The 144,179-nt window shown below is 36.0% G+C and overlaps 4 protein-coding genes across 14 annotated transcripts in view; 1 reads left to right on the forward strand and 3 right to left on the reverse strand.

Annotated features, from left to right (window-relative positions):
* Positions 1-7,288: 7,288 nt before the first annotated feature.
* HAT1 (histone acetyltransferase 1) lies at positions 7,289-27,140 on the reverse strand. The gene is made up of 11 exons (XM_032190552.1): positions 27,070-27,140; positions 24,647-24,718; positions 22,639-22,714; positions 20,820-20,940; positions 15,256-15,435; positions 14,909-15,030; positions 14,304-14,408; positions 13,849-13,955; positions 12,055-12,206; positions 10,628-10,744; positions 7,289-7,701 (listed from the first exon to the last, which is right to left on the reverse strand). The coding sequence occupies exons 1-11, from the start codon at positions 27,074-27,076 to the stop codon at positions 7,534-7,536; spliced, it is 1,227 nt and encodes a 408-aa protein (XP_032046443.1). The 5' UTR covers positions 27,077-27,140; the 3' UTR covers positions 7,289-7,533.
* Positions 27,141-27,374: 234 nt separating this feature from the next.
* Positions 27,375-78,066, forward strand: SLC25A12 (solute carrier family 25 member 12). Of its 6 annotated transcripts, XM_032189774.1 has the most exons (18): positions 27,375-27,572; positions 27,988-28,041; positions 33,669-33,811; positions 38,469-38,584; positions 48,098-48,237; positions 50,551-50,697; positions 51,928-52,066; positions 53,473-53,566; positions 54,228-54,312; positions 59,880-59,964; positions 60,443-60,601; positions 63,826-63,878; positions 64,071-64,151; positions 71,958-72,098; positions 74,114-74,252; positions 76,551-76,709; positions 76,905-76,995; positions 77,471-78,066. In XM_032189774.1, exons 1-18 carry the CDS (start codon positions 27,561-27,563, stop codon positions 77,661-77,663), a joined length of 2,031 nt encoding a protein of 676 aa, XP_032045665.1. In that variant the 5' UTR covers positions 27,375-27,560; the 3' UTR covers positions 77,664-78,066. The 6 variants fall into 6 exon arrangements, with proteins under 6 accessions (XP_032045665.1, XP_032045667.1, XP_032045670.1 ...); XM_032189776.1 differs by lacking the exons at positions 27,375-27,572; positions 27,988-28,041 and adding an exon at positions 34,786-35,054 and having other exon boundaries at positions 33,747-33,811; XM_032189779.1 differs by lacking the exons at positions 27,375-27,572; positions 27,988-28,041 and adding an exon at positions 37,774-37,876 and having other exon boundaries at positions 33,747-33,811.
* Positions 78,067-81,241: 3,175 nt separating this feature from the next.
* DYNC1I2 (dynein cytoplasmic 1 intermediate chain 2) lies at positions 81,242-109,190 on the reverse strand. Of its 5 annotated transcripts, none has more exons than XM_032189914.1 (17): positions 109,052-109,190; positions 107,368-107,485; positions 105,788-105,902; positions 102,262-102,352; positions 97,838-97,897; positions 96,466-96,581; positions 89,453-89,542; positions 89,040-89,202; positions 88,849-88,948; positions 88,196-88,321; positions 87,086-87,232; positions 86,648-86,761; positions 86,180-86,313; positions 84,997-85,141; positions 84,220-84,360; positions 83,090-83,215; positions 81,242-82,001 (listed from the first exon to the last, which is right to left on the reverse strand). In XM_032189914.1, exons 2-17 carry the CDS (start codon positions 107,473-107,475, stop codon positions 81,888-81,890), a joined length of 1,890 nt encoding a protein of 629 aa, XP_032045805.1. In that variant the 5' UTR covers positions 107,476-107,485; positions 109,052-109,190; the 3' UTR covers positions 81,242-81,887. The 5 variants fall into 5 exon arrangements, with proteins under 5 accessions (XP_032045805.1, XP_032045804.1, XP_032045806.1 ...); XM_032189913.1 differs by lacking the exon at positions 109,052-109,190 and adding an exon at positions 108,920-109,001; XM_032189915.1 differs by lacking the exon at positions 109,052-109,190 and adding an exon at positions 108,823-108,866.
* A 23,438-nt stretch (positions 109,191-132,628) lies between these two features.
* LOC116490844 (cytochrome b reductase 1) overlaps positions 132,629-144,179 on the reverse strand; it is a 14,210-nt gene continuing 2,659 nt past the window's right edge. Inside the window, exons 2-4 of one of the 2 annotated variants that reach the window (XM_032190381.1) lie at positions 139,448-139,656; positions 136,758-136,912; positions 132,629-136,447 (exon numbers count right to left, since the gene is read on the reverse strand). In XM_032190381.1, coding sequence (XP_032046272.1) covers positions 136,252-136,447; positions 136,758-136,912; positions 139,448-139,656 — 560 coding nt within the window. In that variant the 3' untranslated portion in view covers positions 132,629-136,251. Of the gene's footprint in view, positions 136,547-136,757; positions 136,913-139,447; positions 139,657-144,179 lie in introns of both variants that reach the window. The other variant, XM_032190379.1, reaches the window with a different exon arrangement.

Consider the following 144,179-nt stretch of genomic DNA (forward strand, 5'->3'; position numbering starts at 1 on the left):
GTCTGTCAGCTTCCCGGCAGCGAGACGGCGCTTCCCAAGGGGGCCGGCGGTCCCAGCGGGGCTGCAATCGTGTCACTCCCCAAGGGCTAAAGCCGCCTCAATGTTTTATTCGAGTTCTTTTTAAAGTTTTTCTTTCCCCCTGTACTTTTTTATTCCGTTGTAGCAAAGTAGCTTTTCTGAGGAAAAGAATGAACTACGCAGTCCAGAATGCTGAAGTAAGTTTTTGCTGTTAAGTTTGCTGTAGAGGCATATGCAGAATATGAAAACTTGAACCATAAAAGTAGAAACGGCAATTAACAAGAATAGACTCAAAGCTCAAGGCAGATAGGAATGGTGATGTTATTTACCCCTGTTATTTACTCCGAAAAAAAAGCTTGAAAAATATATGAACTTAAAAGTTACACTATAAGAATTTTTGCCTTTAAGGAGCAAATTCCAAGAGTTCTCTGATCACAAAAAAAAAAGGTGCTGCAGTCATCTCAGTGGTCCTGCATGGACATCACTAGCACAAGTGCATCGGCTGATTAGCTGCCACGGCACGATAGGCGGCCTATCATGTAACTTATATCCAGACCACATAGCAGTTTAAAAGATCAATACAATATCTTGCACTGCCTCCAAAAATGAAACAACTCGCTTTGTACAGCCACATTCCGCACCAACTGACACGTTTCATGATAGTTACTCAGTGAGGGCACTATGATAGGATTTTAACAGAAGAAAAATAGAGCTAGAAATAAGTCAAGAAACAGCATTCCTCAGCTGCCTAGTTACACCTTATGAGCATCATTACCAGCTACTCCCTGGTGAGAGGTATGTACACATCTAATTCGCAGAGCAAGTCTTTTCCTTGTTGCTAGTTCAACAACACAGTATGGTCTTTCAGGAGTTTGAATTTCATCAGGCACCATCTTACCTTATTTTTCCTCCTGGCAAGGCTTTAGGAATGCAGATACCCAACCACTGGTTCTATGACAATGATGTACAGCGTAAAGCAGTCACACGTTATGGCTGCTTCGCATACGTAACTACATGTCTGCTGGAGTGGGAGTGCTTATATGTGCCTGTAGAGAACAGCGTACTTCAGATAAAAGTAGCCATGGATGATGAGTAATTCACTATCATCTTTTCCTGAACTGTCACTGAAGGAGAGAAACAAAATGCCCCAAGTTAACCTAGTCTCACCTATCTTACGTGAGTCATATATTTCCTACTTGGGGGAATCAAAGGCCACTGTGAGAGAAAATAATGCAAACATTTGGCTTTTGTCTGTTGCTATAAGGCTGTAATTCCATATTGTAACAGCCTGAAAATGGGTTGATGGCATAAGAAAATGCAAGAATTGGATACAATGCTAGAATCGTGGTGCTGCCACCCTTGTAATTACCATGTCCTTTAGCATTATGTTGTTTCACAAATACTTGCAGATATCTGTTAGTGGTTAGGCTGGACCAGTTCCTTTTGTAGATCAGACAACAGTCATTATTTGGTAGTCTTTAATTTGTACTTAGATTTGGATTTTCTCCTTTTACTAAGGAATACAAATAACAGATTTAGGTTTGTTAGGAAGTTTATACAAATAAAACAAGAATGAATATCTCAGAAAAAGGAGAGACACTCTATATCCTAACACAGTAAACCCAAAGAATCATACTCTGCTGTTTTCAAGTCCTGTTACCAAAATAAAATGTCACTTTTTCCTCATGTATATAACTATCTTTTGTTCACATTTGGAAAATCCTCTGAAATGTTTGAGGTGACCAGTGGTGCCTTGACTTGTCCTGAGCTTTATGTTGGAAAGCAACTTCAGAGAAATCACTTTTCAGCTGGGCTCCAAAACAAAGCAAAAGACACGCTAAGGAAGCCATAACATTCATTATGCTTTTAATCGGAAGGGTGAAAGCAGCCTGTAACAGTCTATAAAACATCAGAGGTATGGTTCATTAATACATGAAACCTTATCTAGAGCAATATAGAAATATGCTTCTAGTTAAAGTATAGCAACTGGATACTTTGGGTTTAGGCTCAAACTCCTTAGACTTCCCTATTTGAGATTTTCTTAAGAGATGATTTTGTTTACAGCATTTTTTGCTGGTCAGGCTGGTACTGTTTGGGTCCTGGTCTAGTCACAAGTAGGCGTCCTTTTTTCAGCACTTGTGTTTATCTGGTCCATGGTGAGATAGCTTGAAGACACAACAATAAAAAAAAAACCACAAATCACTAGCTCTACAGGGGGAAAATAGTAATAATAGTTTTGTGCTAGTTTAATTCAGTGGAACAGTTTATGGTGAGACCAAATGAATGCCAATGCTGATGCCCAAGAAAGTGAAAGCGCACTTATGTGTGGCTGGGAGACTGCAGTGTGGCCACTCTGATTTAGGGTGGCTTTATGTGCTGTGGAGAACTGAATTCTTAATCATTACCACTTGCTCACTAATCCAGCAAATTCAGTGATTCTTATTTCCCTTTATGATCCTGGATCCTGGCTTATTGATCCCGTGTACTTGTGTGCTGGTCCTGGAATGCATCTGGTATCTCAGTGAGACAGCCCAGCATCCTAAAGCCAGTTAGTTTTTTTGTTTGTTTTAATCAAAGGCAAAGGAAGTGGAGGAGCATGTAACTAGGAGTAGGGGCCACTTCTTGCAACAGGAGCTAAGTTATGAGGTTGCCTCAGGTAGTCTTGCTGAAACATGTCCTTAGACAAAAACAGGAGAGTGTGTAGCTTAGGTCCCATCTGTATGATTATGCCTTCTAGTCATACCTGAAGTTCTGAAACTTTGATATATATTGTCATTTGTCAGTGAGCAGCACGCATTTAGAAGCTGCTCCTACATCAGTGATACAAAATGTATACAATCAGGCAAAGCTACACCAAACTGTTACAGCTCTAAGGAAAGCAAAGGCATGCTCACAGTCACTATCATATTAAACTTACTCTAGGGAAAAAATGTATCATCTTTTCCATGAAACTATGAAAGTCTCAAAAATATGAAAACTCCATACAATTTTGAGGAAGGCTTCACTGGAAGAAAAGCATCTAAAAATAGCAGATATTGAACATGGAACACCTCCCTTATTGTCACACCATTTAGAAACAACAACAACAACAAAAACCAACCTGGAAGTCAAGCTCTTCCCATTGATATAGATTTCCTTTATGGTTGATCTCTTCTGCTCAAACTGTAAAACAACCTTAAATGGAGCACATACCCCCTACCTGAGGAATGCTTACAGCATTATGTGTTCTTTATTTGCCGAAGAAAGAAGCTAGTGCTACTTTAGGAAAAAACAAAGCGCAGTTCTGCTCTTGTTGTATAGATTTTTTGCAATGGCAAAGAGGGAATTCTGAAACACTACTCCCAAGGCCATGCCTTCATTATGTCATTACCTGAGATTCCTTCAATTTGAGTGGGAGTCTTGTATCTGCAATGAGCTTTGAAGAACGGAAGGATTTTTTTCCCCTTTATTCTATTTGCTTCTCTACACTGGAGAAGTGAAACTATCTTGAACATGGAAATCTGGGAATTGTTAGATCAATGATCCTTTTCACACTTACTTGTACCGTTATAGGTCTAAAAGGAGGCTCCTACAGCGTCTGTAGTCTCATTTCTAGCAATGCCTGTTATGGCACAACTAACAAAGAGTGGGGTAAACAACTATTTGAATGAGTAGTTCTGAGTGCTGGTATTTGTATTATTTTTCTTTTTACACTGTAGGAAGATTTGAGTGGGACCAGCCCATTCCTACAATTTTCCCTCCAGAGATACAAGCCACTATGATGGCAGCTAGTATACCCTGCATGAGTGGGGTGGGGGCTTGCATCTATTTGTATCGCTTTGGGCAATAGCCTTCTATTTTTACTAGTTGCGCTACATTTCTAGCCTCACCATTCCAAAAACTTCCAACTGTGTGGCTAATAGCCATTTGTATATGGAACATTTTAATAGAAAGAACTCATGGTTTGATTGAAATCTTTCTGATCCTTGGAGGAAGAACAAGCAGAGTAAAATTACTGCAAATATCGATGGCATGGGGAAAAATGCTCCATGACTTTTAGTTGATTTTTTTTTTCTTTTTTTTAGAAAACAAATGTCTGCAATAGATATTTGCTTATCAGATTTTAATATTTTACCATGCTGTCTTTTTGTCAAGTTCAAATTATCTTAGCAAGCAACATCTCACAAAGCAGTAGCATTAGAAAATAATGTTATTTTCAATTTCAAAGCTGAGATTCCAAGTTTCTAGGTGATAGGCTTACAAATATAACATGTATTTCTAGTTCTAACAGTTTGAAACTGATGAAATCAGGTCAGAACTGACACTGTGAGAAAAAGTAAAATGGCAAAATACACAACATCAGATTTGCAAGCCTTCTGGTGTCTGACAGTCATACAGTATGATAAAGGAGAAGCATAAAGAGCAACAAAGTCTCAGTGAGAGACAAAAAGGAATTGAAAAAATGACCTATATAAGCAGACGTAAATCCTTCGTATAGACATTATGGGCTGCTTACCCTCCTGCCGACATTGCAGAGAGAGACAATAGGTCAGTTTTGAATTGCCTGAACTGCCACATAGCAGCTTTGTGTGTTTGCTCAGAGGAGGCACGGACATTTACTGCCCAAGATACTGCCTCAGTTATATAGACCTTTATTCCCACTACTGTGGTAGTTAAACTGTCCTTCAAAACCTATAACTTCAGAAGAACTTCCTCAGTTCTGAAACTATAGGTATTTTGTTGTATTTCAAGTTATTAGCTGTTGAACTAGAAGTTTCATGGTATATGAAGTTTGTAACATTTATTTTTCAAAATACATGAGAGGGAACAGTTTGACCAAGGTTGTCAAACAAACAGTTTTTCACATCTTCATTTAACTCTTAGGATAAAGCTGGAGTTGCTCAATGTTATTCTGTATTTCTGCTCTTCACATGCATTATGTTTATGTATGTTTATTTGCAGTACATCTGTTCCTTCTGTCAATAGGAATGAATTTGGCTGGACAGTAATTTTGTGGGAGCTAAGAGAAGCAGAGTTATGAATAACTCCTGGAATCTGTGATCCCTTGATGACTACTAAGAGAAAGTTATGGAAGAGAGGCAAGTTGTCTACCTGTATAATGACATAGGAATACAAAATTAACCAGGGAAATTTAGTTCTCTGAATTCCCAAACAGAACCTAAAGGAAGACAGGTTAAAAACACAGATGGACTCAGGAAGAGCTAGGTTGCAAAATGCATATGTACTGGTGCCTTATGGAGCATGGCAAATGGTGTAGCCATTGCAGGCAGCTGGGTACAGTAAGCTCTGCAAACTTTGAGCAGAGTTTATTTCTGGCTTTAGGAAAGGACAAAGCAATTGCATAAAACTTTAAAGGACTCACCCAACATCTCTGTCACTACCTGAGACACGCACAGGGGAATAGAATTGAATGCCTTTTGCTTTGGCTAGTCCCTCATAAGGCCTTGTGTATGTGGGGCTGGCAGAAAGGCAATGTTGTTCTGCAAGGCAACATTGTCTCAGAGTGAAACCTATTTAGTTGGCCACCAGAGTTATGATGTAGCTTTTGACTTGTGATAAAGGGGAGCACTGTTATATTATCAGGCATTACAATTAGAATAAAGTTTCGTCACCAGAACTATGAAGTTTTTGAGAAGTATTCCTTTCCCATTCTTAGTGAGTTATGACATCCTCCATTCTTGCAGAGGAAACCTAGAACTATGTTTTGAACTTTAGTGCTTGGTCTCCCTGTTTGAATGTTAGTTCAAGCAGACTCACCCAGAAAGCATACAGAACTAAACTGACACATGCTACCCAAGCAGAAGTGTCAGAGGAACCACTACTGTTCTTTAGCTGTTACGTAAGAGATTACCTCTATCTGTCTGCCAAGGGAAAGGACAGTCCAGACACTTCTTTGATCACTTCAGGCAAAGTCATCATCAGGGCTAGTTTAATTTGGCGATGAATGTTTTTTCAGATAATTGGCTTAACTAACTGTAATGGATTATGGAGTATCATGCAGTCTTTCCTGGCAGCAGCACTGCAGAAGCGGTAATCTGCTGCAGGATAGCAAGATTCAAAGTTTCCATATACCAAAGTAGCTGCTTATTCATTGTCTTGGTGCCAAGAGTTATAAGATAGTTCCCAAACAGTTCAGAATATTCCCAGACCATAAAGAAACCATGCTCAGGCTAAGACAGCACTTTTACCACAAAAAAAGACCTGGACTCACTATCTCACTAACTTTCAACAGTATCAACAACAACAACAAAAAAATCCAATAGGTTATGAAAAGATGAGTTTACCCCAAGAGCATGTCTAAGAAAAGAAAAGCATGTCTAAGACATGTTTCACAGCATGTCTAAGAAAAATGATTTTGTGCGTCTTTCTCAGTAGCTTCTTTTGTATCTATCTTCCACCATCAATGGAATACTAGTGTTCACCATCTCTATGATTTCATTACATTGTTCAGCCTTTTTAGGATATCCATATACCCTGTGGGTTACAACAGACAAACCTTCCCCACAACAGGTGCTAAAAAGCAGAAGCAGACCTACAAGACTCTTCTGCCTTTCTATTCTCCCCCCCATAGGGATAACAATTTATAAAGAGGGAAGCAACATTCAAACAATATAAAGGGGCAAACAGCCATCAAGTGTTTTTTTCCTTGTTAGTCCTACAGTTTCATAAGTCTTAAACTTCTTCCATCTACCTCATGAATGACTTATATGAGCTTCTGTAACACGAAAGGTGAGGCGATGTTATTATAACATCTTCAGTAGACTTACTGAGAGACACAAGTTCAGAAAACTGAATTAAAACACAGTTCTTACACTCAACTTTCCCTTTTGGCTTAACATCAACACCTGAACATGCTCAATGAAAAACAAAATGAAAAAACTCAAACAGCATCACTCTTCCCCTTCTACATTCAGGGATTACTACTAAACTCAGGAGAGACCTTTCATTATCATCATTAATGATTATACTAGTTTCTGATACTGCTGTAGGTGAACTACATCATACAGACAAGATATCTTGGTAAGTAGCTTGTACTCAGGAAGTATGCTGGACAGACCAAAGAACCAGCCTTGTTACCTGTTCATGTAGCATTCAACTAAAGAGTGCGCAGGCCTACATGGATTGTAAGACCCAAGCAAAACAGCCTGAGGAAGATAAAGTTAGGAGAAATAAGACAATTACAATGTAAGTATCGCATATCTTGCTATTCAGATATCTGTTAACCCTTGAGGCAAAACAGAAGGGTAAAAGAAAATTCAAACAATTGAAGTGTTACTGTATCTGAGAATCTACATTGTTTATTTCAGCAATAAGTGCTCCCAAACCTAAAGTACATTTTAAAATCTACAACACAAAAATAGAAAATATTCAAAATGCACAGAAACACAAATCACCTTTAATGTGATTAAAACGTCACATGAGTTTTTTTTTTTTTTTTTTCAGTTAAGTGGCAATTAAAGATGTGCTTCACAACACTGTATAGAAATTTGCAAGTTTCCTGTACAGGTAGGATCCTCATGCTTGTGCAAGTCGTTCCAGAACTCTTCGATAATCTGAAACAAGTTGTTGGAAACTCTCTTCTAACTGTTCATGTTGCATGTTTAGGTCTATTTGGTTCAACTGATTTGTCAGCTCCTCTGGTCTTAGGCACCTTCTCATCTTGGCAAGTTCTCTCTGCTTTTTCTGAACAAAGTAACAAACAGTAGTTTGAACATAACCAGCAATTAAAAATACAGTATTTCATTGTAACTATTCCATTTCATTATTTAGTTAAGATGTCCCTAATAATAAAGAACATGCCTACTGATTAGGTCTAATGTTACATTACTAGAATTTATGGCATGAAAAACTAGATTGTAGAAAACATGACCACAATATTCAGTTCTGTGTTGTCATTAATCAAGCAATTAAAAAAATATATGCATTATGTATGCCTGGTATCCATGCTCACGGAATCATCAAGTTTGTTAAAAGAAAATTCCCTCAAACAATTTTGGTTTTCCCATCAGTCTCCAGATCAAAGCCCCTCTATACTCTATTTAACTTCACACTTCTCTCTCAAAGGAAAATTTGTTCGATTTTGATGACTGATGCTGAGGGTCAGGAAGTGGGAGCTGAGACCATGGTAAATTATAAGTGGGTAAGATCTGAGAAACTTTGGTATTCTCCCACAGATCCCATAGATAGATAAACTTCAGTTCAGAAAAGGAGAAGGTTCTGTACGGGAGTCCTGATGAGGCCTCCAAGTACATCTTTGGCCAACATTCAAGAAACATTTCCTTGTAGAAAGGATGACAAAAGCAACATAATTGCTTGAGTTTTAGATTTATATTTGCTCTATCCAGTCAACATCTAGTTATATTTGAAAGCAATTATGGCTAACAATGAGTAAGATACTCAAAATGTGAGTCACCCAAGTAAAATTAGACATGAGAACCCTTCTGAGCAACAAGTTTGTCAGTAGAAAAACTAAAACCTCTCTATTCTAGAACTAACTGCAAGTCTGCTTAATTAACAGAAATATCTAGGTATATTATAATCTAATTTAAATTTGAGACATCTAGAAGTTTCATATCCCAGTAGTTGGTACATGGAGTATAGCAAGAACAATTCTGCTAATAATGTATAAGAAAAAGCAGAACTTCTACTTGCTATTTATTGAATGCTCTGCATTGGCTTTGTAGGACAAATAGAGAACTCTAACCCCAGGTAAGCACATTTTGTTTTTGAATAAAGATACTCTTCACTAAATAGATTTTACACTGTCACATACAGCAATGGCTTTACAGAGCAGAAGAAAAAGTCCCCTGTTCTACAGAAACTAGCTCCCTACTACTTGACTAATCAAAGCTTAAAAAACATTTGTCGAAGCATAAAATATTTAGGCTGTAGCCTTTTCTGTGTAGAATATTTGATAACACCAAATTTCAAAAGCTGTTCACTCTCTCGATTACCAGGAAGAAGCTGTAAAATACAAGTACCACTACTACTAAATTAAGGTAGTGGAAACTTATTCTACATTTGGACAGCACCATCCAAGTGAAGTAATCAAGGGCTTTATATAAAAAAGTACCATTAAGAATGCTGTAATATTGCCAATTATTTACGAAAAGCTACTTTCCTCCTCCAAATTACCACATATTGACAGTTTAGTTGCAGTTCTGGAAAGGCTTTTTAATTTTTTTTTTTTTTTTTTTTTTTTAAAACAAGAACATGATTAAACAGTGCTTCCAAAAAAGTTTAAAGTCAGTGTACTAACCTAAGAGTCAGCCAACACCCCTTCCTTGATTACATTCTTTTGAAAAGAACTACTGGTGAAAAATTAAATGGAATACTCTTAAATTAAAAAAGAATATTCTAAAATTTTAGAGGACCAATACTACGTATCTTGCAATACAAAAATCTGTATAACTTTTTGTTCTTCATGTATTTATTACATGCAAAGATTCAAGTTGAAATGATTGTTAGAAGCAATAGAACTGAAGATGCCTACGGAATTTTGGATTTTCCCCACAGGACTTCAGTGCTGAATGAATGAATTGGAACCAGTCCTGTTAGATGGAAAATCATGGCCTTCTTTGTAGTGGACACTGAGTGAAATTTAGCAAATGAGACAAGACACTCATGAAAGAATAGAAAGTGTTTTGATTAAGATCCTGTCACTCAGCATGACATGGCGTTATCTCCAGATCAGCGAAGTGTTTAATGCAGTGCTGGGTTCTCATTTCTGCTAACAGCCTCCCTAAGTCCAACATGAGTACAATCAGAGTTCTGCTATTTTGATATAACAGGGCAAGTGCTGCTTTAGGAAGGCTTGCAAGCTAATCAAGATAATTCTGATACTTCGCCAAACTTTTCCAACCACGTTTTGGTTTGCTCAGTGAGTATGTAACTGCAGAGAAGCTAACAAGCTAGTCACAGCAATAAACCTAGGTTCATCTGTGGTCTTTTATCTCTTAATACAGATACTGATGTGATTAGCAATGACAATATATACATATATGTGTCTCAGATGGTTAGTTAATGCAACACAGGCCACCTATATTGAAGGTCCTTAGAAGCATATTTAGTAGGAGCTATGAAAGTTACTTCACACTAAGCTCAATAGTTGCTTGAACTTAACTTCTGAGATTACTTTATATTTATCTGCATGGAGTCTTATGTTGACATGGACATTTTACTTATAACTAGGTGCTTTGTTAGACCTTGTTAACAAGTAAAACAAGCATCTAAACTATATCTCATCTTCTGTGTAAATGTGCTATGACATTTACCTCCAACTTCGTGGTTTAAGATGTTCTTAACCTTTTCAAGAAATTCACTTTTTTTTTCACCTTTAAGTCTATCTGAACGTAATGTCACCTTTAGAGCTAGATACCATAAGCTCAACAACAACTTAATGCTGGAATTGAGCAAGAAACAGGAGACAAACAAGACCTTCAGCAGAGTCATGAACAAATGTTCTCTGCATCTGTGTACATGTCAGTTGATCACTGCATAACTAATAGTAGTTGATTGGCAACATAATTAGCATCAGCCACATTTATGGAAATTAAAGTAAAATCAAGTATAATTAGCCTTGAAATTATGATACTTAAGTCATATGCACCTTATAGGGGCCAATCAGTCTTCTTTTAACGTCCAACCGATAGCTTCTGGACTGTTCTGCATCACCCATATCTGTTGCACGCAACCGTAGAATTTCATAAACTCGTCTTGTGTGTTGCTAATGAACAGAAAGAATAGAGATGTCCAAATAAAAAGGTCAGTTAACAGAACTCTAATATGACAGTATTTATCCACTTTGAGTAACTCCTCAGCTTATTGGACACCAGTCAGAGGCACTGATGAAGCCTATCAGCCTGATCCTCCTCACCAGTGGGTTAGATGAATAAATATTAGTTATTTCCCTGTTTCTTCCACGCAGCCAGTGTCTGATCTGTACCAGCCACCGAGATGCTTCACTGACCTGCAGCAAATGAGCAGCAAAAAGTACAGAGGCCATAGTCCAAAATGGCTTCAAAGAACTGAGAACTAGATTGCCATTAAGCAATTTATTACTACACAGTACCTCCTGTACTGATCTTAATAATCTTGACATACCTACTACTCTTCACAAAGCTACCTGGAAGTTCTAAACATGAGAAAGAAACAATATTTAAGTTTCCTGTTTACTAGGAAGAGAATGGAAGACTAATTGTTTCTAATAGAAAATTGAAGTGATTCTGGAACACTGATCAGCTAAGGTCACATTTGGGAAGGAAACAAGATTTGTGTTGCTACTATATTACTACTAACTGCTGCAATATTAAAACTGAATTCAAGATCAAGCATTCCTTTGCTGAGCAACAGAATAAGACAGTTTTCTACATGTGTAGAGATACCATTAAAAAAATAAAAAATTATTTATTCTCTAAGGTTTAAGATCTCATACACAGAAGGCTGCAGATGTACTTCCCTTACCCAAGACATACGATTTTTCTGAATGTGAATACAGCTTGTCCCCGTTGCATGCTGTAACACTCATTCAATGTTTTCACAAAACTATACTCAAATATTTGAGTATAGTAACTCTGCCTCTTCACTAGTATACTCAGCAATCACTCACTGTGAAGATTACCAGTGAATTTAATTGTTAAATTTAACTGTTTAGTTCTCTAAATGTTTAGAGCTGCCTTAGGAGTTGCTTGCTACTTTAGTGTTCCGCATTCCCAAAACAATGGCTCTTTGTATAGATATACTTGCAAAAAAATGGAAGCTGATACCTGAAAAATTGTCAGCTTTCTAATTCTATTACATCAACAACGTCAGTAGGAAAAAAAAAAGGCATTTCAAACCATGAGCTATGTACCTCTCTTTGAGATAGATCCTAGAAATCTGTTAAAATATGCTGGAATATGCAAATTCAAATTCTCCACATCTATGTTTAAATTGCCCTTCTACTATACAAATTCCAAGTCTCCACATCTATGTTTAAATTGCCCTTCTACTAGCTTCATAAGAATAAGTCCAACTACAACAGTTCTTATTTAATACCTTATTTATTTTCAACTTCTGTTGAGCTTCCATCACCATTTCTTGACTGAAGCCTTGCATTAAGTTTCCTGGTGAAAAGCAAAGCAAGTCTTGACAGAGTTTTACAAGAACAAAGTCCCTTAGCTTTATGTAGTTTTCAGATGGATCTTCAGCTAGAAAGAATGCACATAAGAGCACATCATTAATATAGACATTATTTGTTGCTACACCTCCAGTATGTAATTACAAGGACTGTGAAAGACAAAACCAGATACAGTATTCATCACTATATAAACAACCGTGCTTAATTGTAAGAACTGCTATCAAAGTTATAGGTGTATGACATTTATTCTGCAAAAGAAATTGGAGAAGCTGTACTGAAATTAATTTATTCCATTCCTTTTCACCCAAATTAGTTAAAAGTTGAGATCATTTCTATACAGAAATAGAAATTATATAGATAATTTCTAGCAATATATATTTCACTTGTCAGCTAGGATGACATGTTATAACCAGGACAAAATATTCATTGCAAAAGTGAAACTCTGAAATATTTTAAAGCATTATTTCCTCCAGGAAATTTAAATTTTAACCTTTCTGAAAAGAGGAAAAGGCTTTACTTAATTTTACTAAGTATTCTGGCCACATATCACAGTTGTGGAGCCAGACTTTCTCATAAAAATGACAATAAATAATTTTGTAAAATATTCCATAATTTGAGTGCCAAAGAGAGTATTTCTTTATGGAAAAAAGCAGAACAAAGCCTACAATTAAAAGTTATTTTAGAACAAATTTATACTGTTTGCTACAACTCTGCATTTAAGGCACTGAGCCATGAAACATGTCAAATGATTTATTCAGTGTTAAGAATTTGTTTATCCTCAGTTATAAAAGCTACGTACAGCTTTATAGTATTAGCAGGAAAAGAGATAATAAAAATACCACTCTATGAACAAGACTTTGTGTTGCACAGAGGAAGTTGTGCTACCCTAGGTTCCTATTAACTGGATTCAAATTACCAGGTGGATTACTTTGTGTTAGGATTATCCTGCAGTGATACATGAAGAAAGCAAATATTCTGTTGCGTTTTAATTATTTTTTTGGGGAGGTGGAGGACTATTTTTTAAACTAAGACCTAAAATGAGTTCTTAGATGCACCTACAGTTGAATAGCCGATTCGAGTTTGAACTGTGTTTCTTCCTACACTGGTCTTGAAACCACAAGACAGGTATCATATTTGTAGCCAATTTTCATGCTATATTTTTTCAGGTGTATATACCCATTATATTTATCTTCCATAAAAATTTTATTTTTATGTATGATGCACACACCTCTGACACGATGGATGCATTCAGCTACCAATACATGCTTCTGAAGCACAAGTCCTGTACAAATTTTTAGTCTGTTAAACTTTTACCTGCACAAATATTAATATGCTATTTTAGATTTTTGTCAGTTTTGAGTTTTGGCTAATAGGAGTAAATTGAACAAGAAATTTGACAAAGCTTGATCTCCTGGCAAATTCAGCTGCGTATCTCACAATAAAATGGCTAATTAGCTGATAATCCGTGCATGCTAGGGATTGAATTTTCCTGGTGTGCTGTTCTCTAAGTAAAGGATTTAGGGAGCTACATTATATACAGTTCTTCTATAAAACAGGGTACCATTAATCCTGAACTGAGCTAAAGCTAAATCTTCAAAAGGCCATTTAATTCTGACAAGTGAACATGAAAGTTGGTTTGTGGGCTAGCAATCTGTGAACGCTACAAGTTGTGTTATTGAACAGGTGAACTTAGTTAAAAATTTAACACAGACCTGTTATATCAAGTACTGTAGGAGAAGACATATAGTATCTATGAACTGTTTCAAGAAGCTGAGCACCATGGCCTTCTCCTTGGAATGGTGGCAAGATCAGCATCTGGCTATAGACAAAGGAATGCATTGATATTTCAGTTCAAATGCATGCATTTGCAAACATTATATTATAAAGACTTAAAAACTAAGTGGTATTTCATTTTTCATTGAAGTACATGTAGCAATCTTAATTTTAAACCATAATTCTTATGGAGTCTTAGAATTGCTAAATATTCAAGAACTTGTTTGAGATTCCCTCTGCTTCAAGAAGGGAACAATGAAATAAATCAGTGCATAGCCAGCTAATAATGGGGATTTTTTTAAACAAATCAACACCATTATAAACAAGTATTGGGAACTTCAGCAGTTCCCTCTTCTGAAATAAAAGGCAAGGCACGAGTTACGCCGCCAATTACCTTACACGTGGCCGGGTTTTGTCTGGGTACACATAGTAATTATAGACTGTCATGTAGCCTACGGTCGCAAAGAGCGTAGCTCCATCCTTATTATACTTCTCAAATCTGCAGATAAAACAGAAAGCCAAGCAGGTCAATTACAGTCGCGCTCCCATGCAGTGTCCATTTTCTTTTCCATTCTCCAACTGAATTTTCAGTGTCAGCAAGCTACTCTGTGAGGGCCCAATGGGTACACCTGCTATGTTCTGAATGTACAATTCACTTAATTGGTGTGCAGCAACTTGGATAAATCAGACCTCTTTGCAGCACTTCAGTGCACTTGCCTATTATAAAGATGAATAGGTGGCAAGTAAAAGAAAACACAGGCAAAGCTCATTTTACTGTTTAAGCCTACATTCAGGGCTCTAACGGACAACAGCATTTAATTCAGCTCTATTCTCAAGGTTTCCCAAAGCATAATGGAGCAAAACTCAAGCCTGATAAACAATGGTTTTTCTTTCCTGGGAAAAATATCATTATACTGCTCCAATAATTGGCCAGCCACAATTAAAATGCAGGCTTTGTGGAGGTAATAAGGTCCACTGTTGCTTTAGAACTGTACTTACACTAGAAAGTAGTTCCATCTTTCATCATCTACATCAATAAAGCTAGCAGTTTCAATAAACCACATCAAGAACGTCTGAAGCCTTTCATGATATTCTCGAAAGCCTGGACATGTCATGTCAGCCTAGGGAAAAAGCCAGGAGAAGTCAGGTGAAGCCTATCACAGATGTAAGAGGAAAGAAAATCTGCAAAACCTAATTAAATTCTCCAGTACAAAAAGAACATGATCGTAATTAATAAACTGGTCAAATGATAGCATTTATATACTACAGTTGAAACATTACACAAAGTTCCTCACTTCAAAATAAACTAAGCTGTCAGCCTGAGATGTTTCACTTATTTTTCATACCTTATATATCTGATAAGTTATGTCTTCACCAGCTTCCTCGTTATGAACAGAATACGTGTGTAGCAGCATTCCAAAGGGCTTGAAGTTGACCTCCTTTTCCAGCAGAGAGACAAAGTCATCTGTGTTTGTACAAAAACCAGGAGGAATGATTTCTCTAATTTTACTTTCAACATCATCTGCCTGGGGAATACAAAAGGGGTCAGGATCAGAGGAAGATTAAAAAAAGACCAAGTTATCACTGTGCTAATAGAGATGAATATAAAAAGAGGTGCTATGGCCTATCAGCAATTTCAAAGAAAAAAAAGGCAAGGAAGCGTTCCTGTTGTTCAACAGTGACCTCCCAGCGGACAAAGGACTGAAGAGATACAGGAAGGTCACAGTCCAGCCCCCATCAGTATCCAAAAACTAGTAGTTACATCATAAGTTTCTGAACATTTTTATGGACAGTTTAGGGACTGTTACATTTATCCAAGAAAAATCTAAGAGCATTGATAGCTATTCAAATAAAAGCATTGTGTGAAGGAATACCACAAATGGCAAGACAAGGAAGGAGGCTATAAATTCAGTCACATGGAAAGAACACTTCTCTTGTTTTTCCTACTTTGTTGGATGCAACACATTTATTTCTGAAAGAGCAGTAAAATCAGAAGCCAAGACTTTTCATCCCACAAGTCTCTAAGTCCACGGCACATAGCCTTATGGAGCTGGGGCTCCCAAACAAGCAGCTTAAGAGGTATTAGGTGGTGCTGAACTGAGTGGAGAAAAAAGGAACAAAGACTAAAACCAGTAGCCCCCAAACAAGAAAGTGACAGCTAGCACACACTTACATTCTTATGTCTCGCTGCTTGAAATGCCTGTCTATAGTCAGCTGCAAACTACATTACAAACTCAGAAGACAAACATCCTGCATCCTAGTCAAAGAACACTTTGAAAACAAAGTTGATAAAATAATAAAATATCATTTAGGGATCCTGACAGCATATCCAACCTGTAAAATCTAACACCGGGGAGGAAAGAAATATTCTAACACCAAAACTAAATTCAGAGATTAAAATTACGCTTTTCAGTTAACCAAACTGAAAGTTAGAGACTATCAGCTGAGCAGACTTCATAATCCTTTTCAGATCCCAAAAAGACCACTTGATTGAATACATTTACTACTTCTTTTTAACCATGAATATTTGATGAAGTTTCACAATAACGTATTACTGCTTCTCACCAGGCAATAAAACTTAATGAATTGGTCTCAACTTAACAAAACCGTACTCCTCAATACAACCCCTAAAAGCCTGACATTACATTCAACAAAATGAGCTTACATTCAATTCAAACTTTGCTCTGGACAATGAATCCAGGTTTTTACTTAATGGAGTTTGCCGTGAGTTCAGCTGTAATGTTTGTATTGTATCTATTTCCACAAGGACTTACACAAGAACACTTTGTGTTAACTTACTAAGCAGCTCTTTCACACCGTTTACATGCATGATGGGTATTAGTTCAAAACCAAGACCCTTGCTACTTAGCATTCAAAACAGGGAAATTAAGATGCTTAGAACAAAATACACTACAAAAGGCTAATACAACATGCTACTAATTCCTGTCCTTTCAACCATCCTCCCTTAAGTAGAAGCAATGCACCTGCAAATGAATAGCACTTTATCATTCAGTTACATTTTTAGTGTAGAGAAAGATGGATGTGGTTCAGCACAAACAAGTTTTATTCTTAATGGTTTGGTACTACCAACATTTATATTTATATTTGTAGAGAGCTCTATTAAGCAATTAAGATACAGCGCTACAGTACTCGGTGTAACAACCCAGTTAAAACATCTACAGTCTTTACATCTATTTCATTCTCAAAACAAAAGACCTTTTCTGTTCATCCTAAAGTAATACTGGTTTAACATATTTTCTTTACATTTGCTAATGTAAATGCATAACACAGAATTAACCGTGTTTTGCAGAATCATGGAATTATAGGCATTAACAAGAATGAGTATTTGTATGAGCACAATATTTCAGAAACACTCATTTCTTGTCAAACTGTGTAAGTGCATTATTTACACAGATCTTAAGTATACACTGGTGATAAACTTGTAGGAATCCTCAACTAAGAATCTCTACTGGCTTTCATTTTGCACATCTGCAAAAAACATGTAAAAACCCTCTAGAATTAAAACAGGAATTCCAAGAGTTAGATCAATAACAGACCATGTGGATGATACATAAAAAGGGACAAACATGCAGTAAGAAGTTTGATATGTCACATTTAAAAAAAACTGCTCCCCTCACTTTCATAAGATTCATCTATCATTGACAGAAGACAAACCTTCACCTGCTGAAAGCACATAAGATAACGCATCTTAAATCTACATGACCACAATATATTTTTACCTATTGCCTCCCTAAGGTTCTCTCCACTTGAAACGAAGCCTGACTATCTAAGAAATGAAAGAAACTATATCATCTGTTACTTTTAGGGTTAATATCATCTCCATTTCTTACAGAAGGAAATCCCAGAATCCTCAGTTTGAGTGGTGACATACATGTAAGTTTAAGTGTTCCAATTTTCAGTTAGTGAGTCCTGAGTTATTGGAGTCTGGAAATACCAATAGCATACAAAAAATTTGATTTATTAATACCTGTAGCTGTTTAGAGACGTACCCATTACATAATAGGCACTTTAAAAAAAACTTCTCAGAAGTTTTATCAAGTAGTTACTGAGGTTTGTTTACTGCCTTTCCCTTGTGTATTTATTTGACATTGGTGAGAGGCTTCTTTTATTGAAGCAAGGCACTTTTATCTTACCAATTTGCAAGGATTTACACAGAACAATTTCTGTAAGGAAAAACAATCCTGTTGGCTACTGTAGCAATGTTAAGCACAGACAAATCATTTCAGAGTGCAAAAACCCTTGCTGACTTACAAGACTTGTTGAGCTTACGGTTCATGCAAGTGCTACCTGTAATGTATTGCCTTCATATGCAAACCCTGTGAGATGATGGGGAATACAGTATGGACTTTGTAACTAGACTTGATTTGTAGTAGGACTACTTAAGTGGGCAATGTAGTTAAGCGTACATTATATTCAACTCTGAATACTTCTTAAAAAAGAAATTACAATTGTACTAATAGACAATTATAACGTTTGTGTATCACTTTGATGTTATTTCAAAGTGTCTTCACTTAAAATAATTACAGAAATGTATTTGAAAGCCAAATTTTTCTATCAGTTATAAATATTAATTCTAGCAGGGAGCAATAGAGTGATCTGTTGTATTAACTAAAAAAGTATGTCTAATATTAAAATTGCACTCATTAACTTGTGTTAAAGCAAATATATTAGACTAGCTGCAAAGCTAGATAATATATTGATAGTAAGACTGTTTTACAAGTTAGTGAAATACTTTCCTTCACTCCATCATGAAATCCAAAAGAAAAGGAGGTTCCTTCAACAGCTACAAATCTGAAAGCTACTAGCAATTCAGAAGTCAATGCTATTCATATTTACCCTAGAAGAAAGCAGCCTCTGTTCAAGTATTTAAAAGAATCAACTCCACCCAAGGAATAAATTTTGTTCATTATCATTAAATGAAGCGCTAACCAAGAACATACTTCTATTCAAAATATGATTATACTTTGCTGAGCCTTCCTCACTAACATGGGATATATAGGTCCATCTTCAGGGAAACAATATTAAGATGCATAAATATACTTGAAGTTCTGGCTACTGGCATTTCAGGATCTTTTACCTAATGTTTAAAGATGTTGGAGAAACAGCAAACTGTATTCAGGCAAATATTTCAGTCAGTCCCTAGCAGGCAGAGATAGTAGCAGCTGCTGAAGCAATAACAGTAACAAACTTCCTATCAGAGAATAAAGTCACCTGCTGTTGAAAGGGCTTGTGTGTGGATAACATGTAAATAACTTGACACCGCATTAAAGCTCACTTTTAACCAGTTTGTTCAAGGCACAGACTGCTGTCCTTTCCAGAAGGCTATTTGCAGCAGAAAGATTAGCAATCATGCATAGTATATGGTTCATATCTTAATATTAGTATCCCAAATGAGCTAAGCAACTAGTTTACTTAAATACACGGTAATATGCATGTAAATTAACAACCTCCTTATTTTCAAATATGAACATGTTTTCAGAGATTAATGTAGTGTTACTAATGCTAAATAAATGGCAGAATGAGACTGTTGACCACCACGTCTTTTTTCCTTACTAAGGTTTAGATATAGCCATATGAGCAGCTTATTAGGACACAATGTGTTAATACCAAAGGAAGCACAGCGAAAATGCTTCAGTCAAAGTCTGTAAGCATTCTAGGAAAAGAGTATATGGAAGTCTAGCTCAAACAGATAGTCTTTTTGTCCCCACCTCAGTCCCTTAAACAACTGGAAGAATAATTCAGTAGAGGCAATGCTGGGCTTGAAAAAAGCCAGGATTCTGAGTGATCAGAAAAGCTGCAGTGTTAGCCTAAGGCATGAGATACATGTACCTTTTTTACTTTGCTTGTACTTCTAGAAAAGTAAAGCAGCTTTGTTACTTGTACAGAAAACAGCGTGTGAGTAAAAGAGGTATTGTGGTTGGGATTCCCACTGTGACACGATTGTGAAATTATATTAGTGAAAGGCTGGACAGAGAGGTGGTCTGTTTGATTTTAATATGGCTGTTACTTAGCCAACAGGCTTTCCTTTTTTTATTTATTTCTAAAAACTTATGAAGATTGAAGGATATGACCTTTCACTTCTAAGATATATTGCCATAGCCTCAGAAATATTTCAAAATACAAAAGTATATTTCCAGGGACTTAGCCTGCTGAACTTCGTATATTTAACACAAGTGCAGAGCAAGGAAGGACATATCTATAGAACTTGCATTCCACTATCTTTTTCTTTAGAAAAACAGGCTTTCCCTTGAAAGCATTGAAATAAGTTCTGATGAATTTGAAAATTTAAAATACATTTTATAAAATAATTTAAATACAGCTTCAAATCAGAAAGATGCTTACTCTTAGAAAAGAGAACAGTTTTTCTCAGGCAGAGTAATTTGAAGTCAGTGCAAATGTATAACCACACCACAGAATATTATGAAGATTCACCTATAACCTCATCAGTAGCTCTTCTCAAAAGAGAATTTTTTCTTCCCTATAACTAAGCAAAACTCAGATGATATGAAGTTTTCTTGATGCATTAAAATCCACTCTGAAAAAAATCAGTTCTTCTTACTGGATTCTCTTGAATATGAAGAAAACCACTAGTCCTCCTGGAGGCATCTAACATAAAAATTGACTTGCCTTTTTTTTGTGGAATTAGCCTTGGCATTAGTACCTCATGTTTGACTAATGTTTGGCACATTTTTGATGGCAGTACTGAAGTCAAAGGAAGAGCAATAAGAAAACGTACAGCAAACATTAGTTTTTTTTTTTTTTAGGTTAGTATAATAGGAAGCTTTGTTTTTAATGTAACTCATGTTTGGGTAGGTAATTACTAAACCTTGAATTTTGTCCATATCCCATTAAACCTTCCCAATAAATACAGGTTTGTCTCTGTCTTTACCTCCACACAGTCAAACTTCTCATTAACTTTAGATGTATATTCGATGCGGAAGAGTGTTGATAGGTTACCAGCAATATAGTACAAGAGGATCTTCAGTCCCTTGTAGCCAAAGGCAACTTCACTGAGGAAGGAAAAAAACACATTCAGGAGATCTAAATTAATTTCATAGCAGAATAATCACAATACAGCACTTTCACTTATCACTTTAAATTCACATCCTCTTTCCCAGCAAGGTATTCTAAAGACTCCTTATAGGAAAATGGGAATCAAACTGCATGTGTCTCTCTCTAGAGAGAGAATGCCTTACACTACTTTTATTAGTTATTTTGCTCCTCTAGTGCAGAAATAGAACATGTCCTTGAACTCAGTAAGACAGTGCCTATACATTTACTGTGATAGCTCACAAAAGAATACCTGAGATAACTAATATTGTATCTGTGTTTCTAAATGTTAACGTCATTAGCATTTATTTATTAATACCAACTAATATCATTTACTAAAACTTAAGCTTGCAGTGTAGCAGTCTAACATTTTGGAACACTACTGCAAGTTACTGTATAAAACACAAATAGATAATGAATCATAACAATAAGTGTTTCCGGTGGAAAGTTGCTATATACTGATCTGACTTAATTAGAATCAAGTAAATACAAAAAGGTATGAACTAGAGATGCTTTTTTTTAAATACACTTTAAAACAATGTGAGCTGTCTGAATATAAATACTACATTGTTTTAAATCTAGAGAATTATTTTCAGGCAAAAAAAAAAAAAAAAAAAAGGAATGCAGAAAATTGTTATGTTCACAGAGAAACATTAGCATCTTTCCTTGGTTATTTTAACTGAGCTTTTTCCTTTATGGTAGTACATTTCTAATTTAAAGTTTGAATTGCCAGAACAATAATTTGTATGTTAGCTATACTGACAGGTCGGAGAGTTCTCCCATTACTAAAAGCACAATTATTTACAGTGATCGCTGCAGTAGATGTGCAATAGTGCAACTAATTTTACTACAATTACTATAGGTAGCACGTAGTACTTAGAACGCTCTTTAAAGGAACTGAAAGTTAAAACAAATTGTTTCAAGTAGACAACAGATATGTGCATATATTTTCCTTTAACTTTTTTTTTTTAAAAGCTTTAACTTTTTTTTTTTTTTAAAGCTACAGCCAGACTGTTCACTATTGCTCTTCTGATATTAAATGACATTCTAGCACTAGGGACATAGTGGCTAGCTTCCCTACTTAAGTTAGAATACTTGAAAAAAAATTAAATGCCATTTTAAAACAGTTTCTGTATCTCCTGAATATTTAACTGCTTAGACGTATACATATTATGGAAAACAAACACCTGAGTTCAACAGTTATCAATGATCTATTACAGCCAAGAATGTGAGTTTAAGTTAATACTTGGGTCTTTTTCACTAAAAATTGCTACATTGTAGTAAAAAATAAATTGGTATACTGTTGACAGATACCTTTTTGGCACTCATTACTGTGAAAGTTTTAACGAAGAATTATTAATTCTTGCAAATTCTACAGATTACCTGAATGCAATAGCCACTGAAACAAGAAATTCTGTCTGCACAGTCAGGCATTTTGTCCCCTGCTAGTATCTTAAAAGTAGCACATAAAATGACTACAAGGCCCTAACTCCACATGCTAAACACGAAGGCCATTATTTAACTATACAGTCATAAAACTGAAGTACTGTGTGTCATTTTAAATAGTTTGGTATAGTAGTATTTCCTGTTCTCTAGCAATTAGGAACCAACCTCCCCCTTACAGACCTACTAATTTTACTCTGAATACTTCAACTTACTCATCTCCAAATACTTGATGGCTATACTCTGGATTAAATGTTGTGTTGTCATCTTCCAAATCCTCAGGAAAGCGAACTGAGAAGAAAAAATGTGCATGACCAAGTCATCAGTTTGTTCATACAGAGATGCCGTGCTAGATGTTTATGTATTCTTTCACTATAAACAGCTTTATTTATGAGCCTGTTAGGCTGACATACACATGAAAAAAATACATCTTGTGAAAATTAGATGCACATTATTTCCTCAAATCAGTAAGCACAATAAAATGGAGAAATTAATGCAGATATATGCATATTCATACATATATACATACAGTTTCATACACATATATATCCTGACTGTTACTGCCTTTTACCCCCTCTTGAACACTGAGTACACTGCCCAGATGGATATTCCTACACTAAACAAGACCAATCATGTAATCAAAGCTGCCTTCTCATTTTGCTGTTCTTCTCTCATATGTAGTTCAGAACATTGTAAGGAGGTCTTCAGAGAGTGGTGAATGGAAGAAAATGTTCACGTGCATTAACGTTGATGTTAAAATTTTTAAGAATCAACACGGATACATTCAAAACAATTGCACTAATACAATAGTGGTATTTGCATCAAAATTACAAAAATAACTAGTGATCATCTCCCCATGACTTTTTTCCAGAGAGCTAAACAGTTGAGGTAAAGTAGCAAAACAAACAAAATAAAAAGCAAAAATAGAGCAATTCTGAAATATCACCATGGATCAAATGAAGACCTAAAAGATGACAGTGTGCTTTTATATGCACATGGGAAACGCATGATTTTTTTTCCTCTTCCCAAATGGTATTAGCTTGTAAAGTCTCATCTTTTCTCTTAATATAGTTTGCATATGGGACATCTACACTCACCAACACAAAAAAGGCAACTGAATATATTAGGAGAGATAAGGCTATGAGTAACAATTAAAAAGCCTCTAGCAGGCTGAAAACTCATAAGTAGCTCCTCAGATTTCTAGACCAAATTCACTCAGATAGTTCTTGTTATTTCTCATCCTTTCCTTGGGTTTTAGAAAGACAGAAGAGGAAATGTAAAACATTATATACAGTCCCAAAATGATTATTTCAAATACTGTTTAAGTGCAAGAGAAACGTTTTAAAATTATAGTGGCCTAAAGAATTAAGTACGTGGGTTAGAATGACATTATGGCTCAACAAGGCTAAACTTATTATGCATTAAAAATAATATTAAACTTTATGGAACAGACTGTTAGTGGTAGCTCTAAAGAGTGCTTAACAGGTTCAATATTTTTATTTTCTTAATAAGTGATGCTATTTATTCTGTTCAATGAAACAAAATGACCTATTCTCTTTTTAAGAAATTACTGCTACAAGTAAGACAGTTTCAGATATAAGTGAGTCTATCAAGATTTCAGTAATTCTGCTTGTATTATGGATGTCCTAGTATAGTAAGTTAGCTATATAAAGCTACGAGCAGTCCACTTCATTAAAAATGGCTTGTGTAATCTAGATGAGGGGGCAACAAAAAACACAACAACACAGCACTTTTTAGCTTTCTTTCCTTTGTTTACAATTTCCTCCAAAAAAATAGGAAAGGGAAAGATGTAAAATAAAAATACTTAATTAGAAATTTGTAACTCTTAACAAGATGAGCTCTGCTGCTAAGGTCACCATTAAAACAACAGATACTGAGGACTACATCATAGCATATGGATTGGAGAAGAAGAAACTGAAAGAACATACTGAATACTTAAAGAAAAATAAGGTAGGAAAACTCCAACGCACTCTAGTAATACGTTAAGAAATTGCAGATAACATTATGATGCAGGGACAGGCCTGAGTTTCTATAGCTGTACTTAACTGCACTAGACTCAGCAAAATTAGGCTAGTATTAGACCGTGTTCCTATTCTTGTGTTTGTATATTTACATTAACAGGTACATATATAAAAACTGTGTGGATTTCATTATAAGAAAGTTTCTTAATTCAAATGCACAGGACTTAAAAACGGACATTACCTAGTTTTAGCTGAATCGCTTCATTTGTGTTACATTTGTATTCAGCCAGCTTCTTCTCCATAGCAGTAAGTCCTGAAGAAAAAGATTTTAAAAATGGTTTAGACGTGCACAATCTGCATCACTATTATTCAACAAATATGTTTAGAGAAAGGTTCTCAAGCACGGAAAGAACCACAATACAAAAACACCAAAGATACTGAACAAGTAGAAAAATCCCCAAACAGTACGCACTCCAAATGTAAAAGGAATGTCAAGGTTTCTAAAACACTTTTCTGGAACTACAAACAAGAACTAGAAAACAGACCAGAAGTATCTTTCTCTTTAGTTTCTGAGAATGAAGGGGACAATATAACATAAATATGTTGAATATAAAGTATTTAAAAGTCACCACTAATAGAACACATTACAAAGCAACAGGTAAAAAGCTTAAGAATTCAGTCTGACAAATGTTTCTTTTCAAGAACACATGCATGCACACATCAGTACTTCAAGACACCTAGTTCACCCCAATTCTAATTTCTTATTACAGCTCTGGAGAGCAGGTGTGCGCTGAAGCCTCATACCAGAGTAAAGCTCTATTGGACATGCATTGCTAAGCTCATCATTGCAGCTCTGTAAGAGATAGCGCCTCTTATCATCTATCTATGTGAGTTGTAGTCAAATGTAATGCCCTGCCAGAGGACTTAAAGTGTACTTTTATGGCAGAACACCTTATTTCCTGTAAACATTGCCGCTTCCTTTAAGAGGCAAAACAAATCTGTTCTCATAATAATCACACCTTTCAAAAAAATTCATGTCACCTCCTATAAGCATGCTTTGGTTTACAGAGATTTAACTAATCAAAAACTACACAAAACACAGTGAGTAAGTGCAGAGTATGCTTGACTGTTACAAGTTTCACATCCCCATCAACCTCTACCCCAAGCAGTAGAACCATATTGGAACACACAAATGTCAAATACGTAAACAAGAAACACTGCAGAGACTGTTGGCTCAATCACTGAAACAGAAGCAAGAAACATTCACCATTCACACCCTACCTGCCAGTTTTCTTATTGGGACTTAAGGAAACATTCTTCTGCAAATGGATAAAGAGGAGCCAAGTTCTGTGCCTGAGATCTTAAAAGAGTATTTTCCCCCCTAAACATCAGAGCTCTCAGCTGGCTAAAGAGTCTTTGCTAACACAGGATTTTGATGCAAATCCATTTACTGAAAGCTTCAAATGGCACTAACAAAGATTCCTGCATTTCATCCAGTAAAAGATCACTTAAAAAGTGATTATGGAAAGAACATTTTTGGTAAGCTCTTTTCCCCCCAAAAAAACAGAATTTGAACAAACAAGTACTATCATGTAGCGATGTGCAGACGTGCCTCTAGATGTTACATTACAGACCTGTCTTGTTATCTGTATAAAACCAGAAAAATGAATTTCCTTCTTACAGGCTGAGGACTCAACAAGGATTTCAAAATAAGGAAGTCACATGGAAGGAATACTTTTTCACCCAACAACGTAATTAGAGACAGGTGGTCTCAAAATAAAAGAACAGACCTAAAGCTGAAAAGCACACATCGGCTGCTTTGGAAAAGTAAAGTTTGTAATATTAAGACTTCATTTCAGAACACAACACCCCTCTCGTACATGTTAGTTTTTTATTGTTCCTACTTTTTAAAGGCTCTGTTGTTTTTTGCCTTAAGACTAGCAAACCTGTTTTCTTTTCTGCACTAAGAAGTGTTTTCCAAATGACAGGCAGACACTGTATTTGAAGAGCAGTAAACAGACTGAAAAACAAAGCTGGTGACAGACTGCCAGCCAGGAAGAACAAAGTTACAATACGCTCCTTTCAGCTTCTCAGTTTTTTTCAGAAGTGTTTGCATACACGGGTGTAGAACATACCACCCCCAAGCCCCACGCGTTATGTCACGCGGCCAGTTGTTTACCCAGCAGCTATAGGTGCTACAGGGGAAGATGACACCCCAAAACCTCCAGCACACCCACGACGCACCTCTCTCAGCTACCCTTCTGTACCTCAGCACACCTTCTGGCTCCTATTCTCTACCTCACTTCTGCGCCTTTTCATTATCCCCCAAACAGCTGCTCTTGGGCTGGGGCAGCTACACCCAGCAACGCCCCAGCCGCCCCCTGTCCCAGCGGGGCCGAGGACGGCGAGGCGAGGCGAGGGCAGCCGCAGCCCCCGGCAACGCGCAGAGCGCCGCGTCCCCTGCTGCCGCCAGCGCCATCACGGCGCTCCCCTGCAGCCCCGAGCTCCCCGCGGGCGGCTTACAGCGCAACGGCGGCTCCGCGACGAGCCGCCCGCCCACCCTCCCTAACGGCCGGCCCGTACCGGCCATCCCTAACGGCCATCCCTAACGGCCAGCCGCTGCCCCAGCCGCTGCCCCCCCCGCTGCCCCCCGCCGCGCCTCACCCGCCATTTCGGAGCGGGACAGGACGAACCAGCCCGCGCGCCCACCCGCCGGAAGTGAGAACACGCGCCCCCGCTCCTTCTTCCGCTTCCGGCCGCAAGCACAGCTGGTGCAGGCAGAGGCGCGGGGCTCGCGCGCATGCCCGCTGGCCACACCCCGCGGGCCACGCCCCCCCCGCGGCGGCAGCCTTTGGGAAGGGCGTGCGCGCCGCGTCTCATTTGCATAGCCCCGCCCCCTGCCGGCCCGGCGCGGGCTGCACGGGCCGGGCGGGCGCACGCTCAGTGCTGCCGGGCTCGCGCCTGCCCCGTCAGCGTCCGCGGCGCCCTGAAGGCGCTGAGAATAGGGCGCGGCGGGGCGGGGTGGGGCGCCCGGTAGCACAGCACAGCACAGCACAGCGCTGCGCTGGGGCGGGGCGCGGCGGCCCCCCCTGCTCTCGCCCCTCCTCCTCTCGCTGCTGTCGCTGCTGTCGCTGCTGCAGGCGGCCGGGCGCAGCATGGCGGTCAAGGTGACTCTCTGACTCTGCCCCCCCGCCGCTCGGCTCCTGAGGGGGCGCGGGGCGGCCGGGGGGCGCCGGGCGGGGAGGGGAGGGGGCGGCCGCCGCCATGACGGGGCAGCCCCGCGGGGGCCGGGGGAAGGGGCGAGCGCAGCCCGGGCAGCCTCCGCCTCCTGGGGGGAGCCGCGGGGTGGCGGCCGGGCACCCTCCGGGGCGGTCGTGGCACCGGGGAGCCGCCGGGCTTCGGCAGCGGCACTGGGGATGCGGGAGCGCGCGGCGGAGACCGCGGGGGGTTCACCTCGGAGAGTGTCCTTATCGCCTAGATAAGGGAGCTGATAGCGCAGCCCTTATCGGTGTCAATTGCAGGGGTTTTCGCGGCTGTGTCGGTAGCTCAGCTGGTGAAGCATTAACTTGCTTTTGTTTGCAGGTGCCCTCCACCAAGAGAGCGGATCCTGCCGAGCTGCGAAGTATTTTTTTGCAGGTAAACGGGCCTGTCAGACGCTGTGCGATGGGCAGAGCTGTGTTTGGGCCTTCCCAGCTGTGTGCCACAGCGTCGTGTGTGTGGCTGGGTCACGGAGCGCTCAGAAGCGCGTTTCTGGTGCACTGTGCGGTGAGGGGTCCTCATGCGTTGAGGTGAAACTGCTCCTGGCACAAGTGGTGGTCAACCACCCCAAAGTCTGATCTTAAATAATTCTCTGAAGCATTTTTTAACTTTCTATAACAAATAATTTCATCCAGAGCTGTTATTTTTAAATACACCTTTGCATGATTCTAAAAAAATATCTTATAGCTTTCATGCGATCCTCTTATAAATGGATAGATTTCTGGTGATATTTTTAGAATTTAAACTTATTTTTTTTAAGATTAATGTATTTCATAATATTATCTCTTGCAGGGCATTAAAATTACCATGCTTAAATAATAATGTGAAACTATCCATTCCGCTTAGTTACAGTGAAGCATGATCTGAAAGAAAAATCCAGTCTTAAAACTTTGATGATGAGGTTTGAAGGTCCTATGTTTTAGGTCCACAATTAGTCCATGGACATTTCCAAAATCACTATAATATCTTTTTTCTTTCCTGATGAGTATTACACAGTATATTCAAGAATCTTAACTCTATGAGGAAGGGAAGAATGTAAATATTAGGGCTAATACTGTAAATGATGTGCTCTATTATGACATCTCTGATGTGCAGCTTTTGGACCTACCTTGTTATCTAACATGTTAGAATTAGATGAAGAAAGCTTTTTGCCCAAGAGAGAGACAAGATACCTCAACTATTATTTGGGGGGGGATTTTTGATTTTGTATAACAGATTACTCTGATAATGTCACCTGAGTGTTAAAATTTAGAACTTTAGAATCAAATCATGGAAGCCCAGCTGTAAATTTCTAGTGAAAATTATATTATCACAAATTCATTTATTGTTGACGTGACATTCAGCTTTGGTACGTAAGGGATACAATAGAGTATATTAATCAAACAGGAATCATGAAAATACGAATTTTCACTTGTAGTGCAAAATTGTGTGGTTTTAGAATATCACACAACTCTTTTCCAACTCTTGCAAGACACTTCTACGTGCTTCCAAAAAAAACCCAAGCCTGATGTGAAAATACTCAGTTTGTAAATGGGAACTTTGCATGATTCTTGACTTCTAGTCACTAGAAGTACTTGCTTCTGCAATAAGTAAATTGTTTGAAGTCCTTGATTTTGGTGATACAGGGGAAAGTGGAGAGGAAGGACATTGGCCTACAGACAATTTAGAGATTAAGTTGTACAATATATCCTTTATTCACCTAAAAAGCAAACAAACTACAGGCTTAAAAGAGTTTTTTGTTTTTCTTCATACAACTTAATGTACATGTTTCTTTGAAAGTTACAGAATATTTCATGCCCTCAGAAATCAAAAATACGAAAGCTCTCATGTATCCCCTTGGGTACATGAGATTTGTCAACACAGACATAACACAGGCACTGCTTCAAATAGGAAGAGTTTATATATTTGGGGAGGGTTATTTGATTCTGATTGAAGGTGAAATTATGTTCTTTCTTTGATAGGTAGTAAGCAAACTTATTTGCAAATATTAAAAACAAAAATCTAAAGAGAACACAGTCTTTCTAAGACTAAGTTATATGTAGAGTCTTGTTATGAAATAGTGTTGCACACATCACGGGTCAGATATGTTGTGCTCTTTGCTGAGGGTGCAGGCCTGTTGTGTGAGCTTCAGTTAAAGGGCGTGCATTCCTTCCTAAATTTGGCTTCACTTGGAAATGGATGCAAGGGAAGATGTGAACTCTAGGCCTCCTTGTCAGCCACCTTATTCATAGAGAGTGTGCTTAAGTTTCCTTCTATTCGTACGTATTCTCTAATGGGATAACACTGACTCCTCTGCCAGTCTAAGTTGTATCTTAACCGATAAAACATTTGCCTTTCTTTTAGAATTTCTAAAGCTTGCTAAATTTTAAATTTATTTTAAACCATTAAAAATTAATGGTTTAATTAATTCACTTTAATACTACACTTGCATAAAGTAGATATTGTGCTATTATTTCCAGGTAATCCTTTAACTGTGGAATGCAGGCATTAAAACCTTGCATGTGTACACCATCAAATAAGTTACCTCTCAGATGTTTGTTAGCCTCTGACTTCAGTGACAACCTTAAAAGAATAAAACAGAAATCCACAGAAGGATTAAATACATGCATAGAACAACAATTATCAGTTTTCTTAGTGAGACTTCATTATTTTTTCTTAGGCAAGATACAGTAAACCCTGGGGAAAGATAACTGAATTATTCCCCATCTGCTAAATGCAAATGAAGCCTATTTAGCAAGGTGGAGAAAGAAGCCCAAAGACTTTCAAATATTTGTATGTGAAACTTCCCCCTACCCCCTTTAAAAATGTCTAGGGTCTCCTGCTCATATCTGAGACTTTAAAATAAATAGATAATGTAAAATGTTGAGAGTATCCATAGGTCTCTTGTTTTGGAAATTCTTATCTGCCCAGATAAAATCATTGTGATAGAAAGCCCCACTTTAAACTGAAAACTAAGCAATTTTTCAAACAGTGCATCACTTCTAAAAGCACGGTGCTACCTAACACGACATTGTACAAATAGCATAGATTTTTTGTGTGCTCATATTTTGTGATGAAGCTTAAAAAAGTCATATGCAAATTCATGAAGTGCCTTTCTGGGAGAGGCTATACATGTATTCTGAGTTTTAAAATATATCGTACCATAATTCAAGACAGGGAAATACATATTTGATTGTTACATTTTATCTGCAAAGTAAAGCATAATTAACAATTGGTTGTCTTGTTGCAAAAGATACTTAGGTTGTATGGTGAAAAGATCACTTAAGGACAGAAGCTGTAAATACATGCCAAAAGGGAATAGCCTAGCTACTTTGTCAGACATTAATTTATTGGCTCATGGCCAAGCTCATGACCTTCTCATATGGAGCTGAATGTATCTGTCCTTTAATTATTTTAGTCTCAAAATTTTTTTTTAACAAAACTTCCTCTATGCAGTTTTTATTGTAAAAGAATTCACTATTTGTAATAAACTCAGGTAAGTTGGTGTGGTGTCTGAATTAAAAAAAAAAAAAAAAGACATTTAGATTTTTGATTCTTTCATAGGCCTTCCATTGTCATGGAGTTGAATTCTGTTGTTCTTAAGGATATGCTCAATGCTCGTCATGTTTGATGGTCCTTTGTATATAAAACCTCATTTAGATTACATGCATTGCAACAGAGCTGTGCTTCACAGTGCATTTTTTTAAGTCACATCTATAGATGGCTGAGAAGAGAACCTTTATGAGTTGATTCAGCAAAGCCACAGTTTCATCGTATCTCATGTCAGCAGCACTGCTGAATTGAAGGATTCCCATCCATTGCTTTGTGTTCCTGTTTTTGTGGAAATCCTCCATTAATTATGGATAAGTTCAGTAGTCTGGTGTACAGTCAGTCTTGCAAACAGCTGTCATCACAACTATAAGGTGGTAGAGGGAGATGTGATGTGAGGAGCTGGTGTTGTGGAAGAGAGGTGGGATGCTAAGGGAGATGCTTAAGGAGACAATAATGCTGATGCAAGCTCTTTTATGGTGAAACTGGGTTTCATAACAGCTGAAAAAACCACGAGACCTGTAAATGTTCTCCTTTATCATAGTGGAGTGTTACATCTTAACAGGTTTGTTGTGTAGGTGGTGGTGTTAGCATTCTAATTCCTGTGGAGCCCTGGCTGTGTGAGGACCTGTTTTGTTCCTCTTTCACAAAAAAAGCTGTCAACTGCAGTGTATAGTGGAACAGCTGAAAAATTACATGTAAGGTTACTAATTGAAGTTTGGATTTCCAAACATAGATGTTGCATAGATAGTTCTTGGAGATGTGGGGGGCATTGCCTTTTCTTTTTCTGCAGAGAACACTTATGTTGATGACTTTCAATGACTAGAATCTAGGAAGGTGAATTGCCTTTTCAAAAATGAATTAAAAGTCCCTACTTTAATTGCACATCAACATTCTCATGAAACAGATGTGGAATTTTGCGACTTCCATATCTCAGAAGGAGGACAGTTATACATGTATGCATATGTGAAGATTTGCATCAAAATCTTTGTATCTACAAGTGGAGAAAGTGAACAGAAGAGATGGATTTAAAGCTATTTAGTAAGTTTCTTACAGGTTTTCTGAACAAAAATGCAGAGAAAAACTCAGACATCAAAGTGGACTGGATCACAGTAGGTTAGTGAACTAGAAATCTTTTGTGAGCTTTTATCCTCTGTTACAGGATGCAAACATAATTTAATCTTCCAATCTGAAAATTTAGGTTTTATTTCTAAGATTACTGTCATATCATAAATGAGAAAAAAATTCTGCAACAGTGCTGCCATCTTGAAACAAGGCCTGAGGGGTAGGAACTTTCATAATACAATTCCCCTTTATTAATTTTCCTCCATGATGATGACTTCAAATATTATATGCTACTTAATGTTCAGTGATGGCTATGGATAGCAAGGAAGTAATTCATCCAGTGTAGATAGCAAGAAAGTAAGTCTTGTGCTTCTGTATCAAGGCACATAAAAAGAGGGCTGATAGTATTGGTTATCGACAGGAATGACCGATAACCATCTAGTTCTGGTAACTCAGAAGTAGACTTGATTTGTAAAATGAACTTGTGATGCTTTCTACTCCTTCATCCTCACATTCTAAGTCCTAAATTGGTATTATCCAGCCTACCTGGACAGTTAAGGGTACGGAATTAATGTTAGATTGAAAAGTACACTTTAAATTAAAAGTTAATAACAGTCAGAGATTAATGATCTGACAAAGAAAAGTAACAGAATACTTGTACAAACATATGGCAGTTGTCTTGGTGTACAAATAAGAAAGATGTACTTGATAATTTTATTCTTAATTGGTTTTGTTAATATTTATTACTTACATAATTGTAAAATTTGCATGTGCTTTTTTTATTTGAAAATGTGTTAATAAAATCAAATCTCAAACCCAAAACATTTCAGTTGACCTTGTTGGGAGTATATGTGAGTGAGAGAGTGTGTGTGTGAATTTTTACTTAAAAGAGAAATGTGAAAGCCATTAGTTTCAGGAAAAACAAATCTGAGAAGTTACTTCTCACAAAAAGAAAAAACTAATACGCGTTTTTCAAAATGTTATTATGAGAGATTAGGAACAATTAATTAGAAGGTATCTACCACTTGAAATTCAAAGGAAGAATTTGTGCTGTGTTTTTGCAGTGTAGCTGCAAATGAAAAGCTATAGCATGGTTGTAATTTCTGCAAATTTATGCAATTACCTGACAGTTTCTGAAAGTGTTTAACCATCTTTTTATTAGAAGATATTGGTTCGTTTGTGTACACATCTATTCCACAGGGATAGATGTTGTTCTGGTTGGTGGTGGTATGCTACTGGTTGGTGGTATGCTATTAGTTGAACCGTACACTTCAGTTTCAGAGCAGTTGCATACAGTTGTGTGCTGTTTTGAGCGATACTTGGTAAAGATAATAGTTTGGTAATCACTAATAATTAACGTCTAAATCGATTCACTTTTGTTTGTGTGGTTTTGTTTTTTGTTTCTATTCTAGTATGCCAGTGTTGAGAAAGATGGAGAGCATTACATGACCCCAGAAGACTTTGTGCAGAAATACCTAGGACTTTATACAGATCCACGTTACAATCCTAAAACAGTGCAGCTGTTGGCTGGAGTGGCAGATCAAACTAAAGATGGGTGAGAATTTTGCTTTCCATTAGAAGCCTGTAATTTATTGGTAAATGAGTGAGTTTCTTTGGTAATTTCATCTTCTAAAATGCATTATTGATTGTATTATACTTCAAGCTTAATTGGACAATAAGCTTTTTCTCAAGTACAATAGACTATACATTTGTGGAACTTGGGGAAAAATACAATGTTTAACAGTGCAGAGTTCAAGGCATTTTTAAAAAGAATCTTTGTTTTGAAGGCATTTTGACAATTAGTACAAATGCAGAGGGAGTTAGTTAAACTACAAATAAGCTTAATACAGTATGATTGCCAGATAAAGTTATTTTCTGTGTACTCACATCTGTGACACAACATTTCATAAATGTCCATTCCACTGAGGTACTATCCTCTAACTTGCTCTTCAGAAGAGCCTTCTTTCTTGTATGTAGGCCTCTAGCTTTGGCCTTGAATTCGGCCTCTAGCTTTGGCCTTGAATTTGGGTAGGAAACATGGGCATGTTAAAGTGAAGAGGTTAAGGTAGACCACAGTAGAGGTCAAGCATGCAGAGAGGAGTGGGTGTGTTGTAGAGAAGAGATAGAAAGTTGCTGTTAAAATAGGATATGTAAACAGATAGATGTAACTTACTTTAAATGGAAAGTCCCTTAACTTACTTGGTTTTGTGAGTCTGAATCTGACCATTGACATCACTTCAATGTTTTTGTTTTCCTATATCTTGTTTTAGACTATTTGATTAGTTTGCACAGTATTCTGAGCAACTTGCAGTGTCTGTGCTTTACAAATAAAATTGTATATGCTGCCTACATTTTATACTAAATGACAAATACAGGATCTCCCATTTGACATAATATTACATGATGCCTTTTAAAAAATAAATCTGCAGCATTTCGATAATACATTTGGTATATACATACGTTTTGATAAATCCAAATAACCTGTCTCACTGCTCGCAATACATGCTGTACTTTTTTGTGTTGTTACAGATTGAAATAAGTCTAACTGATGACTACTAAACCAACATGTTGAGTGTCTTGTTTCTCTGAAAGCTGTTGGTTATCTTTTAGGGTGTTCGTTTCTTCAGAATTTTTTTTTATAAAAGGACCTTTTTTACAGTAAGAAGTCAATCTGTTTTATTGCTACAACAGAACTCGACAATGAGGCATCGCTTTTTTGTTGTTTACTCTGTGAATATAAGTATTTTTGTTTTGTTTTTTAATCTGAGTAATGTTGGAAGTGAGGTAAACAAATATGGGTAAGTGTACTTTATCTAATTTTGTATGGAAACATTGAAATAAAGAGAAGTATTATTGTATAGTCTGCAATACAAAATGTTTATGTCTGAATACCCGTTTTCTAATCAGTAATTCATTTGAAGATTGTTATACCTGTATCATCATAATTGCTTTACTTCTGCATTTGTAATATTCCTTTTATAGTGAGCCGTAATATACCAAAATCCAGACTCTTATATCATCTCTACAGAGAGTTTAATATGTAGCATGAATAAATATTGTAATCTTCTACTGATTTCCATTAATTACATCTTTCCGAGGACTTAAATTTGCTTTACAAAGTCCAAGGAAGTATCACCAGTCCTATTCCGTACAGGCCTTTGTAAATTAAATGACAGGCCAAGGTCACAGAGCAAGTCACTGAGAAGCTTTGGTTCTGTTATGAAATTCAATTCCTGTATCTGTTGTCATAATCCATTAGTCTTGCTTGCCCTTCAAATAAGTACTCAAAATGTTCTTTGTAACTTTTCTTTGTTAATATCTGTTGACTTCATTTAGGCTTAACTTTGTTGCTTTAAGAAAAAAAAAAAAGCACACTTTGGAACTGTCTTTATGCAAATATATTTAGATTTATTTTTATTTTTTATCTTTTACTTCTGCTTGTAATTTAATACTTACTTAACTGTTCCAACTGTTGCCTTCTCCAATTACTACAGTGTAAGACTAGTTTGCATTAGTAGAATTCCCTACGGCAGTTCTTATAACAAGAGATTCTTCATTTTCGAAGCATTTCTTCCACACTGCTACAAATGCATGTTCTGATAAATTAATACGATGAGGTCTAAATTAGTGTTTGGCCTTAAATGACTGCTTACTCTGGCATCTATTTAATACTGTAGGATTTCATTGATGCTGCACTTAAGCATTCCTATGCCATCAGACTACTGGCACTGCTTTTAAAATTAAGATTTAGGGTACATGTCCTTTCTCATACATAGAGTGTGCCAGAACCAGCTTCTTCGTTACATAAGTCTAATCTGATGTTAGCTGGTATTCAAGTTGTAAAATCAAAGATTTTCTTCTCCCTCCAAACTTGCAAAATTTGACAGTATTCATTCTAGATTCTTCATTTTAATTGCTTATTTCTGGCTATTCTGCTTATCAGTATATTGTTCTTTAAATTTGCGAGTGTGTTCCTAAGTGAATTCCTGAAGAGAGAGCTGATGGTTCACATAATGGACAGTCACAATAGGGTTATACATTATATCTAAAAGCTATATTGTATGTGTAAAGAGCAAAAAGTTGTATATGAAACAAAGAGTAGAATTTAACCATGTGGCTTACTTTGAAGAATAACAGTACAGAAGAAATAAGTTAGATTTTTTAAAAAATGTTACCAGTAAAATGAGAGGTAAGTGATTTGATGTTGTTATGGACTCTACAATACAGCAGCTTCACTGAACGATACTTGAATAATGATTGGATGGGAAACTTCATTGTTTCATGTAATCCACCTCCTGTTACCTCCACCCTGATAATGGAGGGTTAAAGGATCCTTGCTCTTAGGCATTGCAAGTTGAACGTATGGAAAGGAAATTGAATGTGTCTATCTCCTTTTGCTGTAGGCCCTGTTAAAGGGAGACCTCTGAAGAATGGCTTCTTTCAGGTTCAGGCTTCTACGAATGCATTCTACAGAGATCATCACTTGATTCTGTCTGTTATAAAGCTTCCTGGTTAGGAATTAATGCCAGGTGTACGCCTTTGTGAGATATGTTTGGAAATTATAGTATTTACAATTATTTTAAGGGATATTCTGTTTCTTTGATACTAAGCCCTTATCTATCAAAATAATAATTTGGATGAAGTTGACTTCACATCTGAAGAACCATTTTCTCATCTTTGATTTGATGGCTAAAGTGTGACAAATTAGTATCATAATTCTATAGTTGTTATATCTTAATTCCTTTCAAAATTACTATGTTTTCTGTATTTTTCTGTGTGATACATTTATGCAAGAATGTTAAAATATGTGATCTTGTTTAAAGTATCTTGATTCTGCATATACTTTGTCAGAGAAAGACTAGATAAACTAATGAAGTGTGGTTTGATTTTTTTTTTTTTTTAGAGGAACAGAATTTATATGTATATCTTCAACAATAAGTGGCATATGTGTGAAGTAATCACTATGAGCTAATGATCTTCTATGAAGAGTACATTTAGTACTCATACTAAGATATGTTCTAAAGAGTACATTTATAAATTCAGATCAATTGTGTACACTTGGAACTGGATGGAATATTCTAAGTTGTCAGTCTAAGTCCCCTGTTTTTACAAGGGTGAAATCACACAGTAGTTTTAAGAAACCATATTTGCTGTTAAAACCTAGGGATTTTGTTTGCAGCATTTTGAAAGGGCCACTGTATATGCCCACTCTGAATATCTTTACAGATAACGCAATGCAATTTTGTTCTTGTGCCAGTTATCCTTCATCTTCCAGCTTGAGGCTCATCTTTCTGTAGCTTTTCTTATATAGAGCATTTCTATATATAGAAGAATATAGTGCCCTTATATAAAGCCCTTGTAGATGTTTTTTTTGTTGTTGTTGTTTTTTTCCTGCTTGTCAGAATAAGCTGAGTTCCTCTAGAGAAATTCTTTATGATTTTCATAATAAGCTACTTGTGCATCCATTCAAGTCTGAGTTTATATGTGTTGAACACAAGGACTTTGATTTGTATGCAGCGTTCCAGAGATGTCGTGAGAGCCCTATCTGGTGATACTGCTGCTTCCTCATCTCGCACAGAAAAGCACCCCTGATGCATCCTGAGTTGCATTTTTCTGTATGGTGAATGTCTTACATGCACAACTCGTAGTCTTGTGATCAATTGTTACACTTCAATCCTTAGCTTCCTTGGTCATGTCCAACTGTCCAAATGTTCTTATAGTTTCTTTCTTTCTCGTCTTTTCTTTCTTGTACACAACTTTGCAGTTCATGTTATATTTGAAGTGTAATATTTTTTTCTATATGCATACTAAAGTATAACTTTTTTTTTTGACTTTTTAAATGAATGTTATGCACTGTTTTAAGAATATGTTTATTGTATGGTGTTGTATTTACATTAAACTTCCTTTTCTTTCTCAGTAGAAATACTGAGAAGTAGTAAAATTAGTAATGTAATGACAGGTCTGTAAATTTCATGCTGATAGAATTTGTCTCAGTTTTTAAGTTCTGTCTGCCTAAATATATAATTGCAAGTTAATAAATAATAGATACTCACTGAGAATTAGTTATATTTTGTTGTTGATGGATAGGAATAATTCAGTCCTTTTCTATAATAATTGGGTTGTAACACTTTCTAGAGCATCAAACACAAAATACCAGAGATATTCTGAACAATCTTTTGACATTTTTATAACTTCTATATTTTCCTTTGTAGGTTGATTTCCTATCAAGAATTTTTGGCATTTGAATCTGTTTTGTGTACTCCAGATGCAATATTCATTGTTGCTTTTCAGTTATTTGACAAGACTGGCAATGGAGAAGTAACATTTGGTAAGAATATCTAAAGAAAAACAGTTTAAGAAAGCAATAATAATAGTATAGATTATAAGAACAGCTCATCACAACTAGAAATGCATATTGTGTAGTACTATACTGACTTTCTAAAAGAGTTTGCATGAGTATTTTTTTTTTCTTCCAAGTGATAAGAAATAAACGAAACATTTTGCTCTGTCTTTTTGAATCAAGATTTTTCATGTTCTTTAAAGTAGTTAATACAATGCTACTTTGTTCAGCATCATCCTAAGTAAAATTTTCCTGTCACGGACTTTGAGCTCCTTCATTGTTGAGGGATTTTTAAAACTTGATTTGGATCTCCTGATATCTTTGGAGAATTGTCATTTCATATAGTAAGAGTTCAAAATAGAAATGAAGGAGGTCTGATCTTTTGAGTTCCTAGAGCTTTTACTATTGAGGAACAAGTCTTACTTCAATATGATGAGTCTAACTTCTAGCTAGATCATGTATTTTAAAAAAAAAATTAGGAAGAAACTATGGCCTTTTGAGTGTTTTTTTTTTTTTTTTTTTTTCTTCTAACACATATTAGCAATTGGGCAAGTTTCTTTAGGCTAACCATATTGCTTTCTGATGATGCAAAATAACTGTTATTAACATTGCAGTTTAGGGAGTATTAGATTATATTTTAAAAAATTTGTACTTTTATTAAAATTAGATAAATCATTGCTAAGAATTTTAATAAAATGGAATGAGAAATAAATGTTATTTCTATACAAAAGAATAAACTTCTTAATAAAGAAAATACAAACTATGCTTGGATTTGTAACCACTTACTGCTTGTACTACTTTGTTTTTTATGAAAACGGTTGCAGCTTTGGAAAAAAAAAATAATGCATGGGTCTTTGTATGAAACAAACTGCTTGAATTATGACATCTATTAAGTTATGTGATTAACTGAATGGTCAAATACTCAACAACTTAGACACAACATCTTGAAAAGAAAATCTCTTAGAACTTAAGTAAAGGTGAAGTCAGTAAATGTAGTCATTAGAATGTAGACAAACTATCGCAAGCAGTGTAACCTTATTAATCATGGTTTGTTTAATTTCACAAAAGGGGGTATGCATTTTGTAGCTCATATGAACACACTTGAAATAGCTGGTTCTGTAAAACAACAAAAAGCAATTTAGGTTATATACAGATTCCTCAATCAGACTGAGAATCATTATTTGTATGAGCACATCATTACGCTGAAAACACAACACAAGCAAGAGAAACAGCAAAACAAATATTTTTTCAATATCTTTCTCATTTTTTTCAAAAAGCTGATAAAAATTAGATAGCAAACTTTAGGGAATTTAAAACTTACTATTGGTCTCATGTTTTTGAAAAATACATTTTATTGCAGTTATGACTATATGTAATTGTAAGCTGTAACCAATGCTACTGCTGCTTTGATTTTTTTTTTTTTCATTTTTATGTAGTTTGTAAAATGGGCTACTTACTTTTACTTGGTTTTTATGCAAATAAATGTATGTGGGGAAAAATGTGAATGATGATATATGATATTTTCAGAATTTGGACTGTGAACTTAGGCACATGGTCTGAACTTTTGGGTAGACCTGTGCGGTGTCAAGAGTTGGACTTGATGATCCTTAAGGGTCCCTTCCAACTCAGGATATTCTATGATTCTATGATTCTATGAGTTTTCAAGTCAGTCTTGTTGCCTGTGAAGGCTGTCTTGTAAATGAGACCTGTATTCTTTCATTTTCATACCACATGAACAGAAAGGCACAGAGTTCAGTTTCATGTAAAGACAAGAGAATATATAAAACTAGGATTTTCCAAGGTCTTTAGAGGAAGGTGTTCATGGTGCAACATGACACTTTCTCTGCTGCTTTTTCTTCAAAGAATCCTTCCAAATAGCTATTGAGAAGAAAGGAAAGACAAGGTCTCTTCAGTTAGTAGAGAGAATTTTCTTCTTTGACTGAAGTAGAAAAAGTAAATGGTGTTATATTGTGAAACATAAGATGTACAATATATACATTTCTGTAAACTAAAAGCTCTACATACTAACAGCTGAAAGTTGTAGTAAATTATTAGAAATATATAGAATATATAATAATGGAATAAGCTTAACCAATTAGTGTGAGAATTGCTATTAAACAAGTCAGCTCTCTTTTATTAGCGGGTAATTTATCCAGTCAGCAGATAAACCATATGGACATACTGATTATGGAAGCAAACGTGTCAAGCTTTTCTAGCTCAGATGCAACACTGTGAATGTGATTGTACTGATTCCAAAGCTACCTCAAGCCAGTAAGTCTTGCTAGAATTGAAAGTAATTTATTGAGATTTTCCTGCACTGTGTTTTTGGAGCAAGGGATGGAGGTGCTGGAGAGTGGAACACAGGGTCAAATTGTGTCTGTTAGGCCAGTAACTTGAACCAACACTGCTCTTGCTGGATGTGAGATAATGTTGGTATGTATTCAAGCTGGGCTTAAACCATAAAAGTAGAGGAAAGCTGTGCTGGCTCTGAATTTGATATTAAGAAGTACATCCGCACCATATTAAGAACTACACCTGCACCCAAGTTAGCCATATCCTCAGATCATCTGGGTATGACTGTATGGCATTTTCAAAAATTATCCTGATATAGTCAAATATTTCACTTATATGGAGAGAATTTGCTGATTCTTTAGACCCATCACCGTGCTTGAAAGCAAGTTTTTCCAGGTGTTTTCACATCATCTGCTTTTTAGGATTTATTTACTGACATAGACCATACATGAACACTTAAGCTTCTTGCAGTTCTCTTTACCTTCCATATGACACTTGACTCTGCGAAAGTTTAGCTTCCAACTTTTCAGTTAGGAAACTATTAATTAAATTGCATTACAGAACAAACTCTTTCTTTTGAATTGACAAACAGAAAAGGGCAAGCAATTTTTGATCCTTTAGAAACTATTTGGTAGAAGCGTTGGCTATGCTGCACTAATCAATATCTTTGTCTATGCAATATGTGTTAATTCAAACTGTTGAAGCAGGAAGCCTTCTGTATGCTGACTTTGTCACTTTAATGTCATCTACTTTCTTATTGCTTTGGGATATTTTTCCAGGAGTTCTGGACATCCTGAAATCCCGTATGAATGACTGCTATAGATATGCAGAGAGTATGCTGCAATATGTGTATAGCAGCTCTATTGCAAGAAAAATGAATTGGACCTACTTTGTTTGAGCAAATTGGTTGCACAACATGTTTGTATTCTTTACATGTGTCAGCTGCACTGGACTACTTGTCAGCTTGCTGAATAAAAAGCAGTAATATGACTAACCCATTAATGCAAGCAGTGGTGTAATTTAAATTACCTTTTTAATCATGAAGAAATAGAAAAAAATCTTTCATACTTAAATGTTTGTATGTCTTCATAAAAGATTGCTAGGTTACTATTTTCTGAGAAATGTGTTGCTGATGATCCCTTACAATATTGCTTTAACCATGAAATATTTAAATGGTAACAGCCAAGGCAGATAAGGAAAGGCTATTTTTTTTTTTCCATGCTTTATCTTTCTTGTTCTGGGTTGCTATCTGTAGCCAGAAAAGATAAGAACCATTCTGCTCTTTTGATCACAGGATGTAACTGACCAAGCTACTTAACATGAGTGAATATTTAAAGACAGACCATGAATTTAATGCTGTTGCACAAAGGAAATTTATTTTTATTGGTATTCTGCAAAGGACTTTTGACCTGAATTCAGGTTAAAGCAAACTTATATATAAAATCTGCTCAAGCTACTTGGTGTGCTCTATTCTAAAACAGGTGGTCCTTACTGTGGTTAAAAGGTGAAGTCTGTGACCATCACTGAAACTTCTCTCAAAAAATAGGTTGTCTAACTGGAAGTAAAAGGATTCTTTATAATTCTTCCCTTCAACAAAACATACATCTGGACTGTATCAATTTTAATTGGAATGTACAATTGCAAGGCTTTTCCAGCTGTTCTTCCTTGCAGAGTTACCACAAAGAAAGCTATTCTTTTGTAAACTAGCATTTCAGAGATTTCTTTTAGTCAAATACCCGTGCTAATGTGTATAGAAATACAGATCTAAAACAATGAGATTTTGAAACAATTTTACTGCCTTTGTGATTCTTCTGAGTTCTTGAATTATTTTTGAGATTATGGGAAAACATATATGAAACTAAACATAAGGTTTTCAAAACATCCTTCAGCTCGACATCTCACTAAAAATATTATGCAGAGTATAGTGGCCTCTTCTTTCAAGACATTCTGGTTTGTAAAGGGATTGGATACCTATTAATGCAACTATATTAAACGTTACAATGATATTGGTGAATTGAAATAATAAATATCAATCTAACGAAATAGTTCCAGAAATGGAGTGTACTGTGATCTTGTCCCGTCTATTTTCTTAAACAAAATAATTATTTTGTAATATGTTTTAATGTGGGAAAGAATGTTCAGATTTCCCTTAAACGTGGTAGACTTTGAAAATACTTGAAGAAGGCGAGTGACAAGAATAAGAGAAAGGAGTTGAATATATGTTGTTATAATTCTTTGCTTTTGAGTATTATTTTTCAGGAAATGCAGATCATTGCTAGTACTCACTCCTCCGCCATTTCTAAAAGAGTAATAGGATTGAAAATGCAAGGATTTGGAGATAAGAGTTATGATTTATGAAATATTATTTGTAAGCTTTAAAAGAAAACAGAAAAATCTCATAATTGCACAACTGTGGATCTGAGGATGTAAGAAAAACACTATGTTCATACCAAGTGTGCAGTAAACTAAACCTACCATTTTTCTTGTCTTTCTGTTTGCCATATGTTAGTTGCCTGTTTTCAAGGTGTCTGTTGCCTAATGCATGCAGATAATATAGCAAATGACTATAACTTTCTTTTGTTGTCATGTTGTTTGGTTATTGTTTTTACTTCTTTTCTGGTGTAAGGTTCTGGTTTAAGCCACAGATTTAAATATTTGTGAGCAGCGTAAGATGGGAGCCCATTCTTATTTATTATAATAGCTTAAGAACATAAAGAGATCTCAAATGTTCTCTATAGTATTAAGTTCAAAATCATAGTTCAGCAGGAGGGAACAGGAAAGGAGAACTCCACATTAAAGTTATATATATTGACAGTTCATTATTATGCCTATTATGTCGCTAATCTTGATCTTAATCAGAATCACTGATTAAATCTTTTAAAATAAGAGAAATACAAGGCAATTATTTCTAGTTTAGCTTTCTCACTTTTCCTGCTACTTGTCTTTTTGCTCTCACCTCAAAGTAATTATTGTATTTATATTTGGATCACTGTTAGTATACTTCTGTTGCAACAGACATTGTGATTTTTCATTTTGTGCTGAAAGTGAAAATACATGAAATTTTCTTTTAGCAGAAATAGTTAAAAAAAAAAAAAAAAAGCATAGAAAACATTAAATGCCTTATGTGCATTGAGGCTGAAATATATACGAATGAGGCCTTAAATGACTGAGTAGACACATTAAAACACCCTCTTAAACAACAAACCTCTGGTATACTTATGCTAGTACTTCAAACTATTGCATTTCATTTTTTTTTTTTTGTCACTAAGAAGCATGATTGATGTTGCGTCACTTGTGAGAGGGAATGGCAAACTCTCTTTACAGTCTGATTGCACTGGAAATTTGTGAGGTTTTCACTCTGCATTTTGGGGAGCTTTTAGTAAAAATAAATGATAGATATCACATCAAAGCCCACATGGTTTCATGAGCTCATCTCCACCATGAGGGGGGCCAAAAATGTTTGTTCAAAGATACAAACTCTAGCAGTATCCTCTGTGGATTTAGATGTGTAATGCTCTGTTCAGTTGTGTTGGTGTTCTGTTACATCTCATCCTCATCAACAAAATATCTTGGTGTTTATAACTTGAAGTTGTCTTCCCCTTTCTCTGAAATTCAGTATTTTCCAAAAAAAACCCCTTGTTTTTCTTGTATCATTTTTCTGAGCCTGCTAGGTAATGGTGTTGATGGAGGTTGAGCCAGTCGTGTGTATGCTGCTTGCAGATAGCTGCTCCAGGCATCTGTAATTTGTTTAAAATGATTGGGTGGGGAAATTCTGAAGCAATCTTGAGAGAATGCATGTCGCCTTGGAGGTAATGTACTAGTGCACTAGAGTAGTAGGTTTATTGTTCCTGGGGCTGATGGTAAGTTGAGTGTGTCATCAGGATGCTGACTTGTATGCCTATCTGAGAAGAAAATGCTTTGCTATAAGCTCAGAAAGAAAGTTATCAGCTCAGTAGGAAGAATTCCACTGCAGAAAGGTGAGCAAAGAGTAAGAGAAGACATTAGTAAATGAGCAACGTGTATTGACAGGGACAATGAATGCATTCTGTAAAATGTCATGCTAAAATGAAAGGGTTTAAAAATAATTTGCTGTTTGCCCCCTGCAGAATAGCTCTGTTGGAAATTCCTGTAGTTTATTTTAATTCAGAAGCATTACTGGGTTTTGACTGAGAGAGAATAAAAAATAAAATAAAAAAGAAATACCTTTACTGTAACACTTAAGTTTTCTTTGTTATCATTGCTTTGCTTATGCTGTGAAAAAAAATAAATTGAAAGTCAGACGTGGTCACAATTCAAAGTGGTCAAAGTGCAGATCATGACCACACTGTGCATTTCTGAAATCTGATTGTCCATTTGCATCTTTTCTCATCATGGAGTTGTTTGTAGTAGTGGTGGTTATTTCCTTTGAAATAAGAGAAAAGCCAACAAAATTGGATTAAAGAAGCTATTCTTGATATATTGGAGAAAGCATTGCTAATCTTGAGTAGAGAAGTAGTAAATTTTAGTGCTTACTGGAGATGTTTGAGAATCCCAGACCACTTTGGAAAAGTAGAGTTTCAGTGGTCTTAACTATGTCAGTTATTTACAACTGTTTTTATTTACAACTCATACACAGTTTTGGTCCTGCACCCCAAATGTTTCATAAACAAAGCCAACATGGCATTAAGCTTTAGATACAATAGTACATCTTAAAACACAGACTGTAACAAATGCAGTATATGTTGGTGATTGTCAGATACTGCTGATTGAAGAAAAATTAATAAGGAGTCTGAATTTTCAAAGAAGCAACAGTCTAATTTGGATACTATTTTTTAAAGCTAGCTAGCCAGTATCGGGATTCTTCAAGTACCAATGCACTCAACTATTGAATGTAAATTTATTATTTCATTTACCAGTATTATTTTTATGTGCTGAAAAATATCAACCTATCATGTTTTGATGACTAGTTATAAGTTTCTTTAGGAAGGAAAATCAATACTGTGGGAAAATAATCCTCAGTGGTTTAAGTCATACACATTTAAATGCTTGAGTGAGAGTAAGGAAAATTCCAGTGGCTTCAGTCTCCTTAAAACTTATTGGAAGATTTGTCTATATGAACATGTATGAATAATTTCATATAAGAAAAAGGTGAAACTTTTTTTAAACCTTCCTCTGCCATTGTGAAATAATTGTTGGAAACAATTGAAATACAATTTAAATTTTTTGGCTGCTTCAGTGAGTTTTTTCCTAAGTTTGCGTTAGAAGAATTCAGGATTTTAAAAGCAGTCAGTGTTACAGATGTTTAATCACTAGCTGATGCCCTGGTTGTACCTAGTAGCCAAGCCAATAGATGCAATTAAGCAGGCCGGTCTTCTGTTCCATTCACAGTTCAGTGCCATTTTGCAAGTTCAACAGAGGGCTGCATTGATCTGTTTGTAGTACATGCAGACTCGAGGTAGTTTGGTCAGAATCCACAGTGAATCAGTAGGAGGTGGGGAATTTAAATTTACCTCTCCTGGCTCCTTGATCTCTAGCAGTGGTGAATAAACCTATTACAGACAAAACTTTCAGAGGAAGTGTGGCAAAATAAAGCAGTTTAGTGCCATGTATTTGACGTTCCGTCTCATTTTCCTAGCTCTCACTTTGTGTATTAGTGAGTAGATATGAATGAACAGTAGCAAGTAGTCAAGGTTTTTAAGGTTCCTGCTTACCTGAACACCTCATTTAGCCTACCTTGCATTGGAAACTATGGTTTAAGTAGCAGTTCTTTGTTGTCTGTGTTCAACCTGTAAGGGCTAAAATACAGTTAAGTCACTCACTAGTCATAGTCTTTAAATATGCATAACTCTTTAAATATGCAATCTCAAACTATCTGTGGAGCAAGTGATCTAGCCAAAGATCCTACTGTGTGTGTTCCTGTTCTGAAACATACTTGTTCTGAATATTTCCCTTACTTTCTTCACTGAAAATATAAAACCATATAGTGATTTACCCACTGCTAGAATAGCTATAGAATTGAAAGGATGAATTGAGTAGTCTCTTAGCATAGAGATTCACTTGAAATAAACACATGCATTTGAAATAAATAGTTCTTAATGGCAAATAATATCAAAGTTCTTCTGATTACATTCTGTCGTCTTTTAAAAGAACTGTTTAATAGTTCCGTGGCATGCCTTTAATGCAGCTGATACTCATGCCACTCCAGTGTTGAGCAAATTATCTAAACATATTACAAAAGAGGTGTGTTTTCAGCTAAATTAATATTTATTTTGTTTTAAATTTGAGCTGTATGCCATATTTTATTTTGGTTGTTAGCAGGTTCAAGATTAGCTGATGAATGCTAAAGTCAGTTCATGTACTTTTGAGGTAGATTTCAAAAAGGGTTCACAATGCATTCATAGATGTCCAGTTACACTATTTATTTGGTCAGATAATCTGCACAAAAAACAGGCTTGTATTGCAGAGTGGTAATGCTATATATGATAAAGCAAGCCTTTTTTCTCAGATGAGGCTTTTGATTGAATTCAGATACGGTAGGCGCTGGTATTGCAGTTGTACAGTATGCATATGGAGAATTCCATATTCTGAAATGACAGGATTTTTTTCTTCATTTAAAAGAGGACATCTCTGTCTTCACTTACCTTACAACATTTTAATAACTGAGACTACAAATTATGTTTTATAGGATTCGATTTTTGTGCTAAGGCCTTATCAAAAGCTTTTAATAAGGTGCTTTCTGCTGAGTTAATGATATGTTTTAGATGGCATTTCTTATACCTATCTTCAATAGACATATTCAGACAGTGTGATTGTAATAATCAAGTTTCAATCAAACCATACTTACTATGACAAATATTGCATGAGATTGTAATGCAGGTATTCGTGCTCTTGATAAAGGGCTTAATTTGACTCCTGGCAGAGATGGAGAACCACTATTGATTTTTGTATCAGAATGCAAAATAGCTCTTATTTGTCATGTACAAGGGAAATTGCTTCTTAATTAAAACTAAATAAAACACTCCAAGGTTTTATGGAGTAATACAGAAAGTATCACATTGCGTAGCAAATGTGTTCTTTCAAAAGTCTGTAAAGGCTCTGTTAGCGATTCTTAACAAACTAAAGCATTTCTTAAACAGCTGCTTAAAACTTAATTTGTTTGTATCCTTCCTAGAATGTTTGTAGATTTACTATACCCCAAAGCTTACTTCTTGTTTTTTCCCTCCCACAAAGCAAATGTCAAAGAAATATTTGAACAAAGTACTATACATCTTCAAATCCCCTTCAACTGGGACTGTGAATTCATTCGACTGCATTTTGGACATAACAGGAAGAAGCATCTTAACTATTCAGAGTTCACTCAGTTCTTGCAGGTCAGTTATTAACCTTCTTTTAAAGCACAGTTGAAATTAATTTTCATCTCTAATAATACATTTATACCATTATAAATTTTTAGCTTATTCTGGTAATGATTGTCATTATCTGATACTAATCCTAACAGTTACAATGAACTATTATTTCTCTATACCAGTTCTGTAAGCAGTATTTACTCATTGTACTTTAACTTGAATATCATCCTATAAATACATGGAATTAAATATACTTTTTAGGAAATTGACCGTTTCATTGATTGTTAAACTGGATTGAGCAGTCTACTTTTTCTGTCATAGGAATATAATAGCAAAACTAACTTCAACCAGAGAAAGATTACATTCTTGTTATAATTGTTCTGTTAACCATGTAGTCTTCCAGGTAAAGTTATTAAATTGTTGAACATTTCTTTTAGTTCTGTAAATATCATCCTAATACTTACCCTTTTTTTTCCCTCTCACTATCCTGCATGCTACTACACGTATATTGGGAGTTTAGTCTTAAATGCAGCCAACTTTGCAGGAGGCAAATCTCATTTTCTGAGATGTTGCTGAAGCACCATCTATGGATAAGGCATTAAAAGATCTCACTCTTAGAACTGGACTTTGTTCTAAGCCGAAAAGTTACAGGAAAAACACATTATGAATTAATCATTATACTAGAAGGAAGTAAAGGAAGACATCAATTATAGAGGAAGGTGGAAGAGTAAAGTAGGAGAAACGTACGTTATAATTCAAGAGAAGGAAGTTCACAAAATTGTAGGTAATCACACTGAATTCTGTAAGTTAAGATGCAGTGATCGCCTGATGATGTTACTTCTAGTTTTCTCTCTGGTAGACCTGAGGAAAAATAGATGATGTACTTCCAGAGCTGACCCTTTACAAAATAACTTCAACATACTGTCTTAAAAGTAGGGAGTGATAGATGTGCTCTGGTTTACACTGCAATTATTGTCCAGAATTAAAGTAGATCTAGAGTTGATTCTAGAGAATTGTGACTTGATAGAATCTGAAATCTATATTGTAAATTGAGATGCTGGAGTTAGGCATAGTCTTCTAAGGGCGTAGCGTAAGTTGGTGTTACTTTCAAGGAATAAACTGTGTCCTGCCTTTAATGCTACATATTTTAAGTGATCCCAGACACAAACGGGACACAAGTGCACAAACAACAACAAAACCAAAACCAAACAGATTTCTAGTAAGAAGCATCTTTTTGCTGTTGAACCCAGATCAAAATGATAAACATCTGATTTTATGTTTGTTTTACCAAAAAGATGTCTTGTAAGATACAATAACCTTGCTCTCACCGTATAGTAAAAAAACAAACAAACAAAACAAAACAAAACAAAACCTCTTAGTACATACACATAGTATGGACTGCAGTATTTAAAAGATGTACATGAGTTTGATATTCCTGTCCCTCCCTTTAGATTCCTCTTCATAGTCTTGTCTTATGGGGCTTGGGGTTTAGGGTGCAGAAAGCCTGCTGTGATCTGATTGAGAAAACCTTAATCTTGAGGTTACAAGACTTGAGAAATTACTGTAAAGGTGATATAGGCTCAGTAGTTTGCCCTCTTACTGGCTGTCACAACATGGTTATTATTTTAGCTGCTTCTAAAGGTCTAAATGACAGCTGAATGTACTTTATTGTTTGCTTGAATAGACGGAAACAAGTTTTTCTGGACATAGAATTTACAACCATCATTATTATATTAAGGTTAGGTTACTGCATTGTGCTTTATATGAAGATTTTTTTTACAGATTGTATAGGAGCGTTAAATTGCCTGAAATGAGTGACCATTTCTGACAATATGGGAGGTATCTGTTGGGCAATCTGAAACTATATTATATATCTTCACTGTCCTCCTGTTCATTTTCAAATACTTTTTGGTTATTTAATTTGTAATACCCCAATCATATTTAATATTGGACATGAAAGAGATCAGTTCCCTTTGAGTCTTTAAGATCAGTATTAGAAGTTTCTCTACCAGGTACGTATTTAATAAAGGAATATGTAGCAGCCAGGACATGGGTATGTGAAAGTTACTTCTCAAATCATTTAGTGTTAAGTGCAAATTTCTTTACAGTTGAATAGGGGCTTTTCTATGACAGAGGAAAGAATCTGTGCATGGAATGAATCATTGTGCAGACTTCTTATTTTATTTGGGCTGGATTGTAAGTTTAAACTGCAGTCTTTTTGTGGTATATATGCACAAATATATTCAGGCATGCTGTAAGAATACAAAACGAGCAACAGTTGTGTGAACAGTGAGTTACAGAATTTGCTAATATGCTATTTCTAAATACTGATTCTAGGAGCTGCAGTCAGAACATGCAAGACAAGCCTTTGCAATGAAGGACAAAAATAAAAGTGGTATGATTACTGGGCTGGACTTCAATGAAATCATGGTTACCCTTCGCTCACATATGCTAACTCCATTTGTGGAAGAAAATTTAGTTTCGGTAAGTCTGAAGAAAAGTGCCTTGAGTTCAGGGTTTAATAGCTGAAATGTCTTAAAATGTTACTGATTCTCTCCCACTTTGTCTCTTCCTACTTGCTTATTGCTTCCTCAGTGCTAGAGATTATTCCCTTCATAACAGAGCGGGCAGAGCATGGAAGTACTCCTTGGATGCAGTATCGGAAAAGTTTGGCAGTGTAGTTCACACGCTGAAAGTGCTATTGGAAGCAGTTTGAGTTAGTCTACTATGCTTTCCCCTAAAGCAGGGCGAACTATACTTTGCACGGAAAGAATATTAATTTGGGGCAAAAGCCTGACTGATATGACATACCATCTCTCTGTAGGATTTATATTATGTACTAACTGTAGGCTTTGAAATAAATGGTTGTTGCTGTACCTGATACGAGAAGCCAGTCACTGCCTTTATCTAAAGCAGTGGTTACATGCATATCTCTATTAGAAAAATAGTCAGTTACCCATTTAGAGTGTGTATCAGATGCATTGAATAATAGTACAAGGAAGATGCGGACCTTATAGAACAAGTTCAGAGAAGGGCCACAAAAATGATCAAAGGACTGGAACACTTCTGTGTAAAGATGCTGGGAGAGTTTCTTGCCTATAGAAGGGAAGTCTGAGGAGACCTCTTTGTGACCTTTCAATATATAAAGAGTGCTTATAAGGAATACAGTGAAAAACTTTTTACCAGGGCCTGTATTAACAGGACGAAAAGAAATGTTTTTAAACTGAATTTTTTAAACCATGAGGGTGGTCAAACCGTGAAACAGGTTGCCCAGGGAAGCTGTGGATGCCACATCACTGAAATTGTTCAAAGTCAGATTGGACAGGGCTTTGAGCAACCTGATTTAGTAGAAGATATCCCTGATCGTGCTAGGGGAGTTGACCTTTGAAGGCCATCTAGTCCCTTTCTAACCCAAACCATTCTATAATTCTATATGAGTATTTCCTGATCATTTCATAATATTCAGTTTGTACAAAGAAAAAAAAAAAGCGTCCTGTCTAATAATTTTCCCCTCATATTTCTATTAAAAATAGCTTAAAATTACTTTTGTCCATAGGTTCATGCCCGGTGCACCCTGCCAATACATGGAATTACAGGAATAGAAAGATATCTTTAATACTGTCCTTATTTGCCCAAATGGATGTTTCTGTAATTTGTAATAAGATGTTGTTAAAAGCCTTAAGGTACTTAACCACATTCATTTAACTTTTAAAGGTAGCTGGTGGAACTGTTTCACATCAGGTCAGCTTCTCCTACTTCAATGCATTTAATGCCCTTTTGAATAACATGGATCTCGTTAGGAAGATATACAGCAATATAGCAGGTATAAGAAAAGATGTTGAAGTCACAAAAGGTAAAGTATATTTCCTGCACTTTATTAATTTCTTAGTTGTCTCCGATCTGTAATCCAGTAGTGCATATATGGTAAGGCAAGTCAGAGACTGCATAGACTTAGCACTTAGCACAAGGTTAGCACTATTGTATAGGTGTTTAAAGGGTGATTTTCATCCTGCCAGGTTAGGAAGGATTTTCAACCAGATCATTAAGGGAGAAGAACTGGGACTCTGGCAGAAACCTTGTTGGCCTTACTAGTTTGAATGGATATCTGCAAGACAATATATTATTGAGGATTTTACCACCCCATGAAAGATATGTATGGTTTCTTAGAGATGAGGTACCTAGGAAATAAGATAGAATGGATTAAGATTGAAAATCCATTATCAGTAATCTCCATATTGTTTAGCTCTAGTTACTTTATCTGTGATTAAATCTTTTTTAGAAAAATGGTTATAGTAAATAATTCCTTAGTGTTTATGGACCTGAGTGGTTTTACTCGAAGTTTATGTCTATATTTAGGACATAGTTAATACCTGTACGTACAAAAGGTGGCCATGTGTCAGTCTTGATGCAGGCATGAGTGGATTGATTTTGTAGTGATTTTATGACAGATTTTGTCATTGATTTTATTACATGTATGGATGGGACCAACCAAATCTGAGTGTGATAAAAAGCATGCCAAGTTCCTTCTTTGCTTGGCTTAAGTTCATATGGTCTGCATACCTTTCATCCCTAAAGAAAAGCATAAAATCCCTGTCCTCATACTCCAAATTTTGCTAACAAATTACCTAGCTTATTTATTTATTTATTTATTTTTGATTCAGATGCATAAATATATCTTGGCTGGATTTGTGTTTTTGAAAATTGCTACTGTGTTTCCAGTGCTAAAACTTGTTTATTGTAGCTTAGCAATTATGTCATGAACATGTCATGTAATTTGGCTAGATAAACATCTAAATTTGGTGTCATTGAGAGCTAGCAGTTAAAAGAAACGTGGATGTGATGGCAATAAATGAGTCAGTTGCCCTTAAAGCTGTGAATATCACTATTCTGTTCTGTTTTGCAGAACTTCAGAAAAAAGAATCACAAATAGTGTGTGTGGTGTTATTAACCTTACTAGAATGAGGATTTTTGTTGACTTTGATGATGAATTCTTGCCATGAATCAGAGTTGTGCAGTCAGATTTCCTCTATGTCTCTAGAGGCCTGATTCAAGATAGATATCCTCCTGAAAATATTTTTTCCATTTGCATTATGGATTTTGCTCCTTGGTGATAGGTCTCTCCCTTTCTCTCTCTCTCTTTTTTTTTTTTTCTGTTTTTTTTTTTTTTTTAAATGATAATGAAGTTATTTGTGAAAGTTGTGTATAAAGAAGAAATTTGACAAATAACACAATTGCTTTGTCTTTCCCTTTTAAATCCAGAGGAATTTACCCACTCTGCAATCCGATTTGGACAAGTTACACCACTGGAAATAGATATTCTCTACCAACTTACAGATTTATACAGTGTTACTGGGTAACTTATAATAATTAATTTTACCATTTAATAATCATATTGCTGTTCTCTATGCAAAAAAACCCTACTAATTTTCATCTTAATTTAAAAAAATTGAGTGTTTTGTTGTATTTCTTTACAATAATTTATTTAATGTAAAATGAGTTTGGTGTATGCATGGATTTTCTAATTGAATTGTGTACATCAAGCATAGTTATTAATTTTCATATTATAGGTATACATTTAAAATAGCAAAACAAATTACTGTAATCCCCAAAGGCTATAATACACTGGTATTTTTAACTTTATTGATGTTTCAGGAAGGTGTTCGCATGTGGACTCTTGGATAGGAATACCTACCTATTGTTTAATTGTGATTGGCAAAATTGTTTAATTTGTGAATTATATCCTTTATTACCCTTTATTACTAGTAATCAAGGACTCCTGAATAATCCGAGGTCCCTTTATGTCCACTTAACAGCTCTAAGAAGAGAATGCCCTTCAAACTCCCAAGAATTCTTTATGGCAGTGTAGCAGAATTCTTAGATATGTGTTCAAATATGACAAGTGTTTTTTTTTTTAAACTCAGGATGTATTCTGTGAGGTGTGGCCAGGAATACTGTATTGAATATGTTTGTTATTTTATCTAACAGTAATTTACTTTCCTCTGTCTTGTGTTAAGGCGCTTAACTTTGGCAGATATTGAGAGAATAGCACCGCTGGCTGAAGGTGCATTACCTTACAACTTGGCAGAACTACAGAAGCAGGTAGGTAGAAGTGACATATATATACAAATAAAATTGCTGAAAATAAGTGCATGTTTATGTACATGCATATGAAAAGTTTAAAAAAACAATACCAAAAACAATGTACTTAAACAGATACCAAAGATGTGGAATGTGCTATGTGTATTGCTATAGGGATAGAATTAGGACACAATATTGAGTGTGTTTCTAAACAAGATACTAGGTGTCATATTGAATGGTGGCCTATTCAGATAAAAGAATGTATAGAAACTTGGATTCACTTCACTTCACAATCTAACATTGTAATTATACAATTAATTAAAATAGTAAAATATATGAGTATTAAATGCAAAGCTTATAAATGTCGTCTTTTTTTGAAAAATGTGATGAAACAATTGGCTTAACCATTTATTTAAACAGATCATTGAATTTTACTCTACTTCCTGGCTCTCTGAGCTAGACAGTGGAAGGGGAATTCAGCTTTATTGAGATTGATGAAAAGGGTAGAATTAGAAGATGGAAAATAACAGTAGTAGAAAGTTAACCCGCTGTTTTACCAGACCTTTACAGTTATCGCTCTATTTTAATATACGCATGTATAGTACAGCATAAGAGTCCTAGACTGTCCATTAGGATTTTTAATATAAATTGTTTCACACTTCTATGGTTATTTGTACAACTGTAAAAACTAAAGAATTAGGACCAAACATTGTGCAGGTCTTTAGCTTATTGTTTAGACTTTCCATTATAGTTACTGGGTACCATACTGCCCACTATCAGGAGTATTGTTGGCAAGTTTACATGATAAGGATGTCTAGATTTGGAGGCTGTATCTTCTGTATGTTTTTGGTTCAATATGTAATTGAGAAGTTGTCTTTTGCAAGCAGGTATGTCTAATGCTAGTTAAGCTGTGATTTAAATTTTACCTTAACCTTCTTCTAAGGTTGAATCCAAGTACTACTGATACCAAAACTAGCAACTTGATGGGAAGTCTCTTATGCTGTGCATAGAAATACTCCGTTCTGTTCTTTTTTATTTTGGGTATATGCTAGGGGATTCCTTCTTCCGAAGCATTTTGTAGGTGATTGTTCTCAGTAGGGTTACTCAGAGGGGGAATTAACTCAAGTGTTAATAATATAAAGCTAATTATGCAGTCAAGAAAATCCTTGAAACAGGTACACAGCAGATTCAGAAAGGAAGACATACGTACATGGTGAGTTACATGGTTACATAATTATTCAATACAAAGATCGTTTACACATTGGTATTTATTATGCAAAACAACAAAAAAGGTAGGATATGATCTTAGAAGTTTCTGATGCACTATCATTTGTTTATTTTTACTGTTAGAACTTCATAAGGAAGTACAATTCCACATAGAGCTGTACATTCCCAAGTAAGCTTTACAAGAGAATACAATAATGTCCAGTGTTCATCTGAACTAGGGCATTTTGCTCCAAGGATGTCTCCATATCCTTTTTCTCTCTGTAATATATGAAGAAGGGTAGGATATCTAATTCTTAACATCTTGTATGAGTGAATGTCATAATTCTGACTAAACACATATTTGTGTACTCAGGAGAGAAATATAGTTTTTCATTGTGAAGGTTTTTCCTACAGTGTCTGAACAACTCCAGTTCTCTCAGTCAGTGTTAGAAGTTTGTGGTGCCCATGAAGACACCCAAGGGCTCTGATTCCCAAGTAGGCGAAGCCTGGTGGAGGCTGAATTCTGCTCACAGCTTCCTTGATTGATAAACAGACAGTTGAGCTTCTAATGAATCAACTGCTATACTGCCACATCCAGCAGCTCAGCCTGTATGGTGAACTGAAGCTGGTGATGACGTGCATTATAATACTGCTCCTAAATTGCAGTGATTCAGCAACTGATTCCCAAGTAGCTCAGTCATCTGGGTTGTTGGGGCAGGAGGGCAGAGAGCTGTCAGTAGTGACCTGGCAAATCCAAGCTACACCATCTCCCAAAAGGTGAAATTCAGATCCCCTACCCTGTACAGATAGTACTGCAGTAAGGTGTTCTGAGTTAAAGCAGGCAGCACAGTGCGGTGACAAAACCACCTATGCCTTGTTCACCATGTGAGAGTCCTGTATTTGCCAGCGGATGAGGGTCCCAGGACTCCATCTGAAAATAAAAGCTTGTATATACAAAGCCTGTCCTTTTTCAGCTCACTTTGTGTACATACTACAACGAGGTTCCTCTAAGTAGGAACCTTTCTATCCACTAGAAAATCTAGGATACATCTCAATGACAGGAAAATCTTGAATTAGTTCAACTGCTATGGTGAAAACATTCTTCTACATAAAATATAGGTAGTATGTGGGACTTGGGATTTATTCTGTTTACTCTTGTGACAGCTTGGTCATCCAGTTGTCTTTCAAACAAACTCATCTGAAACACAGTGTCTGATCTGTTCTTAATGTTACCGTTCTGTTGTCCTTAAGGAATTAGACATATCTGAGGCAATGAAATACATGTATGTGTCCCAACCCTACTTAGTGGTAACAGTCTTCCTATGGATTCCTAAAGACAAGAATGATGGAATTAATTGATGCAGAGATGTGTATACAATGTTTGTCCAGACTAAGGAGAAGTATTTTTAATGAAGTTTCATAACTGCATTCTTAACTGGCAGCTTTAGTTTTAATCGGTGCTTTTGTGGCATTCACCTTCCTGAGTAGATTATTAGGAAATAAAATACTTGTCTCGTTGTATTTTACACATCAGAATTACCTGTGTAGCTCGACAGTGTTATGAAATAAGCTCGCTGAAAAAAGTGTCACTCCTCACTAGAACATATTCTTCTTATGCTCTTGGAGTAATACATTATGCTTTCATCCTGCTCTATGTTCTGTGTTAACAGCGCACAGCAAAAGGAAAGTTCTTTCATTTTCTTCATTTTATAAGGAGCGGTGTTTTACTGGGCCTTATCCTAAGTTAATCTTTTATTACCTGATGTTGTGGTTTAACCTGGCAGGCAACTAAGCACCATGCAGCCATTCGCTCACTCCTCTTCCCCATAGTGGGATAGGGGAGAGAATCAGGGAAAAAAAAAAAAAAAAAAAAAAAAAAAAAAAAAAAAAAAAAAGGTAAAACTTGTGTGTTGAGATAAAGACAATTTAATAGGACAGAAAATGTGTCCAGCCAGGGCTCAAGCAGGGCACCACAAGAAGCTGAAAAGTCCTTGGCTCTGTGTGAGCACTGCTCTGCAACAACTAAAACATTGGTGTGTTATCAACATTGTTCTCATACAAAATCCAAAACACAGCACCATACCAGCTACCAGGAAGGAAGTTAACTCTATCCCAGCCGAAACCAGGGTATTTAATTTAACTGTATTGATACAATGAAAGATACCCATTTGTGAAAGAGAGAATATCATTCCAGTGAGGTTCAGCTGTCACTAGAAAATGAAAACAAGTCTCTAATCACTTCTATATGGTTTTAAGATCCCTTCTAAAAGGAAAATTAGATTTTTACATGAACTCACTCCATCTTTGTAGATTTGGTGGAAATGGAAATTAGTTTGCTTTCAACCATGTTTACTTTATTGTCAGTTTTTTTCATTGTGTAAGATTTTCTTAAAGCCTGGCAGCTGAATATCCTATGGGGATGACAGCTACAGTAATTTTCTGTTTATAAATATTCATGATTTGAAAGCTATAGCATTAATTACATTCATTTGCATATCCATCTGAACACACAAGTAAACTGCAAACTTTGTGAACGCTTATCTAATAATATAAAAGTGACATTTCCTTCACAAAGAATTTGATTTTTAACATCCAGTGATGTATTCATTAAGATTTATGTCTGAATGTAGTGACTGGATTTTGATGAGAACTCTGGAGCTTCGTAGAAAAAGAATAACCTTAAAACAGCTAAAAGGAAGCAGGTGTGCTAATGTACCAGAAGATTTTTGTGGAATGAAGAACCAGTCCTGTTTCATTTCTAAGTCTTTTAGGGGTATTATTATTGCACGAATCTTTCAATTACATGAATCAAAAGATACCCCTGTATTTTGGAATTTATTTTTGTGACTATTTTGTTGTGATTTTTTTTTTTAAATCAGGAAAATTTAGTGTTTTGGATAGTAAATTTTTCAGATCTGTTGTTTTTCTTTGCATTTCATTTGATTCATGCTTTTTATTTTTTTTAATAAACTGTTCCACATGTACAATTTATAATTTTGGTGCTATCCAGATTTTTTCTGTTTTCTCTGTTAATCTATATTGTTGGGGAGGAAAATGTCTTGTGGAAGAAAATGGTAAAAGCTGTATCTTTTTCTTCTGTGGAAAAACTATATATTTTTTACTAGTAAGGAATGCATCTTAATCTTACAGACCTTTGTCCTACATTGTGTACACACAGTGTAACATTATACAATAAAGGCACATTTTCGCACATCCGGTGTAATACCAGCACAAACAGGGTTGCTGACACTGCAGTACGTGCTGTCTTTCTGTGGATGTTCCACTTTTCAGAGCCTCAGTAAGCTGAACATAAATGAGTTAAGAAGCCTTGGTGAATTAGCTGTGAAATATCTGTGTGAAATAATCTTTGTGGAGAATTCAAAACATGCATCGGGGCAAAGCTCTCTGTAGCTTCTGAGGTCCATATCAATCCCAGCTGTGCTGTCTGAAATGCATCTGCAAATGATACAGGTTGCTATTAAGGACAAAAAGGTGGTTGTGTTTGGGAGGTGGGCTTTATTTTGTTTGCTTTAATATGGGTTTTAACTTTTAGTATTTTGGCTAGTTATATAACTGAGAGAAGTTGTACTACATAGTATAAATTCTTCTCTAATGCCCTTATGTATGCTCAGAAGAAAACTTGGCTCATTTTGTGTACTTTACTGTGCAAGTTACATCTTGTTTATCAGCTATTATATCTAATAAACATCTAATAATATGATTGTGAATCTCTATAAATATTTTCTGTAGAGATTTGTATTTATTTTAAACCCTAACATATTTATAATAGTGTATGTGATTGAAGTGAGTGAGGTCATCATTATGTCTGTAAGTCATCAACTGTTTGAAAAAGTCTTGCGGACAATGCTTTGGGGAATAATTGACTTTTTTTTTTTTTTTGCTTGTTTTGAAGGTATTAAATGTCATGTTTATGTTATGTGGCAATGTATATGTGATCTTAAAATATTTTACCATGATGATGGATGGCGCCTGTGAGATACTGCATTCTTTTTGAGATACTGAGTTTTATTTGAGACAAAGGGGGTTTCCAGGCCTTGCAAGTTCAAAAGCAACAGAATAAAAAGTAGCAAACTTGATTTCTATATCTATCTACTTTGTCTTGACCACAGTTTGTTGTTGTTGTTGTTATTTTACCAGGAATGTGTAAGGAAGAACATGTTATGAAAGGCGTGTTTGAAAAATATGCTTTACTCATTAGGGATCATGGAAGTTAGATGAGAATGACTTTTTGTCTCCTTAACATAAAGCTACGAATTTTTATCACATTCTTTCCTTAACTTCACAAAAGCCAATTCATAGGCATCTTTATTTTCCCATGCAGGTTTTGAAGCATAATTTTTTCTTTTCTTTTCTTTACATAGCAATCTTATGGAGAGTTAGGCAGGCCTATCTGGCTCCAGGTAGCTGAGTCAGCTTACAGGTTCACTTTGGGCTCAATTGCTGGAGGTGAGTAATTTGTCTGGTTCCTATTTTCAAACCTGGGTTAGTAGTCTGTCATGCCAGACTACATGGGATCATCTCAAGTGCATTTCTTGGTTATATACATGAAGAATTGGAGGGCGGAACTACTTCTGGTTATGCCATTCCTTTATTGCTTCTGTTCTAGTATTCCTCCACAAACAGCTGAAACCCTTCAGTAACAAATTTCTTTACTGATAGTTCTCATTGCTTCTTTTCCTGATTTAGTTGTCTTTGTTCTGGACACATGGTTTTATACAATATATAATAAATCCATATATAATAAATCTATTCTCATTGAGACTGTTTTCTGGATTTTCAGTATTGGCCTTTCTTACTTCCAAGATACCAGAGACCTTACCACCTTATAAGTTCTTTGTGTTTAAATAAATGTAGAAAATAATCATAATTATATACAAACCAACAATGATGTTGCAGAAATAATACTTCAAATACTTTCTCATAGCTGTTGGTGCTACGGCAGTATACCCCATAGACCTGGTGAAGACTCGTATGCAGAATCAGCGTTCCACCGGTTCAGTTGTAGGAGAGTTGATGTATAAAAACAGCTTTGACTGCTTTAAAAAGGTTTTGCGTTTTGAAGGCTTTTTTGGTCTTTACAGAGGTAAGTGAATAAAATACATGTATCAAGTTAGGGATTTTCTACTTTTTTTTTTTTTTTTTTTTTTTTTAATACTTCAGGAACTAGTCTTACGGGAAAACTAGGAAACTTGACACCATATGCAATTTTGCTTCTGTTTCATAGAGCTGAATATGTAACTTCCCTTGAGCACTGTTCATCATAATTGCTGGGAAAAAACGTGCCTTTCTTGTTGTTACTGATTTGCTCCTTGGTGCTTAGATTGTTTAAAGTCCTAATCTCTGTGGTGTGAGTGTTGTGGACATGATTATCTCACAAACTGAGGATTGTGGCTTTTCGCTGGAGGCGAACATCCGGAGTAGATTAGCCTGTGAGGAATAAAGATCAATTTTATGGCAAATATTTTTTTATTAAAAGAGAAGAAATACAGTCATTTTGAAAGGTACTTGTTAAATCGGATGTCAGTCTACTTATGCCTCATACCTTTGCAGGTAGCGGGACTACTGTGAGCTAGAAATCGCAGCCTGCAATTCATGTTGCAGTTTATGTATCATATTGTTCTAATTTACTTTAAAAAGTAAATAACTTATATTAAAAAAAACGCTCTTCTAAAGTACAGATTAAGAATTCAAAGCAACTACTTATCAGATCAGTTAGAAAAGTTATCTTAGTTATCTTGTTTTAGTTTAGGAGAAGGTTTTGAAGTAATTTTTATTGCACCAATAAGGTGACTTACGTGAAGGCATATACTAGTCAGTCTTATATTGTTATTTAGTTGAATTCTCTTATTAATTGCCATTTTATACAGAAAGCACAATTTTCGTAAGGATCTGTACATCTTTAGTTTATTTATTAATTGGAGAAAAGTAACTTCTGTGATGGTCACAGACTTTTTTTCTGCATTGCAATGTGCTCTGTCCATGAAGACACTGGTCAGTGCTAGTGTCCTTTAAGGAAAGTATCTGAGAAGTCTTTGCATGTCTATGAACGCTGAGGAGTTTTTGGTGATCTTACAGGATTTTGCAATGCAAGCAAGTAGAGGGAGGAATAGGTCAGTGAATATGTTAATGAAATAGCTGCGATCTCTGTAAATTATGATTTACTAGTAAATTTCTTTCCGTTTTTGTTGCCAAATTTTTCATTAAATACTCCTTGAAGTTGCATTTATGACTCTATTTCGCACTTTGATTTCTACAGTGCTTTTCTGTAGTACTGATTCCTTTCTCCCTCCTGCACCCCGACATGGTTTTGCATAGCAGCTCCTAAAGCTGCTTACATGTTATTTTTATTTTGGTTTTCTAACCTTTGGCAAATGCTTTTCATTGATAAGTTAAAAACAATGCCTCTCACTTGAGGAAAAATGTGCTTGTTTTATGGAATGTCAGCTTGTTTAATTTTTTAATAATATGTTTAATAACTGTCTTTAAGATTGTTTAGCATAAAAGGTTTGTGTGGTTCTTTTGAAAATACTACGTGTAATGGTCAGCGTGTTTCTAAGGTCTTTGATTCAGTATCGGAGAGTACTAAGCTGAAGCAGCAGAAATGTTTATAGAGTTGACTCTCTGTAACTGTGTTCTTATATTCCTACACTGAATTATCCTAATAGTATTCCCATATAATGGCACAATATACTTATTTACTGCAGTTTAAAAGATAGATTTGAATGGATATTGCAAAGTTTGTATTTTTAAATACGAACTTTAAATTTTTGGTCAAGAAAATCATGACACTTGAATCCTGGCATCCAACTTCAGAACTAATTACAAAATATTTTCTAAGCTCCCTTGCTAGTCTATGGTAGAATACAGAGTGCATGTGTCTGGGATGTTCAGCTGCATGTAAAGGGAGGAGGCAGGCTGGAGGGGAAGTTGTCTTGTGGTGTTTTGTCTGGTAGGTTTTTTTTTTGTTGTTTTTTTTTTTTTTTAAAGTGTAGGCACTGCAGAACTGGATTTTCTTTTCATGGTAGATCAGAGATTCAGGCTGGGAGGGCAGCATTTCTTTTTGTTATTGTCAACCTTTCTTTGTATTTAATAACTACCTTTCCTCAGCATAGTAAGTCTGTAAATCGCACGGAAAGTACTGTGTTGGAAGAAAACACTACAGTGCATATATTAACTGCTGCTCTTTCAGCTTCAGCTCTGAGCTTCCTTTTAAGGAAGTACTAAAAAAAAATCTACAGGCTAAGAACTTCTGGGAATTTTGAATACTTTTCATGAATTTTTAGCTGTTACTCTTTTCACTTAATGGATAGTGGAAAGCTGCATCATTATAGTTTTGTTGATGTTGTTTGATATTCGATATAATTAGCCTGGGATTTTTTGTTTGTTAATTGGCAGACATTTCTGACAAATTGATATTCCCAAAGCACGGAATAACACTAAGAAATGAACACTTTTAATAAAGATAAGCTCTTTAAGTTTTATAATCTTATACATATGCCAAGATGAGTATGGAGAAAATGGATTTTAAAATAACAGATGCTGCTATAATATTGTATGTTAGGAAGTTAAGACTGCCATCTACTGATTTTTTTCTTAAACCTATTAGTTCCTAGAAAGGTGTATGTGCTTTTGTCAAAAGGCAGTTCATTTTGATAGCAGCTATTTTCCAGGAGCAAGAGCCTTTCAAAATTGGTATCTGCCAACTAATGCTTCCCCTTGGCAAGATACAAAAAAAATATTTAATAGTAAGTGAGTTTAAAGAATTCCATTTTGGACTGAACTAATGAAAATCCTTCATTTTCTTTGTTGACAGAAGCCTTCAGAAATCTCAGATTTAGTGAGCCAAATAGACAATAGTTGATAATGTGTATATATATCATAATTAATCTCCTGTTTTGAAAAGTAATTCAGAGCTTTATGTGAAAATTACATCAAGGGGCTAAAAAACTCTAACTAAAACTTAGATTAACTCTTATGTGAGTAGACATGTATAAGGTGTTTGTTCAGTCCTTTACCTTTTTACCTCTACAGCAACAGCATCAGGCTCGACTTGGTTGTAGAAAGTGGCTCTGCTCACCCTTTTCATTACAAATTTCAAAAAAAAATCTTAGCATAAAATCATATAGGTATGAATATGCAGTGCTCTAGTATCCTCACATGCATAAATGACATCTACCTCAAAGGGTAACTGCCATATACTTAAAAGGGTATCCCATGTGCAGGAAGGCATTTCTGTAGAGCTCTTGTAAAATACTAGTTTCTTTATTAGGAAGATAATGTTGCCTTATGATGTCTTTGTTTCTATAGGCTTGTTACCACAGCTGATAGGTGTTGCTCCAGAAAAGGCTATTAAGCTAACTGTACGTATCTTTTTTATTTTATTTTCTGGCATCTTTTCGTTTGTTAACATGCACAGGATTTATTTCCTAAAATATGTGAAAGATGCCCACTTAAAAGCACTCTAATAAATATGGTTACACATGTACTTGATAGAGGTTAATAATGAGGAGGAATAACTTTAAACTGTGTGTAATTTATTGTATCTTCATTAGGTTAATGACTTTGTCAGAGACAAATTCACGAAGAAAGATGGTTCCATTCCACTCCCCGCAGAGATCCTTGCTGGAGGCTGTGTAAGTATCCATCCTGTACTATTTGTTCCTAGGAAAAATTGATTCTCAGTCATGTGCAGTACAGTTGGAGTGGCAGTTAATGCATGTGCTTTGGTGATTTGAACAGAACTTTTTTTTCCCATTCACAAGAACTGAGGAAGTACTTTATGTTACTTCATGAAAATGTGTTCAGTGAAAACTGAACAATATAGTCTTATCTTTCAGATAACAGGTCTGAATGAAAATTCAGTTTAAATTACTTTATATAAAATGTACTTACATTACTCCAGACCCTAACTACATCCCTCATCTAAATGGTTCAAAAACAAATTGTGATTTCATTGAGATGGAGAACTCTATTTCAGCAGATCTCTAAGCAAGATCTAAGTGGTTGGAATTGATATTGATGATAGATTTTTTGTTTTTTGTTTTTTGCACATTGGATAATTTTGTTTGTGGGATTCCCCAACAGTTGTTAACCCTATAAAATGTTTAAGGCTTGAGTTAGTTTTCTTTTGTAGCAGAGAACACTAATAACTTCCAGTTGAGTAGGCTGACAGACTGGTATAAAACCTCCTCAGCTTACAACAAAACCTGGGGCAGAAAGGTTGTTGACCTCTGCAAACTTTTAATTCAAAGAAGCAGCCCTGAAGGGAGGCTGCTTATAGTTCTGCCTGATTGAATTTGGCAGCCTGGTACATGCTTGAGTCTTCACCTGTCAGTGTACAAAGTTTATTTTCTGAGAAATGTGAGAAAGCAGCTGTGATGTATAGCTAGCAAAAGACTAACCTTTCTTTTTGGAAAGCTCAATAACACAGAAAGCACATACAAATCATTTGTAACAGAAGTGAATATAATTCATCAGTGTTTTTCTCTGTGTTGCAGTTAAATTCACAGTTTAAATTGAACAACTGATAATTATATTATTTTTACGTTCTTTTGTACTGAAATGTGTAATATTAAGTACAAACTACGTTAAAGGTGTTTTCTCTTCCTGATAAGTACTCCTTTTTGAAAATAACTTCTTATTGTCGTACTGTAGTGAACATACAAAAATCAGGGAGAAATTTTAGTTTCAGATAAGCTTTTGGAAATTCATATGATTTTGTGAATCTAAGCAGATCTATAATCTGTCCAAACACAACCCTTTCTTCTAGCTGATTCTATTAGCTGATATTATCCTCAAAAAGGAGAAACATTTTTCACTCCATTTGGGAGAATTTTAGATTAAGTTAGCCTTTGTAGGAGAGGTGTTGGTCATAGTTTAGCAACTTCACGGATGCTTTTAATTTCTTTGCTGCCTTCTCTGAATCAGCTGGTAATCAGTTTTTGACTTTTCTGTCTGCACTGATGCTTAATTCCTTTTTAGCTATTTCAGTTTTTCCTAGGTACCAAATTTTTTATTAGTAAGCCTACAGAGTTTATTCAAAAGGTTTGAAAGGAACAATTGACTAAGGCAGTATCAAGTTAATATGTTTGTCTCTCATGTCCTTTTCATCCATTGTGATAGCTCTCTTATTTGTTGATTTGCTTGGAATTAGTGTTGTTCATTGTATGCTTCTTGTTTGTTTGACAAAATACTATATGAGACATAACCAGCAGTTATACTCAAGGATGTAACTCGTGTAACAGGGGCTTTGTGTATGCAGGGGCAGAAAAGATTTTCTGTTTGGGAAATACTACCTTTCTTCTCCATCTTTCCTTAATTCTGTTCCTCCTCTATTTGTTAGTATAAATTATGGGTTACTGTGGCACTGTTTGGCTTTTGTCTGTGCCAAAATCACTTTCAGTATCTGCATTTGGGTAGCTTTTTATTTGTATTTGTGTGGCATTTTATAAATTATTTAATACTTAAATGTTTTGCAAATAGTAGATTATAAATAGACTGAATTCAAAACATGCTTTTCACCACATTATAGCATCAGAAGAAACTGCATTATATCTGTATGTAGTTCTGAGAGGTGTGCTTCCTAATATCTCTGCCCCTCACTTACCTGTGCTTAGCATTGAGCCTTCTCTTGATTAACAGCAATAATACAGTTCATCATATGAAAAACATAGTGGGACTGGTAGTGGATGAGCTAGCCATATTTTTAGCAGTTTTATAGAGAGGCCTTCCTCGCCTTTGAAAGTCTGCCTCCTTTCAAGCAGTACACATTGTATACACCACTGTCCTCAACCTGGAATCAACAAAATTCTTGTGAGGAAGTGGTGGCAGTTTGGGAAATACTGCAGCAGACCTAGCAAATTCTCCGCTCTGGATGGCAGTGCTGTATCAAAGGCTGTGTAGGGTGTTACAGCCCTCTAAGATTCACAAACAGGTAAAACCTTTGACATTAAAACAGTAGTGATTCAGGACAACCTGCACACAGCTCTGGATATCCTCAGCTCTGGAGCGTTCGCAAGAAGTGCCGTAGCAGCCAGCAAAGGGACGACTCACAGAAATGTGCTTCCTCCAGAATCAGCAACTCCAAGAAGACTGCATTAAGAAGATGCTATTTCTGTCTCAGTTGCTGTAAGATTTTGGAAAAACCTTGTGTCCCCAGTAAAAGCACAAGTCTCCGTTCTCATAGCTGTTAACAGAGACATCCACCCAGGCACTGGCCTGTTTGTACGGTCAGCTGCCTGTCAGTTGTCTTCCTTCCTTACTGCAAGGCAGGGACCTCCCGCAGTCAGCCAGTGCTCTGTGTTTCTTGAAACTTACCTGCTAGCCGCTGGGCAATGTAAATGTCATTGGGAAGTGTAGGGTCCGCTCTGTCAAAGCCCAAATATTCCCAGCTGCTCCCAAGTTGTGGCTGTATTTGAAATACGCAAAACAGCTTGTGGGGCGGCTCAGTTACATCGGTCAGGTCATACCTGTCAAGGAAAGGGTTTCTGGTCACTGATGGAGGAAACTGATATCCTATCTTCCTACCTTCCTGAGAGTTTACTGGTTTGTTAATCATCAACAGCACTACCCATGCTTAGACATGTTCTGAGAAAATGATTTCTTTCCCTACTGTTACTGTAATTAATTAAATTACATTTCATTGTAATTCAGTGATTAGCCTGCATTTCTGCATTTGAAATTTTCAGCTACCATTAGCTTTGAGTTGCAGGGAGACTGAGTGAGGCTTTGGCAATGCTTTCCCGTATCCTGACAGCAGCTGGGGAAGCAGAGAGCTCATAGCTGATATGGACAGTGCTGCCCAAAGGAACTTACACACATGACGCATGTGAGTACGTCATGAAGGGCAGGGTGCTGTGGGGTAGCTGTTCCTCCTCAGCTGGGCAGGGAGGCTGAAGTCAACATCTAATGCTGTATAAATGATACATAAGTACTGTTACAGCAGACAAAGATGCTGTGAAGTTACACTGTAGTTCCTATGAGTTACGTAGGAAAAAATGTATTCTTCCCATCAATGCGCCTGGTATTTCGAATGGATGAATGGATCCCTTTTCATCTGAAAGACTTTTCTGGTTTGTGCTGCAGAAGGTGGGTGCCAGAAGGAAAGGGTCTAAGAACCCTTCCTGAAGGTGTAGGTAGTGCATCTGTTGACAATTAGGAGTGGGAGGTGTGTGTCTCTGTGTTTGCATATATATACACAGAGGTCTACTAAAATGTACCATTGATTAGAACCTGTTATGTATTTAAACATTAAATCTAACATCTAGTCTAACTAATTTGGTATATTTGTAGATAAATAAAAATTGTCTATTTGTATATACATGCATACAGACAGACGTGTACATGATTTATTTACAAGGCAAATAGAATGTCATAATTTAAAATATTAGTTTTTTATTTAACATGCACAAATGCAGAATTTTAGCTGCCATACTACTACTCTTTAAAATCTTGAGGATAATCTACCCCTTTTGATATACTTTAAACAGATAAAGTTAGAAGCAAAATTCAACTTTACTGCTTTATCTTGATCTCAGTGGCAGGCATTTAAAGTCAGGGAGAAATTTCTTGTTCAGTAAAAGAGGCATAAGCTTGCTGCAGGTACGTGAACAATGAAAGCTTTGCCTTGAGAAAGAACTGCAAGTCCTTTTGATGTTTTTAGAATAGACTGCTTCAAGTAACATCTTATTTTAGCTGCTTGTATGGGACGTAGTTGTGGTCCAGGATGTGGTAGTTTCAAAAAGGAAGGAAGGAAGGGCTCGAAATAGGCCTCTCCCCCTTTGTAGCATATGCCTCTCGGGTGGAATTGGAAAGGGCAAGAGGTCTCATGTTGCGGGGTCATTTGTGTATTTCCTTCAGCCTTTGGCATGTCATGAGGCGTTTGCTGTGGGATCTCAAACTACATCTTTTCTCTCATAACCTTTGCTGTCAGATTTAGTTCCTTTATTTGCTCCTTGTAGAGTTATTTTACATGACATTAAGGTTAAGTAGAAGCTTTTATTACTGGTATTTTTGATGTGTATGAATAACCTCCATTCAGAAACAAATTTGTCAACCTTTTTTAAAGTGTCTGTTGTAATTTATGTGTGAAGGGAGGTTTTCTGGGGGGGAAATCTAGGTTTAGTGCACCTTCTCCAAAAGAAATTGAAGGACTGCAGCATATACCTCAGTGAGTATATACTCACGTGCACGTGTATTTAAAACATAGCTGACAGCTGAAGTAAGGTATTTTGAAAAAGAATGATGATGATTGCCCGTGATTTGCACAGAAGCATAGAGATTTGTACTGTGACCCTGCACACTGCCAATTCATTTTTATTTTGAGATGCTTTGTGTCCTTCTCTTCTGCATCCTCTTCTGGAGCACTTCCTCTGCTGCTGGAGAGCCCAGGCAGAACATGCCCTCCACTTCATTTATCTTCAGATAGGCAAAGATCTTCTTAAAAACAAAACAAAACGAACCAACCAAATAAAACAGAGCTCTTGCTCATTTGTTAAAGAGCACTCAATGAAAAAGCAAGTTTTCTTGTTACATGTTCTGTGTTAAAGTTCATGCTTGTCTTGCCTGTCCTTGTACTATGGCTAAGGACCTAACTCATTCAAGCAGCTCCACTGAATTCAGGGCAACTCTTCATGTGAATCAAATTACTCCTGTGCAAAACGTTTGCTGAGCTCCAGACATAACTGTATCAAAAATCAAGACTTGGACCGGAGCATTTGTTTGTAATATGGATTGTTTAATTGGGTATCTTAACAGTTACAGCTCTTTTAAGAAAGCTGCTTGTTAAGAAGTTTGTCAACAAATGGGCATATGGGAAGAGTTATTTTGGCTGCTCTTCAGGATGTGCAGATTAAAAATAAAACAACTATTAAATAAAAAATTAAAATATATCACATTAAAAAATAAAAATGGATTTTCACATACATATGTAAAGAAATAATGTATATTAAATAGGCAGGTAGCAGATTATTGTCTGGAAGGAGTGAATTTCTAGCTTAGTGTCTAGATTTTAAGTTATTTGAATTTGTTTTATTTTTTGTAGTGCATCATATAATGTAGTAAGAGCATTGTGCTTAATGTTTTATTTACCAGGATTTTAAAAAATATTAATGTGGGAAAATTGTAAACATCTGAAATTGTTATTTTCTGGTTAATGCAAGATCACAGAATCACAGAATTTCTAGGTTGGAAGAGACTTCAAGATCATCGAGTCCAACCTCTGACCTAACGCTAACAGTCCCCACTAAACCATATCCCTAAGTTCTACATCTGAACGTCTTTTAAAGACTTCAAGGGATGGTGACTCCACCACTTCCCTGGGCAGCCTGTTCCAATGTCTCACAACCCTCTCAGTAAAGAAGTTCTTCCTAAGATCCAACCTAAAACTCCCCTGGCGCAACTTAAGGCCGTTCCCCCTTGTCCTGTCACCAGGCACGTGGGAGAAATAGGGTTATTGCTTAACAGAACTTGCCAGATAAGATTTAAAAAAATTTTTTTTTTAGATTGAAACTTGTCCAAGCAGGACAGTCATTTCATCTTACATGCATAGGTGTGTATAAATGATAGGAAAGGGTAAGTTGAGAAGTAAACAGTGTCTGAAGAACAGCTTTGGACATGAGTGCTGTCAGGGAACCCAGAAAACTCAGAGCATTAAGTCCAAGAAACAGAAGAGGGGATCATTTTGCCTGTTCTGGGAATCCCAGTGATCCCAGTTGCAATAACGTCCACAAAAATGTAGGCTTTGATTTTTTTTTTCAGAGGGGTGAAGAAGTGAGAGAATAAAATCAAGACTAACAACATAGATTGGTTATTTGAGCAGAACTGCCAGAGATATTAATCCCCACTGCAGTAATCACTCAAAAGCAGGGGTTGATCTGCCACTGTTTGGATCAAGGTGTGTTAGTAAGTCCATAACAAAGATTTTTTAAAATGTCAATAGCGAGTGAAGTAATAAACAGGGTTTGCAGGATGCCAGTACACTCAGCAGAGGTTCAGTGAAATGTCTGATGCTTGGTCAATGAAAATTTTGAGATTTCATGCTCCTACATTCCGTAGACACTACCTGAGTGCTTAATCGTTCTTGGTAAGAGCTGTTGAAGTCCTGTTCTCAAGTCTAAAATAAACTTTTAAGGCATGTTCCAGGGCTAGTCTCAGTTTATTGTGCCTGTTGCTGGAGGGAGGAAGATTGTGCTATAGCCAGAGACATAACAGAAAGGATTAGTGTTCATTAGTCCTGAATCAATTAGCAGAGAATGCCAGGAGGTGTTAGTGCAGACTAGTGATATTTTTTTGCATACACACACACACAGCATCACAAAGAGAGTTTATTTCCTGGGCAATCTAGAAGTGAGGAAAAAAAAAAGCATTAATTGCAGATGTTCTGCATCTTTTTTCTTCGTTAGTGTTTGATGGGTTAGAGGAAAAGATCAGGCATTCATATGGAAGAAATGCTGCTTAAAGTTGGTTGTATTCAAGTGGCTGTATACCATACATTTTAAGGAAATGGTCTCAATTTTTAAATCAACAGAGATGGCCTAGAAAAAAGGGAAAAAAGCAAGTTAGTAACATTTATTTGTTTTGTGATGAACCACACACTTCTCCAGAGGTGAATGGTAGGTACCTACAGCATGCCAAAGAGAAATCTCTGTCATTTTAAATAGGTGTACGCATGTACCTATCATATGGAAACTGAAACATAGCTCTTTGGTTAGTTAAAGTGTAGAATCTGAAGCTGCTGTGCAGCACTATTGCTAGGAACAAATAAGTAAGGCAGTCCGTCAGCACTGTGTAAAATATCATGCTCAGAGAAAGACATGACTCCCATTTTTATTCAGTATCATATTTTGAAATGTTACTCTCCCTATTTAAATTTTATATTTTGTTTCCAATTAGAACAATTAGTCTGCTAAACAAAACTCCAAACACCTTTTCTAATAGTTTAAAATTAGACCATTAAATGCAAATTTACCTTTTAAACAGCATCACCACTAAATGCTAATAGCATGTCTACACATTGGTGATGGATTATTATTGAATAAACATAAGGTCTTCTTTGTAAGTGTTTGATGCTCTAGTAGCACGAGTGTAATGACAATTTTAGTCTAGTATTTAGTATTTAGTCTAGTATTTAGTATTTATCTGATAGACTTTTACACAGTTTCAGGACTTGTAGAAAGGAGAATAGCAGAGACAAACCACATTAATCACCTTAGTGGAACATAAACATATAAATGTACATGAATCAGGATTTTGTACAAAACCATGATTTCTGATTTGGGCCTTTAACTTCCAGACAAGTGCTTTATTAACTGTCATAGATTTTTATATGAGAATATGAGCCAATGCAGCAAGAAGTGAAGGCACTCAGCACCTTGAAGAAACCAGCGTGTTGCCACATGCTGTAGTAACGCAATTTACTTTCTTTTTCTTTGGGTTTGCAGGCAGGAGCTTCTCAGGTCATCTTCACTAATCCACTGGAGATTGTAAAGATTCGGTTGCAGGTAGCAGGAGAAATTACTACAGGACCCAGAGTCAGTGCCCTCTCTGTTATTAAAGATTTAGGTCTTCTTGGTCTTTATAAGGTACGTGTTTCTGCTTTGAGTGACTTCATTATAGCTCTGTTAACCTGTTTTATGCTAAACCTTTACAGTGTTGAAACAAAAACTGCGTTAAAAACAAAGAAACCTTTTGAATTTAAAACCGATTTCTTCCTGCAGGGCAGCCCCACACTGGAAAACTGAAGAAAACCCACTTCTATATTAATGGCAGTGGGATACATAAAAGTACTCCCCCATTCTATCCTCTAGGCTTTTATACCAAGCTACGGGGAGTCCTGTATTGCAGACCTGCTGGCTTCTGGCACTGATAATTTCATTTGGTGGGGTTTTGTGAAAAGTTTCTTGAGCTTTCCCTGTGTGTTTTTCTCACATGTATTTTGAATCTGTTATCTCTATTGTTATCTTTGCAGCAGGATATTCTCTTTGTCTTAATAATTTGATGGTAGTGAAACAGTAGTAGAGTTTAGTAGGATTCAGATTTTTAAGAAGTTAAATGGTGGGATTTGTCAATAACGAATTCCACTTAAAAAAGCCTGCACTGTACTGTACTTCAGCAGAATGCCAGTCAACAGATTCCTTCCCTGCAGGTATACTTACTACCATCATTACAGATCAGGTGTAATGGAGCAGAAGCTATTAGTTTTCTTAAACAAGGAAGAGTTCTTCCTTTATCTTCTGTCAGTGCAAGGGGTAATACGTAAATTCAGCAGTTCTGTTAGCTGTGCACTTACAAAGCATTGTTTTACCTGATTTGTCCGTAGACCTGTAATAATACTATAAAAACATAAAATTTACTTCTAGAGCTGAAGCTTTTGTTTAGAGTTCAATAAAGCTGATTCATGACCATCTCATTTCCTAAAGATCACAGGTGTTTCGGTACATGGGGCAAAATTGCTATTTCTATTTGGAGTAATTAAATAACTGAGCTCACTAAAAAATGTGCTGTTCTTCAGAATTGCATTATCACTTGTGAATAACTGCACAAACTCATTTTAGAGCATAAAAAATCTGCATGAGAAGGCATAAATTTTGTTTTACCAATGTCTCCTAATTAAGCCACCAAGCTTTGTAACATGAGCTGTCTGTTCCACTTAATCTAACCACAAAGGGTGACTGGCCTCAGGTGGGTGCCCTGTGTGGAGGCTGCTGTCTTGGAGCATTGTTCTACCTGTATGCTAGTTTGGAGTTCAGGCAAAGACTGCTGGTTTTGTAACATGTGCACTTGCAAGGTACGCATGTAAGATCTTCAGATACCTAAGTGATCATTTAAGCCATGTACAGAAGGAGTTATTTTAGTCGGTAAAAGACTGATGATTGAAGTTACTAAAGGAAAAATACTAAGTATGTTTGATTAGGAGCATTCCACTGTTTTTATAGCATATGTAGTTCTTTTAAGGAACTCTTTCATATCAGCTTTTGGCTGGGAGCTCCTACTCAGTGTTGTCACAAGCCTAAAGGTTTGTCTTCCTGTATCTTCCCTTTATTGAAAAACTTCCATTTTGTAACTGCTTACCTCTTTTTGCTAGCCTTTTGGCACAGCATCTTCAGTCAACTAGATGATGATCAGTCGAGATTAGTATGAGGTCTTAACAAACCTAACTGATACTTCAGTAATGCTTTCAGGGTTGGTGGAAAAAAAGGCATGCAAGGGCTTGTCTTGCTGCTTCCATGGTTGTGGGCTGTTGTCAGAAAGACATCAGGACAGACCTTTGTCACTTTCTTTATTGCGTTTGGACTCATCGCACCTAAAAGGTATTTATCCTTGGTACTGATGTCAAAATTGATGTTGCTTATTGCTTAATGAACTTAGATATGAACCTTGAGGCTTCCTTATTCTAGAAACTTGCATGAGGATATACTTTAGACTTTTTTTTTCCAAGTTCAATTCTGCATCTTCTGTTTCCTGAAACGTTTTATTTTCTGTTATTTAACCAGTGGATCAAGAGAGCTGATACTTCCTGGGCTCAGGCTGCTTGCTGGATATCAATTTTAACCATATTTCCAAAATTTACTTGTATTATATCTCTTCTCTGTGACAGGGTGCCAAAGCGTGTTTCCTCAGAGACATTCCCTTTTCTGCAATCTACTTTCCTGTTTATGCTCATAGTAAACTGATGCTTGCTGATGAAAACGGCCATGTGGGAGGGCTTAATCTCCTTGCAGCTGGAGCCATTGCAGGTAATTCTGTGAATGTTTTCTAGAAGCAATTTTTTTCTTTTAGTAAGTAATATTTAATATTCATTCGGTAGCCCCATATAAAGGAAGGGTATGGTACTATTGTATCTGATTTAATCTAAATTTGATCACTGTTATCCTTAGTGGGAGGCAATGTAATTTTGATGAGAACTAATTACATTTGCATAATGTGGATAAACAGCGTAATGCAGCTCAGCAACTTGTAGTCAAATTTGATCTGTCTGTCTCAATGGGGTTTTACTTGTTACAGTGCTCTCTGAGTTGAAGGCTAATTTGAATCTTTGATGAACATAAAATGAGATATCATAAGAGCTAAGAAAAAAAATGACTTATCTAGTTTTGGATTCTTGAGTAACTTAGTCCAAAGGCAATTGCCAAAAATAGGGCATTACTTTGTAAAGAAGCTGAGGTGAAAATATTGCAATGGGAAATTTAAAATACTTTAAAGACTTCCCAAAAACGTTCAGTATGAACAGAGTAAGCAGCCGTGATAAAAAGTTATTTTTACTAAATGGCAAGTGGTATAAAAACTTGAATGTAGGAAGTGTAGTGATGGGTATTTAATATCGTGGATATAGAGATGGCCAGATTCTGCTCTGTTAGGTATAAGTTTTCTAGGGTGAAAAACAGGTAACTGCAGCATCTTGATCACGAACCATTTGGTTTTGACTTCTGCATGGTTTAGAAACACCCTTGGGCTAAACAGACCTTTTGTTACTGGTTACAGTCATGAGGAATAGCTATATATATATATGTGTGTGTGTGTGTATATACATATAATCATACCAATCATGGGCAGTCTGGGTGTAAGCAGCTTCCCATACTGGACTTGATGCAGAGCTTGACTATACCTGCTTTGCCAGTTGTCTATGTTGCTTGTGTCAGGGTGGAGAGAGAGAGAGACCAGCTAGGAAATCAGTAAAAGCAGTTAAAGCACTGTTTACTCTCAAGTAACACAGAGCTGTAAGATAGGTGGAAAGTTCTGAGTACACGTTGGTATTATTAACATATATCTTAAAATACAGACTCGCTTTTTATTTTTAGATTCCAAACTTCACAGTTTCTCTTTGCTTGATTAGTGTTTCTGGGTCATTCAGATACTAAGTGATGAACCATATTATAGAGGTGTTTAAATCTTGTAGGCCAGTTTTTTATATCCTGTACAAGAATCTGCGTTCCTGAACTGCAAATTTCAAATTCCTGATTGCTTGATCTATTCATGTTTTGCATGCACAGCAGGGAAGAGTACAGTCTGAACATATCTGCCTGCGAGGGAAGATCTGCATATGGCTGCTCTTAGCATGTGCTTTGCAGGCTTAACTAACTTGCTCCTGTTCTCTGACCTGATCAGCAAAGCTTGTGAGAATTCATGATCACCTGTGAAAATCAGGGACTTGTTAAACTTTTAATTCATTATTAACTGATAGTAAAAGTTCAACAAAAAGCAAAAATCAGTTTGAAATTCTAAGTCAGTTAGAGTATGTTCTTTTAAGAGATAGATAATTCTGAATACTGTAAAGTTTCACAGATATCACAGTTAAATACTGTGGAGTACACTTCTGAAAACTTTTTCCTTTCCTTTAACTAGAAAGCTGAGAGTGGTGCCTTTGAAGTGGAGATACGTTCTTTCATCACTGTTGGCTAATATCACACTGCTGGTACTAAGCAGACTTGTCTAAAATCTTCATTGTCCTCAGTCTTTTTATTGCTTGCCTAATTGAATTAAGCAGCATCTATTCTCCTGCAGAACAGCCCAAACAGCAGTACAGAAATAATTATGTAGAATACTCCTAGAGAATAGCTAGTTTCCCTACTAACACTTCTAACAAATGGATGTGTAAGATTCAAGTTCCCCTATCATCCTTATATAATTCACAGAGTATTTTGTACACTGCACAAATACAGCAAGATTGCAAAACTAATGATTTGTCATGGATCTCTGATTGCATGTAGGGCATGTGGGGGGGTGGTTAAAAATGCTTTATTTAATAATATATCAAATTACCAATGAGATGGTGAGAAAATACCAATGAGATGGTGAGAGAATTGCTGTTAATTTTTTTTTCCTTTACTCTTATCTATAGCCTTTAAATTTAGAAGAAATGCAAAGGATCATACCAAGAACAAGTTTATATTAGCATCAAGTAAAAAAACTTGTATTTTAGTAATCACCTGTTCTTGCAAAAAAAAAAGTGAAGTTTGCAGTTTTATTTTTCAGTTAGAAGTGTTTCATCTTTACAAGAGTCTTTGTGCAAATTAAATGTGGTTTTCTTCTAAAAGGTGTGCCTGCTGCTTCTTTGGTAACCCCTGCTGATGTCATCAAGACAAGACTGCAAGTGGCAGCTCGCGCTGGTCAGACAACATACAGTGGAGTTATTGACTGTTTTGGAAAGATTCTAAGGGAAGAAGGCCCTTCGGCTTTTTGGAAGGGTGCTGGAGGTGAGAAGTGCACACTGAGTTTTGAATTACAACTGACCCCAGTTCTCTAAATTAGCACATGTGTTATTAAGGACTCTAGAACAGTATTTACAAGGTCTGATTTTGAGAAATGTAACTTACCATTTATTTAAAAAGATATTTAGCTTCCCCCAAGAAACTCCCTTGTTTGATTCTATGATTTGTAATATTTAACAGCTCGTGTGTTCAGATCGTCGCCCCAGTTCGGTGTTACTTTGGTCACATACGAGCTTCTGCAGAGATGGTTTTATGTCGATTTTGGAGGCCTGTAAGTCATTAGTTTGCTTTTTAACTTGCACAAAAATATCTGCAAGGTTCAAAAATCTTACTTTTTTTCATGCATGGGACCACTTAAACTTGGGGACTTTGAGCAGCTAGTCTTAAGAGTTGTAGTACACAGAAAACAGATTAAGAGATTAAGAACAATTTCATATGTATTTTAATACACTACATAAAATTTGTTTCTTTGCTGTAACAAGACACTTTGTCCTTACCTGTGTCACAGGAAGTTATAAGGATTTACAAAAGCTATCAGTAAAAATGTAACTTCAGTTTTGGCCTCAGTTGCCCATTAAGTAGTGCTCTGAAACCACCCTCAGTTGACTATAGAAGTGAATTAAGGTCATCTTTAACAATCCTGCATGCTTAGGCAAAATCTTTAAGTACTTACTCTGTATTTTGTAAAATTATTTAGGCTTACCTTTAAATAACAAAAAGGCTTTCTTTCTTCTGTCTTCAAACAGCAAACCTTCTGGATCAGAACCTACACCAAAAACTCGAATTTCAGATCTTCCCCCTGTTAACCCTGAGCACATAGGTGGATACAGACTTGCTACAGCTACATTTGCTGGTATAGAAAATAAATTTGGTTTATATCTTCCAAAGTTTCGGTCTCCTAGCACTGCCTCAATCAAAAAGCCAGCAGCTGAATCCTGAAGACATCTTTCAGCCTAACAAAGTGATGCAGTGCTAAAAATTCCCAGGAGTAGTACTGTATTTTTTCCAGTCAGCTGCATGTTGTTCTAGTTGAACCGAGCTTGCGCATTAAATTACTCCTTTCTAATATTAATATATACACATACATTTATTTGTTCATGAACTAGTCATTGGCACACAAACTGATTGAAGCAGTGGTTCTATGCCTTATTTTTAAGTGGTGGCATGAATCGTTAAGATGACTTTGCCTTGCACAGCTTGCATTTAATGTTACTGTACATATTGTACATCTTTGTACAGAGACATCATGGCATCTATACACGTACATTTATATAAGGGGTAGTGCAGTTCAAAATAGTTTGAAATGTACAGAATGTTTTGAAAGCTTTTTGTTAAGACTCATGTGACAATAAAACATTTAAAAACATACTAAGTTGGCTCATTTTTTTGTTTGTAGAAAAGTAGACCGATTTTTTTTTTCCCCTCCACAGATTAGGGTTAGGTATTTAGATACAACTATGTAATGAAGTTAATATAGCCTCTGAAGAAATGCATTTTACTCTGACCTAGTTACAACAGAATTATTACAATGATGGCTTCTAAGTATAAAAGAACACAGTAATTAGATGAGCACGTGCAGTATTTTATTTTGCAGCACTACTTTGTTACAAAGAATTCCCTCAAAATACATAATGCTAACTCTGTAATAGATCTTAACTCTGTGGTAGCATACTTAAGATGCATTTGCCAGTTATTAAGACTCCTGAATCTTTACAGAATTTATTATTTGGAGTGCTCATATTTAAGTATGAAATTACACTAAGCCAGTACAGTAAGCTCTAGTACTACCACATTCAAAAGTAAAACTACTAGGGGTTAGTACATGGAACTTTTAAGAACAGCTGTGGCCAAGTCTCACTATTCATAGTGAGAGAATGATGTAGCTTTCCTGTGTCATGTAGGAAATCAACTTTGTAAGTATCTGACAAATTAATATTAAAGATTTCTTCATTCTGAGGTCCTTCTTAAGCAAAGTGACATTTTACCAGCTGTACTTTTTACTTGAGAAAAAGAAGTGTTGCACGAAAAAAAAAAGTAAAGATCAACCCACCTCTCCAGGAGTTACTATTTGATTTTAACCACCATGTGAAAAAAATAAATGCACAACTATTAATAAAATTTATCCATCTTCTGTCCAGGAAACATCTATAACTGTAGTAAAATGGAAGTGTAGTCCACCTAGAACTAAGTCACATAGAAGACAATGCATAGAGATTCACATAGGGAAAATAAATAAATCCAGAATTTAACGTTTCCTTAAGAAAAATGGAAGGCATCTTTTCTATTCCAAGATCATTTTTACACTGGAGAGACTTTGTAACTAATAATAAATTCTTTGTATTTTGTTAGATGAATGCAAAAAAAAACAAACCTGAATTATGCAAAACTGGACAAACTGCAAAAACTAGACATTCCAGTTGAGTAGAATGCTAAGTAAAAGGAAAGGAGAAAGGAAAAGCTCCAACTTCTTCTGGTTTATTTTTAGACTTCCGGCAAACATTTCCTCTGACAGTTTTAAAATCCAAAATGTCAGTAGAAACTGTAAATATCTCCAGTCCTAAAGGAAAAGAATTTATGCTACCCATACAAGTAGAGAGGAGATAGCTGGGTTTCTAGCCCTGCTTATTGAAGTATGTCAGTCTTCAATCTTTAGTTCTACGTGTTTCTTTCAGGGTTAAAGATCCTGGAGAACAGTGTACCCCTGCAGTATAAACTGACTTAAGGTCATGTTACCTTCTTGCTCAGTTGATAGTAGACCACTATGACGAATTTTAGCCAGCTTATGAGGAAACTACTTAAAAACTGAACACTAGGAACATACTTCTTCAGTTCTAACCTGGTGACAAGATACAGCATGCTGAATAAAATATATTCATACCAAATAACACGTAGTAAGCTAGAGGTAACAATACCCTTAAATCAGGAGCTTGATCACTATGCTGTAAAATGCATATAACCATATTAAGAGTTTTCCTCTTTTCTTCCTGTTAAAAAAAATTACCTGTTCTGTGCAGTTTTCTAGACACAGGCTTCCCAGGAACACTCTCTCCCATATCTGTGTATTTTGTTGAGATACAAACATGCCAGGTACCCACTGGTATTAATCTTAGTCACAGCTTGTTGACTGACTTTATCAGCCTTGGAAGACTTTCCAGCGTGAGAACTCTCACAGCTCTAAGACCGGACTGCATGGCACCCAGGATGATCATTTACAGTAACTAGCATCACTATTCATCTCTTGACATTGCAAATAGGCTTTTAAAGCTTTCTTTTATTTGTACTTAACTGTTCTGTGAGGGAAGAACACAAGCAGGAATGAATACAGAACAATATTGTTAAGTCAGAAAAAGGTTAAAATTATTTAAAACTAAGCCCATTTGACATGTATTTTTATGCTACAGTCCATCACAATAAAGTCTTATCTACTGGATTTCTGAAAATAGAAGTCTGAAGGAAATGTATTATTAAATGAGAAGCGATGGGGAGGCGGGGAAAGGACCTTCAGTTTGTTAAGAAATCTTGTGCCTAAAGGGTAGAAATCATCACATGATGTGCCTGTTCTTTATATAGTTCACGTGCTTCTCAACCAAACAGCTGCTGTCATAAGGTTGAGGAAAACGTACAAGGCAGATGTCAAACTGAACAGCATGACTTCGCATTGAAAATAGAGTGTGGACTTCTGACAAGCCAACACCAACAGAAGCAGACATTTCACTTTCAGACCCATGGAGAAAGTGAACCTCCTTAAGACAGAACTGCTGCCACTACTGCCAGTGTCTCTGAGCCTCATAATTGAGGCAAACCAGGTGAAACAGGAAAAGCATGCCCCCATACCAAGAATAAACAGTGTGAATGCTTCTGATTAAGCTGGAATATAAACCTGTATTCCACTTTTAAGCATATAAACCAGCTCTTCTGGCAAAATGACAGTTTGCAGCAGAATAAGAGAAAATAAATTTGATAGTTCTGACCTAGAATCCTATGCTGTCAAAGGGATCAGTGCCACTTTAATGCCTAGCTGGTACAAGTCCAAATATTTACTTAAAGTTATATAAAAAACTCATCTACTTACCCAAAGCTGACCAAAAAAAAAAAAAAACAACCAAAAAACAACTTGATGGGAGCCTAAGAGAAGTATACTAAAAAAATATTAACAATATAATAATATTACCATTAACAAAAATTGTAACCATCCTGTTTCCAAGCCACTGAGAAGTTTGTTTCAATGAAAACGTTAAAAAACGGTAAGAAAATCTTTCTTAAACTGAATATGAAAAATCAGGAGCAAGTCTGATGCTACAGAAATTAACGCTTGAATCTTAACGCTTCATAATTTGGAAAAGCTACTGTTGTTAAAATTTTCTTTTCACCTTTTTGCTGATTGCTGTGGTAGAGTGGATGTTGGGGGTGCAAAACTCCTCTGATGTGTGTAGTAAGATGAAAGCACCAGCTCTCAGTAGCTTTCTACTCTGAAACTACTGAAGAGAGACAGATTAGAGGTCAGTACAGCTGACAAGTGCTCATATAATATTTATTTATTAATCAGTCTCACCCTTTAATGCACCAGTTTGAACAAAAGAACTTAGTATTAAATATGTATTTCATTAATTCAGGTCCAATTATCAAATAGATTTGTAACTACAGACAAATTTTTTTTCACTTCTATTACTAGCTACCAGAGTCTGAGGGTTATCTATAAGCAATGAAATTTACTTGGAATATATGCATGCATATCCATAGGCAGTTTGAATTAAAGAACCCTTCACAAATTTAATACCTCATGAAGGCTAGTCTGTGTAATATAGAAAGTTTAGTTTAGAAACAGAATTTCTAATTTTCAGAAATATACCGTTACAAAGTGGAAATTTAATTAGCCTAACAGCAAATTTACACCAAGTTAGTGTTTCAGCAAAAGAAGTTCCTTGCAAAGTCAAAAGTTAACTGTATTAAAAGTTACACAAATTCAAGAATGTGCTTGTAATTTATATATAAAAAGTGACAACGTAAGATCTGAATTTCAGTGATCTTAACACATTTTCAAAGTCCATAGTTGAATCCACCTGTTCCTGCCTTAAACTATTACTTGAATTGACACGTGCTTACACTTTTAAGATTTGCATCAAATAATTCACAAGTCTACCACTGCTGCCCATCTTTAATGGTCTATGCTGGTATGCGGGTTGCAGCTTCCTCTTCTGCATCAGCTCTGTTGGCATTTATTTCTGCCAGCGTTCGACCAAATCGAGTCCACTCATCGCTGCGAGGAACGGCAATTTGCTGTTGACAAAGATAACATTATTTAAACCTACCAGTACATACAAACTGAGCTCATTATGAACAGCAGTATTTGTAAGAGGTTCTGATAGAACAGCTTACCTTTATTTAGTGTAACTTTTAAAGTAGTCTAAACATCAGAAGCTCTAACTAATAAAAGCAGCAGAATTTGCAAGTCCAGTATTTATGCAGTGATACTATTACACGCTTGCATGATATGCTTCTGAGAGACTACCTCCAAAGAACAGTAATGCAATGTCTGCATCCAATCAGTCACATACTACTGCAATACACATACTTCAATAGCGACAGCTTCCCTACAGAACCAAGTCAAGACTTCCTCATTTCATTTTTTTTTTTTGTTCAATACTTCTCAAGCCATGGTCAGAATTCACAAAAAATGGATAGGAAGAACATAAGATTCCTGCAAAATTTAAAGCTTTCTGTTAATGGCTTCATCTTATTTTGCCAGCCGTACTATAATGTTTTTTACTTTTTGACTGCGTAGCTGACAGATGGCATGCTAAGAAAGGCAATGAAGCTGGTGAAGGGTTGAGAAAACCAGTCTTATAAGGAGCAGCTGAGGGAACTGGGGTTGTTGAAAAGGAAGCTCAGGGGAGACCTTATCACACTGTACTATTACTTCTAAGGAGACTATAGCGAGGTGGGCACCAAGTGATAAGGGGAAATAGCCTGAAGTTGTGCCGGGGAGTTAGGTTGGGTATTAGGAGAAACTTCCTTACTGAAAGAGTTACGCAGCATTGGAATAGGCTGCCCAGGGAAGCAGGAAACTTGTGTATTTAGAACTCGGTAGCATGGTTTCGTGCTAGTACATTAGTACTAGGTTAAAGGTTGAACTAGATAATCTTAGAGGTCTTTTCCAACCTAAATCATTCTGTGATTTTAAATCATGCTAGAATACTTGAAATAGACATCTAAAAGAAAAATAATTTGATAATAAAAATTAAGCCTTATTCCTCTAAACCAGAGGAGGGGGGAACTTACAAGGAATTTGCAAAACACAAGTCAAAAAAGCTTGAGTAACAACAAAAAAGCTGTAACATACTTTGCACAACACATGGTATACATACCTCTCCCACATCGTATATAACTATTTGTCCCTCTGAATCACCTACAGCAATCTCTCTCCCAGAGTGTGTCCATCTCACACGGTTCAGAGCAGGATTGCCCTCCACAGTAATGCTCGCAGTTGGCACCTGTATCCATTTAAAACACATTGCTAAAAATGCACAAGGATTTCTTAAGTTACAGATTACAGAACATACCTTATCCCTCAGTGATTTATCAAAGTACCCAATATCTCAATTTAGGCAGTTTGTAGGTCTCAATTTACTCTCAGCGGCCATAAGCTATCACTAGTGATATAACCAAAACAACACATCTTCTGCCTCTTGGCACTATCAAAAGGCACATCTGCACTCCTGCCATGACACAGGAGGCACATGCCTTTTACCCCCCTGATAGACATGCGTTAATCAGACAGCAAGGAGGAGCCCTGGGAACTCGGGAAAGACTTATAGATAGAGGGCTGGCAGGTCAAATCCAGCCCAGATGCTAGAAATGGGCAACTCCAGTTAAAAAATATAGGCTGGCATGTGCTGCTTCTTCTACAGGACTACTCTTTCTTCTGCGTGCAGCTTTAAGACAGTAAAATTTCAGAGAGCTGAGTATCTGTACGATTTTTCCTCTCAACTACCGCCAACAAGTTTAAGTCTCAGAAAAGGTTTATGCAATAGTTAAGTATACAGCTTACACCAGCAATCCTAAATGTTCAATCCTTTAAGTTTAGAAACAAATTACAATTTCACTGCAGTATTACTATGGCAATAACAATATGGCAATAAGAACAATGGTGGTGTAGGGGTAGCAGGTTTGTTCATACTGTTAAACTGCAGGCTGCCACGGCTGTATTGGGGGAGGTCTAAAAATTTACTGTCACAACATGGATTGGTATTAAGCTAACATGTTTTATGTTCATGTTACTGTTAAAACAATTTAATTACTGTTGCTATTAATTATGAGCAGTCATTTAAGTTACCAGCCTGTAATCAAAGAATATTTATTAAGCAGCAACTACTGGAATTACAGAATATTTAAGAACAAACAACAAAAATCCTATGGTGAACTCTTTACACTTTTTTCTAAAGTGTACAAAAAACTTTTCCTGCTATATTTGACTGTTAACCTCACTCTCCCTCACCTCAGTGTCATTGTTGAGATTCCACAGGTCAAGCCTGCCCATCCCATCCACACAGGCAAACAAGGCAGGGTGAGTTGGAGACCACATAACATCATAAACATAGTCTGAGTTGTCTTCAAATGAGTAGAGAGGTTTGTTATTCTGAAAAAAAGCAGATGTAATGCAATACCTAAAGTCAGCATTTCAAATTCAAAAGCTAACAAGTAAGGTAAAAATACAGAACTTCTCAACAACATTATGAGAAATAACTAAAAAATGATTCACATTTTAAACTTACTTAAAAAAGAAAAATACTACAATATAACAGCAAAAAAAAGTAATTCTGGCAATAGGAATGCCAATTCTGAGCCTCTACATGCAGTTTAATTGACATGAGTTTTGGTGCGGTCCTCTAGTCCTCCACAAAATTGTAAGAAAACATTTGCAGTACACATAATATGAAGAAACTGAATTTACATGATTTGCATTTGATTATATTGTAATCATTGATATGAGAGGGCAAAAGGTTAAGCAGAATGGATCAAAAGTACACAAATGATACACAATCTGAAAGCAATGACATCTTCATGTCATTAACTAGTTTTGTTTATCAGCTGTCTTCTCTTTGTAAGAAACTGAAAAACAAGCACCAGGAATCAACTAGACTACTGCTATGGACCTTGAGGGCTTCACACAATTTGCCTTCAGTTCACTGAAGTTTCTTAAGTAGCTTACACTATAGCACCACCTTGTGTCAAGGATTATGAAGAGAACCACCGAACTATCTATTTCAGTTACCTTAGTTGTCCAAAGCTTTACCGTCCAGTCAAAAGAAGAAGTGACAAAGAGATGCGAGAAGTCTACAGGTCCAACTGCTGCATGGCAGTGAATACCTGTGATTGGTCCCTGATGTCCTTCAAACATCTCACTGATTCCAGCTTTGCTGTTTTAGAATATATATATATATATATCAAAAAAAAAAAAAGGTTAATATCTCTGGAAACCATCCATCTGCAGACAAAGATAGCACTGAAATACAGTTTAAATTTAGCACCAAGAAGATTTTGCCATTTTGTATGGATGTTACCCAATTGCAAAGGCTTCATCTGAACAGGCTCGAATATGGACCTTAATTCCAGTATCTCTTTTCTACACTCTTTAAATGCTAAAATTTACCACAGGGAGCAGAGACTCATTCAGCAGGTACCAATCCACTCATTTAACTACACTGTTCTCCAAGCAATAGCTAAAATTTTGAATCATACGAAAGAACAAAATCCAGTCTCAGGAACAAGTGGAAAACTCCCACTTACTTAAAACAGAAGATGCATGTACCTTGTGGACACACACTAGGATTCAGACATAAAAACTTACAACATATTCCTAATAGTCTCCTATCAGAAGCAATGAAAAAGGAGGGAGGAAGGGAGAGAGGAGAGCTGGGAAGAACGTTACAGAGAAGTGATACAATTTCAGCTATTCTGGAACCAAAAAGCTGTGCAGCAAGGGTGATGTGTATTTCAGATGAAACCTGGACACTCAATTATATTTAAGAAAGCAATTGATAAGATACAGTCAGACAATTTCAAAATAGATTGAACAGCAGGAGAAGAGCTAGCCAATTTAAGATTTGTGCGTGATGTTACTGTACAATTATCTGCAGAACTGATATAAAGTTTGGAATGTTCTGCTACAATTCAAATGAATAAAACCTCAGTGACCTGTGCTGCCCCCATCACTACAAACAACTCGCAGCCAATGAAGAGAGCATAGTACCAATTCAATATTCAAACTCCTTCTGTTTTTAATGAAGCTCCTACTCGGAAAATAGCATGCACTGGAATTCATACACAGCTACTTTGAACCCCATCAAGACTGAGGACTAAGCACGTGCTATGAATGTATTAGCAGTGTAGAACATACAGGGATTCATCCTTTCGCTGTTTTTAAGTCCTTTGAATAACTAAAAACTTTTATTCACCTGCCATGGCGGCATGCAGTGTAGACTGAGCCTTCTTCACTTCCAACAACAAAGTTGTTGACATCTCCAATGGGGAAGGACATGCAAGTAACAGCCACAGCCTTGGACTGTTTATGAACCAGCTCCATGCTATCCTGTAGTGAAAATATCAGTAAAATACTTTTAAAAATAACAAACTGAGTATTATCACTTACAAGGTTAGATTTCTCAATAGTTAAGTATTTTTTGTGTTTTGCTTATATAGAATTGGGCAGAAATGAGCAATTTTTTTCTTGTGTTAGTGGCAAAAACAATTTTAACAACATCCCACGGGGCAGAAGAGGTCTTTTATCAAATGTCTACTAAGCTACCTTAAGAATACTTCCGTATTGTGAAAATGTTTTTAATACTTTATTAGAGACATAATGTTTTTTTTTTTACAAAATAACTATCCAGAATAGATACTATACATATCAAAAGTTATCTTACCTGTGGCTGGGAAAGCATGTCTAAACTCCAAGAGCATATCTTCCCATCGGTTGAGATACTGATCAAGTTATGAGCATTCTGGGTCCCAACAACATTTACACAGTACACTGGGTGCTAAGAATGTAAAATACCATCAGAAATAGGAATTCCCAAGTCTCAACCAATTCTGTTACAGTTAATATACTGTAAAATATACAGTTTCATTTAGTGAAAGAGAAACAGTTGATCACAGTATGGTACAGAGAATGCTTCCCTATAAAACAAATAGCAGTTTTTCTGACACTTTCATTTTTATGAATAGCCCTGTTCTTCAGTGATAGCACTGGAAAAACATGGACATAAACATTTAAGCATTATAAATCAAGTGCACTGGACAGTTTCCTAGAGGTTAAATACATCTCAACAGGAAACAGTCCTTGTAGATATTTCACCCCCTACCGTGTGAGCAGCAGCTGAAAGCGGAGTTCTCTGCACTGGGGTTCTCTTATTGCTGCGATTATCCCATAGCACTATTTGGCCTGAGTATGTGCCACCAACCACCAAATTGGGATGAAATTTTGCAAATGTAGCTGACATCACTGCTGACTGAAAGGAAAAAACAACCAAAATACACAAATAACTATCATTCGCTGACATGACATCTAAAACCAAAAGAAAATGTGACCAAGTATCAGAGTAAGTTCTATGTCTAGATTTAATACACTATTTCAGTGTCCCATCACATAGGGGTTCAAAACTCTTTGTGAATCCCAATAAGCTTTTAGTTTTAACTTGCATTCCAAAAATGAAGTCTTCCTCCTCTGTTTTTCCCATACGTATGCATTTGTATTTCCTCCTAGCACAGTTTGTTAGAAAAGGAAGGTCAAGCGGTGCACAAGACTTTAATAATATTTACCACATTCTGTGGTCATTTTCTTTGAGAACATCGAAATTGGTCTCAATACAATATAGCTACTTCTGCAATCTGGGTTTTGACAGTAATCTGACAACATGGGATTACATTTTCATTCAACTATGTAATTTTTCAGAATTATGACATTTTGAAAATTATGTGGCTATTCCAGACTTAGCACAATGAAACAGACTTGCATATTTTTATTTTTTTTAATCTTTCGTAAAAACTACTAGGAAACTTCCATCTGCCTTTTTTACTTGCAGCATATGTTTCTTGTTTTCATCGTTGCTCCACCTCCTCAGGCCATCTTCATTTTATTCAGTAAACTACACTCTAGCAGTACACAACTCTGCTCAGTCTCCTTACATACAAACCTTCTTTGTGGTTCAACCATTACACAAGAAGGTTTTTGGTTTTTCAAATAAAATAAGAAAATGAGTTCTTAAGCAAGACTGAACTCTGAACGATGTCAGAAATTCTGGAACAGAAGAATGTTTCTAAACTAAGGTCTCTAGCTATCAACATCTGTTTGCAAATACATGTGGTTAAAGTGAATGCCAGCCCAATGAAATCATTACACTGACAAGCACAAGGAAGGTACTTGTCCAGACTCATCAACATAAAATCTTTAGCCTCCTGAGACAGAATCATACCTGGCAGTGAAAGACATACTCTGGGGTAGTTTTCTTGTACTTCATATTCCACACAAGGGCCACTCCATCAGGCTCATGAGGTGCATCCTCATTGTTGTTGTAAGAGGCTACAAGTAATTCTGGGTACTGAAAAATATGTGAGAAAGATTCAAAATAGCAAGATGATTAACTAATGGTCCAGACAATCCTAGAATCTTTGTTTTGTGATGCCAAAACACAGTAAAAAGAAAAACAACAAGACTGAAAATCATTTACATCATCCCTGTGAGAAACAGCGTCAGTCAAAACAGCATTTGTTACAGATTTAACTTATAATTAGTATGTTAATACTGTTTTAAGTTCTTGGGTTTTTAAAATTATATCTTGCTTTTAAATGTAAAACCCAATACTTTTAAGTGAGCTTTGTTTTATGCACCTAACACCTCTACATAGCTCATAAAACAGAAGCAATTATGAAGATTTTTTTCTTTATAATACAAAGATTTTGCTACTTTTTACAAAACATTGATGTTTGCAAGCTACGGAGGATGTAAGAACTGTTCTAAGGAACACACTTAGAAATACAGCCTATATTAATTATACTTAGAGAAGGGTCAAGTGGACAGAGCTAGAAGAACTCACAAAGATGACTGCTTAATATAAGCATTTTTTACCTGAGACGACCAGTCCAAACAACTGACAACACGATGCTTTGACCAACGTTCATCAAAAAACTGCCTGTTTAAGGATAGTTTTGCTCCTGCTTGAATCTCTCTACAAAGGCAATTAGAAGGTATTAATCTCTGACCATTTTTAGAGTTAAAATATTGCGCATTCACACTAAAGCATTCAATGTTCATGTTACCCTTCTTTGTCTTCTAAGTCTCTTCCACTGTAGTCAAAGAAAATATTGATTTGCTCGGAAAGGGCTCTTTCAACAATCCTTGTAGAGTGGTCAAAGAAACTTAAAAATTCTTCAGAATGCAAAATTTGTTGTTTTTCTTCCTCTGTAAGTTCATGAGGGGCAGCTGGAAAAGGGTTATACACAAAGTTTCTGTAATGCATACTTCCAAAAATTCTTTTTTTTTTTGGGGGGGGGGGGGGGGGGGAGGGGGGGGGAAGGGGGACAGTATTCATCATGATTCTGGAAAATTTTTTTCCAAACATCCATACAATAACTAAGTGTTAAAATGTAACTCAAATTATTTTCAACTTAATGGAAAGAAAAGTTAAAATGTATTAATGTTTTTCTTTGTAGCACAAATAACTATGAGGTACCTTCCTCCTCTTCCTCCTTTTTTAACGTTTTTTCTTCCTCAGGTTCAACTAATGGCTTTGGTGCAACCACATCATCTTCATCTTCCTCATCTAAAAAGAAAAAGTACGGTGAGACTGTCATTGTTTTTAAAGAGGAACAGTAACATTCTGTAGGAATCTCAAATATATAAAATGGTGTAATTTAGCTTAAAATGGTTGTATTTATAAAGTGTAGTTCCCAGAATAATGTTATCTCAAACCAAAGATCATTGCAATGCTGTCTACACCTGGATTTTAGTTGCGGTAAATTATGTATTTGTATAAACTGAAAAAGAGGGATTCTTTACAATTTCTTACGCAAAGTAGAAAACTCTCCTATAAGCATTTATGATTCCACACAAAACCATGTGGTAGATGTATGTTCCGTGTAACATCCTGACACATTAATGTTGCAGAATAAAGAAAAATCAAATGTCTAAAATAGTCTACAGAACAGATGCTTACTTGTGATCTGAAACCATCAGAGTCTAATGGGTCTTCATATGGCATGAAGATGGCTTACATTAGCTTTCAGGTTGCTATTCTGAGAGGCAAATTTTGCTAAAGATAATAGCAGGGAGATTACATTTTTTCTGTCATTCTAAATGCAAGTCTCATTATCTGTATCATGTTTGGCAATGAGAACTTTAGAGCAAAATGTGTTTTCCCTAATTGCAATGAGTAACATAAAATGTTAATGTTCGGGAATGCTGACAAGGTTTACAGCACTTTCTGCATTTGTACACTTTATTCTTTGAATACTGTAAACCAGAAAATGACTTTAAATTATTTGGTGTTGTTGAATAAGCATTTCCTGGCCTTTCTTCATCCACTTGCTCATACAGGCTTCTGAAAAGCTATTTTTATTGGTTAAACAGCTATGTCATTTGTCTATAAGGGAATGGCAGCAGGAGTCTACTACATGCCTCATCACAAGTAACGAGACAGTTTTCAGCAGGGACTAGGCTTGTTTGTTGCAGCCATCTCTCTGACCTGTGTTCAGCTACCTAACGACAACAAAAAATCCACATGCACATAGACACAAAAAGAGGGGGGGAAAAAAAAGCGTGGTCAGGGGATGGGAACCAGCTGCCAAGCCATGGTCCCAGCAGCCAGGCCAGCTGACTAGATAGCAACAACCAGATGGTACTGCTAGGATTGTCTCTCAGCTATGAGGTGGCAATGGGATGGCACAACATTTTTCTGCCTGACTGCCTCCAATCATGTCTTTCCCCAATGGCAAGCCTGTGCAATTACCAGCACTCCAGGAGGTCTACAGACAAGCCTTTACCCTGCAAACAAAATACAGCTTGTAGGCCATACCAGCTGCCAAACCACACACATAGTGATAGGTTTAAAGAGGTCTGAAAATCTTTCTAACTCCATAGTATAGGCAATAAAAATATAACTGTACCTGCAGGAAAGAAAGCTTTAAATGACACTGTATAATGCACACAATAATACAAACTCCAACTTAATCAAAATGATAATGACGTATGCCAATCCTACATTACTTGAAATTGAGCGATTTTTACGTTCTGACAAGTTTACAGAACTAGGATAAATGGCATGAATGATTTCAATATATGCTCATACTTTTGAACCAAATGGTGAAGGTTAAAATCTTTCCTTTCAAGGGCCTCAATCAGCCACAAAGGAAAACAGTAATCACTGTCTTTTCAGCCAGCCCAACCGCATTTGTCAGCCCTTTCTCCGTCAATGCAGCCAGAGCAATCAACCTGCCAAACATTCAGAATGGAAAAACAATCTGAAAATACAGGGTATAATGCACCTGCCAGTGAAAATGGCCATTTCAAGAAAAGCTAGTGATCTCAGTGACCCTGCTGAGGAGGCGGTGGTGCAAAGGGGAAAGAACGCGTAAAAGAATTCTTAGTGATCTCCACTCTCTTGCACATTGACACTTCCTTACAAAGCATGCCAATTACAGCTTTTGTGCTACTTAAAAAAAAATGAAAGCTTTTTTGGGCAAAATAATCACGCAGAGAAACAGAAAGACACTGCTCCTTTTTAGATGGATTCACATGTACAGTGGACTAGTAATCTGAAAACTGTATAACTTCTAGCAATTCTAAAGCACAGATTTCTTAATGTCAAATCACTATAGGTGTGAACGCTAATTAATTAAAAAATGTAATATGAGTTAACAGACATGATTTTGAGAACAACAAATACAGGACCACATGTTCACATTATAGTCACTTGGACAAAAATCCCCCTCTCGCTATCCCTGCCAATCAATAATGCAGATTTAAATAACACCTTAAATTCAGATATTTGGTTTGGGGTCACCCGGGATACATTAGTCTAGCTTTGAAAGTCCCAAATTAGAAATTTCAACCCAACCCCCCTGCTAGCCATACTACACTGATTCTAAGTACCATTTTCAGTGACAGGAGTCAAATTCTTGTCAAATGCAGATGGTCAACCCCTTAGTGCTAAGTGACCTTCTAATCTACATATTTTATTCAAAAGATCATATAGTTGATTGCTCATGCCTTTTAATGTTTGAAACATAAATGGCATATATTATACAGAGATCTAAATTCCTTCATAGTACTTTCACTGCATACAGCCAGCTGATATTACTGCATTTAAATGCAGGATACAACACTTATTTTAATATTCTCGAAGTATCAGACTTGAAATTGAACATGTCATCTCACTGTGATTTATCTGTAACTACACAAATCTAAAACCTTCTCTTTAAAGAAGTCACATGCAAACTTTATTATTAAGGGATTGGGGGGATGGGGAAGGGGAAGAAGCAGCAAGTTCTTGATCTCATTATCCAATACCAGGATGCTTTCTCACAGACATTTACAAAAGGCAGCATGAAGCTGTTGGACAATAAATGAGATATTTTTGTTTTAATTACTTCTCACATATCTTGAATTTATAAAATTATAGTTCAGGTACAGGTATTTGCAGAGAATTGGTAAAAACAGTAATTATTACCCAGCAAACACTGGAAGACTACATAATTCCTGAAAAAGCTGCACAACTAAGTCAAAGATCCACTTGTTTCATTGGCGTACTGTATTTGGTGTCAGTTATGTAAGTGTGGAAATTTTGAAGGCACTGACTAACCTCATCCTTGTTATTCCTTAATAACTACCTACTGATGCTTTATGCTACTTCAGTTGTCAGTATACCACATACAATTCCTCAATTAAAAAAAAGCACGGTTGTTAAGACCTAGAGAAGTCATAGGGTTCTAAAGACCAGAAATGGGACTCTGTCACATCAACATATTGATGAATATTCATCATAAGATGCTAAACAATTAACTCCATGTTTTTTTCTGACAGGGGAACAGGGAATCTTGGTTTATAAACAGCCATCTTCACAATGACAAATTTCTTGTCAATGGATGTTAAAAACAGGTTTAATGAACCACAGAATTTTGATTTTGAATTAACATCAGAATCATGATGTATTTTGGCAAGATGGAAAGAAAAGCAGTACTATATACTAGGCTGCACCCAGCAATAACACTACAGAGTGAAAGTTCCAGTTGTCTGAGTAATCTGTTGCTGCAGAGTAGGTTAATCAAAGTGAAATCATCTGTGAAATGGGTGGCTTTTGTTAAGTAGAACGTGTCTTCATATCAAGTTTTCCCATCTGTATTTCGCTGTACATTTAAGGCATGTATGGGGTAATACATGAATATAAGGCTCCATTATTTCTTGTTACAATATTAAAATGTAAAAGTGCTACATTCACCATTAACAAGCATCCAAGAGGCCAATCTTACACCCTAAATTGCTATTAGTCTGCTTAAGTCAGGACAAAAGGACAAAATTAAAAGGACAAAGTGCTTAATATTCTCATTCTATGTCTTGGAGACCTTACCAGACAATAACTCCTCAAAGAGGGGAGCTAATGCAGCAATACTGTCTGCAGTTACTTGTGATTGCATATGTGCTGTGTTGTACAAAGGCACTAAATAACAAATAGCCTGTTAGCCCAAGAAAAGCCTTAACTGAGACAGTTGGGCAGAGCTGTATTCACTTTATTCACTTACATGCCTATCTTTCTTTGGATTAATCACTTTCAGGACCTATAATATTACATCTGGCTGTTATTGGATGTACTGATGACTATTTTCTTTCTATGCAAATTTCAACATTATGTCAGCAAATCACAATGGAAGATATCAAACAGTACATTACAGAGCAGCGTAGCTAGAACTATAGGTAAGACAAAACGCAGCACTGGTGATTACAGTACTGTACATGGGGGCCAACATAGAGCCTGCAGAACAAGAAGTAATCCAGAGTTCACACATAAATTGCATCTCTGCTGCTGAAACTGCTTCTATCACTGCCTGCTAAAAAGAAACAGCTATATGAAGGGAACACAATTTCAAGTGTATTTTCAAAGAGTAGATCTAGAAGTCTGCTGCCTGATACAGCACGCCGAATGGAGGCCAAACAATAATCCTAATAACCAGTTGACCGCACTAACTAAAAACAATGTCCACCAAAATTGGACAATGAGGGAAGTGGGCAGCAGTGCTGTACACAGCACCATGAGAAGTGGGAAATTGATTTAGACAGCAGAAATGGGGATAATAGAATGAAGACGCTGGGGAATGAAGCTGCCTAAAACCAGGATGTTCATGTTATCATGTTGACAAAGATTATTGAAGTGGTAGTAATGGCACCGAGGCATAGATATTTAGGCTTATCAGTTACAAAATAAGCACTAAGCATGGCACAACACTTAGAAAAATTAATCTCCTTGGTCCCTAAACCAAAAAAAAGGTCATTGTTACTGTGTCACAGCAAAAACAGGAACGTGCCAGGAAGATGAGAAAAAATGAGCATCTCTGCTATATTCCTAGGAACAATGAACCATTCCATGATTACATTTCAGTTCCTTTACATAACAAATACAGCTGTTACAGAAAGAGTAGGATTAGAGGATTGAGACTGTTGAAAATTTTGGAGAAAAAAATCCAAAATGTGAAAAAAATGAAAGACTGAAGTGACACATTTAGGTTTTCATCGAAGCAAGAAGCTCAAGAGCACTGAAGTCTCCACCCCGACACCATTTCTTACTGTGTTTCTCCTCTATGTCCTTAGTGACTTATTTGTATACATTGAACCCAGAAGAAAAAGCACAATGGGTGCAACCCGTAGCTATGAGAAAACCATAAAACAAATACTGCAGATTTACCATCTAAGTCTACTTGGGATATCTTCTTACAAGAACTATGAAACATGCTTAACAACTTCAATTTGGGGAAATTTATTATTCTGTACTGTACAGAATACAGTGAATAACTTCCTGTGACACAATACTTCCTACTCTAAAGGCAACTAAATCTCTAATCACAGACTGAAACTGATTTTTAGGAGATATATTGACTTTATTCTTTTACGATGCTATAGGAAGAATCAATCTTCCCAAGACAAACACTGAGGTCACAATACGTCAGCCTGTTAGTACTTCAATTCTTTGCATAGAGAGGCAACGCTGCCACTAGCACTGAGGTGACATTCTAGCTCCAGCATCAAGGGCTACATGCAAACTGGTCATGCTTTCATGCCAAGCAGAGAGGAATGATCACTGGCTCGAACCAGCTGCAGCTGAGAAGCCTATTGAGAAGATAGAGGGGAGAGCCACTTCATGTTTAATATTGCCTACGACAGCACATGTCTGCACTACAGGGAAGCACGATCATGTAAACTTAGTCTACCTCCCTTCTCTAACTAGAAGAAGCATTTTCCTGCTTAGATTTTTGAACAACTGAATGCTGTCCTTTCTGTCAACTTCTGAGAGGTCTGACTTCCACCTTTTTAAGCCAGAACCATTAGGGTGAAAGGTATTCATAACTTGAATTTAACTTCATTATGCTGAACCTAAAATGGACATCTTCAAAGGCCAACTTTAAGTTGTGGGCATGAAGTCTCCTCTGTGTAACAGTTGCTTTAATTGTGTTGCCACAAATATTTCCATGGCAATTAGCAACTCTTTCAGTTTAAAGCTAGTTTTCCCCAACTTCCTATCTGTCCCAACAGACAATAGTTTTAGCTTGAATGTTTCTCAGTTCAGGTCACAATATAACACAAAACCAAGATACTGTCATTAAAGTAGGTTCTCTTCAGTTCATTTTATAAAAAGGAGTGAACAATGGATCTAAACTAGCTGAGATGTCAACTTAAATTGTGAACATAGATCTTTTACAATGCAATGATGAGCAAGCATCTTCAAGTGACTTCTGTGAAGCACATATATACAAAACTAAAGAGTGTACAGAAAACAGTATTGTTTTTAAGGTAGAATGGATCGTGAGATACTATCTCTACTAAGACAGCTTTCGGATAAACACAGAAGTACAGGTGACCCAACTTTCCAACTCCCCTATAGTAAACGTCAACTACAGCCTATCCACTTAGGGTGAAACTAAGATCATACAATGCCAGGCAATTTCCACTGACAGCAAGCAGCACAAGTAAAACACTTTGAGCACACAAACTACGAACTAAGTCTTCAGATACCATGGTGAACCTGACAGAGGGAAGGAAAAAAACCTCAAGGATTAGAGAATGGAAAAAGTGAAAATTGGGGAGAAAAAAAAATAAGAATACAAAGCCTTCAAGTAAGTTGTGTGTGGGTTCTTAGGTGTCATAAATGCAACATACATCCCACTTTCATCCCACTTTTTGACCAGTTGTCAGCTACTTAAGCAACTTGGTGTCTATGTGTCATGTTTACTAGGAGTACAAAACCACCATGTTTTATTAGCAGAGCAATGTTACCATTAAACAAGATGCAGAATGACAACAACCCTCTAAGCAAGACATGTATGTGTTTAATAGAACTTGTATTAATTATCTCACAAATCAATCTTCATTCTACCACATTAAGTTTCAAGATCACAAGTGTTAGCTCTAATACAGTCAGTAATCATTACTGCAATAAAATAAAAGGAAAATAACTTAGGTTGAAATAACTTAATCATTCACCTTCCTTTGGCTGCGTCATAACCGGTGTTTGTGTCTCCTTTGTATATGTAACAATTTCTCGAGGAGGAAAGTCAACTTGTGTAATTTTGGCCATTCCAAGTTTAACAGGTCCACGTCTACATGAAATGAATAGAAACATTAGAAAAAATAGTTAGCTTTATGAATTACTTCACATTTTGACTAGAATAATACTCGTGTCATCACGTCACAGCTTTGTCAAACTTAAGCCAGGTGGAAATTTAATCCTGAAGAAGTCACAAAATTATGATTATTATTTTCACTATTATTTAAAATCAATAGCTATTTCTACATGTAAGACAAAAATAAAGATGTGCAAATATATACAGATATCTGATTATTTGATGTCATTTTAAAGCTTTGTTTTTGCAGTTGCCTAGGGTACTGCTACATATATGAAATACCCATATTTTCATTGTACTGATCTGCTCACATGACTATTTGTATTTATTTTAGGACTTTAAAACTTAAAAGAAACAGCTTAGTTACCCTGAATGTAAAAGTATTTCCTAGTCCACTTAACTGTGCTGCATTTTTTAAATTTTATTTTTATTTTTTTTAAAATCTATCTGTAGGCTGCTATTTAGAACTCAGAACTGCAAGTCTGGTCTGAAACTCACACGCTGATAAGTGATTTATCCATAACACATTACTCCAGTATGTAATACTGGAAACCTCTGAGCTTTCTGACTTTAGCTTATGAAAGATGCTACAAACACAGATACACCCAGTATCAAATTACAATGCAAAAATATATTTCCAAAAACTACACAATATTAATTCAGTCTTTGTAACATCCTGCAAAAGCATATGTACTGTAGTAATTATGTGAAGATCTACACTCCATATAGCTAAATTGCTGTTAATTTCTTATTAATGACCCCTCTCCTAAAATGAAAGAAAAAAAAAGAATCTCCTTTTGAAGTTTTCAATGGACGGAATCATAATTCATATAGACTGATATGGGTTTTATTAAGTAATTATAATGAGCTACAGCTCAATATAAACATTTGTCATTCATGTATATTATAAGATGGGAGTCATTCTGTCTGTTTTTACATGTCTAAGTTTTTTATTTTAAAGAAATTACTTTAAAGTTTGTCTTGCCAAAGAAAGACTCAAAGAAAACATTAATAAAGTAAGCTCTGTTACTAGAAATAAGCACATTATTTATATTAAATGACATCAAAACTTCTCATTACCAGCCAACTGCACAGTATCTTGGGACACTGAACTTCTGTAACTCACAGAACAGTCTCTTAACAGTAACTTGATGTCTTAAAGAAAAAGAATAGCTCTTATACTTATTATCCAGAAGTATATGAAAAGGGAATATAAGAAATCTATGCAATACCCCAGATCGGAATCAGAGTGGAGCTGAAGAACTGATGGATCAGTATCCCAATGCAGCGTCCTGATACCACAGGTTGAACAATCATGCAGCATTAGCAAAAAAGGCCAGAGATTAGTGAAGCAAATACACACTATGAAATGCTAGAGTTAAAGTAAGCTTAAAGTTATTTCATTGTTCACAAGAAACGAGGCAACATAACATCAGTTAAGGGAAATTCAGCAAATATTCAGTGCAATAAATACTATATGCGGTAAATACAAAAGTTAAAAAAGCAAACACAGAATTCAGAGCTATTAGAAAAGAATTAAAATCTTTTAAAGACTGAAAGTTAAAGATCTGCAAACAAATGCGGCCTTTGTGAGAGGCTAATAAAAATATTTTAAATAGTGACAAGAACCACTAAAAACTTTCCTTTTTAAATCTGTTCAGATTTGTTCATGTCATATGAAGACAGATTTGTTAATGTAATGCAATATTGCCCAGAGCAGTAAATATGTGGAGGAAATTGTCATATTGGTAAAGGAAATGAGTCAACACATAAACCTTTTGGTAGAGGGGGAAAAATGCATTTCCACTGGGAAAGAGAACTGCTAGAGTTTCCAAGATGTGACATTGCAGTAATTATGGGTTAAGCACTGCCTTGGGCTTCTAAGTGTCATCTGATTTAGAGCCAACTCTATTTAGGATACTTAAATCTCGTAGAACTAGTGGACTTTATATTAATAACACATTTCAAAGTCATATGGAATAATGAACAGAACACATCAAGTCACTTTCATATCTGAAGAAATATGAAGTGGGAACTAGATCTTCCCTCTCCTATCATCTTAAACCTTCATACCTTCTCCACAAATTTCCATTTAGTCTACCGCCTGCTATCAGGCTTAGGCAAAGTTTTAAAACAAGCATACAAGAGAGATTAATAGATGAACATGCATCTGAAGTTTTCAGAAATTATTTTTTTAAATCTTGTTTTGTAGCAAATGGAAAATTGTTTTATTGACTTATCATATTTAAATAATAAATTCTTTATTTTTTCAAATTTCATGCATGGCATGGCAATGTTCTTATAAAGCAAGCACAGAATTCCAAAACAAAGATGATCACCAAAATTTACAGGCAACATGATGAAAACTCACAGCTTCAAGTGTGCCATTCATTACTTTGTTCTTGTAGAAACCATACGTTATAAGAATACTGAATTTTAATTAAAAATTACAAATCCACTGTTATTATTTAGCAAATAATTCTGCGTAGCTGATAATGCACCCATAGCCATAGCTTAATACCTGAATATCTAAAACCTTGACATATCTTCTGTGCATCAAAAAATACCCAATTTTACCATTATTTTGAGTGTGCCTATTCTTTATGTCTCTGCTATTTTGTTCGGCTAAGTAGATTTAAGCCTGAAGTTTAATTTGGTGCCTGAGATTTCAGGCTGGATATTGTTCATACAGAGATTCAATCTTGCCATGCATATGAAAAAGAAAACAAAGCAAAACCAAACCACCACCTCCTCAACATTCATGTTGCTTAAGCAAAGAAAAACTTATCTATAGATTCAAATGCTCCATCACCACAAACACTTTGCCAACATTTTCTGTCCCACTTAAGAGGAACTTAGGGAAAGCAATATAAATTTAAAAGGCTCCAACCTCTGTACTTACTTAAGACCTAGTCATTACTGAGGTTGCCCTCCTGTTTTCAAAGGCGTTTTTTTTTAATTTTTTATATTAGAACAACAATACTCTGCCTTTTAAAATAGTTAAAATCAACACACACTATAGTACTTACAGTTAAATTCTTCTCAGAGAGATTCTTTAAAGAAGTAACATTCTGAGATAAAACTCACCTATTACGTAAGTATCACAAGCATACAAAATACTGTTCCTTTTGTTTTCCAGAAATTTGTTATGCCTTAAGTTAAATGAATTTATATATAAGCTTCAGTGAACTTATACTTCTATTTATCCACATGCTTGAACTTGTTTAAATCTAGGTAAATTCCTAATACACATACATCTAAGAAGTACTTTCTGCACTTATAAACTAATTCTTTAAAAAAAACACAAAACTTAAAAGTAAACTAACAATGCTAATTTCCAGTCTTAAATTTTTACTCTTAACTTAGAAAGAGAAAGAATGCTGAGGTGAGAAGGAACAAATGGTAACAAATGCAGAACCAAAACTCTTTACTGAAGTAAGTAAAGACAGATGGAAGTAACAGGAGGAACACAGTCTGAACACTGCTTTACTAATTACTAAATAAATGAAGTTACTGGCAATGTTCTGTATCAGAGACAGTAAATGACTAAACTCATAAAGGAGATAATCATCATAAAGTATGGTTGTGGCATGAACAGAGAACTGTAGAATGGCCATATACCAAAAAAGAACTGAAATAACACACTGATGTGAACAGAAATACATATGTTGAAAACAATACTCTCAATTTAAGATTATCAAGAACAGTAGAACTTGCCTTGCTAGCATACCACACATAGATATGAAAGCCACCTACAAAATGCCAGCTATAATGCTAGGGCACATCACACAGTCCAACTTTTAGGTTGAAGTGTATGCATACAATAGGAATGCCGTACAAATTTAGAATATAGACATTGTTTACTGAAGGAGGGGAAGAATGTTACCTGGTGGTCAGAGACTAAGTAAGCAAACTCAGATCTCTTACAATGACATATATAGCCTTAAATTTAGCTATCAATTTCCTATCTCCATGCCTTGAAGTCCACAGTCTTTCTATGCTTCCATGTCTTGAAAATTGTGCAGACCCAAATTTAAAGTTTACAAATGGATGAAGCTATAGAGACTTAGGATGTAAGTTTTCTCAAGTCTTCATAAAAAAAAAAAAAAAAAAAAAAAAAGCACGCATACAACAACACTATGTTGCTATATATCTGGAACATACAATCAGAGGACACAGTACACCTACGAGGCAGAAATAAATTCAGTACACAACATGGAGTTCAATTACAGATGTGGTGAAAATACTGTTTCATACTAACTTTAAATTATATACGAATGAAAATAAAAGCCTTTTTTACCCCCACATCAAGTAACTCTTTTTGTGTTTGTTTGTTTGTTTTTTTCCCTTCTATACACTGAATTTAAATATAAAATGACAGTTTAATAACCAGTAATCACAGATTTCAAATAATTTAAAATTTGCTTGTTACTCAGTTAAGGAACGATGCTATTGGTTCTTTAGTTACATGACAAGTGGACTTGAACTGCATAGTGAATAAGCTATGAGTGTTTATTCACTGCACCTGAGTGTTTAAAAAAAAAAAAAAAAGAAGTATAAAGAAGTATGGATTCATATCTGCTGCCTCTAGTATTCCTTGTTTCAATTTAGTGGTCGCTACTTTGAAATAAAGACCTTATCACCTTTCTTCAGGTCATTAAAAACTTGACTATTTTCAGGCTAAGACTGTGTACACATAACCCACAAGTGTACAGTGTACTCCAGTCTTCCAAAAAGACGTGTAAAGGTGGTATAAGTATTCAGTCTTTCTCCAAAACAAAGATTCATTCACAAAGGATGAACAAAAGGAACTGAGGATGCTGTGCTTTAATGAAACTTCATCCACAATGTATATTCAGAAGCTACAGTACATGAGCAATGATTGTACAGGGGAGGGAAAACGTTATCAGTGTTAATAGGCGAATGCTGCTCTTGTTCAGAGAGCGCATGGAAAACATCAGAAATACCCTTCGGAAGTAGATTCCTATCTTATCACCCATAAAGCTCCATTCTTAGTTCCTAGTTTAATGGAAGTATTTAATTGACTCTCTTTACAGTGGCATTTCTCAAACTGTTATGAACAAAACATTGCTCAAAAGGATGTAGCAAGTAGCAAAACTGAAAAAAAAAGTGGCTATTCTAACATGCTTGTAGCTTGTGAGTCGTACAGTTAAGTTCTGAGGACAGCTGCAAGGTGAAATAACTTGGGAATACAGTTTTAAGTGAAAAAAAAAAAGAAATAAGGCAAGGTTTGTAGATAGCATTTTCTGTTAGATCCAGCAACATGGAGGGAAAAATAGCCAATATCCATACACACTCTCCTTCAAAGAGCTGGGAAGTTTGATTTTTTCTAGTTGTTCTTTTGTTCAGAGACATTCATGTTCACAAGAATATTATCACAAGACTTTCAGACTCTTTAAAGATGAAACTTTAAACCTGCAAGCTCAAAAACCTCAAAGTTTCTTCTGGCAATCTAAAATCAGTTAAGCATAGTTGCATTTCAAATGTAAAAGTAAAGCACTTCTGTAAAGTAGTCACTGTTCACAGATTCAATATTGGTGTAAATTGATATTCAAATAATTAAATTTGATTTCTTCTAAAGTTTCATTATTCATAATGCAAGTGTTAAGCAAAGGAATATAACAAGGTGACATACCTAGATCCAACAGCGCCATCACCAGAGTCCTGGCTTCCAGCCTCACTTGGCGTACTCACAGATTTGGAAGACGGAGAGGTAGGAGGAGGGACTAAATAGTGAAACAGACAGGTATCCGCTGTTACTACTCGCAGAGGTTGCACAGCTTAGGATGTTTTAAAATTAATTTAACATGAATCATTAAAAAAAAAGTGATGGCAAACAAAAAATACATGGATGAAATGAACAGTAGAAAAAGAGGGGAAAAGACAATGTTAACATTTCATGCTGGTCTTTCATGCAATTGTTCGGCATTTACGCATCTGGAGCATACAAGACGATATGGAGGGAAAAACATTACGAAAAAATGACTTGAAAACAGATTTTTAAAAACAGAATTTTTAAAAAAAGGTAGCATCTATTTTTGCAGGACATTTCCCACTAAATCATGTTGATAAAACATAAAAGGAAGATACTTATTAACATAGCTTTTCTCAAAAATTACACACTGAAGGTATTTAACTGGTAATTTTATTTTGAAGCATATAATCACAGAAATGCAGACAAAAAAAGTGGCTTTGTCATGGAGCATACTAGTATTTTTGCTTTAGTTCTAGACAAATCAACACAAATTCTGCATATTACACTCAAGTTTGTTAGTGTTAGCTTTTGGGAGATTTTTGTGGTTTTCTGTTTGTTTTTTTGTTTTACCTGACAAGCAGGCTAGTACTGATACATTGAAACTTTTTCTTAAAGTCAGTTCATTTCCAGCATTTAGATGAAGATTGTAATTAAAATCACCATGTTTTTTTGGAACTGATACATAACAATGAATCTTATACAATCTAAAGAATGTAAAGCTATGTCAAAACTTTTTAACTTTTCCTTCTAGAAATAGTTATTTTTTTTGTTTGTTTTAGAAATAGTGAAACTCATTATTTAACAAAGCTTAAATTTATGTTTAAGAATCAGAATGCGCGTTGAAGGTTCTTTTATGCTTCACTTTTCAGTAACATGTAGAGCATTCATAGCATGGATTTACTCCTTAGCAACACCAAAGAATAAACTTTAACCTACTGAAGACCAATTAGTTATACAAGTTGGCATCTATCCTGTCAGAGGTCAGCCAAGGGAGAATTCTGAATTTAGATCTGCAGCATTTCAGGAGAATTTCCTGAAATCACAAGTATATTGGAAATTCTGAAGAACGTTTCCATCTTATCCCAAAACAGAGACATCATTCTGGTTGACAGAAATTCTATCCTGAACATGCAAAACAGACCGTTTTTAATAAATTTACTCAATTCAATAAATTGAGTCTCTCTACAAGAGAGATTTTCATATAGGTTTAAAAATCATACAGTTATACTTCACAAATACATACACATACCTATATTTTACACACATGTATGGGTGTGTATGCACACAGATAAGCTTTGAAATGTTCTCCAACCCAGCATCACCATCTCCTGAATAGTTTATACTAAAGGAAACATCTATAGGCCTTCATATTGTTACGTGTCTGTGCATTACTGAAAATGACAGCATTTTAATGTCACCCATTCTTAAACAAACAGGCGAAATGACAAACTTATCTTGTCACCATTTAAAAAAAAAAAAAACAAACACACAACAAGAACTATATATACTGCTCTAGCAGTATGGCCAAAAAATTCAGTAGCTTAGTTTAATGATACAGTGCCCTCTTGTGGAGCAAGCTGTTTTTAGGAAAGTCTTCCCATTGGTAAGGCAGTATCTCTCCGGTAAGTGTGAAGAACATGCCAAGTAAAAGTCCACCTACCCCAACAAAGGATGCCTTCTTGAAAGTTATTTGTTATTTTCATTCATATATATATATGAATGAAAATATGAATGACTCAATATATATTGAGTCATTCATATGAATGACTCAATATATATATATATATATATATATATGTACATATATTACACACACAAATATACATGTATAATACATAAATAAATATATGCATTATATATATAGAATGATAGATATCAAAAACATACTTACACTAAGGTCCCTTCTCCTGTAAGGAAGCCACCTCTCCTTGGCAGTTACCAGGACAATAATTACCTTAAAAATTCTTAATACAACTTCCTAGGAAGGAATCTAATCTCAAGTAATCCACCCACACTGACAGCATGAGCTGAAGCCATCTGCACACCATGCTGGTCAGCTGTGTTGGCTTCAGTTCAGGTGCTTCAGCACTGTACTGTCATGCTTTCCCAGTACTCAGTCAGCAGACTCAGCTTGTGCCTCAGGCATGCTACTGAGAGGTAGCAAGTAGAACATTTTAGCTTGATCTAGCACTCATATTAGAACAATCTATCTTGAAAGGGAACAAAATGAATTATCTGTGTAACTGTGTACTTACAAGGCAGTGACTAAATAGGGGGTCAACAGGATTAAATACAACACATGCAGGGTTGTGACCTGTTATCAGACGCCAGCACATCAAAAAACTTTTTAAGGACTGGTCATCCTGTGTTTTTTAGGTTCTCTCTTACAGATTAAAAAAACAACCAAACAAACAAAAAAAACCACACCTATTTCTTTAAGAGTCTCATGTTAGCTGCCTTAGCAAAGCCATGTGCAAGGAGGTTTTCAAGTATTTGCTGAAGAAAATCCCTAGTAGCTAAGAATTGATTACTTATATGCTAGTGCTAGCATAGCCCAAATGCAGTCTACCTACAACTGAACTGTGAGAACAACTCAAGCTATTAACATTACTGCTGTGGCTGTTGGAATGGGAGCAGTGTTAATGTTGTTTATTTCCCATTCATTTTCAAATGTTTTAGGACAGTCCAAAAACAATTATGAAGTTGTATTCACACACAGACTATACCTAATTATTATTACTTTTTATTTGCAAACCCAGTTGAAATAGACCCTCATCATCATTGAGCCAAATTGAAAATTAAGTTTTAACCCCTCTTTGATTTCACAGAGAGAGCTGAAAATTGGAGTTGAAGTACCACCCTCTTCACTTTCATTTACCAGAGAGAAGTGGCTAAGTAAAGGCAAAAAGCAACAACCAATATACTAATCCATTGAAGAGCAGCACAGATACGAATCATCATCCTTGACAGTTAAATTTTATACTTAGCCTTGCTATTACTCCATCAAAGTCAGTCAGGTATTTGAGATAAGGAAAATTAGGACATAAAAGGCACAGAAAGAAAACAAGCCAACCCCACATGAAAATATTAGGATTAAGATTTAGCATTATGAGAAAGGGGAAAAAAATGTGCAGGGAGAACTGAAAGAGAAAACAACAAATTTGTGATACTTATAACTAAAAAACTCCAAATAATCTTAGTAGAAAGCATATATTTTATGAATATTACTAGCAATGTGTACTGAAGCACATAAACATAGCACTAGACATTTGTAACAAAGTAGTACCAGAAACAAGACATGCATACCCAAAAAACAGTGGCCATAGAAATTTCATGCTAGTTATATATGTATCACAATACCACCACCAACAAAACACTTCTTATAAACTAATATAAATATTCCTACCAACAGGAGATTCAGGTGTCAGCCCCATGCTCTGAAGTAATGCTTCAGCTTCTCTTCTCTTCTTTTCAAGATCAGATTCTTCTTGTACAGGAAGAACATCTTTCTTCTGATCAGTCTAAAAATAATTCAATATCTAAATTCTGGCATTTAATAGGTATTAGGAATGGTTTCACTTTATTTCTCACTGCATTTTCTGTGCTACTGAAACCTATAATCACATGGGTTAGTTACTTGACTCTATCTACAGAAAGCATCTTGGGAATTACGAAAGCAAAAACAGAGGGAATCACAAGTTTTGCAGCTTTAATACTATCTTTAAGTAGTTTTCTTTAAAAGTAGTTTTGTAATCTACTAGATTTCACACACAAGAAAGTATTAATATCACACCCTTATCCTTATATAATTTAGAAATAATGGAAGCTCTACTGTGAAAGATTCTGAACACTCCATATTTTTCCACAATTCATTTAACTGCTTACTCAATTACAGAATTTAAATTCATAGTTTAAGGTGTTCAAAACTCAGTCACTGTCAAGTATTTCTGTAAAAATAAATTAATTATACAAATACTAGCCTTTAGCAGATGCAGCAAAATCTAGACCAAGTTACAATAACCCTACAACATGATTAAAGACTAACTGCCTCTCACGTTACTACACATCATACTTCTGATCTACTCTACGTCTTTTAAAAAAGCTATTTCCAAACTTTAGAGGAAGATTAAAACTGATAAGCTGGGAATCATATGGGGAATCTCATGTACAGACAATACGTAATTGCAACATCATCAGAACATAACTTGAGATATTTCCCTCTCCAGTTTGTCTGAATCATTTTGCTGGCAGCTGCCCAGACTTCAGCCATAAGCTAATTTAGAACTTGTATAAGATCATAACCAAAAGAGAGGATGTCATGAAAAGGGACACAACACACCAAAGCATTCCAACAGAAGTTTTGTTTATGATCTGCTTTCTGGAGAAATGTAGCAATACACCAGATTGTCATTTACACTAACAGAGAGAAATCCAGGAGACTGTTAACAAATCAAGTCTAACACACAAGTAGCATGCATTCCCTGAGCATTGCTCTGACTTTAAAATTCAGGTTAAAGATGAATCAGAGCAGAATAGAGCACGCGGTTCAATAACAATACTGACAGTCAAACAACTCATACGGACATCCTTGAAACTGCATTTCAGAAAGGAATTCTTCAAGTTATATCATCACAAATCATTAATAGAGCTTTTGTGCAATATTTCAGTTAATTCTCACAGTAATTGCCTAATTCATTATTTATGATGCACACAAGCATACAGTTTGTATTTATAAAACTACATGTGAGATTATTTTTTTTTTTTTTAAATGTACCTTACCACATGGATAGTTCTAAAATAAAAGAAAAAGTAGGTGTTTACTCTCACAAAATGAAAGCACTACATTTGCATGGACCATTAAACAGACGTTACTTAAATAACTGTGGAGTGATACATGCAGTCTTTTTGGACAGGCTACATACATGTATATTTGGGGCAAGTTACATAGGCAAACAGTCAAGGTTCAAAGGGAAAGTTATTTCTTACTTCTTTCTTCTTTCTTTCTTCCTCCTTTCTTTTCTTTTCCTCTCTGATCTGAGCTAATCGTTGCTTCTTGCGCTCCAACTCCGCCTTCAGTTCACTTTTGTCAGACATGGCTGAAACACTGATCAACACAGAAATCATACCACTGCTTGTTTTTGTTCGCTTGAGATTGCTTATTTATAGGAAAACAGCTATCATTAAAGTAACTATACTAAAGATAGAACAGTGAGAAGTCTTTCAATCCTAATTAAAAAAAAAAAACAAAACACATTCCTATTTCCATGTTTCCTTCACTCTGTACATTCTCACTACTAAAATTGATTTAAAACAGGACGATGATATGGTGACAGCACCCACTGCTAAGATAGTACTGAAGCTGTTTGGAGGAGCTGCTCTGAATCATACATCAGGCACTGAAAACAGGGTTATCTGATCTTGCCATAGGATTCTGCACAGCTACAGACCCAACTATGGCACGTACGTACAGAAAACTGCATGGACAATGCGCCTGGAATATTTTTACTTTCTCTTTCATCCTCTGACTGTTGACACATGACAACTTAGCAGTATGGAAGCGATATATCCTGCTACATCCAGTTGCAGAACTTAAAACACAGATTTAACAAAAGATTTAGTAAGTCTACCATAAACTGCAAGGCAAAGTAGGTATCAGCGTGACGGAAAAAAAAAAAAACAACACCTGTCAAACATGCAATACCAATCTTTTTGTGTTTTATCCATAGACCTTTTGCATGCTGCTAAGAAATTGTTGGATCTTTTAAAGACAACAATTCTACAAAAGCTTTGTTACATAACTCATCCAATTAAAAACAGACAGGAAATCCAATAACAAACAAAAGCAGAAAAAAAAAACCAACACTTCAGAACTTAAAGATTTGGGACATCGACACGAAAACCTGTGTGAACAGGCTGGGTGAACAAACACTTAGTTTTACTGTAAGGCAAATCTGAGTGAGTAAAGGAAGTGCAGAAGTGGTTCTACCACAGCCAAGGGATCTATAAGGGCCTTTGCACCAAGCGTGATAATACTGACATCAGATTACACATCAGTAATACGGCTATTTACGTATTTAAAATTAAAAATATGCGCAAGCGTTTGCATAGTCCATCTAAGGGCAGGAAAAGCTGTAAAACGCTGCAAGGCTGACACATTTACCCCCCTGTACACATCGGTAGCTCTTCCTCCATATTGCCTGCAAACACTTCAGTGCCAACAAACGATAATAATAACAAAAAAAAAAATGGCATTTCAGGCTTCAACGCAGCCCGGGAAAGGCGTGCTGTCACCGCACCGCGGCCCCTCGCCCCAGCCACCCCCCCGCGCCCCGCAGGAGGGGCAAGCCCCACAGCGGCAGCAGCGCCCGGCCAGCCCCGCCCGAGGGCGGCAGGGCCGAGCCCCGGCCCCACGGCCCGCAGCCGGCACAGGCAGGGCCCCACCCCGCCGCCGCGCCGGAGGGTCCCCGCTGACAGCCGGGCCGGGTGAGAGCAGCGGCCGTTAGAGCCGTTGGAGCCGTTACCGCGGGACCCCGCGCACCTGACGGCGGAGCCCGGCTCCGCGCCCCGCTCGCTTCCGCCCCGCCGCACAAAGGCGCCGGCAGCTGACAGGCGGGCGCCTACGGCGGGCGCGGCGGGTCAAACCAGCCGCCAAGGCGCTGCGGAGACTTACGGCGGAGCTCCGGCAGCAGCACCGCGCTCCTTGGCGCCGCCCGAGGAGCGGCCCTGAGGGGAGGGGGGCTCAGGCGTGAAGGGACGCGAGGAGGCGGAGGGCGCTACCGCGAGCCTCGGCACCGCGCCCCTTCTGTGGGGAGGTGGCTCAGAACAACGACGCCCAGCATGCAACGGGCGGGCCTCGCCCATGGCGCCCTACGGCCGGAGTGCGGCGGAGCCGCGCGTGGCACGATGGGAGTTGTAGTCTGTGGGGCCCTCGCGGCCCTGAGGGGAGCGGCGTGGTGGCCGCGTGCCCGGCCCGGTGGGCGGGAGCGGAGCTGTGGCAGCGCACATCGAGGGCTTGTGCCTCTCCCTGGCTGCCGAGGCGGTCCTGTGGGCCGCTGACATCTCGGGAAGTGCTCGGTGCCTCGGGCTGCTGATCTTCCACGCACAGCCCCGTACCAAAACCAAATTAATGCGGACAGCTCGTGCGGCTCAGGCGGGGCGTGTGTGCGCAGCATTCACTGACAGGAAATTCTCAATCGCAACGAGCCAGCCGCAGAGATGGTTCAGTTCTCTGCTGCTGCCAGTTCCTGTAGAATCCCAGAGCCACAGAATATCACCACAGAATATCCCCTGGAGGGGACCCACAAGGATCATGGAGTCCAGCCCCTGGCACCACACAGCTCTGCCCAGCAATTCAGACCGTATGGCTGAGAGCAGCCCAAACGCTTCTAAAACTCTGACAGGCTCGGTGCCGTGACCACGGCCCTGGGGAGCCTGCTCCAGTGCGCGACCACCCTCTCGGTGAAGAACCTCTTCCTGACAGCCAGCCTGAACCTCCCCTGTCGCAGCCTGACACCATTCCCTCAGGTCCCATCGCTGGTCACACTGGTTTATTTACAATCACTGGGTTTATGTTTATGTCTGGTGAGGGTATCTTTGGAATTCCTGCTGACTTGCACTGGATAAAGACTGTTTGCGCTCCAGCTCTGTCAGCTGCGATCCTGTTACGTGTCACAAACTCAGCAGGTTAGTTGGTGCTTGGCTGGGATAACCCTCAGCACTGAGGCTGCTGCAGGAGTCGCTGCTGGTTATCCACTCCTCTGCAGTCTTCTATGCAAGTTGAGATTCGTACTACACCTTACAAAAAATTATAAAAGCTGTTGTCTGGACAGCTTCTGATCGTTAAATAACCCCCATACATTTCACAAGAGTTTGGGTGTTACCATTCAGGGAAACTAAGTGCATATCAGTGAAACTGTCACAGAAAATTGTATGATGCACAAGAAAAGGGGTTCCATCTTTCTACAGAGATGGAAATATGATAGTAATAAACTTCCACAAGCAGCTGTCATCTTTTGAATCTTTTTACTGGGTTTTCTAATATCACTTACAATAATGCTTGCACCTTAGAACAGGATTTTTTTTTAATGTTTTAGATATGATTTTTGTTTGTTTGGCCATGTAATAGTAATTTTATATTTGAAGTTTTCTAATAATATTTTTCAAATTTATGCTTAACATTATGAACATGGGAATCAGATGTTTCACATTTGTGATGAATTTAGCCAATTGATTTCTGATAATTGATTTTCAATATTGCAGCATATTTATTTATCCTGAACCTACATATACCTGCTGAATGTCATGTTATTATTTCTTTATGTTAGTCTTTCATTTTAGAAAATACGATAAGTACAGCAGCTACTTTTTGCAGCTCTGACATCCCCTTTTTTCTTTGTAAATGATAGTTCTAGTTTTCAAACAGCTCTATTTGGGTCAATACAGCAGTGACACTGTAATACACAATAAATGTTTGTTCATTGCCTTTTGTATTATAAAACAAGGAGTTCCGTTTGAGGAGCAGGAGTTGCAAAAGCTCCCTGCTGAAGTAAGATGTATAATACTTGGCTAGACACTATGAACATTCTTTTGCTTAATGTAACAAAAAAGAGAACCCCCTCCCCTTCTCTCCTTCTGCATCTCAGTTGCCTCTTTTGTTCAAAGACACTGCTGCAAAGTTCATGTAACCATCTCCTGATAAGTTGCTAAACTAGTGTATCAACATCCTGCATTCCTGTCTCACGCTGGGCCAACATGACCAAATAAAAAAAAGAAGTTGAACCACAACGCGGAGGAAGACTACGGCCTTCATCTTCACGACCACCAGAGGGACAGGGACGATCCCCTAGCAACAGTGCGCGCAGTCGCAGAATATACCAGGATGTGCTGCGTAATCCCAGAATTACCAAGATATAAAAAGGGACCCTGGCGGGGGTGAGGTGCGCGCCGTTGGTGGAGCCGAGACTCCCCGGCCGCCCAGCGCTGTTTTGCTTGCTGTTGCTTACTCAGTAAATTCCTTTCTATTATTAATGCAATGCTCTCTGAAAATTAATTAAGGGGGCAACTTATAACAACACGAGCATTGGCAGAATGCTAACTCTGCAAATGCACATTATTTATTTGTTTGTTTGTTTGTTTGTTTGTTTATTAGCAGTCATTGATCTCACAAGTGACAGCAGTTTAAAATTAAATAATCTGATAAAATTGTCTTCATCTGTGAGTCTCATGAGGTATGTGGTGGAAGGACAGAGCTGAGAAAGTGTACTGTTGGTAGATGCTTATTGGTGAGTGTTTCCTCTTAGCCTCAGCTTGTTGGTGACCACATCATTTGGCATGGTGATCCCCAGTTGTGCAATGATCTCTAAGAATGTGAAGTTACAGCACAAGGTGGTACCTTTCTGTCTGTAGGACTAGGAAAATGGTAGCTTTTAGGGGTTTTATGCATTGGGTTTAGGATGAATGTAGTATGATTAAGACCTGAACGCTTGCTTTAACAGTTTCTGTGTACCCACCTAAACTGAATTAGTGTGCTACTGAGAAGCTACTTTGATACGTGTAAAGAAATAAGAAAGATAAATTCAGTCCCTGCTGCAGACAGGCAGGAATCCAGGCTAAATGTGAGTAGACATCAGTCAGTTCAGAAGAGCCTCTACTCTTATCTTCTTGAGAACGTTAGACTTCTGTGCTGCCTGCATTAGCAAAAGGGTAGAGAGAAAAGGCAAGCGGGCCCTTGGCTTGCTTTGTCACCTTGTTGGGCTGCTGGAGAACAGCACTGATCTGCTGTGGGGCATGAGCTTCAGAGCTATGGTGGAGAGGATAGTTCCTTCCTCAAGCAACTGCCACAGCTGCTGCGTCCTCTCCAAGTGAGAGCGACTGGGAGAAGGCAGCTGGCCTACCTTTTTCCATTGAGTAAGCCAGACTCAATTTTAATTTTTGTTTGTTTGTTTGTTTTCCTTGTATTTCAACAAAAATAAAAGTCTATCATGTGGACTTACTGGAGTTGAAATAATCAGGAAGATCTCATCCCATAACATTAAAATGTAACTTTTCTAGTATCATTATAATAGTCTGTGCTTTTCCCTTAGAAAATTTGCAGCATTGTTAATATAGGTTTCTCTCTGCCCTTCTCCTCCCTTTCCTCTTCCTTCTAGAGGGACACATTTTTTTCCTGTTGTGTCAAAATAAGGTGATGGTGAATGATGGGTTCTTTCTGAGATGAGAACGCTTTTGCAATCTGATAACCTTTGGCACAAAACACATACACTAGTGAATGGTCCAGCACTTAAGAGTGATTCACTACTAAGCATTATAGAAAATAGGTTTACCAGTTGAAAAATTTCAAGGCAAGTTCTCCTTCTTCAGTATGGTCTGTGTACGGCGCTCTCATTTTCTTCTATTATGTGGTTAAGAAGAGAGGAGATAATGAGAGCTTCTTAAGGGATCCTGTAATGCACCAAAATCCACACTACTTCTAATGGTTTTAAGAGGGAGTATGAAAACTGCCAAGAGATCAGCCAAAAGGAGCTATTTTCAGATGTGTTTTATGCCAGGCTATATTCTACCCTCAGTTTGTATACCTCACTCCTGTTAACCTTTACAGAAATTTTGTGTATTCATCAAAGGGGAAACATGTTTTAATATTTGTTAAGGTGATAACAGAATCACTTTTGTATACATTATTATTGGTGTTATTAACCAAAAAGATAACAGGATAAATAAGGAGAAAGAAAATGCTCATTTTTAAAAACTTTTCTTCAGGAATTTTTCTTCACGTAGGCAGAAGGGGTATCTTATATAATCTTCTAAAATATATTTTAGGCTAGAATAAAGATAAATAAAGGCACAGTAAATATTAAAATTAACTAAAAATTAATATACTTTTCATCCAGTAATATGAAAATATCCCATTCTAGAAATGTTAATAATTACCTATATGAACTACACCATCATTATTTACAAATGAAGTAGGAGAGTTAAAAATACTATGTAATAAGATCCTATGAAATAGAATTTAGGATTCCTAGCTTCCAGGCTTCTACTTCTATTACATAGTAATATTTATTCTTCTGTGGCTAGTGTTGAAAAAAGATGATTTACAATTAACTTTTCACCGTTTCATCATTCTTTTAGGAATTAATTGAATCATTCACTTGCAGCATCACAGAGTTGTGTTCTGGTAACCTGGAGTTATTTTACTGCTAACAACAATGTAAATAAAGATGCAAGCAGCATTTTCTAATATATTTCTCAGAATACCACCTACTTTTTAACTTAAATGAATCTTTACTTTTAGTAAAATTGCAAGTCAATGGATAGTTGGCAATCTATTTATTACTAGCAGATCCCAAACTACCCTACCTTAATTCTAAAAGTAACATGAGCAGAAAGGGACTTGGTGATCTTGGAGGAATCTTCCAACCTAGATGACTCTGTGAGATGACATAGTAAATCTCCTACAATGGTTAGTGCAGCCGTTTAGTGCAGGTTTTTTGTAAGGACCCTGCTGGAACATAACACAAACAGCAGGGCAAGTACAATGAGAAGGGACCAGATAACAAGGATGTGTTCTGTGTCCCAAACAACTCTGCAAAGGCTTGGTCCAAATGAAAAGTAGCCCTTATCTAGCTGGCTATTTACCAGAGTATTATGGAACTTCAGCCTCCTTGTTCACGGAGATAGCATGCTAACAGTGAGCTGTCAATGAAGAATGTTGGAGTTAAACTGCATTTGCATTTGATTCTGATTTTTGTTGCATTTCAAAGATGCTGACATTGGACTCCAAGAATCTGCAAAATCAGTGTGCATTCCTATGAAAAAAATCTTAGAAAAAAAGTTCTAAAATCAAACCACATGCAGTGTCAGAATAGAAGTGTTTTGCTAGTGTGTATGCGTGCAAGTGGATACTCTTCTGCTGGCAAATTTATATCCAATAAACGCTTTTAACAACAGGTGTCATCACTGCAGGTCTCAATGGCACTGTTTTCAGTTTCCTGTGGAGTCAAATCTGTCCTTACTGCCACAAAAAAAAAAAAAAAGTTTTGCAAGATATGAGCCTGTTTGTGCCAGAGAAGCAGGTTGTTGTTGTTTTGGTTAATTTGGTAATGCAATCTTATCTGTCAGGATTTTTAACAGGAAATTGGATGGAGGTTGTATGTTGAATTACACTGATTCTGCTAAAACAGGTTGTACTAGATGATCTCTGAATGTCCTTTACAAGTCTGTGTTCCTATGGTACTATGAGTAGAGGAGGAAAAAAACCCTGCTGTAATTCTTTGAATGAAACACCTTCCATGAAACAGCAATTTGGGATCTTACGCAGCTGTAGCGGTTTATAATCAACCCCTGCTTCTCTGCAAAAAATAATCACAGTAAAAAAAAAACAGACACACAAAAATAATTCATCACCTATATTATGCTTGCAGAAAAAAATATTTTTATCAGATTTTAAATTCATTTAATTTTAATAAAATAAACATATACGTTTATAGCTGTGGGAAGTCCATTAAGTTTACAGGAAATGGAATATGTTCACGTATTTAAAAATTCCTACGTGATAGTGCAGCTTTTATTCTGCATTATGTATCCAAAGCACAGTATAACCTCTAAAATCTAATTGTTTATGGCCCTGTGACAAAAATTAAACATTATTTTTGTTAGCATTGCATATTAATACTAGCAAGCTCCAACATATATTTACAGATTCTTATGTAGGATCAAAGCCTATTTACTGATGTTTTTATAATCAGTGGAAGTATGTGATATTTAAGCAATGCTCTGGTCAGGAGGCTTATTTTTCTGTGTAATTTAAATATAGTCATAACTGGAAGAAATATATAATTATTTAGTACTTGATAAGTGGCTGCAATTCAGAAGTAAGGAGAAAAATCCCTTATAGATGCTGACTCTCTCCATTGTGTATGTCTGCAGACAGTTACTGTCCAACCATTATGATATATTTACAGCCATTTATAGTTCAAGATTAAATAAAAATGCAAATCCATTAGATTTTATCATTTTATCTTTTACTTACCATTTTATGTTTACTGATAAGTCAATCATTTTGCATAGTTTCTTCCTCAGAGAAAGCATCTTGTTCCTACTATGTAGGAAAATTGATCTTAAAATATAATATTTTTCCATCTCTTGTCCTTCCTACAGAATCTTGGGGTCAAGTGTCTTAAGTTATGTCTTTTTCCTCCTTGAAATCAAGGAAGAAGTATGTTGTAGCCAGTTGCTTTTGCCACTGATTCCTGTTACAGACATGTCTTCAGTTTCTCTTAGTTTCAGTTTCTTAATAGTAGTGTAAAATTAACTATAATTATTTCAGTAACAATGTTTCTTACAGCTAAAGCTATGTGAATTGATATTTGAAAGGTAGCTTTTTGAATGACAGGCATGATGTGTAATTTTGAGTATTATAAAAATCGTATCTCCATGATCATAACTTCTTGACTAACAAAGAAATCAACAACTGAATAATATCTGTATGATTTCTGAGCTTTTCTTCCTCCCACCTTTCACAAGGTGACTGAGGTACCCTCATGACACAGGTATGAGGTAAGGATGACACATGTTATCCACAGTTTTACAGGCGTTAACACCAAATCAGGGTCGCGGAGATATTCAAGTAAAAAAATGCACTTTCGACTCCTGGTTCCATGATCAACTCAGAAAAACATACTAGTTTTCTTAAATATATATAAAAAAAAAAAAATAAAAAATTAAAGTAAACATTTTAAATGACTGAAAATCCTTATATTTTATGGTTAAAGGTGACCTTCCACCTTATAGGGTGTAGAAATAAGTATGGATCAGTGTTTGAACTCATGAAATGTACTAAAGCAAATTTTGTTCCTATTTCCATTGAGAAGGCAAATTACTTTTCATAGAAAAGGATCAAAAGCATCAGAGTGGATATGCAATGTTAATAATAGGAGGTGGGACAGTGAGGGTAGAAGAATTGATGGGACACTTACGGTTCAAGGAATTCAGCACTTTTCATTTATGCTGGAAAAAATGTAAATGATGTCACCCTTACCTCCTAGTGCAAAGTTATCAGACAGACATCACTAAGTGCATCATGTATCTGACACTAAAATGGTTGAAATGTTATTTTCTTCTATTTCTTTTCTTTTGGAAATCTTAAAATATCTTATTGCAAATGAAAAAAAAAATCCAGATATAATCGTGCAAGAGACAAAGATCTGGTGGTAGTCTCAATTCTGGATTATTGCTGTTATATCTCAAAGCTAATTGAAATCCAAGATGTAATGAGACACTGACAAATACCTTTCTGCCCCACTGAAAATGTAATCTTTTTGTTGAACGTTTTGTCCTAGTAAATTCCATCTGCAGCAGGAATAGGCATTTTGCATTTGAATCAAGAAGGTCAGTACTCTGGATCAGATGATACAGTATTCACTCCAGTTGCCTTTAGATGAAATTGATCCTTTACTGTGTTGAACATAAGACTGAATTTTTACACCTAATTATTTATTGTTTCATCTAGGTGAATTTGTAATGCTGACACTACTGTCACTTTTTTGATATATCAGTGTGACAGCTCACTTAAAAGCCAGTTATTCCCTAGATAGCAATATATTTTACATATTCAGTTGCATTTCTTTGGTAAATAAAAGAGTAAAATCACAGTGTTTTATTGATAATATATTTGATCATTTGATAGAATGAAACATTTGATAATGTTTTCCATGCTTTTGCAACAGTAAAGCAATAATTCTATGAAACATGATTCAAACTTGTTTGAATAAACTTACTTCTATATATCTAGAAACTAACTGTAAAGTGTGTACTTAACATTTTGCTTATTTTACTTATGAATAATTTGAGAGGCGCCATGAAGCTGAATGGCAATTGCAGTGTGGTAACTGTTATTTGTATTTGGTGTTAAAACTTTCATTACCTCCCTTTGTGAATGTGGCTTGTTATTTTTTCTAATGTAAGGTAAATATATTGCATTATTATATTGCATGCATGTATAAAAATAGATTTTTTTCCCCCTCTTTTGTTTTGACATGAGAATATGTGCTTAACATTTTCATTTCATATCAAGTATGTGTCATATTTCTTAAGAAATATGGGAAGAGATCTCTGGCTGTGGAAAGGATAATGTGAAAGGCATAAATAGCAGCTAGTCTCTGCAGATATGAACCTGTTCCTATTTAAATCGATGGATGTTTCATTGCCGACTGAAGAGAAAGCAGGATGAAGTCCTCAACTCTTTCTGAAAATCAATTAGATGAGTTCCTAATAGCCTTTCATGCCTTTGAAAATCTCTCTAAATAACTGTTGGAAATCAATCAAATAGTAGAGTTCAATTTATTTAAATAAATTCCACAATATTGTGTAAAACGAAAGGAAATATCTTTAATTTACTAGCTTTTTTATTTATCTAAAATATTAAGTCATATCCAGGGCTGTCAAATCCCCTTGTTTTATTTGCTGAAACATGCAGGACTCAGAATGTTCATGTGGGTCTGTGTGTATGTGAATTGTCTCAGCACTGTGAAGAATAGGGCTAGTACTAGGAAGCTGAGAGATGAGAAATTGCTATATTGGGCATTGGACTGAAACACATTTAAAATAGAGGTTTTATATGGTACAGTAACAATTGAAAATTCTGTGCGTCTTTTAAGAAAATGTTGGAGGTGCTTTTAGAAGTTTTATAACCAATACTGAATTTGTCTGTTCAGTAATAGTGAATAACATAAAATATTATCATTAAGGAAGACTAAACAAAAAGTAAAAACTGTGGCTCATTCTGATTTGAATTTATCTTGACTTTTCCATTTTTCCCAGGAGATTCAGCGACGGCCAAAAACTTCACAACAGAAGCTGGCAAATGTTGCAGCATAAGGTTTGCATAAAGTTCATTTTTCTATTTCTTCCCTATTGGCCTACTGTATTCCAGGGTCAATAATCTGTTTCCTTAAACTGCATTGCTGTTAGGTGTTATATTGACCTTGAGATCATATAATGCTGTGTTATATATTATGCTACTCTGTGCTATGTTTACATAGAGAACAGCATAGTATTTTGAAATCTTAGCTGGTTTTATGCCTGTATAGATTTAAAATTACAACATCAACATCTATTTTATGTGGTTAAGATACATTTACATAAATGGGATATATTAATGATTATATAAATTAAAATCCTATAATGTATGGAGTATATCAATGCATGCATGTAATACATATATAAATTATTAATAATTAATATAACACAGATACTGAGGTTATTACTTTTACATTTTAAGAAACTCAGATAGTGAGTCAAGTCCAAAGATGCTTTAAATACCTTATGACTTTAATACAAACAAAGAAGAAAGAAGCTCCATGAAGAATTTCAAAACAGTTTTCTGAAGTGGTATTTCAGGAGTTATCATATATTACTTAATTATTAGGAGGAGAAGAATAATAAATGTGAATGGAAATAAGGAACTCGTAATTGGTAACTATTTAATAAAAACAACTATGTGAGTATGTATTAGCCAAATATATGCAGTTTGTGGAAACTACTGAATACATTCTCTTCAAACTGAAAGTGGTAAAATTGGACCTTTATTCTGAGAACAAGCATGAAACACTAGCCTTGAGATAATTGTTTCGGAAAGTTATTTTAAGCTAATGAAAACAAGGTCGTACAATAAAGGTGCCCTTTCAACCATATAATAGTAATAAAATCAGCTAATGCAGAAGTGCATTCTGGCAAGAATAAATAAGAATTGCAAAGACTGATATGGCCAGTATGGAATACAGAAATGTATCCAAGTGAGTAAACATCAAATGAAGGATTATTCCCACTTGTGAAGAATCCATTCCAGCAGGAAATTGAACCATGGACTATTGCATCTGAAATTAGTAGGACTCCCTAGAGTGCTAAGAGGGAATCTGCAGGTTCTGTCATTGGTAGGCCAAAGATCTCTGTGCTGTACTGTAGTGCACAAAAGTATATGTCCCTCGGATTTCCTGTTTAGTCAAAGGTCTCATCTTAGAATGCTAATTAGAGCTCTGTGTTCTGGGTTTTCAAATGTGTAGGCTAAGTTCTCTATCCTGTTGTTTAGTGTTTGAACACAAGAAAGAAGATCTGATTATCTGAATGTTGTAAGATCAAAAATAATGTCATATTCTGAAACGACTTAAAAGGAAAATAGAAGTTTCTAAAATGCTATAAAATGTACAAGCTTGCAATAGTAACAGCATCAGAAAAAGAGAAAGGATAAGCACTGAAGGAAAAGTATTTTGTTTCATGTTTTGTTTGAAGTGGAAAGAGGCTATCCAAAGCAAATAACCAGACCTGTGAAACTAAGTGTCAGAAGACTGGCAAGGTGTGGAGGAGGGATATTTTGAACCTCAGAATAAAGACATTAGGTATACATCAAAATTGATTTTGTACTGAAGGACCTGCCAAAATGATGGTGCTAGAATATATTGATGCAGTAATATCCTAAATATATTGCGTATGTCTCGAACAATTTCCAGAACACTACTCTAGTCCACTACAGAGCAAATAAATTATTCATGGATTATGAGTTGAAAAGAGAAAAGATTTTCATATACCTTTGTTAATATGGTATAAAACCCAGAAAGAACTGCTGAACAAGGTATTGAAAAATTGGATACTTTTAACAAGACTGTGCGAGTCAGAAACAATGTTAATAATGTATGTATAATATCTGCCATAAAAATAAAAGCTTTTGTACTTGAAGACCTGAGCCTAATAATTCAAAATATATGTATTTTAACTGTTGTCATAGAGACAGGAGATAAGTAAGTGCGGATAAAATCATGAAATCATTATTTCTCTCAAACTGACACTGAGTTTGGGTTACCAAGGGAAATTACTTTGGAGTTTGATTTTGTAGCTAAAATGAACTCCAAGAACTATGATAACTTCAACAGTAAATTATGTATATTCAGCCATGCAAAGAAAAAAAAAAAAGAGTCCTAGCACATCTCAAATGGATATAAATGAAGACATGCAAAGTCAACAGTCCCTTTGGAAACTGCAGTCAAACAACACAACCGTGTTGTACTTGGATAGCATTTTTGCTTGGAAAAGGATTGCATTTGAGCAACCTGGTTTAGTGGTAGGTGTTCCTGCCCATGGCAGGGGGTTTGGAATTAGATGATCTTTAAGATCCCTTCCAACCCAAACCATTCTATGATTCTTTAATTATGAGATTCTAAGTCTCTGGACTTAAGAGGTAATGTGGTATATAGTAATGATGCTACAAAGGACTCTACAATTTTTATTGGATTTTCTTGTTGACTTTGTATTAGCAGTGGGTGCACTGTTGTATATTATAATTTCCAGGAATGTGTCTGGCTAGTGTCCTAGCTAAACTAGTTCTCACTATGCACACCCATTCTCAGCTGTATTCCCTTCTTTAATTGGACTGCATGTTTGTATGCTCACGTGAAGCACTGGATCAATCTTTTAGTACAGTTTACCATGTAACCCTGCATCCAATCATATTAGCTTGATGAATGAGGAAGATTTTAGTCAGAGAGGTCCCAGAAGTTCTTCTGTCCATGTGCTTATTCTTAGCTTATTCTTACTGCATGATAGGATATGTTAATTTCATCCACTTTCACAAAGTTTTCACTGGATGGACCTAGAGAGAACATGTATGTACAGCATTAGGACTATTCTGTTAATTTTGCAAGCCTTCATAACTTCATTATTTTCAATGCTGTGTCCAGATGTGTAATACTAGTGGATTAGGGCTTGTCATATACAAACCTGTCCTAACATTTTTGAAGAATCTGACTTCTTAGCAGAATATCCCAGCAACCAGAACTGTTTAGAAGGGTCCAGTTAAGGTATGGTTAAGTATTTTTGCCAGCCTTTAATGAAAAAACATTGTTATAAAACTTGCAGTAACAGCTAGGAAACATAAAAACATGTTCAAGGTGATGAAAACGAAATTGGTACGTCCTCTGACATCAGATGATATGTGATTTGACTATATATCCAGAAAGGAAGCTTCATATTTATGACAGCTACATTTTCAGTAATGCAGTAATGAATTGCAGCATATCTTTCCAGTGCTTTTTGACCCAATGAAACATAAGGGATTTTTCATTTTGTTTATTCTGTAACAAATGGCTGCGTGTGTGTGATAACACTGTAATAAACAACATTGGTTTGTGCAATGTTAATGAAAAATCTCATCCGGAAAGTATGTTTATTTCAAGCAGATCAGATGTATTCATGATTTCATCTTTGGAGTGATGTGCAGACACTTGTACTGTAGAAATGTAGGCGTGATCCCTTCAGACCTTCAGTCACAGTTGAAGTCAATATTGACAGTTGAAGTCAGTATTTGGTAACTTATTTACAATACTCAGTTAAAAAGCCTTATTCTTATTATTTTGTATGTACTGCACACATAAATAGGGACCCTAGTCAGGAGCAAGGGCTGTCCTATACAATGGATTATACAAATAGAAAGTGAAAAGATGCTGAAAGAAACTGAAGGTTTGTAAAATTCAGGTAAAAAACTGGTTGGACTAAGGTGTATACAGGTTAGTACAGAAAAAGAAAAAGAGTATTGGCTAGTATGATAGATAGTGATTTCATGATATCAGTGATTGAAAGCATTGCAAACTTTTGGGGAAGTGTCATGGAACTGGACAGTTTTAATGGAAGTGCTCCAGAGAGGTTGAAAAATTGGATCCTAACAGCGTAGGCAACTACTTACTTTGTCATGATAAGTAAGCAACACTATAATGATGGCAAATAACTGTATCTTTTGTATAGTTTTTTAAAAACTTCTTTACAAGTAGAATACAAGGATGAGTACTCAAAAACTGGCAGAAGCTAAGCCATGCTTAAATGCATGCTAAAAACACATAAGGGGCAGTTGTGCAGAGTAATGGTTGTGTATTTAACTCCTACCATATCTCATTAAGCAGATACGTCCTTAAAAGAATTAACTGAAGTCCTTAACTGAATTTTATAGTTTTAAAACAACAGAAATTAATTACTGTCTTCCATTTAGAAGAACAGTCAGTTCCATCAGTGCAAACAAACGATTGCACTTAAAGCTGCCTTGATAGTTACCTCTACCAACCTTTATTATAGGTGGTACGTAAAGGAAAAAAACAAAACAAAACAAAAAAACTTTCACTTTCAAAGTCAATCTTGAGGTGAAGGGTTAAGAGAAAATCTTTCTTATGTAAACAGTAGATGTACTGGGTTTATGTCCTTGAAATATGGACAGTAGTTATAAAACCCCTCTATGTCCTTATTTCAGAGGAAGAATGCAGCTGCACAATAATGTATTAAAAAAAAACATTTCAGAGTAAAATGCATGCTGAAATCCAAGTGATGTCATTTGTCTTATAATTTTGACACTAAGCAAAAAAAAAAAAAATCTTCAATAATAATTTTGGTTTTGAACCAATGATCTTAATATATCCCTTCTCTCAATGTGTTTGACAAAAACAAACAAACAAACAAACAAAAAAACAAACACAAAAACAACCAAATGTACCATCAGACAAAAAGTCCTTAATTGGTTTGTAACCCAGCACATCATGAAAGCTCTAACAGTTATGTTCTGTGGCTGCAGTTTAACTTTGAATGTAAATGCTCAAGCTTTTGGTAGTCCATTGCTTACACAGTGCTGCAGGTGTGTAAAATTACTTACAATGCCAGCAGGAACTGCAGATGTACATGGGATGTTGGGGTGGACATGGATCTCAGTGACCTGCGGAAGAGGGTGAACAGTAGCATCTTCAGGTCAGTTTCTGGAGTTTTTATGATTGTAAACGTGTTCATGGAGCATAGTATTTTGAACTAAGACCCTTCTGTAGTCATTTCATCTCGAAGTCTAAAAAGACAGTTGGCCAAAACATTGCTTGAAATCCTGTGTCCACTGAAGTCAGTGGAAGAACAACTATAGCAAAGTATGAATTCTACAGCTTATGTAGCCCATATTCATTTGTCTTTATCTGCACACACTCGCACATACACACTCAGTAGTCAAGGCATGTCCTTTTTATAAAAACCTTTATGTTGCACAATTATGCCATTTCTAAACTATTTAGGTAGTATCTATCAACCGGGAAGATACGCATTAAAGAGAAATCTTCATGCTTCCAGAAGGAGGAACAGAACTCTTCTGTTGTGAAAGCCAGCTGCACGTGTGTTTCTACAGTTGTTTATACAGTAGGCGGTGATTTATTAGGCCATTATTATGTGTGTAATAGTCCAAAATAAAAGGTGATTTGACACTTGGCAAAAATAATAGATTTAGCGCATTCTATGTTTGCTGATAACTTTAAAACCTTAAAAAGTGTTCATCCATAGATTTTGGATCATGACAAACTGATGGCTCAAATGATTGCAGGGATAGAACCTCCAATTTTATATACATGTGTATGATGCATAGACTATTGCAATATTTTTATTTACACAAAATCAGAAAAAAATGGTCTACAGAATGCATGCCTATCTCCCACAAATCAGCTAGTGCCAGCCATACACACCTGCACAGCTGTGTGTTATTTTTTTTGTTCTAAGAGATGTCTAAACTCAAAGTAGATAGGCAGAGTTCCTATAGCTACTCTTCACTTAGCTACTCCTTTTATACATAGATACAGATAGGAATTGTAATTGTATGTGTTTAAACATGGCTGTTCTAAGGAAGTAATCAAAATGTCTGTACAAAATAAGAGAGAAAAAGGGCAAGCATAATGTGGAGTCACATTTTGATTTTCAAATGTTAATAAAGAAGGGGAAAAGCAGAAAATCTTTATTTTTAAATGATTTTTCAGACTTAATTGGTTAAAAAACCTTCAGGTATGAAAATGTATTGAATTCAAAGCAGTCCAATTTTCCATTTCAAATAACTATATTATTGCAGCATCCTTAGATCAACAAAAAGGTGGAAAAACTTGACTGCCAAAAAAAATTATATGAGCCAAAGGAAATATTTTGCTATATAAGGCTGTGAAAGCTAGTTGTGTAAAAAAAATTCCACCAGAAAGAACAAAAAACAGTACAGCAAACAACTAGATAGGTACTGAGATGTGTAAAAGGAAAATAAAGTGTAATGTTTCCCCTGTTGGCAGGGGAAGAGAAAAATGAGACAGAGATTGACAGTCCAGGGCATTTGATGAGCTGTTGGAAGAACGAATCTCTGTTAAAAGAAGGCATGTCCTGCCAGAGATAAGATACTTTGGTCATACAAAGCAAAACCAAATGCTCTAAAACTAATATAGATTGATCTGGTTAACCAGTGATATTTATATAATTAATTGATACAGCACCATTTAATCTCTTTAAATTTCCAGTTGTATAGATGACTGATATCGATGATAATGATAGAGGAAGAAGGCATTATATACTGTTATAAACTCATGTTTACCTCCAAGGTATCTTTCCCCTGAATGAAACAGCACACAATAATTTCATGAAGATATCCTTTCAGTATATGTTTATTTATTCTTTATTATGAAGTATAGGAGCAATGTCCTCTTCATTTTGCAAAATATAGCTCAATAGGACTCAGTTACTCAGTTAATAAATCAGTAGCAGTCTGGAATGCTGGTAAGATGCCAGTGAGGCTTACGGTTTTCCACTTGAAATCCAGTTTGCACATACATTTAAGGGTTTTGGCATTTTTTTTTTTTTAATATTTTATAGGAAAGCATTATATTTCTAGCTAGTTTCCACCAATGTGCTATATATATAGTTACATATACTGTCCTTCCCTCTCCTCCCCTCCCCTGGCTGTATTGCTAAATGTAATCATGGCTTGCATAGTTACTTTAAAAAAAAAAATAATTAAAAAAAAATCTCATTTTTACAGGTTTCTGGGTTGGGTTGAAATAGGATCTAATGTTCTGATGAATTGGCTTTCATCTTCATCACCTCCCTGACTTTTACTGCAAGTGTAGAAAAGAAATGCTGGCAGGTTCATACTAGTCCTGCACTGAAACACATGAATGAATGAAAATGGCCAAAGGAAGTACTGGAAAGAAAGTGACCTGTTATCCTGTTACAAAGTCAGTTTTATTCCAAATCTTTACAAAACAGGAAAAAAAAAGTTTTATTTTTTTCAGATGAAAACAAGTCCTACAGCCACCTTTATCATAAATAGGATACTTTTATATTGTACTTTGCAAGGAAAATGACAACTTGTTTTGCCTCTGCACTGAGCATGCTGGGCTTATGGAGACAGTTTGAGCTAGCGGTGACAAGCCCATGCTACTAATAGGTTAAGCTTGGTTATAGTCCTGTGTAGGGGTGTAAAGTGACTCTTCTGTGTATTCAGTTTGGCAAGGTGTTTTTTTTTTCATTTTGGACAGAAGAATGAATATTTTTTCCCTTATGATCTGCCTTTTTGATATGCAAATTCCCCGTTCAGCTTCATAGAAAATATGATAAGCTGACTTGGTCATAATTATAAATAACTATAGAGAAGAAAAACAGCTGACTAGTAGAGAATCCTTTAGTTACCAGGAAAAAAATGTAAAATCCAATGATTAAAAGTTGAAAGTAGATAAATTGAAATTATAAATTATAAAATTTACAAAAAATATTCATTACGATTTGGATCAATGTATCTCCTAGAATATAGGAGAAATGTTCTATCACCTAAATTATTCAACTGGCAGGGGTTTTGCTGTATATCTGAGGCACATTTTGTGAATTGACACAGGAATTGCTATTCAAAGGCCAACCTTTGAGTTCTAGGAGGTTAGAATAGTTCACAGGAGCTGGATTTTAGTCTTTAGTCTCTGAATTCCTGGTGAGAGTTCTTGCCCTGAATTTTGTCATTAGAAATCTTATTAGCCAACCACAGAGAACAGAGAGGGGAGAAATAAGGGCACCTGTTGTTCCCCGTAGTTCTCTGCCCACCAAAGAGAAATTAAAAAAACAAAACAAAACAAAACATAAACATGACATAGTAGGAGGTAGTAAAGTAAATAAATGATTTTGAAACGGAAAAACTATTTTCTAAAAGGGGGAGAGGATAAAATCCCAAAACTAATATCCATTTACTGGAGAGAAAAAAAAAAAAAAAAAAGTTCCAGAAGGTAAATCACTAATGAGTCTGTCATAATCCTTGTGGTAATTTTGTAGGCTTGTATCCTGTTACTAGGGTTTTCTTCAAAACAATTGTGTGTTCTGGGGAGTCTCAATGGAACGGAGGGTTCATGAAATTTTTGGGCAGTACCAACTGCTCAGCTAAACATCTAAACTCCTGGAAGGTTGTCTAAAGTCCACATAGTCTATAGTCCAAATGCAAGGCTTTACTAAAATTTCTGTTCAAGAAACACAGAGCAAAGATAATCTTTAGCATAAGCAAAAATATCAAGCAATTATTGTCAATGGCCCTAAGATGATGTTTTACTTCAAAATATACCTGATGAAAATTCTGCAGGTGATAATTGAGTATCTCAAGTATGTTGCTATTATCTAGCAGCAAAACCAGTATTACAACAGGTGCAACATTATTAAAGGGTCGGTTATCTGTAATAATTAAATTTCATGAAAGAATCATAACTTGGCAATCAACAACGGGCAAAAACATAAAATCAGTCGTTCTAGTTAGACAATTTGACTTTGATATCAGGATAAACTGTTGTCCATGCAATTAAATGAAGAAAAAGGGAACGATAGGAATTCTTACCTATTCTTAATTTTTCCATTATATATGCCTTATTCAGGAACTCTAGAATATTTACCTAGGTATACTGTCTTCTACTTCTCCTAATTGCTGGATTTTTAAATATTTAGATTTTGAGACTAAATGGATAATATATTTTTTCTCTCTCTCTCTCTCTTTTTTTTTTTTTTTACTTACTGTCTAATTGTGTGATTTAATTTTATTTACTCACTGTATTTAATTTGGAAAATGAGTAATAACTTGACTAATAACATCTGTTAATAATTACATTTCAAAACCTACACCCTGTCAGTGCTAAACTTCCTCAAACTGCCTTCTGCCCTTGGTATTTACTGCACTCTTACTACGGAGTCTTGCTTTGTTCATGAATTTCCATGTGTTGTGATACAGGCATATGTCAGTATCTTAAAACATTGCATTTTCCATAGGTACTGTATGATTAACGAAAGAAAACAGTCTGAAAACATAAATGATTTGATTTTGCACAAGTCTGCTGTATAAGGAAAAATCTTACCTATTGTTTTAACATTCAGAGCATGTCATCTAAAACCAAAGGATGTGCAAAAGGCAATGCATTGCTAAAATAGCCGCAATAGTGCACATTTCTACAACCGCTCTTTTCTCTCTGCCAGAGAACCCTGCATATAAGGCAAGTCTCCACCTGGCAAATTATAATGACAGTTTTCCTTAATTACACATCTGTTACAAGATGCACCATGATCAACTCTATCTAAAAAGAGTATATTGTTTCCATTATAGTTGGACATTTACATTAAAACACAAATAGTTTATTTGCTCATCTGTCTTCCTGGCTTGAGGCCAGTAGCTTTCCTGTCTTTTATTAGGTGCAGCATAATCTAAAATAGAAGCTGAATAAAATAATTGACCAAGAATGTAGCTCCAGATAATACTGTCCATTTGCCCTATTCTGTCTTTCCCTTTTTGTCTCTCCCTAGGGGAAAAGCAGTTATCTTCCTTATGCTAAATCCAGTCTTTCTCCACAGCTATCATGTAAATCTTGGCATCAGTCTCACAGCAGAATAAAAAGTCAAATCAGCAGGAAACTTCCACATAAGAGCAACAGGCAGCCCCAGGAGGAAAAAAAACTAACAACCCAACAATAAAAAACCCACCACCAACAACAAAAATATCCTCTCAAACTCTTCCATTTATTTTCTCTCAAAAATAAGAGTTCTACTCATTAAAACACTCCAATTTTCTTGTGATTTTTAAGATAATATGCCTTCAGAGAATAACATTGTTCAGCAGACTTGCCAGCCTTCCAAAGCGTTTTATTTCAAAGCCTTTTTCAGAATAAACAAATCTGTAAAGAGAACAAATTGATGTTTCTGCTTTTCCTAGTGTTCTGCATACAAGCCATACAAGCTGTCTTCTCTCAAAATGGGTCAAGCCTTAAATTACTGATTTAAAGTAACAAAAAAATTGTTGGGTGTAGCTGTTGGGATGGATTTTGCATATTTTTCCTAAAGACAAACTTTAAAGCCACAAAAAATATTTTGAATTCTTTATTATGACAGTTCAACATATTCAAAAATATTACTATCAATTTTATTATGGGTACTTTTAATGTTTAGAGGTATGGAAAAGGAAACTAAGTATAATACAAATAACTACCATATAAGCATAATGACAATGTAATGAATCCAGAAGTGTGGTTTGTAATTGAATTTGAACGTACTGGACTGATGTACAAAACATCTTTGTATCCAGTTACTACATTCCACAAGAGCTTACTTTAGCATGAATTAGTTCTTTAAGCTATTACGAACTATCTTACTTGTACTAAACTTGATTTGTCCTCCTCAAAGTGAGAGAACAATTTACCAAGGTTATAAAATACAGAATGCATACTCAGATATAAAGATTGTTTATCACCTTTTAATGTAGGAAGTAGGCCTGAGCATTGCTGTGAAGAAGAGCTCAAAGCATGCGCAAGTGCAGTCAGATCCCTTGATAGGGGGGTTCCTGTATTCTTTCTGGGTTGGCACCTGAGTGACAATTGAAAATTCCCTAGTCATACCAATAATGACAAGTCACGTTACGGAGAATCAGAATTACACTGAATTTTGCCACTAAGTTGACCTAAACATGAATACTTAGCTTTGTGGATAACCACAGTGCCCTGCCTATGTCAGCACTCCCACTGGTCTAACAGTAAGAGTCAAAACATCTTGCAGCATGGACAGGCTGAGAGGAGAAGTAAGCAATTAGATCAGGAAGTAGCACCAGTGCCACATGTCCCAAATAGCTTTCAGTGGTTTGAGATATTCAGTAGAATATATCAGAAACATGCTTACAAAGCCAGTATCCACAAATAGAGTAAATTAAGAACAGAAACTGTTAGCATAGATCAGAGGGGAGAACATTACTTTTTGATGATTTGATATCCAAATTGGCATTAATGTTCATTTTTTTTCTGGGCCAAATTTAATATAAGACTACAAAATCAAGTGGCAGAAAAGTTAGAGTTTCATTTTTTTCCCCCTAATTCTTGCTACTTTTGTATCTTGTTTATGAGCTTCTCCCTAAACTTTCATGCTCTCATTCTTTTTATTGCTTCTTTTAACTAAGCTTCTACTGGCACAGGAGTTACAAACAGCAGTTTAAGAAGTCTGTAGAGCACCATATATTTTCCAGTATCGGAGGGATGAAGAAATATCATATTTCAATTGTCCCATATAAGTGAATATAAAAATAAATATATACGTTATGATATGACTGTGTATTTTACGTCTACTAAACTTGAAATTTTATTTTAAAGCAGATGACTCATTGTATCATCTAAAGCAGGGATAGACTAGCATCTGCCAACAGCCATTGTGGTAGTGCTTGCCACCTAGTGGATTAGTGCTTGTGTACACGTATAATGAGAAAAACCATCTGCTACGAGAGTGTTTGCAAATCTGTATATTTAATAATATCCTGCAGACTTTTTGTACAGCTGGATGGAATTGTATTTTGAATGAAATACCGTTGAATATTGAAATTTAAATTGCAAACATTTTAATATTTTTTATCCATTTTCTTACAGCTGTATTTATACCTATTGCTTGACCTAATTTGTGATGGGCAAAAGATGGACTTCCTTTGTGTTTGTTGTAGTTCATAGACTTTAAATAATATACCAGTTGGTCTAGTAAAAGACTTGAGACTCCAGAGTAAGTAATTTTGCTGACTTAAAGACAGTGGAGAAGACATGTATAGTACCTACAGCCTCAGCTTAATGCCCAATTTTTAAAATCTTTTGATGTTATGCCATAGCCTTTGATTTAAATAGACGTGATACATTCTCCTCCAATCAAGAACAAACTGAAATGAGAAATGATATGTTTGCATAATGTAGCTTTTAAAAGGCATCAATGCCTTTTACTTGTAAAATTTACTTCTACAATGCCATATCTTACTACAAAATGCCTGTCTTAATAGAAGGAATTTCACCCATTTGTGGAGTAGAATATAGCATTTTTTCAACTCCCCTGAACACGAGTATATTTTAGGAGAAGGTGCATCTAATATTACACCAGAATAAAGGTAAAATAGAAGAAAGTGAAACAGAATGAAAATGATGACCAAAATTTAAAATTTGATCAGTATATAGTGGTTATTTTTTATTTTTTTTATTTTTTTTTTATAGCAGAAAAGAACAGTGAAGTCTACAGCACATATAACTCCTCAGATTAGTTGTAGGATGAGATTCCACATTTATCTGTATAACAGAAACCTTAGTTATGAAGTTTAACCTTTTTATTTAATGCAGTTGTTTGGCATTGCTACTATTCAGCAAATACACAGGTGGTTGAATTAGATCCATAGTGAATGAATGATTTTACTGGGACTTAGCCTTAGACTTTTTGAAGAGGAGTCATATAATTAAGAGATTTAAATAATGCTTAAGTTTAAAACAGTAGAGTATATAGTGTAAAGTAAATCCACCTAGAACTTCATTGCTTTGTCATTGACCATGGCCTGAATTTCTGTGCCTGAAGAACCAGTTTGCACATTTCAGAGGCAGGGTGGGAGCCAAGTAGTCAGTACACATGGCCATGGATGCAACTGTAAACTCAAGCCTCAAGCTGATATGTATTGGTTGGTGGTTTGCAATGGCCACAAGTGTCAAACCTGAGCTAATTGAAATTTATACTAGTTGTTTCTTCTTCTGTCAGAGCTAGCTTATTTTTTTTGAGTTCTGTTATCTGCATTGAGTAACTGGATTTTCTCATTTTACCTCCCCTCTTCTACTAGTTGCATTACTTGGAGTGGTTTTCATCCATTTTGTTGACCCATACTTATCTCTTCCTATGTAGTAATTTACTCTTTATTACATCCCACTAGTCTTAAAGAGATCAAAAGTGTTGCTCATATCATAATACAATGCAAAAAATCTGTATATAAGGATTCCATCATATATTTGCAGAAAACACGCCTGCACACAAATGCAGTCCCCCACCCCCCAAACTTTGATTCCTCTCTTTTAAGTGTGAATATAATTCAGCTTGTATTGAATTTTGAAATGACCAACATACTGAGAAGATATAGAGTATTTTATCAGAAAGGCCCTCCAGCAGAAGACAGTTAAAAGAAGTTATCAGCAACAGGGAATTGGTTTGAATGCAGCAAAATGAGGTTTGACTACAGCAAGTATTCTGTTGTAGTAATGATTGTAACAGTATTTTTTTTACTCCTCTATGATTGTGATCATGTTAGAAAGGTTTAGCAAACAAATGTACATGTATGATATCCAGGAGTAATGAGTTTATGCTTTACACTCTGAGAAGATTTTCCAATTGCTCTTAACCAAAGTCAAGAACATACTTTAATTCTTACTTTGTTGCAGATCTGTTCATACAGATGGTTTTGTTATTTATAGCATTTTATGATCAATAACCTATTGATGAGTAATTTGATGTGTGGATACATTTTTATATGTATGCGTATGTCATTTTTCAGTTTGGGTCAGAACATTCTGTGAGTTCACAACATCTGCTCTGTGTTGTTTGCCTGTTGCTATGTGTTGGAGGGTATTTGGATTTTACAGCATGTTATGTGACCATTTAACAGTCATACATCAGAATTTATGATCTTTCCTTATTTGCAATGGCAATCTCATGCCTGAGGATATTTTTTCCCCTCTAACAACTGCTATGGGAAAGTTCTAGAATCATCACGAGGTGTAATACAGATTTTCTTTAAACAGTGAACTCCTTCATTTTCCATTGTATACTGATTATCCTTCTAGTACTACACAGTACATAAATTTCATGAGGAATATCATCAGCAATACTTGGAATATTTAAATAAATAAAAAAAAGAAATAGTGTAAAATATCCTCCTATTTTCAAAAAAAGTAATCATATGAGTAATTCAATCTTTTGCCAAATTTAAAAAGTTGTGTTTTAGTACCATAATATAAATCTGCACTCAGTGGTATCATAAGCTTGAAAATTCTTTTTTATTAGCATAAAAAAGAGTAAGAAAATATACATTGTAATTAAACATTTGCTTTAGTCTACAAGTAAGTAAGGCAAGTAACAAAACAATAAAATAATTCTTTACGTTCTTGTGAACAATTAGAAACAGAGGAAAGATTTTTCAGATATGGAAACAAAAGGAAGTCTTCCGTATTAGAAAATATTTGGCAATATCAGATACTCTCTCAATAAAATATCCAAGTCTATAAGTAATCCATATTTACAATATCATATGCAATCTTCATGGCTACATGTAGTAAGATGTGTACATATAATTACTGTACATTCAATTTTAAAATCTAATTTGCACCATTATCTTTCAGCTTCATTAATGTCAGAAAAAAACACTGTTCTGCCTTTGTGTTCAGTACAGCAAGACAGCAAGTATATTAAAAGTAATAATTTTTTCAGACATCTTAAAAATAGTACTTTTATTGGTAGGTTTTGTAACTTCCTGTTTTAATGGGAATTCAAACTTGGACTGTAAGCTGTACAATCATGTCCCTGTAAAAACGTAACAATGTAGAAAATGTTTGCACATGCCAAAAACTGGTAAAAAAAAAGCTAGAATTCTAACTTCTTTTTATATCTCTGAAAATGCACCCTTTTTATTTCCTGTGTTGATACCACTGCACATAACTAAAGGTAAAAAAAATAAAAATATCTGTATGAAAGAAAAAGTGATGGAAGGCCCCTTTGAGAAGTGGCTGTATGAGTACATTTTTTCCAGAGAAAATTACTCTCCCAAGTCCTATGTATTTTTATTTAGCACTTGAACTAACCTTATATGTTGCAAGGATACTTAGAGATCTTTTAAATCAATTTAGAGCAGAAGCCAAAGTCTATAGCATGTTGAGGCTACTTTAAATGGCACACACTAAGGTTGAGCAAGGTTTTGGAGCTAGGAGCTACTCCTAGGGACCCTCCAAAGTTCAAAGCAGCCAGAAGCCCACACCACGCAAACGAAATATCACTGATTACCTGCTTGTAACGGTAATTGCCCAGAATGAAATCTCCCAGCTCCCATTGAGTTTCTTACCATTGTGTTTATCCTCAAAGTTGAAAAACAAAAATAGAGTCTGACAGACTACCTCCAAAAGTTTGCTAATCCTTGTTTTTCAATTAGTTTTATATCATCGAATAGAGAAGTAAAGAAATGCCACCTTTCTTTTTCAAGTGTCATGAACAGTTTGTGGAATAAAATGGAAAACAAAAGGCATACTGGTTACTGTAGCTTAACTTTAAACAGCATGTTCACCCAGAAGTTGTTATTTTGATACTTCTAAGTCAGTGTTGTAACAAAGGAAATAACAGGTTTTTTTTCTTCCCAATATACAATACGGTTAGAGTTTATTCCAGAACAGTCCTTGGACTACCTTGCACACATGCACACACTTTATATTAGATGACTCAGTGCTATGCAAGGATTGAATGGGCTTGTGTTCAAACATAGATGAGACACAGCAACAAAGCAATACACACCAACTTAAAGTTGCCTGTGGTCCACGTGTTGTGAAGTGCATACATGAACTCATACTTCAAAAGCATTAACAGAGCATCTCACACAAAGACTAGATGTGCATCCACCAGCTGTAACAAAATGCTTACTGATTTCACCAGAAACACAGGCTTATTTGAGCAGAACATAAAGAGATCACAAGAAAAAATGGTAGCACAGTTTAGTGTTCTCCAGAAGCTACAGCAAATCCCTTTTGCTACTTAATATATAATATACACAGTAGGATGCATAACATCATGTCAGTTGAGCACTCATTTCAAGTAAAACAAGTGTTCTCATTTTTCTTTCAGAAAGCTGCTAGTAGTACTGTTTGGATTTTATGCTGTAGCTGCTCAGAACAATTTTAGGGAAAACAAATAATTGTGTAGAGCTTGAAAAACAAGGAAAAAGCTGTCCAATCCATTGTGCATACTGGGACTGGACAAGCGTTTTCTCACATGAAACAGTTCACCAATGCTATATGGGTCTTAAGCATCCACATGTATATGTAAGTAAAAGCAGAACTCTGGGATGTAGTCCTTGAGTACCAAATAGCACAATAGGTAACTTTTTTTTTTTTTTCTAATAATGTGCTCTGCTAGGTTTCTATACTGCACTCACCAAATAATTAAATGTTATTACAAATCAAATAACAGGAATTGAGGTGCTTTTTGTCAAAGATGCAAAATAATGCATAATCAAAATTGTTTGTATTAATGCAACACTAACTACAAAAATATGTATTTGCCAAAGTTTAATGTGTTTGAATATTTTAATTAGATAGATGCAAATTTATCTAGCCTTAAAAAGGAAAGGATCTACTGCCTGAAACAGTCTATGCAACATGAAGAATAGTAAATTTAGAACAGGTATTGCAGTTACCAAGATGACTTTTAATGGGTTCTGTAGCTTTTAGAAGACATTATAATAGAAAGGCTCATCACTTTGGAAATGTGCAATCAAAATAATCTATTACAATTATTCTTCTATGGTAATAAAAAAGTATTGTTTGTATCTGTGAAAGAACTGAATGAGCATAATACATTAATACACTGATTACTAGAAAGAACTATAAAACTAAAGTGCCAGTAGAGACTTGAACTGCATTATTTAACACTTTAATTTCAAATAAGAGAGGTCATAGAGTTAATGTAGCTTGCTTGTAGACTAAATTATGTCTTAATTCTTATCACAATAATGACTGTTACACCGGTACAGAGATGGCAAAATCAGCTTTCAGTTAACTGGTAGTATTTTAATCAAATCAGCAAAGCTCATCTGTTTCTTGGCAGAAAACATCTCTCACTTCAAGCTCCTTTCTTATCTGATATCACTACCAGTCTACTCTGGTTTCTAACCAACTAATTTCTAGTCTACTGCCATAAATCAATAGGAACTGTACAATCAAATCAAGATAGTAAAATGCTGCCTTCTGGGATAGAAAGAAGATTTGGTTAAGCGATACATATTTTTCTAAGTACGTGTCTATAGCTTTCCAAGACAAATTCTTGGATGCATTGCAGTTTCCTAAGATTTCAGTAAAGTATATGTTACCTCTATAAAATATATAGATTTGGTAGAAATTCAACAGATACATTCTGATTACAAACAAACAAACAACAAAAAACTCCATGAAGTTTTAAAAAGCCACATTTCACTATGATAACAGGCAAATTGTTCTATTTCTTTGTCTGAATTCAAAATTTTAGACTAAAAACTTTTACAGTGCAACTCTGCAAAGTGCTGAGTGACCTCAAAGCCTATAGGTCTTAGTTGTTTGTGAGGGGTTTAGTCAACTTGAGAAATCAAGTCCTTAAAAAAGTAAACATTAGCATGGGCTTACAGCTAAATTCTGCTCTCTGGTACACGTCACAGCTTTCATTCATACCTGTAAAATCTCTCAGAACAGAATTTAGTCTCCATAACTTTTCATGACTGTAAGAGATAAAAACATTAATTTAAAAAGTGACGTGGAAAACGTGTTCCCATTATGTGATGCCATTCATTTTTCTTTAAATGAGGACTGAGCATGAACCAATATGATGTGTTTGGGACTCACTGGAATTTAAATTCATATGCAGAAAGCTTGAATGTCTTTGAGCAAGCCATACCGTAAATAAAATTGCAACCTATATATATATATATCTCCATATAACTGAGTTGGAAGGAACAGGCTTTTGGGCAGTATACTAGTACTGTTTTTCTATATATTTTCTTTACATAGTTGACCGTTGGCCTGCTTCATCAAGTTTGAAGTTTCGTTTTCTGGCCGCATCACTGTTGAACCCCGCGTCAGATCTGTCTGCATTACTGCAATCTGTCATGGTAGATTCTGCCTCCACGCCTTCCGGAGCCCCGCCGTTGGGCCGCTGAACTTTAGCGCTTTCTTCTGGCGGGCGCTTCCAGTGAGGCCTGCTTGCCATCCACAAAATAAGCGCACCAAATGTGACAATCAAGAGACCAAGACAGTTGACAAAAATTGCCTCTGGTGGGGATTCACTATATGCAGAACTTTTCATTTGCAAAGAGAAAAAAAAATAAAAAAAAATGTTTTAAAGACAATCCTGGTCTAAACCAGCAGTCCTCTGATAGATAAGAGGTCTTTTTAAAAAACAAAATCAAAGAATGTCCCAATACTAGATAATTACTGTTCTATACAAACAGAATTACAGTATGCAATGAATAAATTTAATAAACAGGTGGGAAAAAAAAAAATACTTACAGAGAAAATAGAAGCTTTTCTGTGATTCCCATGAGAGCTGATGCAATCACTGCTACAAAGATGAGGAGACCCGAATAAACATGGATTGGCATGAGAGCCGCTCGGAGAGGAACTGGAGCAAATGGGAGCAGAAAGACAGCAAAGCCCAAGAAAAGCTAAACACAAAACAGATTCATGGTTAAAGCTTTAGGGAAAACAAGCTGCATGTCTCAGTCACAATCAAAACCATTATAAAAATTGAAATTTGAGATGTTTTCAGGTACAAATTTGACAAGAATTGGCATTTTTATTTTTGAATGGGTTTCCTTGCAAAACCAAAGCAATCATTCCGGATTAGTGCCTGGGAAGCAGACGTTAGATATTTGATAAATAATCCCACCTCATATCGGTGTCCAAACTTACTGCTAATGCTAAAACTGCTACCAATCTGAGTATAGGAAATGCAAGTTTTCACTGTCAATAACTCAATCAGATATTAAAGGAATGACTAGCTACATGTTTACAGTCCCTTCAATTTCAAGTCCTGTTCTCCCCTTCTGTTAGGGATTTACACATAAATGAAGATCAGAAGGCAGTTTAACCTTTTGTCTTGAGTGGTCTAAAGAATTTCACCCAGTTAGAGCTTTCTCTAAATTAAAGGACACGCCTCTAGAAGGGCAGTGGTCTACTGGCATTACAGAGTGAAGATGTGTGTGGGTAGCGTGAAGCTGTTCAGGGCCACGAGTCCTCCCATTAGTGCTACGTCTGTGACAGAGGAGAGCACATCATGTCACATGGTGTTTTCAGTCACAGGCTTGCACTGGCACCTTAAGGCTGCATCCTTTCTTTAGTTTGTTCTCCCTTAACTTAATCCTGCTGCTAAATGAGAAGTAGTATGTGAATTTGTATTTCATCTTGTTTTCATTTCCAGCCTTCATTCTTGTTTTGTCTTTCCATGCTGGATTAAAGAGCTGGTTATTTTCTCCCAGGGAAGCTTTTTAATACACCTTAATCAAGTCATGTCTTAATCTCCTTCTATATCTGCTAAACAATTGGAGCTTTTTAAGTCTTTCACTAGAAGACAGTTTTTCTAGCTCTCAAATTACTTTTCCAGATTTTCTTTGCATTTTTTTTTTTGAAATTAAAAGTTAAAAAGTGTATTCCATAGTATTGCATACTGATTTCTTCAGGCACTTCTTTCCAGAGTCACTGCTTTCCAAGAAATGGTGTCCATTTGACATTTCTGTCCTATTGGTGTCCTTGTGCTGTACTATATTAATATACATTGGCTTAAATATAATATATGTACACTACTATTCCTGCAGGTCTAGTATTATGTGAGCATCCCCCCTCAATAATTTATTAATTTTGAGAGTTTAATTAAATTAATTTAAATTAAGTTAAAAATAATTAAGTTTAATTAATTTCTTTAATTTTGAGGAAATGAAGACATTTCCAGTGTCTTCTCTACTAACAGAAATACTGTTTTATGACTCTTTCCTAACAATATTTCTCAATTGCTTCTAAAATATCAGTCTGACTGGAGACTTACTTCCCCGTTTGGAAGAAGTCACATCACTATTCTATTGATCAGACAGACAAGGCATTTAGTTAAGTGCCATTGATCATATTTAGAGTAGCAAAATGAAAAGCAGAATTAAGATGTTATTCACAGTTCTTCATCTTAACCATTAGAAAAAAATACTGATAGTGGCAGCAGAGATTTCCCTGAAATAACTGCTATTAAGACGAGGAAAATCTTAACATTATTCTCTTATTCATTAGCTGTAGTTGTTCAACTATAAAGTATATAGTTAACAATGCGGCAATATGCCTTCTTTCTTTTCTGAGTGTTAAAAACACTGTTCCAATACTAGTCCTAGCCTGAGCAGTGAAGGACAAAAGCATTAATGTCCCACACATAAGATTTCTTCTTCCTAGCTAACTATTTTCTATTTCTACAAAATAGAAGGACTTCAGAATTTTAGGCACAGAAACATTACAGCTGTATGTGTACACTACATGTCATGGCATGCCTGCTCTTCTTCTAAGCCAAATGCAAAACATATCAAGTTAGTTCCTTTTAAATTATGGTAACTCCAACTCTCTGGCAATAGGAGCAGTTAAAAGCAAGCACATGAACATTTATCAAAGATTTGCTGATTCAGAAAAACTTTTCTCTATAGTAACTAATTTAATGTCAAAGCCTTTAGGTCTGCACTGCCCCCTACTGTGCTCGTTGTGGTGATAGAGAAGCCCTGAGACCAAGAAAAAATTTTAAATTTATAAACTTATGCTAACTGCAAAAGAAACGTCAACAACAAAAAATGGAAAAGCAATTACTTCATTTGAAAATTCCTCAATAAAAGCTCTGTTTAAATATGTTACCAACAAACCAAATCACTTGCTTTAACTTCAACAGTTTATAGAACTTAGAAAAACACTACTGTATAATTGAATAGTAAATAAACCCAGCAAGTAAACAAAACATGCTTTAAAATACTTTTTTCCTTGAGGTCAAGGATCCAGTACTTGCTCATTTACATGCTAATTTGCCAAATCACAGAATTTAAGATGGGTATCCTAATAGTTAAGAGCATATTGTAGAATTGTAGGATATGATATATTATTATTTAGTGCCTATAGTACCTGAATTACTCAACACGTTCTTTAGCTTTACAATTGGTTTAAAGATACAGTTAGATTCTGACCTGGAGAGAATAAAATATAACAGCAGTCAGCCCAATCCAGCTGTGCAGACTGTACATGTTGGGAATATTCCTGGCATTGTGATATTCAAACACGGCTACCATAGAAACAATGGCAAGAATCATAGCTATGGTATTTAATCCAGCATGTATGAACTTCATTAGGAGTTTGCTGCACTTCCAGGTCCAAGGTAACCTGTACACAATAATGGCTGAAGAAAGAAGAGAAACAAGATGTTATGCCTTACAGTATAGCTTCTCTAAGATTTTGATAATCATGCATCATTCACATATTTCTATTGTAAATTAGGGAAAATCTGACCTTTAATCCTTAAAAAAAATAATAATAAAAAAAAATCTATTAAAAAAGCTTTTTCTTCTACATAGCCTAACACATAGCATATTCCAAATATACAACTGAGGCGTAAATATAGCTTTTAGGGAAATTTATTCCTAACTTTTTGAAAAATTCAAGTGTGTTTCAAAAAAGTACCAGTAAAAAACTTGTCATCTTTTCCTTGTTACTTAAGTTGATCTAACAGGAAGTCTGCATAGGATTTTGATTTTTTGCTACTAGCCAGATTGGAGGAATAAGGCCTAATTCTTATATCCAGAAGTTCACACACTGAGAAAGTGTGCAAGATTTTTTTTTTTTTTTAACGTTTATTCTCTTTGCAACTTTACATGATGCTATTTACTAATTACATAGATATTTATATAGCTGTATCTATTACCTTGATATTAGTAGGACTGTTTTAGACAGGAAAGGGCTACCCAGCATAAGGGAATCATAATCCTACTTTAAGTAATAATAGGATCTGGCAGCTACAACTCTTGAAACACTTAAATGCAAGTAAGATCTTTCGCCTATAGCTGCACGTATAACACTAGCATACTGTGTTTTGTCCAGTGTGAAGAAAACAACAATTTCTAGTACTCTGATTCCAGATGGTCCATAAAAATAACAGCCTGGAGCGCTCCTCTTTCCTCAAGGTCCTCACTGCTCCTTCGCTGCCATGACTGACCCCTGTCTGTTGCACACAGACCCGACCAGATCACTGAAGCCCCAGGTACTTCTGAATAAAAACTTGTAGTATTTCTGGATGTGTGCTAACACACAAGTACATTCAGATAACAGGGGACAAATATTTATGAGCAGGCCCATTCCTTTGACCAATACATGCTAATACCTTGCCTGGGCAAAAAGGCTGTGCTCCATTCATCTGATTCATCAAATCTTGATTTAAGGTTTCTGCTTATAAAATGATATTCAAATCCTTATATATAATTAGCTGTATCAAAACCAAAGAATATATCCAGGTTTGAAAAGAAGTTTCCATTCCAAACACTCATGAGAAAATAAATGCACTAGAAAATAAAATATCTATTACCTGATAAATATCTATTACCTGATACTACCTCCAAACATTAAGTATTTACTTAAGTAATTCTCACGTGCTTTCCTCATTACTTCTTTATAACCCTATATTTTTATGCAAAAACAAACAAACAAAAAACACTCAATGTCGCAATGAATAAATGGCAAATTAATTTTAAAGTTCTGTTTACACATATGTATATTGACTTGGATACATGCCACGAAATACAGCACTCCACTACATAATTCACAAAGAAAACACTGTTCACAAGTGGAATTTCCAGTCTACAAGCAGATTTTAAATCAATACATGCTTTTACATACTGTGTAAATATATAATACTGGAATGAAAGTGTCCCTTAAAATATTTAAATATATACAGCATTTAGATAGTTCTCAACTTTCTACTTTTTAAAAGAGGCAAGAGCAAATCAGAAAAAAATCAGGAAGATAGAAGCCTTGCTTTAAAGACAGCTTGACGGTACTCAGTCTATATGACATAATTTGATATGTGATTCAGCACAATAAGCTTATGATCACTTAAAACAGTTCCCCAAAATTTATACAGTAATCTTATAGCTTGTTAATATTGAAATAATTGCCTGCATTAGGCAGAATTTAGCATCAAGGATTTCTAATGTAGTAAGCCAAAAGGTCACAACCAAACCTCAGTATCCTATCAGGATATTCCCAGTAAATCTTCCATGCTTTGTCTATTATCAACAGTTTGTTCCAAGTGGAACAGAATACTGGACTCTAAATATCTTGAAGTCAATTTAAGCTGAGTAGATCCTGGTCTCAGATTTCAGCCTTGGTTCTCAAAGGGTAATGTCCAGGCTAAAATTTTTGTCTAACACTTTTCTTTGGTGCATAAGACACTGTCATCTATTTAACTTTCAAAATCACTATCAAGCTCCGTATCCATTTAGTCTCAGATCTCTGTATGGGCCATGAAACTTTTTGTCTGTCCAGCTTTTGGAAACATTGTAAGAGAAAAGCAGATAAATGGCTTGGACACTTACTAGCAATGCCATGCATTAGCATGTTATGTGCTGTAACCCAGAACAAATCCATGATAGCACGTTTTGGTTTAATCCCCTTTCAGTAAGGACTGTGTGAAGTTAAACGTTGCAAGTTGAGTAGACCTGCCAGTTTAGCACTGACAAAAGGCACAGTCCCCTTTCCTCATCACCACTTTCACTTCCTTTCTGCTTTCCCCACCCTGCTTTGTCACAACTGGTGCTTCTCCAACCAGCAGGAGGGAACAAGACACTCCAGAGAACAATGCAGAGAGGAGGAAGGACCTTAGGCTTTCAGTGGCGCTCCTAAAAGAGTGACTCAGCTGTAATCTGTAATTTCATCTCAAATTTAAATTAGCCTGTGATCAAAGCACTTACACAGTTATAGCACTTTTAGTAGCGTCGTGTTAAAGCAGTCCTGTAAAGAACTTCCTTTATGTACAACATCTCGCTTAGTAAGAGGATTGACATTATTCAAGTCTAGGCATCCTTAGACACAGCTGCTTCACTCTGATCTCACTCTTGCTTTGAACTCTGATTTTAAAGCACATCACATAGGGTGGAGTGATCTTGAAATATTTATGTCGCATAGGACACCTTGTTCATCGCCAAATACACAAAGCAAAATTCTAGTGAGCTCTCTAGTACTTCTGACTGGTGCGTGCTGCAGTGCAGTATAATGGATTGCTAATGGGACACCTCCTACCCCAGAGGGTGCGTGGCATGGTTCTGGGGATGCACTGGGCTTGCACTACACAACACATCCCAGCTGCCAGAAGGGAACAATTCACTTCATTCCTCTTGTGCTTCTTGGATGATCCTACTGCTTGCCTTTGGCAAGTTCTGTATGGCCACTAGATTCTTTGGGAAACACATTAGCACTAGAATGAATGAAGTAAACCCAATAAATTAAGTCCCTATTTATAATTTCAAAGAACTCTAAAGTCATCAAGAAAAGTACCTCTTCACAGCCTGCCTCTGATGAGACCCTTGCAGCTCAGAAGTCACTTGCCCTTCAAATTCCTCAGAATTCTAAAGCTCAGTGAACATTAGAAACTCCAGGAATTAACCACTTTTCCTTTTATCAGATGTTTTGTTACATTCAAAGCAGAGGTAATTGTGTTTGTCAGATAATTTGGAGCAAGCATTATCTTTAGATATGGTTTAAAGATGAAAGAATATGATTACTTCAAAACAGATTTGCACCTGCTCTCCTGGCTGTTGCACCTTGTCTGCTATCTTCCTTCTCCTGTCTGTGGCACTTGTGAGAACCTTTGTGAAGACAATTCAACTTGCTATTCCAGAAAAAAAAAAAAATACTGGAGGAGTAGGGTGGCAGGGAAAGGGTTGTTTATGGATCTGACAACAGCCGGAGATGGCAGAAATGAGGCAGGAGGAAGATGAAGCCAGAGTCAAGGAGAAAGCTGAAAGGGCAAAGTGGAGCAAAAACGTAGAATATTTCAGCCAGAGTGAGCTGTTACACTGTCTCATCCATTAACCCAATTTCATCCATACAGATGAAATTTCAGAGTTGTAGAATAGCTTGGGTTGGAAGGGTCTTTAAAGGTCATCTAGTACAACCCCCCGTGGCACAGAAAGGGACACCTTTCACTAGATGAGGTTGCTCAAAGCCCCATCCAACCTGACATTTAATTGATTCTTGAACACCACACAGTAATGTGGTAGACCAGGATTTTTCCTTCTTTTTTTCTCTGCAAGATCTCTTACATAACATTCATGTTATACTCTTTTATCGATGTATTGCTGTCTTTTGGCCATGTCCTCATTTTAAGCCTATTTAAAATACAAGTTACATTATATTTATAAATCATATCTGATGAGGAATATTAGTTGTGCCAGTATCTTCCAAGACATAGCATCAACCTCTCTGAAAACTTTATTGTGCAGAGGTTAAATGTAACTAATAAATACCATAAAAGACTGACCCAAGGATGAGAGACAGAGTAGAACGGGATGAGAGACTACCCCATCCTCCTTGTTCTGATTGTCTTTATTCAATTTTCCACAACCCCAAAACACGCTCTGCTGTTTCTCAGTATCCAACATAAACTGTCACACCTCTGTAGATAAAAAAATATCCTTTTATGAGGTAATGAGTTGAGAAACCCTCAAAAATATTTTATTCTGCATTAGATCATAATGGAGATCTCATAATTAGTCCTTTGGAAGGAACCAAGCATTATCATTTACAGACCAAACACAAAACAGCAAGTAAATACTGCTTTGGAGCGTGCCCTGGTGTCTACAGTCATCGTGCAACGATTACGATGTAAAATAATTTTTCCTCATGTGTTTTCCCTATCTTATTCTTTTAAAC

Source organism: Aythya fuligula, chromosome 6 (genome assembly GCF_009819795.1).
Source record: "Aythya fuligula isolate bAytFul2 chromosome 6, bAytFul2.pri, whole genome shotgun sequence".
Lineage (NCBI taxonomy): Eukaryota > Metazoa > Chordata > Aves > Anseriformes > Anatidae > Aythya > Aythya fuligula.

Excerpts from the sequence above, each read along its gene's own strand:
- SLC25A12 (XM_032189774.1), top strand. Across the intron at positions 38,585-48,097 it reads CAATGGAGAAGTAACATTTG|CAAATGTCAAAGAAATATTT; the intron begins GTAAGAATATCT and ends CCTCCCACAAAG. Across the intron at positions 63,879-64,070 it reads AAAAGGCTATTAAGCTAACT|GTTAATGACTTTGTCAGAGA; the intron begins GTACGTATCTTT and ends TATCTTCATTAG.
- HAT1 (XM_032190552.1), bottom strand. Across the intron at positions 15,436-20,819 it reads AGAAGTTTGACTGTGTGGAG|GCAGATGATGTTGAAAGTAA; the intron begins GTAAAGACAGAG and ends TGTATTCCCCAG. Across the intron at positions 10,745-12,054 it reads AGAAGTTGAAAATAAATAAG|CAACACACAAGACGAGTTTA; the intron begins GTATTAAATAAG and ends TCTGTTCATTAG.
- DYNC1I2 (XM_032189910.1), bottom strand. The coding sequence starts at position 108,633 with ATGCCATTTTTTTTTTTGTTATTATTATCGTTTGTTGGCACTGAAGTG. Across the intron at positions 88,322-88,848 it reads GTTTGGACTGGTCGTCTCAG|TACCCAGAATTACTTGTAGC; the intron begins GTAAAAAATGCT and ends CATATTTTTCAG. Across the intron at positions 84,361-84,996 it reads TAAAGCTTTGGACAACTAAG|AATAACAAACCTCTCTACTC; the intron begins GTAACTGAAATA and ends GCTTTTTTTCAG.